Raw genomic sequence first — 144,179 nt, forward strand, 5'->3', positions numbered from 1 at the left:
GTCAAATATCTAGGCAAATGTAGCGTGATCCAGGGATTAAACAGAGACCTCTTAGCACTTTACTGTGGTTTACTAGAACATATCACATTGACTTCTGAAGACAGCGGAGTGTACACTCTGTAGACTGAGGCTCGGGCTACACAGTAATGTATTTATTTAACAATGAACAGGTAAATGAGCAGTACTCAGTATCATATATTTACAGTAATTACAAGCTTCATTATCCTCCTCAAATGTCATAAACAACTTCTTCTTCACTCCTCAATTCGATCCTTGAAACACGATCGTTCGGTTCTTATGTGGCGAAAATCTACCCACGAGCCTCTGGTTAGTCTCATGTGCCTGATGGCCTCAGAGGGGTGCACTGGGTGAAGGCTGTCACATTATAGACTCACAGGGCTGTCAAAGAATCACAGACCTGCCCCCTCCTAGTCTGGCTCAAGTCTTCAACTCAGAGAGAGCTGTCAATCAAACCTGAGGTTATTACTTTATAAAAGATTCACAGGATGTCATTGACCTTGGATGTTTGGATCTACCATTTTGATCTGAGATTACTGGAATTTAACACTTTGTGCAGCCTGGGGGACACTAATGACAGAATAAGACTAATGGCTCCATATTCAACAAACATTAGTCTATTAAGCCCTCTTTTGTTCAACGGGAACAATCTATTCATATTAATTTCTATTGGCATAATGTATATTTCCTGCCACTTGGGAAAAATTAGCTGGCCATGATTTTAACCCAGTATGTTCCAGGACTAAATCCAACAAATAATTCAGCACACACAAAAATGTTTCACTTTTGTCATAAGGATATTGTGTTCAATTATTTGCTGTATTAAGTTATTTCTGTCTATGAATTATATGATGTTGAGGCCTACTGATTTCGCCTCTGGACATGAGCTCATCAGGTTTGGCTGGAACCCTGACTTCAAAGGAATGAATGGATAAGAGCCGGCAGAGGCATGATGGGCCAAATGGCCTCCTTCTATGCTGTAAGATTCTATGAACTGGAGTTTCACCTCACTTTTTTCAGTTGATCTCTGCATTCTGAGAAGGGTCAGAAGGGGTCAGTTGTATAGCAAGTGGCTGGCATTATATGTGCTCCTATTCCAGACCCAATATTGAAAGTGGACCAAGAATTACATAGAATGTACAGCACAGAAACAGGCCATTCGGCCCAACAGGTCCATGCCGGTGTTTATGCTCCATACAAGCCTCCTCCCTCCCTACTTCATCTCACCCTATCCTTCTATTCCTTTCTCCCTCATGTATTTATCCAGCCTCCCTTTAAATGCATCTATGCTATTTGCCTCAACCACTCCATGTGGTAGTGAGTTCCATATTCTAACCACACTCTCCTGAATTTCCTATTAGATTCACTAGTGACTATTTTATATTTATGGCGCTTAGTTCCGATCTCCCCTGCAAGCGGAAACAACATCTTCACGTCTACCCTATCAAACCCTTTCATTATCTTAAAGACCTCTATCAGGTCACTCCTCAGTCTTCTCTTTTCTAGAGAAAAGAGCCCCAGCCTGCTTAATCTTTCCTGATAGGTACAACCTCTCAGTTCTGGTATCATCCGAGTAAATCTTTTTTGCACCTTCTCCAGTGCCTCTATATCCTTTTTACAATATGAAGACCAGAACCGAGAACAGGAAACTGAGAGTTTCAGGAGGTGGTCACCCCACAGCTACAGAGAGTTCAGGTAGAGAGGGAGTGGGTGATCACCAGACAGACTAGAAGGAACAGGCAAGAAGTGCAGGAGTCCCCTGGGAGTGTGGCACTCACTAACCGGTATTCAGTGTTGAATATCAGTGAGGGTGTTGACACCTCGGGGGAGTGCAGTCAGGAGCAAATCCACCGCACCTGTGGGAGACTCGGCTGAACATGGGGGCAAAAGAAATGCAGCTGTTACAGGGGATTCAATAATCAAGGGGGATAGACAGGCATTTGTGCAACCACCGATGTGAGTTGTGCACGGTTTGTTGACTCCCTGGTGCCAATATAAGGACATCACTGAGAGGGTGCAGCCAGAAGTCGTGGTCCACGTGGGAACCAACAACATAGGAAGGAAAAGGGGTGAGGTCCTGCAGTCAGAGTTTCAGGAGTTAGGGAGGAAGTTAAAAAACGGGACCTCAAAGGTAGAAATCTCTGGATTACTCCCTGTGCCACACACTACTGAGTGTAGGAATAGTAGAATAAGACAGGTTCATGCATGGCTGGAGCAATGATGCAAGAGGGAGGGCTTCAGATTCCTGGGGCATTGGGACCAGTTCTGGGGCAGAAGGGATCTGTTCAAGATGGACGGGTTGCACCTCAACAGAGGTGGGACCAATGTCTTTGCGGGGAGGTTAACTAGTGCTGTGGAGGAGGATTTAAATTAATTTTGCAGGGAGACGTACCAGGATGAAACATTAGAGAGGAGAAACAAGGTGCACAGAGGACTGGGAGGGACAAGTAGCACTAGAGCATAGAATAGTTCAGAAATAAGAGGGATCAGACGGGGGGCAAATGTGAGGCAGTCTGAGATGAGTTTAGAGTGCATGCACATAGCATGGTAAATAGGGTTGGTGAGCTGCAGGCACAAGTCACCACATGGGGCTATGATATAGTGGCAATAACAGAGACCTGGCTCAAAGAAGGAGAGGATTGGGTACTTAATATTCCTGGATACAAGGTATTCAGGAAAGATAGAGAAGGAAAGAAAGGAGAGGGAGTGGCAGTATTGATCATAGAAACTATTATAGCACTGGAAAGGGATTGATGTAGTTGAGGGGTCAAAGACAGAATCAATTTGGTTAGAATTAAGCAACAATAGAGGAGCTACTATGTTACTGGGTGTGTACTATAGTCTACCAAATAGTGGGAAGAAATAGAGGAGCAAATTTGCAGGCAAATTACAGAAAAATGCAAGAACTATAGAGTAGTGATAAGGGGGACTTCAATTATCCCAATATATATATTGGGACTGTAACAGTTTAAAGGGCAAAGAGGGGGAGGAATTCCTGAAGTGTGTTCAAAAGAACTTTCTGGAACAGTATGTTTCCAGCCCAACCAGGAAGGAAGCAGTGCTGGATCTAGTTCTGGGGAATGAAGTGGGGCAGGTGGTGCATGTTTCAGTGGGGGAGCATTTGGGAAACAGCGATCAGAAATAAGAGGGATCAGACGGGGGCAAATGTGAGGCAGTCTGAGATGACTTATAAAGTGAAGGGCAAGGCTGGTAGAAGTAGGGAACCTTGGATGACTCGGGAGATTGAGGCCCTAGTCAGAAAGAAGAAGGAGGCATATGACATGCATAGGCACTTGGGATCAAGTGGATCCCTTGAAGAGTATAGAGATTGCCGGAGTAGAGTTAAGAGAGAAATCAGGAGGGCAAAAAGGGGACATGAGATTGCTTTGGCAGATAAGGCAAAGGAGAATCCAAAGAGCTTCTACAAATACATAAAGGGCAAAAGAGTAACTAGGGAGAGAGTAGGGCCTCTTAAGGATCAACAAGGTCATCTATGTGCCGAACCACGAGAGATGGGTGAGATCCTGAATGGATATTTCACATCGGTATTTACGGTTGAGAAAGGCATGGATGTTCGGGAACTTGGGGAAATAAATAGTGATGTCTTGAGGAGTGTACATATTACAGAGAGGGAGGTGCTGGAAGTCTTAACGCGCATCAAGGTAGATAAATCTCCGGGACCTGATGAAATATATCCCAGGACGTTATGGGAGGTTAGGGAGGAAATTGCGGGTTCCCTAGCAGAGATATTTGAATCATCGACAGCTACAGGTGAGGTGCCTGAAGATTGGAGGGTAGCAAATCTTGTGCCTTTGTTTAAGAAGAGCGGCAGGGAAAAGCCTGGGAACTACAGACCGGTGAGCCTGACATCTGTGGTGGGTAAGTTGTTAGAGGGTATTCTGAGAGACAGGATCTACGGGCATTTGGAGAGGCAGGGACTGATTAGGAACAGTCTGCATGGTTTTGTGAGAGGAAAATCATGTCTCACAAATTTGATTGAGTTTTTTGAAGGGGTAACCAAGAAGATAGATGAGGGCTGTGCAGTAGACGTGGTCTACATGGACTTTAGCAAAGCCTTTGACAAGGTACCGCATGGTAGGTTGTTACATAAGGTTAGATCTCACGGGATCCAAGGTGAGGTAGCCAATTGGATACAAAATTGGATTGACGGCAGAAGTCAGAGGGTGGTTGTAGAGGGTTGTTTTTCAAACTGGAGGCCTGTGACCAGCGGTGTGCCTCAGGGATCGGTGCTGGGTCCGCTGTTATTTGTTATTTACATTAATGATTTGGATGAGAATTTAGGAGGCATGGTTAGTAAGTTTGCAGATGACACCAAGATTGGTGGCATTGTGGACAGTGAAGAAGGTTATCTGGGATTGCAACGGGATCTTGATAAATTGGGCCAGTGGGCCGATGAATGGCAGATGGAGTTTAATTTAGATAAATGTGAGGTGATGCATTTTGGTAGATCAAATCGGGCCAGGACCTACTCCGTTAATGGTAGGGCGTTGGGGAGAGTTATAGAACAAAGAGATCTAGGAGTACAGGTTCATAGCTCCTTGAAAGTGGAGTCACAGGTGGATAGGGTAGTGAAGAAGGCATTCAGCATGCTTGGTTTCATTGGTCAGAACATTGAATACAGGAGTTGGGATGTCTTGTTGAAGTTGTACAAGACATTAGTTAGGCCACACTTGGAATACTGTGTACAGTTCTGGTTACCCTATTATAGAAAGGATATTATTAAACTAGAAAGAGTGCAGAAAAGATTTACTAGGATGCTACCGGGACTTGGTGGTTTGACTTATAGGGAGAGGTTGGATAGGCTGAGACGTTTTTCCCTGGAGAGTAGGAGGTTTCGGGGGGATCTTATAGAAGTCTATAAAATAATGAGGGGCATAGATAAGGTAGATAGTCAAAATCTTTTCCCAAAGGTAGGGGAGTCTATAACGAGGGGGCATAGATTTAAGTTGAGAGGGGAGAGATACAAGAGGGTCCAGAGGGGCAATTTTTTCACTCAAAGGGTGGTGAGTGCCTGGAACGAGCTGCCAGAGGCAGTAGTAGAGGCGGGTACAATTTTGTCTTTTAAAAAGCATTTGGACAGTTACATGGGTAAGAAGGGTATAGAGGGATATGGGCCAAGTGCAGGCAATTGGGACTAGCTTAGTGGTATAAACTGGGCGACATGGACATGTTGGGCTGAAGGGCCTGTTTCCATGTTGTAAACTTCTATGATTCTATGATTCTATAATATCATTATGTTTAGAAAAGGACAAGGAACAATCAAATGTGAAAATGTGAAAATGAACTGGAGGAGGGCAAATTTCAGTGAGTTAAAAAGGGATCTTGCCCAGGTGGATTGGAATCAAAAATTGAGAGGCAAAACAATAATTGAACAATGGGAGGCCTTCAAGGAGGAGTTGGTTAGGGGACAGAGTAGACACATCTCTATGAATGGGAAAGGAAGAGCATCCAAAGCTAGAGCTCCCTGGATAACTAAAGATATAGAAATTAAAATGAAACAGAAAAAGGAGGCTTAAGACGAATGTAGATAACCAGGCTGAATACAGAAAGTACAGAGGAGATCTAAAAAAGAGAATAAAAGGGGCAAAGAGAGGGTATGAGAATAGATTAACGGCTAACATAAAATGGAACCCAAAATATATAAATAGTCAAAGGGTAGTCAAAGGAAGGGTGGATCGATTAGGGACAAAAAAAGGAGATCTTCTTGTGGAGACAGAGGGCATGACTGAGACACTAAATGAGTACTTTGCATCGGTCTTCACCAGAGAAAAAGATGCTGCCATTGTAGCCGTAAAGGAGGAAGTAGTAGTGATATTGGATAGGATAAAAATAAAAAGGAGGTACATAAAAAATTGGCAGTATTCAAAGTAGAAAAGTCACCTGGTCCAGATGGGATGCATCCTAGGTTACTGAGGGAAGTAAGGGTGGAAATTGTGGAAGCTCTGGCCACAGTCTTCCAATCCTCCTTAGGTATGGAGGCGATGGTGGAGGACTGGAGGATTGCAAATGTTACACCCCTGTTCAGAAAGAGGTAGAGGGAAAACCCAGCAATTATAGGCCAGTCAGCCTAACGTCGGTGGTGTGGAAACTTTTCGAGGCAATAACCTGGGATAAAATTAATTAGCACTTGGAAAAGTATGGGCTAATAAATGAAAGTCAACACGGGTTTGTTAAAGGAAAATCATGTTTGACTAACTTGATTGAGTTCTTTGAAGAAGTAACGGAGAGGGTTGATGAGGGTAGTGCGGTTGATATTGTGTATATATACTTCCAAAAGGCATTTGATAAAGTACCACATAATAGACTTGTAAAAAAAATTAAAGTTCATGAGATTAAAGGGACAGTGGCAGCGTGGATACAAAATTGGCCAAGGGACAGAAAGCAGAGAGTAGTGGTGAACGGTTGTTTTTCAGACTGGAGGGAAGTACATAGTGGTGTTCCCCAGGGTCAGTATTAGGACCACTGCTCTTTTTGATATATATTAATGACCTGGACTTGGGTATACAGGGTATAATTTCAAAGTTTGTAGATGACACGAAACTCGGAAATGTAGTAAACAATGTGGAGGATAGTAACAGACTTCAGGAGGACATAGACTGGTGAAATGGGCAGGCACATGGCAGATGAAATTTAATGCAGAGAAGTGTGAAGAGTTCCTTTTTGGTAGGAAGAATGAGGAGAGGCAATATAAACTAAATGGTACAATTTTAAAGGAGGTGCAGGAACAGAGAGATCTGGGGGTGCACATACACAAATCTTTGAAGGTGGCAGGACAAGTTGAGAAGGCTGTTAAAAAAGCATATGGGATCCTGGGCTCTATTAATAGAAGCATAGACAAAAGCAAGGAGGTTATGCTAAATCTTTATAAAACACTGGTTAGGCCCCAGCTGAGGTATTGTGTTCAATTCTGGGCACCACATTTTAGGAAGGATGTCAAGGCCTTAGAGAGGGTGCAGAAGAGATTTACTAGCATGGTACCAGGGATGAGGGACTTCAGTTATGTGAAGAGATTGGAGAAGCTGGGGTTGTTCTCCCTAGAATAGAGAAAATAGAATAGAGAGCCCCCGAAAGCTTGTGGGATTAAAAATAAAATTGTTGGACTATAACTTGGTGTTGTAAAATTGTTTACAATAGAATAGAGAAGTGTAAGGGGAGATTTGATGGAGGTGTTCCAAGATCATGAACTGATAAAAATAGGGAGAAAATGTTTCCAGTAGCAGAAGGGTCAGTAACCAGATGACACATATTTAAGGTGATTGGCAAAAAAGCCAGAGGCGACATGAGGAAACATTTTTTTACTCAGCGAGGTATAATGATCTGGAACGCACTGCCTGAAAGGGCGGTAGAAGCAGATTCAATAATAGCTTTCAAAAGGGAATCAGATGAATACTTGAAGGGAAAAAATGTACAGGGCTTTGGGGTAAAAGCAGGGGAATGAGACTAATTGGATAGCTCTTTCAAAGAGCCAGAACAGGCACGATGGGCCAAATGGCCGCCTCCTGTGCTGTACCTACTATGACACTATGAACTAGTCATAGTGCTCCAAGTGTGGTCTAACCAAGGTTCTATACAAGTTTAACATAACTTCTCTGCTTTTCAATTCTATCCCTCTAGAAATGATCCCCAGTGCTTGGTTTGCTTTTTCTATGGCCTTATTAACCTGTGACGGTACTTTAAGTGATTTGTAAATCTGTACCACCCGATCCCTCTGCTCCTCCACTCCATTTAGACTCTTATTTTCCAAACAGTATGTGGCCTCCTTATTCTTCCTACCAAAATTGATCACTTCACACTTATCTATATTGAAATTCATTTGCCAATTACACGCCCATTCTGCAAGATTATTAATGTCTTCCTATTCACAGACATTCGCAGCGTAGTCCTAACCAATGGGTGGGAGTCAGAGAGCTTTCCGAACAGATCTGGAGTCAGGCAGAACTGTCCTCTCTCCGCTGTCTTGTTCGTGTGTTGTGTCGAGCCATTTGCCGCGTCCATCAGGAAGACTGCCAGTATCAGGGGGGATGATGATTCCATGCAGCGGAGGCTCTCAGGTTAAGGCCTCCCTGTACATGGACAATATCACCGTTTTCTGCTCCGACCAACAGTCGGTCCACAGACTGATGGGCATCTGCGACCAGTACGAGCTGGCCTCGGGGGCTCAGAGTGAACCGTAGTAAGAGCGAGGCCATGTTCTTTGGCAGGTGGGAGACACAATCCTTTGTCCCCTTCACCATCAAGTCCGACTAACTGAAAGTGCTGGGGATCAGGTTCGAGGAGCCCCAGGCCTGCACCAAGAATTAGGAGGAGCAGATCGCCAAGGCCAAACAGAAGCTTGGTATGTGGATGGGACACTCCCTCTCCATAACCGGAAGGAACTTGGTGATAAGGTGTGAGGTATTCGCAGTGTTGCTCTATGTGGCCAGGGTCTGGCCCATTCCCTGTTGATCCGCCTTCAGTCACCCGAGCTATCTTCCACTTTGTCTGGAGGCCCAAGACAGACCGCGTCCGCAGGGTCACCGTGTACAAGCTCCCAGACAAAGGGGGGGAAGAGCGTCCCTTACGCCACTTTGATCCTGATGGCCACCTTTGTGTGTGGCTGCCTCAGGATGTGTGTAGAGCCCTGGTACGCAAACACCAAGTGCCACTACGTGCTGAGTTTCTGTCCACCACACTGAGAAGGCTGGGTCTGGCCACACCGGCCGAGCAGACACAGGACATCCCGTCCAGCTGGACCGTTCCCCCCCCTTCCACCTGTCCCAGGTGGAGATGTTCCTGAGGAGGAACCCTTTCGATCACAAGCCATCAGACAGTGGTCAGCACGGAACGTTCTGGGGGTCCTGCAGGGAAAGGAGAGGGTGGATCCGATTGGGCAGCTCCCCGATCAGACGGTCAATGCCATTTGGCAGAACATCTCGTCGCCGATATCGACCAATAGGCACCAGGATGTAGCCTGGATGGTGGTAAGAAAAGCCCTCGCAGTGCGGTCCTTCCAACGCGCACGGAATCTCAGTGCCACCGCGAGCTGCCCTCGAGGCTGCGGCGGGGAGGAGACCGTCATCCACCTCCTGATGGGCTGCCCCTTTGCGCAGAAGGTGTGGAGAGAGATGTGTTGGTATCTGTCCTGGTTCATCCCAAACAGTTCGGTTCTACAGGACGCGGTGCTGTACGGGCTGTTCCCCAGGACGCGCACAGAGACAGATATCACCTGCGGCTGGAAGACCATCAACTTGGTGAAGGAGGCCCTTTGGTCCACCCGAAACCTGTTGGTCTTCCAGCTGAAGGAGCTGTCCACGACCGAGTGTTGCCGACTGGCACACTCGAAGGTCCAGGATGCACTGAAGCGAAGTGCTGCCTACGCAAAGGCTCTATGGGGAAAGGCCACTGTGTAAGGCCATTTCACCTTGTATTGTACACCATGTACTAGAAAATATATACTGTGTTTTAAATTGTAATAATGAAATCCTATTGTATATCATCTGTATTGTATTATTTATGAATTGTAATTGTGACATCTACGTTGAACTGTGTGTGTCCTTAAATTTTATGAAATAAAGTATATTTTGAAATTTTAAAAAACTGTACACGACCGAGTGTTGCCGACTGGCACACTCCAAGGTCCAGGCGTACGTGCTGCGGGGCGCACTGAAGTGAGGTGTGACCTACGCAAAGGCTCTGTGGGGAAAGGCCAGCGTGTAAGGCCATCACACCTTGTATTGTTCACCATGTATTAAAAGATATGCACTGTGTTTTGAATTGTAATATGGGATCATAGTGTGTACGATCTATATTGTATTGTTTTGAATTGTAATTGTGATATTTGCATTGAATTGTGTGTATCCTTAAATTTTATGAAATAAAGTATATTTTGAAATTTTAACAAAATGTTTGGATTCAATTAGTCCAAGCCAATGGCCCCGGGTTTATGATTGGCACCAGGACAGACATCTCTAGCTGATGAGGAACTTTATTCACAAATTGCTAAGGCTTCTATGCTGGGCCCCAATTGCATTACAGGACACTTCAACCTTTCTTGTATTAAATGGTCAGATGGTGAACCATCTAATGTAGGGGGGAGAGTAGCTGAGACTTTTGTAGACACCATCAATGATTGTTTCCGTACACAGAATGTTGGTGAGGTAACCAGGGATAAACAAATTCTAGATGTGTTTATTAGCAGTGACCCTCATGCTGTATCAAATCTCCATGTGGGGAACACCTGGACAGCTCTGATCATAATATCATTAGGTTCAATCTTATTGGCCAATCCAAGGCTGCAGCCAATCTAATGCTGGTCCCAGATCTTAAGAGGGCTAACTTCTCAAAAATGGCTGAAGAACTGGCAAAAGTTGACTGGGAAACCCTACTAGATAGGCAATTGAGTACCGAGGACAAAAGGGTTCCATTTAAAACCATTCTCAAACAGAATGAAGGCATATATGTCCCGATGGTTAAAAGAAGGGCACGTGGTAAAACAAAACCATTATGGTTGACGAGGAATGTACAGAGGCAAATTCGAACGAAACAGAAGGCGCTCTACACTCTTAAGGCAGGAGAATAGGAAACAGTATCGCATGCAATTAAGGAAAACAAAAACGGCCATAAGATTAGCCAAGAGATCTCTGGAAAAGAAGATGGCGTGTAATTGTGGTAGAAATAGCAGAAGCTTTTTCAGCTAAGTCCATAGTCAGAAGACCATAAAGGACCGTATAGGGCCTCTAAAGGATACTGTAGGGCAGATTTAAGATTAATAAGATTGTCAGTTTATGACAGAGTTGCTAAATGACTATTTTGCATCAGTCTATTCTCCTGTAGACAATGCTTATGTTCCAGATGTGGGGTGCTTAGTATTGAATAGCATTATCAATATTAAAATATATTAAAAAATGTAAAATATGTAAAAAATGTCATCTTGGATAGGTTAGGAAAACTCAAAATTGATAGGGCTCCAGGTTGGGATAATATCGATCCCAAGGGTGATTAAAGAGATGGGCCAGCTGATCTGTGAGACCCTTGCCTGTATCTTTAATAGTTCAATAGAGTCAGGGTTAGTTCCCTCAGACTGGAAGCTTGTTAATATAGTTCTTATTTTCAAAAAAGGGGACAAATCAGAGCCGGGGAACTGCAGGCCCCATCAGCCTGACATCAGTTATTGGGAGGATGCTCGAAGGGACCGTAAGAGATGTCCTTTATGATCACTGGGAAAGGGAAGGGGTCACTAGAAATACACAACACGGCTTCTGAAAATAATAGGTTGTATCTAACAAATTTGATAGAGTATTTTGAGGAAGCCACTAGGATAGTGGATGAGGGTAATCCAGTAGACATTGTCTACCTGGACTTTCAGAAAGTCTTTGATAAAGTACCTCACATTAGGTTACTTCACAAGATAGAATCTTATCAGTAGAATCAGTAGAAGTTTGACAAGATGGATTAGGAATTGGCTTCAATCCCACAGCCAGAAGGTTGTAGTTGACAGATGTGGTTCAGCCTGGAGACATGTGATGTCCCCCAGGGATCGGTCCTAGGCCCGCTACTCTTCAGAGTCTTTATTAATGACCTGGACATGGGTGCCGCAAGGATCAGTGCTTGGGCCTCAACTGTTTACAATATTTATTACTGACTTAGATGAGGGGACCGAGTGTAATGTATCCAAATTTGCTGACGATACAAAGCTAGGAGGGAAAGTAAGCTGTGAGGAGGACGCAAAGAGGCTGCAAAGAGATATAGACAGGTTAAGTGAGTGGGCAAGAAGGTGGCAGATGGAGCATAATGTGGGGAAATGTGAGGTTATTTGCTTTGGTAGGAAGAATAGAAAAACAGGATATTTTTAAAAGGTGAGAGACTAAGAACATAGGAATATAGGAACAGGAGTAGGCCATTCAGCCCCTCGAGCCTGCTCCGCCATTTGATAAGATCATGGCTGATCTGTGATCTAACTCCATATACCCGCCTTTGGCCCATATCCCTTAATACCTTTGGTTGCCAAAAAGCTATCTATCTCACATTTAAATTTAGCAATTGAGCTAGTATCAATTGTCGTTTGCGGAAGAGAGTTCCAAACTTCTACCACCCTTTGTGTGTAGAAATGTTTTCTAATCTCGCTCCTGAAAGGTCTGGCTCTAATTTTTAGACTGTGCCCCGTACTCCTAGAATCCCCAACCAGCGGAAATAGTTTCTCTCTATCCACCCTATCTGTTCCCCTTAATATCTTATAAACTTCGATCAGATCACCCCTTAACCTTCGAAAGTCCAGAGAATACAACCCCAATTTGTGTAATCTCTCCTCGTAACTTAACCCTTGAAGTCCTGGTATCGTTCCAGTAAACCTACGCTGCACTCCCTCTAAGGCCAATATGTCCTTTCGAAGGTGCGGTGCCCAGAACTGCTCACGGTACTCCAGGTGTGGTCTAACCAGGGTTTTGTATAGCTGCAGCATAACTTCTGCCCCCTTGTACTCCAGTCCTCCAGATATAAAGGCCAGCATTCCATTAGCCTTATTGATTATTTTCTGCACCTGTTCATGACACTTCAATGATTTATGTACCTGAACCCCGAAGTCCCTTTGGACATCCACTGTTTTTAACTTTTTACCATTTAGGGAGTACCCTGTTCTATCCTTTTTTGATCCAAAGTGGATGATCTCACATTTGTCTACATTGAATTCCATTTGCCACAGTTTTGCCCATTCACCTAATCTATCAATATCCCTTTGTAATTTTATGTTTTCATCTACACTGCTTACAATGCCACCAATCTATGCCTTCAACTAAGTCGTTAATAAATATTGTGAATAATTGAGGCCCCAAGACAGATCCCTGCGGGACTCCACTAGTCACATCCTGCCAATGTGAGTACTTAACCATTATCCCTACTCTCTGTCGCCTTTCGCTCAGCCAACTTCCTAACCAAGTCCGTACTTTTCCCTTGATTCCATGGGCTTCTATCTTAGCTAACAGTCTCTTATGTGGGACCTTATCAAATGCCTTCTGGAAGTCCATATAAATAACATCCATTGACATTCCCCTGACCACTACTTTAGTCACCTCTTCAAAAAATTCAATCAGGTTTGTCAAACACGACCTACCTTTCACAAATCCATGCTGGCTCTCTCTGATTAACTGAAAATTCTCGAGGTGTTCAGTCACCCTATCCTTAATTATAGACTCCAGCATTTTCCCCACAACAGATGTTAGGCTAACTGGTCTATAATTCCCTGATTTCCCTCTCTCTCCTTTCTTAAAAAGCGGAGTGACATGTGCAATTTTCCAATCTAGAGGGTCAGTTCCTGAATCTAGAGAACTTTGAAAGATTATAGTTCGGGCATCTGCAATGTGCTCACCTACTTCCTTTAAAACCCTGGGATGGAAACCATCTGGTCCTGGGGATTTGTCACTCTTTAGTGCTATTATTTTCTTCATTTCTGTTGCTTTACTTATGTTAATTTTATTGAGTCCCTGTCCCCGATTCAATATTAGTTTTCTTGGGATTTCCGGCATGCTATCCTCTTTTTCTACTGTAAATACTGACGCAAAGTAATCGTTCAACATGTCCGCCATTTCCCCATTGTCAATGACAATATCCCCACTTTCAGTTTTTAAGGGGCCAACACTGCTCCTGATCACCTTTTTCCTAATGTAACTATAAAGTTCTTCGTATTGGCATTCGTATTGAAATGTTGGCAGTCAGAGGGATTTGAGAGTCCTTGCACGCGAATCACAGAAAGTTAACATTCAGATACAGCAAGCAATTAGGAAGGCAAATGGTATGTTAGCCTTTATTGCAAGGGGGTTGGAGTAAAAGAGTAAGGAGGTCTTGCTGCAATTATATAGAGTTCTGGTGAGACCACACATGGAGTACTGTGCACTGTTTTGGTCTCCTTACCTAAGGAAGAATATACTTGCCTTAGCAGGGGTGCAATGAAGGTTCACTGGATTGATTCCTGGGATGAGAGGGTTGTTCTCTGAGGAGAGATTGAGTAGAATGGGCCTATACTCTCTGGAGTTTAGAAGAATGAGAGGTGGACTCATTGAAATGTATAGAATTAGAATCATATAATCATAGAATGGTTTCAGCCCACAGAAGGAGGCCATTTGGCCCATCGAGTCCATGCCGTCTCTCTGCAAGAGCAATCCAGCTAATCCCACTCACCCGCCCTTTCCACGTAGCCCTGCAAATTTTTTCCCTTCAAGTACTCATCCAATTCCCTTTTGAAGGCCACAATTGAATCTGCCTCCACCACCCCCTCAGGCAGTGCATTCCAGATCATAATCACTCGCTGCTTAAAACATTTTTCCTCATTTTGCTTTTGGTTCTTTTGCCAATCACCTTAAATCTATGACCTCTGATTCTTGACCCTTCCACCAATGGGAACCGTTTCTCTCTATCTACTCAGTCTAGACCCCTCATGATTTTGAATACCTCTATCAAATCTCCTCTCAACCTTCTCTGCTCTAAGGAGAACAACCCCAGCTTCTCCAGTCTATCCACGTAATTGAAGTCCCTCATCCCTGGAATCATTCTAGTAAAACTTTTCTGCACCCTCTCTAAGGCCTTCACATCCTTTCTAAAGTGTGGTGCTCACAATTGGACACAATACTCCAGTTGTGGCCAAACCAGTGTTTTATAAAGGTTCATCATGACTTCCTTGCTTTTGTACTTTATGATGTGGAGATGCCGGTGATGGACTGGGGTTGACTAATGTAAGGAATCTTACAACACCAGGTTATAGTCCAACTGTTTTATTTGAAAATCACAAGCTTTCGGAGGCTTTCTCCTTCGTCAGGTGAGTGAGTGTGGGATTCCATGGAAGGTTACCGCATTTATATTCAGAGAACAATACCTGGTGATTACAGATAATCTTTCCAACTGCCCGTTGTCAAGGCAATCAAAGTGTTCAGACAGAGTGATGTTACCTACAGGACCACCGAATACACAAACGGCCAGAACACAAAACAGAGAGAGAGAGGGAGAGAAACATCCGAAAGGAAGAGAAAGACAGAGAATGACCAGTTGTATTAAAAACAGATAACTTTTTTTCGCTGGTGGGGTTACGTGTAGCGTGACATGAACCCAAGATCCCGGTTGAGGCCGTCCTCATGGGTGCGGAACTTGGCTATCAATTTCTGCTCGACGATTTTGCGTTGTCGTGTGTCTCGAAGACCGCCTTGGAGAACGCTTACCCGAAGATCGGTGGCTGAATGTCCTTGACTGAAAAAAAGTTATCTGTTTTTAACACAACGGGTCATTCTCTGTCTTTCTCTTCCTTTCGGATGTTTCTCTCCCTCTCTCTCTCTGTTTTGTGTTCTGGCCGTTTGTGTATTCGGTGGTCCTGTAGGTAACATCACTCTGTCTGAACACTTTGATTGCCTTGACAACGGGCAGTTGGAAAGATTATCTGTAATCACCAGGTATTGTTCTCTGAATATAAATGCGGTAACCTTCCATGGAATCCCACACTCGCTCACCTGACGAAGGAGAAAGCCTCCGAAAGCTTGTGATTTTCAAATAAAACAGTTGGACTATAACCTGGTGTTGTAAGATTCCTTACATTTGTACTCCACGCCTCTATTTATAAAGCCCAGGATCCCATATGCTTTTTTAAACCACGTTCCCAACCTGCCCTGCCACCTTCAACGACTTGTGAACTTTATACCCCCAGGTCTCTCTGTTCCTGTACCCCCTTTTAGAATTGTACCCTTTAGTTTATATTGCCTCTCCTTGTTGTTCATACCAAAATGTATCACTTTGCACTTCTCTGCGTTAAATTTCATCTGCCACGTGTCCGCCCATTCAACCAGCCTGTCTATATCCTCTTGAAGTCTATTACTATCCTCCTCACTGTTCGCTATTTATAAAGCCCAGGTTTTGTGTCATGAGCAAATTTTGAAATTGTGACCTGTACACCCAAGTCCAAGTCATTAATATATATCAAAAAATGTCCTGGTCCTAGTACTGACCCTGGGGAACAACACTGTATACCTTCTGCCAGTCCGAAAAACAACCGTTCACCATTACTCTCTGTTTCCTGTCACAGAACCAATTTCTGCTTCATCTTACTCTCTATCTCTTTTGACATCCAGGGAGCTCTGGCTTTAGCTGCCCTATCTTTCCCCCTTGTGGGAATGTACCTAGACTGTACCCGAACCATCTCCACTTTAAAGGCCACCCATTGTTCAAATACAGTTTTGTCTGCCAATCTTTGATTCCAATTTACCCAGGCCAGATCCGTTCTCATCCCAGTGAAATTGGCCTTCCTCCAATGGGCAGCCTTTAAAGAGGAGATGGTTCGGGTACAGACTGTACTCGAGTGGTCCTTGTCCTTTTCCATAGATAATCTGAAACTTATGATACTATGATCGCTGTTCCCTAAATGTTCCCCCACTGACACTTGCTCCAATTCTTAGAGGGTTTGACAGGGTAGATGCGGAGAGGCTGCTTTCCCTGGCTGGAGAGACTAGAACTAGGGGTCACAGTCTCACGATAAGGGGTCAGACATTTAGGACCGAGATGAAGAAAAATTTCTTCACTCAGAGAGTTGTGAATCTTTGGAATTCTCGACCCCAGAGGGCTGTGGATGCTCAGTCATTGAGTATATTCAAGACTGAGATTGATAGATTTTTGGACACTAAGGTAATTAAGGGATATGGGGATAGGGCGGGAAAGTGAAGTTGAGGTAGAAGATCAGCCATGAATGGCGGAGCAGGCTCAAGAGGCCATGTGACCTTCGCCTGCTCCTATTTCTTATGTTCTTATGTTGGGAGTATTGTAAGTAGGTTTGCAGATGACACCAAAATCTGTACAAGGGTTAAGACTTAGATGTGCTGGGGAGTGGGCCACACATCGGCAAATGGCGTTTAATTTAGATAAATGTAGAGATATGTATATTGGTGGGGCCAACACAGAATACATGTATTATTTTCAGGGAACAACGCTGAAAGAGGCTGAGCGACAAAAAGTCCTTGGTGTTATTGTACACAGATCACTGAAGGTTCATGACCAATGTAGAGAAACTGTAGCTAAAGCTAACAGGGTATTGAGTTGTATTAATAGAACCATTCAGTATAAATCAAAGGACACCATTTTGTCACTGTACATGTCGCTGGTCAGACCGCATCTGGAGTACTGTGCCCAGTTTTGGTCCCTCCACATGGTGGGTAAAGGTACAGAGGATAGCTACAAGAATGATTCCTAGCTTAAAAGAACCTCAGCTACACAGATAGACTCAAGGACCTTAGTCTATTTACATTAGAGCAGCTTAGACTTAGAGGTGACCAGATAGAGGTCTATAAAATAATTAAAAGGGCTGTATAGCGACCCTTTGGTAGATTATTCCAGTTCAACAGATTGGGGAGGACCAGGGGTCATGAGTTTAAACTATGTATGAGTAGGAATAGACTGATGTTGGACGGTTCTTCTTTTCCCAGAGAGTAGTGAGTCTCTGGAATACATTGCCGGCTGGTGGTGGGTGCTGACTCTCTGCCTTCAAGAGGGAGCTGGACCAGTTCCTGACTGGGGCATTGATCGCCTCATATAGAAGGTAATGGTCCGTGTGATCTCCTGGATCGGTTTCAATCACCAGAGGGGGGTAGGAGAGGAATTTTACAGAATATTTTTTTCCCTTATTGGCCCTGTTTTTTTTCTGTTTTTTGCCTCTCCCAGGACATTAGGGCAGCTGAGCTGATGTGAGGTCAGCCTCCTCTTTGCTAGTATTGATTTCAGTGTCTCCCATAAGCTCCACCAAGGGACTGATATCGGCTGGGATTGGGAGGAGGAGGAGGGGACGGTCAGATACGAGGGATGCGTAGGAAGGACCAGGGCATTATGCAGATACAGCCCATCTCATCTACCCTGCTGGAACTATGATCTTTCCCAAAGATGGGGGTGGGCTCTGGGTGGATAATAATAGTAGTTCCTGTCACCTCCTGGTAGGTTTCTCTCTCTCTGCTTGAGTTGCTCTGTACTGGCCCCAGTGAGGTGCAGCATTTGCTCGTTCCCAATTCCATAAGACGACAGGAATGAGAAGGGACACATATGAGCTCGTCTCACCCACTCCATCATTAGAAGCAAGTTCAGGGCTGACTCAGACCATGAGTGAATCAAACCCTCACCTAATTTTGCCTTGCACCAGCAAACCTTTTGTCGTTTAGGCCCCGCTATTTATGGGGAGGTGGGGAGGGAGTGGGGCGGGGTGGGGGGGATTGTAGCGGCCAGGAAACCCGGAAATGCGGGGATCCCGGAAAAGCAGGGATGCCGGAGGTTCTGCCGAATTTAACAGCGGGACTCACTTGACCTTTTTTTCTCTGATTCCCGGCTGGCAGCTGGCCAGATTGAGAGGCTGCTTGACTGCCAGGCGGGAAGGCCTCAGCCGGAGGCCAGAGAGGAGGGAGGGAGGGATGGAGAGATCACGGCGGGAATCACCCGGCGGGGTGGGGGGGGGGGGGGGGAGATCACGGGGAGGGAAAGGTCGTGGCAGGTTTGCTTGGGGGGCCGGGGGGAAACACTTCTGCTCCTCCTGGCCCACAGGCAATGCTCTAAAAGGCACTTACCTGCTGGATCCTGCCTAACTGCTCTTAACTGCTGTTAAGTCTAAATGGCTGCCAAAATCTGAGGCAAGCAGCCTCATTAACATATTTAAATCACCGACCCGCCTCTCCAGAGCGGGTTACTCGGCCACCCCCCAAGCCCGTCACGGTTAAACCAGAAGTAGGTGCGTTCGCGGCGGGTTGGGGTCCGGTTTCATATTTTTAAGAATTTAACACCCCGATCCTCTTCCACCCGTCCTAAGGGGTTAAAATTTCCCCATTAATCTCTCCTGCCCTCCACCCAACCACAAACCTTTCCCTTTTGTTCTCTCACCACCACCCCACACCACCCCCCCCCCCAATTACTTTTCCCTGGCTCTGCACTCGCTTAAAAATTGTTAATCTGTAAGATTCTCAAAATTCACAGATCCCCCAAAAACTCGGAGAAAAACCCTAAAGAAATTCACCTTTTCCCTGAGTATGGAAAAACTTTGGCCATTGACTATAATCCTAAGATGGAAGGATAGGTTAGAGGTCACCAGATGAATTTAACACCACACAGTGGAATGTAGGAGAATTACTGCTTCAGACATGTCTCTGTTTTAATGCAAAACCTGCAGCAGGTGGTCAACACTCACTGCCATTGAAAGAGGCAACTGCTCCAGACATGGTGGGGCCATGTCTTTGTTTTAAAGCAAAACCGATCAACACCTGGGACGTTGGATACAAAAGGAAGCCTTGTGTGACAAGCTCTAAAAATCGGAATTAACAATGACCCATCGGGAGAAGCAATTGCAACATGATGAGGGACCATCAAAAAGCCATCAAAGATTCTTAAGGATTTTGTAAGAACTGTTTAAACAGACATGAAGTGTTTTTTTTAAAGTGACGAAGACCATTGTAAGAGAGGGATATAGAAGTGGAAACTCGAAACCTCTCTCTCTCTCTCTCTCTGGCTCTTGCTTGCGCTGGTGTTCTGCTTCTCTTGTTCTGCCTGTCTCTGGAAGGAAGAGCAGCTTCCAGCGAACAACAAGGCGAGGGGGCAACAGAGAGAAGGTCAGCAGCTCTAGAAGCAGGCCGACACACAAGAAGAAACCTGGGCAACTGCCCAAGTGACCATCAGACACCTCGTGGCAACAAGGGCCTTATGAAACAACCAACCGAATATTGCCACCAACCAACTGGGTAATATTGGGCCCCCGCGACCAAAGAAAACCAACTCGGGAGAAAACTGAAGATCCGCAAAGTTTCCACTCGACAATCTATTTCTGACTTACCTCTGGGTGAATTACTGCCAAAGATTCGTTTGGTGAGCATTATCTCTGGCCCTTTAGAGTCCAACTTAGCTAGTACAGTGGGATTGGGAGGGGTGAGGTATCTTTCTACTGTAATTTCCCTCATGTGTACTGAAGTGTTCCCCATTTTATTAGAGTGTTAAGATTGTTGTGTTGTATTTTCTCTCTTGAATAAAGATCAAAGTTTCTTGCACCAAAACCAGTTGTCTGCTGCACTTTGTCACAACCCCCAAATAAGTCCAAGGTCTAGAACCCAGGGAGTGGGAGCGATTCGAACCGCTCAGAAGTCAGAGGCGAAGCTGACACACACCACCACCCCCTACAAATCTCTAACTTCTTCCAGTTCTGACGAAAGGTCTTCGACCTGAAACATTAACTCTGTTTCTCTCTCTCCACAGACGTTGCCTGACCTGCTGAATGTTTCCAGCATTTTCTGTTTTTATTTCCAAAAATGTTGACAATTTATTTCAGCAATATTATCAATGAGAGAATGTTTTCTGGGTCCGTGCATCTCTCTAATTGCTGCCTATCCCCCCCCCCCCCACCCCCGCCCCCACCCAGGCTCCGGGAATTGTGCAAAGACTTTATGGAACTGATGTACATGCACAAAAATGTGAGGATTCTAATCCAGATACATAACCATGGATGCAAGTTCTCACACACAAAGACTAGACGGTTTCTGTTGTTTTCTGCCCCTGCCACAGTACTGAAACGGCCCTGATCAAAGTCTCAAATGACATCCTATGTGACTGTGACCGTGGTAAACTATCCCTCCTCATCCTTCTCAACCTGTCTGCAGCCGTTGACATGGTTGACCACACCATCCTCCTCCAACACTTCCCCTCCGTTGTCCAGCTGGGTGGGACTGCGCTCGCCTGGTTCCATTCTTATCTATCCAGTCGTAGCCAGAGAATCTCCTGTAATGGCTTCTCTTCCCACTCCCGCACCGTTACCTCTGGAGTTCCCCGGGGATCTATCCTTGGCCCCCTCCTATTTCTCATCTACATGCTGTCCCTCAGTGACATCATTTGAAAACACAACGTCAGTACACTGTACACTGACGACACCCAGCTCTACCTCACCATCACCTCCCTCGACCCCTCCACTGTCTCTCATTTGTCACACTGGTTGTCCGACATCCAGTACTGGATGAGCAAAAATTTCCTCCTACTAAATATTGGGAAGACCGAAGCCATTGTCTTCGGTCCCCGCCGCAAACTCCGTTCCCTAGCCACCAACTCCATCCCTCTCCCTGGCCACTGTTTGAGGCTGAACCAGACTGTTCACAAACTTGGCGTCCTATTTGACCCTGAGATGAGCTTCCGACCACATATCCGCTCCATCACCAAGACTGCCTATTTCCACCTCTGTAACATCGTCCGTCTCTGCCCCTGCCTCAGCTCATCTGCTGCTGAAACCCTCATCCGTGCCTTTGTTACCTCCAGACTCGACTATTCCAATGCTCTCCTGGCCGGCCTCCCATCTTCCACCCTCCATAAACTTAAGCTCATCCAAAACTCTGCTGCCAATATCCTAACTCGCACCAGTTCATCTATCACCCCGTGCTCACTGACCTACACTGGCTCCCAGTCTCAATTTTAAAATTCTCATCCTTGTTTTCAAATCCCTCCATGGCCTCCCCTCTCCCTATTTCTGTAACCTCCTCCAGCCCGACAACCTTCCGAGATCTCTGCACTCCTCCAATTCCAGCCTCTTGCGCATCCCTGATTTTAATCGCTCCACCATTGGCGGCCGTGCCTTCAGCTGCCTAGGCCCTAAGCTCTGGAATTCCCTCCCTAAACCTCTTGGCCTCTCTCTCCTCCTTTAAGACACTCTTTAAAACCTACCTCTGTCCAATATCTCCTTATGTGGCTCGGTGTCAAATTTTATTTGATAATCGCTCCTGTGAAGTGCCCTGGGATGTTTTACTAAGTTAAAGACGATATATAAATGCAAGTTGTTGTTGTTGTTGTCTTGCTGAGGCACTGATACAAACTGCTGCTGAATTCAGTCTGTCAGCTTCCCGAGCACCAATTTGTCCACATGAGAGACCAGAGTCAGTGCTACGAATGGTTCAGAGATGTCCTTCATTCTAAATGATTGCACAAACTAAGAGAGTGTTAGTCAACCAAATAGGTCCTTTACACAGACAACTGTCATTTCTAAATAGGCCAGTTTTCCTCTTACAACCGACCAGCTTTTCAAACTTTTAAATCCCCTCTGCGCCCCTAGTAATAATTGACTGGGGAGGAGGGGGTGCAGGTGGGTGGGGAGGTACAAAGGGGTCCGTGGTTGGGTTGGGTACGGATGGTAACTCCCACATTTTAATAGACCCGTCCACAATGTGTGTCCGCTCCCAAATTGGCCAACTCCTATTCCTATGTCCCTATTCACCTTCCCCATCATTACACCATCGGTCTTTTGCATGAATTAAAGGTTTTCGCCTCCATTACTCTACCTGGAAGGTCAATCCAAGTGTTGATCGCTCTGTGTGAAGGAGTTCTTTCTGACATCTGTCCTAAATTTTCCTTTCACAGGTTTTAACCGATGCACTTTGTTTTATTAACCCGACTAGTGCTTTGGATAAACCTTCTCTATAGCATTTAATACCTTGTCTACCTCTTTAAGGTCCCCTCTCAGTCATTTCCTGTCAAGGGCAAAGAGCCTCACTTTCTCCAGTCTTTCCTAGTAACTCAATACTTTAATGAAGGAATCAGTCTTCTGCCTCTTCTATGCCTCCACCCTCCCTCCCTCCCTCTCCCGTGGCTTGAACATTTTCTTTATGTCTCAGCATAAAGTGAACACAGTGAGTTTTAGCATGGCATCTTCCAATTTATGCTCAACTGATCTGGCAATACAAATGAGGATTCTATTCACCTTTGTTAATTGTTACTCCACATGGATTTTGCATGTTAAGTGTATTCCACAGACGTTAATCTGCTCTGTCGCAGACTCTATTCAACCCCACATTTAATCTCAATGAAAATATTCTGCAAAGTTTATCCCTGTCAACAAAGGTATGTAATGAAACTTCAGAAAACCTCTCCAATCATTCTTGACCAGTTTGCCTGTTTTACCTTCCTTGGCAACGCTTCATGAATTTGTGTGTCATCCTTGTGCAGGGCCCTGCTTATCTCCCTTGGCATTACATTCCTTGTGAGCCTTCTCCGGAGTATCGCTTTAAAGATGAAACCACAGTAGATTGCAGTGCAGAAGCCCATTCAGCCGCCTCTTTGCTAGAGCAATCCAAAATTAACCCCACTATCAGTGCTGAGGATGACCCCTCAGCACTGACTCCCCAACCAAAGGAAAGTTTTTTTTATTCGTTCATGGAGATGTGGACATCGCTGGCAAGGCCAGCATTTATTGCCTATCCCTAATTGCCCTTGAGAAGGTGGTGGTGAGCCGCCTTCTTGAACCGCTGCAGTCCGTGTGGTGAAGGTTCTCCCACAGTGCTGTTAGGGAGTTCCAGGATTTAGACCCAGCGACGATGAAGGAACGGCAATATATTTCCAAGTCGGGATGGTGTGTGATTTGGAGGGGAATGCACAGGTGGTATTGTTCCCATGTGCCTGCTGCTCTTGTCCTTCTAGGTGGTAGAGGTCGCAGGTTTGGGAGGTGCAGTCGAAGAAGCCTTGGCGAGTTGCTGCAGTGCATCCTGTAGATGGTACATACTGCAGCCACAGTGCGCCGGTGGTGAAGGGAGAGAATGTTTAGGGTGGTGGATGGGGTGCCAATCAAGCGGGCTGCTTTGTCCTGGATGGTGTCGAGCTTCTTGAGTGTTGTTGGAGCTGCACTCATCCAGGCAAGTGGAGAGTATTCCATCATACTCAATTTTTTCACACTCAATATTCCATCACACTCAATTCATCACATCATGTTTTTCCCTATTTACTATCCAAACCCATGGTAATTGAGAAAATCTCAATCAAATCTCCCCTTACGTGTCAGCTGTGGCTCAGTTGCTTCTGAGTCAGAAGGTCGTTGCTTTAAGTCCCACTCCAGAGGCTTGAGCACAAAATCTAGGCTGACACTCCAGTGCAGTACTGAGGGAGTGCTGCACTGTCAGAGTTGCCATCTTTTGGATGAGATGTTAAACCGAGGCCCCACCTGCCCCTCTCAGGTGGACGTAAAAGATCGAAGAAGAGCAGGGGAGTTCTCCCCGGTGTCCTGGCTGATATTTATTCCTCAACCAACATCATTAAAACAGATTATCTGGTCATTATCACATTGCTGTGTGCAAATTGGCTGTTGCGTTTTCTAAATCAGAACATGACTACATTTCAAAAAGTATTTCATTGGCTGTAAAACGCATTAGGACGTCATGTGGTCGTGAAAGGTTTTACATAAATGCAAGTCTTTCTTTATGGCCTTCTCTCCTCCAGTGGAAATAGTCCCAGTATCTCAAGTCTCTTCCTCATAACCCCAAAAGCAAAATACTGCAAATGATGGAAATCTGAAATAAAAACAGAAAATGCTGGAAATACTGTAGAGCATCTGTAGAGAAAGAAACAGAGTTAACGTTTCAGGTTAAAGACCTCTGGTCAGGACCCCACGAAGGGTCATCCACCTGAAACGTTAACTCTTTCTTTCTCAATGTGGAGATGCCGGTGATGGACTGGGGTGGACAAATGTAAGGAGTCTTACAACACCAGGTTATAGCCCAACAGCTTTATTTGAAATCACAAGCTTTCGGAGGCTTCCTCCTTCGTCAGGTGAGTGAACCTGACGAAGGAGGAAGCCTCCGAAAGCTTGTGATTTCAAATAAAGCTGTTGGACTATAACCTGGTGTTGTAAGCTACATCTTTCTTTCTCCACAGATGCTGCCTGACTGGCTGAGTATTTCCAGCATTTTCTGTATTTATCCCTTCCTCATAACTATAGTTTTCCATCCCTGGCATCATCGTGGTGAATTCTATAATTTAACATGATACATTCAACTTAATACACTGTTAACCTCATCATTCTTGCCCAAATTAGCGCTGTTGTGTGGTCAATTTCAAACCAATTTCTGTGGGTGAGTCAAAGGAAAAGCCCCGCACAAAGATGGCGGCCGCTGCCCCCCATGACAGCAATAATGCGCATGTGCAATGTATAACGCAGTTACTGTCGCACATTTTGTGCCGTCGATCAGTTTTCCTTCCGGTTGGAGACGACCGCGGTCGGTGTGCGAGTTGCTGGAAGTGTGAGATGGAGGTTTAAATATTATATCTGGAAGTGCTGAGAGAGAAACCCGCCGCGATGGATATACCGGTACCTCCTGAGGGTGAGTGCCGAAACACACCCGTTCACAACGGAACCGCCGCTTGTAAATGTGATCTTTTTTTTTTATTGTGCATAAATATCCAGGCCCTTTCCCTGCGCGTCTCATATGGCCAGCGATGGCCCGCCGTCCACACCACGCATGCGTGTGAGGGGCTCGCAGGTCCACCGCGCATGTGCGCTTCTAATTTTGGCTCTGCACATGCGTGAAATCCCGCTCTTGGAGGCATCTGCGTATGTGGACAGTGAGGCTTGAAGGAGAGGGAGAGGGAGAGGAATCAATCATGGACGGCGGGGCTCGGGTTTAAATAACCCCTCGGTGTAGAGGGGAAAGTGGCGGGCCAGGGGTTCCAGTCAGGCTGGAGAGTCGGGATGTGGCCTAGATTGTGTGGCCAAGCGTGGAGTTGCCGCCCTGTTCAAACCGGTTAATTGGGACATTTGTAAAACGTAAAACCTGCCTTCCCTTTTGTGTTGAAACGTTGGTGCGATTAACTCAACCATCTTAGAATACCTTGTTTTGTATGAACGTGAGCCAGTGTATGGATCAACGCCATATACTTTCAATTTAATTTCAATTAAGACTTTGGGGGGAAAAAAAAGTAATGATTCTGCCCCACCACCTATCTGAGATCCATTAACTTCACAAAATGTGCCCCTCCGTCAAGTGTCTGAGAGTCCATAGGGCTCGTCTCCCCCCAACTGTTCCTGCACGTCCAACCTAATCTTTACCATTTCAAATACTTGACTGCACTCACAACTGTTATCCAATTACATAGGGGTGAGTTGGCTAAGTTAGATTGGGAAATTAGATTAAATGATATGATGGTAGATAAGCACTGATGAACATTTAAACATATTTCATAATTCTCAACAAATGTACATTCCATTGAGGACTTAAAAACTCCATGGGAAAAGTGATCCAAATGTGGCTAGTTAAAGAAGTTAAGGATAGTATTAGATTAAAACAAGAGGCTTATAATGTTGCCAAGAGTAGTAAGCCTGAGGATTGGGAGAGTTTTAGAAACCAGCAAAGGATGACCAAAAAATGGATAGAGGGAGAAAATAGAATATGAGAGTAAACTAGCAAGAAATATGCAAATGAATTGTAAGAGCTTCCTCAAATGTGTAAAAAGGAAGAGAGTAGTGAAAGTAAACCTTAGAGAAATTATAATGAGGAATAAGGAAATGGCAGCGATGTTAAACAAATATTTTGTACCTGTCTTCACAGTGGAAGACACAAACATACCAGGGATAGTGGGGAGCCAAGGGTCTAATGTGAGTGAGGAACTTAAAGCAGTTAAGATTAGTAAAGAAAAAGTACTGGGACTAAAAGCCAACAAATCCCCTGGACCTGATGGCCTACATCCGAGGGCTCTAAAAGAGGTGGCTGCAGAAATAGTAGATGCATTGGTTGTGATCTTCCAAAATTCCCTAGATTCTAGAAAGGTCCCAATAGATTGGAAGGTAGCAAATGTAACATTGCTTCAAGAAAGGAGGGAGAGAAAACAGGAAACTACAGGCTAGTTAGCCTGACATCAGTTGTCAGGAAAATGCATTATTAAGGACAGGTAACAGGGTACTTAGAAAATCATAATATGATTAGGCAGAGTCAACATGGTTTTATGAAAGGGAAATTGTGTTTGACAAATCTATTAGTTTTTTGAGGGTGTAACTAGCAGGGTAAATAAAGGAACCAGTGAATGTCGTATATTTGGATTTTCAAAAGGCATTTGATAAGATGCCACACGAAAGGTTGTTACACTCAATAAGGGCTCATGGTGAGGGTAATATATTAGCATGAATAGAGGATTGGTTAACGGACAGAAAATAGACAGTATGAATAAACGGGTCATTTTCAAGTTGGCAGGCAGTTACTAGTAGGGTGCCGCAAGGATCAGTGCTTGGGCCTCAGCTATTTACAGTCTGTATTAATGACTTAGATGAAGGGACCGAGTGTAATGTATCCAAGTTTGCTGACGATACAAAACTAGGTGGGAAAGTAAGCTGTGAGGCGTTCAGAGTCTGCAAAGAAATATGGACAAGTTAAGTGAGTGGGCAAGAAGGTGGCAGAGTATAATGTGGGGAAATGTGAGGATATTCACTTTGGTAGGAAGAATAGAAAAACTGAATATTTTTTAAAGGCTAAGAAACTATTAAATGTTGGTGTTCAGAGGGATTTGGGTGCTCTTGTACATGAAACATAGAACATTAACATGCAGGTACAGCAAGCAATTAGGAAGGCAAATGGTATGTTGACCTTTATTGCAAGGGGTTTGGAGTACAAGAGTAAGGAAGTCTTGTTGCAGTTGTACAGGGCTATGTGGTGAGACCACACCTGGAGTACTGGGTACCGTTTTGGTCTCCTTATCTAAGGAAGGATATATTTGCCTTCGAGAGGGTGCAACGAAGGTTCACTAGATTGATTCTTGGGATGAGAGGGTTGTCCTATGAAGAGAGATTGAGTAGAATGGATGTATACTCTCTGGAGTTTAGAAGAATCAGAGGTGATCTTATTGAAACATACAAAATTCTGAGAGGGCTTGACAGGGTAGATGCTGAGAGGCTGTTTCCCCTGGCTGGAGAGTCGAGAACTACGGGCATAGTCTCAGGATAAGGGTTCGGCCATTTAGGACTGAGATGAGGAATTTCTTCACGCAGAGGGTTGTGAATCTTTGGAATTCTCTACCCCAGAGGGCTGTGGATGCTCAGACGCTCAGTATATTCTAGGTTGAGATCTATAGATTTTTGGACTCTAAGGGAGTCAAGGGATATGGGAAGTGGAGTATTAATTTTTTTTTAAATATGCAAGAAACATGTTTCGATGTCTAGATAATGTGGTATGGAAATTTTAAAAACCAAATGGAACGCTGAGATGAAGGACAAGTGCTGCGCTTAGGCTTTAAAATGCACTAGTCAGATCGTGCTTGGGAGGGCGGTGTTTGTTCAATTCTGGTTACAAGACATGATTTGGGGAGGGTGCAGAGAAAAGCAACAAGACTGATTTCAAGTGTAAAGGGCATGTAATATGGGAAAAACTGACTTGACCTCGTCCTCACCAATCTACTTGTCGCAGATGCATCTGTCCATGATAGTATTGGTAGGAGTGACCACTGCACAGTCCTCGTGGAGACAAAGTCCCATCTTCACACCGAGGAAACCATCCAACTTGTTATGTGGTACTACCACCGTGCTAAATGGTATAGATTCAGAACAGATCTAGCAGCTCAAAATTGGGCACCCATGAGGCGCTGTCGGCCATCAGCAGCAGCAGAATTGTATTCCAGCACAATCTGTAATCTCATGGCCGGGCATATTCCTCACTCTACCATTACCAACAAGTCAGGGGATCAACCCTGGTTCAATGAGGAGTGCAGAAGAGCATGCCAGGAGCAGCACCAGGCATACCTAAAATGAGGTGCCAACCTGGTGAAGCTACAACACAGGACTACATGCATGCTAAACTGCGGAAGCAACATGCTATAGACAGAGCTAAGCGATTCCACAACCAACAGATCAGATCAAAGCTCTGCAGTCCTGCCACAACCAGTCGTGAATGGTGGTGGACAATTAAACAACAAATGGGAGGAGGAGGCTTTGTGAATGTCCCCATCCTCAATGATGGCAGAGTCTAGCATGTGAGTGCAAAAGACAAGGCTGAAGCGTTTGCAACCATCTTCAGCCAGAAGTGTCATAGGAACAGGAGTAGGCCATTCAGCCCCTCGTACCTGCTCCGCCATTTGATAAGGTCATGGCTGATCTGTGATCTAACTCCATATACCTGCCTTTGGCCAATATCCCTTAATACCTTTGGTTGCCAAAAAGCTAATGATCTCAGATTTAAATTTAGCAATTGAGCGAGTATCAAATGCCGTTTGTGGAAGAGAGTTCCAAACTTCTACAACCCTTTGTGTGTAGAAATGTTTTCTAATCTCACTCCTGAAAGGTCTGGCTCTAATTTTTAGACTGCCCCCTACTCCTAGAATCCCCAACCAGCGGAAATAGTTTCTCTCTATCCACCCTATCCGTTCCCCTTAATATCATAAACTTCGATCAGATCACCCCTTAACCTTCGAAACTCTAGAGAATACAACCCCAATTTGTGTAATCTCTCCTCGGAATTTAACCCTTGAAGTCTTGGTATCATTCTAGTAAACCTACGCTGCACTCCCTCCAAGGCCAATATGTCCTTCCGAAGGTGCGGTGCCCAGAACTGCTCACAGTACTCCAGGTGTGGTCTAACCAGGGGTTTGTATAGCTGCAGCATAACTTCTGCCCCCTTGTACTCTTAGTCCTCTAGATTATAAAGGTCAACATTCCATTTGCCTTATTGATTATTTTCTGCACCTGTTCATGACACTTCAATGATCTATGTACCTGAACCCCTAAGTCCCTTTGGACATCCACTGTTTTTAACTTTTTACCATTTAGGGAATACCCTGTTCTATCCTTTTTTGATCCAAAGTGGATGACCTCACATTTGTCTACATTGAATTCTATTTGCCACAGTTTTGCCCATTCACCTAATCTATCAATATTGCTTTGTAATTTTATGTTTTCATCCACACTGCTTACAATGCCGCCAATCTTTGCGTCATCGGCAAACTTAGATATGAGACTTTCTATGCCTTCATCTAAGTCGTTCATAAAAATTGTGAATAATTGAGGCCCCAAGACCGATCCCTGCGGGACTCCACTAGTCACATCCTGCCAATGTGAGTACCTTCCCATTATCCCTACTCTCTGTCGCCTTTCGCTCAGCCAACTTCCTAACCAAGTCCGTACTTTTCCCTCGATTCCATGGGCTTCTATCTTAGCTAACAGTCTCTTATGTGGGACCTTATCAAATGTCTTCTGGAAGTCCATATAAATAACATCCATTGACATTCCCCTGACCACTACTTTAGTCACCTCTTCAAAAAATTCAATCAGGTTTGTCAGGCACGACCTACCTTTCACAAATCCATGCTGGCTCTCTCTGATTAACTGAAAATTCTCGAGGTGTTCAGTCACCCTATCCTTAATTATAGACTCCAGCATCTTCCCCACAACAGATGTTAGGCCAACTGGTCTATAATTCCCCGGGTTCCCTCTCTGTCCTTTCTTAAAAAGCGGAGTGACGTGCAATTTTCCAATCTAGAAGGACAGTTCCTGAATCTAGAGAACTTTGAAAGATTATAGTTAGGGCATCCACAATGTGCTCACCTACTTCCTTTTAAAACCCTGGGATGGAAACTATCTGGTCCTGGGGATTTGTCACTCTTTAGTGCTATTATTTTCTTCATTACTGTTGCTTTACTTATGTTAATTTTATCGAGTCCCTGTCCCCGATTCAATATTAGTTTTCTTGGGATTTCCGGCATGCTATCCTCTTTTTCTACTGTAAATACTGATGCAAAGTAATTGTTCAACATGTCCGCCATTTCCCCATTGTCAATGACAATATCCCCACTTTCAGTTTTTAAGGGGCCAACACTGCTCCTGACCACCCTCTTTTTCCTAATATAACTATAAAAGTTCTTCGTATTGGTTTTGATATCCCTTGCGAGTTTCTTTTCATACTCTCTTTTTGTAGCCCTTACTATCTGTTTTGTGACCCTTTATTGATCTTTGTATCTTTCCCATTTGCCAGGATCTGTGCCATTTTTTGCCTTTTTGTATGCCTTTTCCTTATGTCTTATACTATCCCTTACCTCTTTAGTTGTCCATGGCTGTTTTTTTTGGCAAGTAGAGTTCTTGCCACTCAGGGGTATAAACCGATTCTGTATCACGTTAAATGTTTCTTTAAACATTTCCCACTGAACATCTGTCGTCTTACCCATTAACAGATTTGCCCAGTTTACTGTGGACGGTCTCTGTCTCATCCCATTGAAGTCGGCCTTGCCCAAGTCTAGAATCTTAGCAGCTGATTCACTTTTTTCCCTTTCAAACACTACATTGAACTTGATCATGTTATGATCACTATTGGATAGATGTTCACGCACAGTTAAGCTGTTAACTAAATCTGGCTCATTACTCATTACTAAATCTAGTATGGCTTGCCCCCTTGTTGCCTCTAGGACATACTGCTGTAGAAAACTATCCCGGGCACACTCAAGAAATTCACTACCTTTCTGACAGTTGCTAGTCTGCTTTTCCCAATCTATGTGAAGGTTAAAGTCCCTCATTAAGACCACTATGCCTTTGTTACACGCTTGTCTAATCTCTGCATTTATACAATCTAGCACTTCAGAGCTGCTGCCAGGGGTCCTATACACAACTCCCACTATAGTCTTAGATCCTTTCCTATTTCTCAATTCAACCCATAAGGTCTCTGTTGGCTGCTTACCTCTCGTTATATCCCCCTTTATCATTGAAGTGATATCTTCTCTAATCATTAAGGCTATTCCTCCCCCTCTTCCATTTTCCCTATCTCTCCTGTAGACCTTATAACCCGGTATAATTAGTTCCCAATCCTGACCACCCATTGACAGTGCTATCAAGCGGCACTTACCAATAACCTAAATCACCAATGCTCAGTTTGGGTTCCGCCAGGACCACTCTGCTCCAGACCTCATTACAGCCTTGGTCCAAACATGGACTCGAGCTGAATTCCAGGTGAGGTGAGAGTGACTGCCCTTGACATCAAGGCAGCATTTAACCGAGTGTGGCACCAAGGAGCCCTAGTAAAATTGAAGTCAATGGGAATCGGGGAAAACTCTCCAGTGGCTGGAGTCGCACCTAGCAGAAAGGAAGATGGTAGTGGTTGTTGGAGGCCAATCATCTCAGCCCCAGGACATTGCTGCAGGTGTTCTTTGGGGCAGTGTCCTAGGCCCAACCATCTTCAGCTGCTTCACCAATGACCATCCCTCCATCATAAGGTCAGAAGTGGGGATGTTCGTTGATGATTGCAAAGTGTTCAGTTCCATTCGCAAGCCTTCAGATAATAACGCAGTCTGTGCCCGCGTGCACCAAGACCTGGACAACATCCAGGCTTGGGCTGATAAGTGGCAAGTAACATTCGCGCCAGACAAATACCTCAGCCTCCTCTGCTCCAAGGAAAACAACCCCAGCCTATCCAATCTCTTCTCGTAGCTGCAATTTTCAAGCCCTGGCAACATTCTTGTAAATCTTCTCTGCACTCTCTCCAGAGCAATTACATCCTCCCTGTAATGTAGTGACCAGAACTGTGCATAATACTCCAGCTATGGCCTTACCAGCGTTTTATACAGTTCCATCATTACATCCCTGCTTTTGTATTCTGTACCTTGGCTAATAACAGAGCATTCCGTATGCCTTCTTCACAACCTTATCTACCTGTACTGCCACCTTCAGGGACCTGTGCACATGCACTCCAAGGTCTCTCACTTCCTCTACTCCCCTCTCAATATATTCTCGTTTACTGCCTATTCCCTTTTACTGTTTGCCCTCCCTACCATTACCTCACACTTCGCCAGGTTGAACTCCATTTGCCACTTTTCCGCCCACTCCACCAACCCATTGATATCTTTTTGGAGTCTACAGCTATCCTCTTCACTATCAACTTCACGGCCAGTTTTTGTGTCGTTGCAAATGAAAACAAACCACTGAACCTGCTTTATCTCCCTAATGGCCCACTTGGTGAACTGCATCATAATATGACTTTGAACAGCTCTCTCAGCTGCTCCGAAGACAGGTCAATCAATAGCGAGTCACCATCTCAACAGCCAAAATCATCTAAGGTTAACGTCAAACCCAGACTCATCTTCTCAACAATGAACTGCCCTTCCATCTTCATCTCCAATGTTAAGTGCAACAAGCTTATGGACTTCTTTGTCTCAGGCCATCCACGCAGATCTCTCAATGACCAATGCTGCTTCCTCACCTACCCCCATCCTACCTCAATCACTCTCCATCTCTTCCTTCCCCAGTCTTTGCAGGTTCATCTCCTGCTCTCCGAATCCCCTCCTCACTTAACCTCACCTCGCCCCATTACTCACTAACATGGTAAGTGGCTCCCTTTGCAAAGCCACCCATCTCCTCCCCTTCAAAATGAATTCAGCTCTTTAGTCCATGTTTGGAACAAGGCTGTAATGAGGTCTGGAGCCGAGTGGTCCTGGCGGAACCCAAACTGAGCATCGTTGAGCAGGTTATTGGTGAGTAAGTGCCGCTTGATAGCACTGTCGACGACACCTTCTATCACTTTGCTGATGATTGAGAGTAGACTGATGGAGCGGTAATTGGCCGGATTGGCTTTGTCCTCCTTTTTGTGGGCAGGACATACCTAGGCAATTTTCCACATTGTTGGGTCCAGTGTTGCAGTCCAGTGTTGTAGCTGTACTGGAACAGCTTGGCTAGAGGCTCGGCTAGTTCTAGAAATGGTGGTGGGTGTGTTAAATAATTGCTTGTCTATCTGGATAAGTGCATTATTTATGTGTTTTCAAAAGGAAAGAAACTCAAATGTTGCCAGTGGAGCTGTCTGGCCTGGAACCAGCAGCACAACCAGAGCAGCTGGTCAGGCCACGGTTGTTTGAATACGGAGTTGGAATTACAACCATCGGCCTTTGTATAACCAAAGACATTCTACTGGTGTGTCTAAAGAGACTAATTTACAATGATGAGGCTGGAATATTCAAGTCATAAATTAAATTTAAGCTTACTCAAATAATGGATTTGCATTTATCTAGCATCTTATTCTCAGGACACCTCAAAGTCCTTTGCAACCATGATTTGGACATGTATCTCCATTCCTTCATCATCGCTGGGTTAAAATCCTGGAAAACTCTACTTAACAGCACTGTGGGAGCACCTTCACCACAAGAAGGCGGCCTACCACAACCTTCTCAAGGGCAACTGGGGATGGGCAATAAATGCCGGCCGTGCTTGTGATGCCCACATCCTGAGAATGAATAATAAGAAAAAAGTGATTTACTTTTTTGAGGTGCATTCAGTGCGTAATCAGTTTGCACACAGCAAGGGCCAAACAAGATGAATGACCAGTTAATTTGTATTTGCTGGTATTGGTTGAGGGAGGATCATTGACCAGGACATCGGGGTAACTCCATGCTCTTCAAATAGTGTCATGGGACTTTTTAACATTTTGAAGGGGAGGAGATGGGTGGCTTTGCAAAGGGAGCCACTTACCATGTTAGTGAGTAATGGGGCTAGGTGAGGTTAAGTGAGGAGGGGATTCGGAGAGCAGGAGATGAACCTGCAAAGACTGGGGAAGGAAGAGATGGAGAGTGATTGAGGTAGGATGGGGGTAGGCGAGGAAGCAGCATTGGTCATTGAGAGATCTGCGTGGATGGCCTGAGACAAAGAAGTCCATAAGCTTGTTGCACTTAACATTGGAGATGAAGATGGAAGGGCAGTTCATTGTTGAGAAGATGAGTCTGGGTTTGACGTTAACCTTAGATGATTTTGGCTGTTGAGATGGAGACTCGCTATTGATTGACCTGTCTTCGGAGCAGCTGAGAGAGCTGTTCAAAGTCATATTATGATGCAGTTCACCAAGTGGGCCATTAGGGAGATAAAGCAGGTTCAGTGGTTTGTTTTCATTTGCAAGGGTGGATGGAGGTGATCCTAGATTGAAAACAGACTTTAGTAAGTTGAAAAACAATGATAATCTAAAGAATTTCTCAAGACTATTATCTGGTACTCTCCAACAAACCTGAGAGCATCCCCACGGTGTGGAGAATGTATTATACTGAGTTCGTGGTTGACCCAACAGGCCATAATAAGGACCCATCTGTATGGAGATTGCAGAAGCTGTGGAGTGCGCTGTGCAGGTGGGAGATCTTAATGAGCTAGTTTGTTGGAAGTAAATGCACTTTATATTGCAGAATGCTTAAATCTGCTCTGGGAGATTAGTGTCAAGAACTGCTGACTCGAGTTTGCGCTGCCCTACTGAGGATGGAGTCTTGAAAGATGAAACCTTCAGTGATCAGACGCAGTTGTGGCTTCTTTGTGTGAGAAGAAGCATCCAAGTGAGACCAAATACTATAGAGGAATTCCATTGATATTCATTGAGTTACATTGAAAGTACAGCACAGAAACAGGCCATTTGGCCCAACTGGTGTTTATGCTCCACACAAACCTCCTCCCTACTTCATCTAACCCTATTAGCATATCCTATTCCTTTCTCTCTTGTGCTTATCCAGCTTCCCCTTAAATGCATCCGTGCTATTTGCCTCATCTACTCCTTGTGTTCCACATCCTTACCACTCTTTGGGTAAAGAAGTTTCTCCTGAATTCCCTATTGGATTTATTAGTGACTATTTTATATTTATGATCTCTAGTTTTGGACTATCCCACAAATGGAAACACTTTCTCTACGTCTACCCTATCAAACTCTTTCATTATCTTAAAGACCTCTATCAGGTCACCCTTTCGCCTTCTCTTTTCTAGAGAAAAGAGCCCCAGCCTGTTCAGCCTTTCCTGATCAGTATATTCCATGTACTGGTATCATCCTTGTGAATCTTTTTGGCACCCTCTCCAATGCCTCTATATCCTTTCTATAATATAGAGACCAGAACTTTGCACAGTGTGGTCTAACTAAGGTTCTATACAAGTTTAAAGTAACTTCTCTGCTTTTCAATTCTATCCCTCTAGAAATGAACCCCAGTGCTTGGTTTGCCTTTTTTATGGCCTTATTAATCGACGTCACTACTTTTAGTGATTTGTGTATCTGTACCCCTAGATGCCATTGCTCCTCTACCCCATTTAGACTATTATCCAAATAGTATATGGCCTTTTTATTCTTCCTACCAAAACGCCATCTCACACTTATCTATATTGAAACTCATTTGTTATTTTGCAAGTTTATTAATGTCCTCTTACATTTTGATGCGTTCTTCCTTTTGTATTAACAACATCCCCCAATTTTGAAATTGTACTTTCGATTCCCGAATCCAAATCGTTAATGGAATAGAATAGAAGGGTATGCTGATAGGGAGGGAGGAGGCTCGTGTGGAACATAAATGCCAGCATAGACCAGTTGGGCCGAAAAGCTTCGATGTAAATTGTGAACAGTGGTCCCAGCACCGATCCCTGTGGAACGCTACGTCCCACCTTTTACCAGTCTGAGTAGCTACCCTTAACCCACACTCTGGCTCTTTCTAATTGTTGTTCAGGTTGTTGCAGCACATGTATCGGATGCTGTGAAGGCCTGGGAGTAACCAGACAGCAACCAGATTTTGCTCTCGCCATTTTGTGGCTTTATACGAGTTTACAGATTCTTGTAAGGCTTAGGGGCAAGGCACTTAGGTTTGCTTCATTGATTTTTTTTTTGTAAGGCTTTCAACCTCGAGCGGCCCAGTGAAGGAGTTGGAAACCAAATCTCCAAAGATATGTGAGGCAGTATTTTGCTGTCACCCACCCCATTCAATGTCTTCAGTGATGTTTCACTGTCACCCACCTCCTTCAGTGATGTGTCGGGTGGCTTCGCAATGATGGTCTTTGACTGTCAAGATATTGCTTTGTTGGGTGGGCATACCTGGCGACGTATTGTGTTCTTCTCGCTGTCTTAAACAATGAGCTCACCGGTGGCTATGATCATGGGTCTCCTCAACTGCAGTATCATGGTTTGCACTGCCCTAGAGGATTCCTAAAGTTGATTGGGCGTCTGTCCCAAATGTTGATTTTAAATTTGTGGTTGCTGCTGCAGCTGGGTACGGTCTTTTAGGAGTGCGCTTTTAAAATAAAAAGTGAGCGAACTTGCTAGTGTATATGACGACCTCAGGCTGTCCCAACACACTTCACAGCCAATGAAGTACTTTTGATGTGTAGTCACTGTTGTAATGTAGGCAAATGCGGCAGCCAATTTGCGCACAGCAAGATCCCACAAATAGCAATGAGAGAAATGACCAGGCGATCTGTTTTGGTGGTGGTGGTTGAGAGAGAAATGTTGGCCAGGACACCGGGAGAGCTCCCGTGCTCTTTGAATTGTGCTGTGGGATCTTTTAGCTTGGAAAGAGCTCGACATCAAACGCTGAGGATTGCAGGAGTATCATTGGTGATGGTAGTGACGGGAACAGTTTGAGATGTATTCAGAGCACCACACTGGAAAAGTATTTGTACGAAATGACAGTGTGTTGTGGGATTTCCTTTTCCTTTAGTGTATTGATACCAATAGGTTAAATAAGCTGGGAGGCGAAGGCCAAAGATAGTGTTGAAATCCAACTAGCTCTGATATTTTGCTGTAAAATAGCTTATCTGCGCAATTAACTCGGGGCCAATTTAAAACATTAGAACAGTATAAAAATATATTTTGTTAGAAGACCTGGTCTGATTTGATTTAATGCCAACATTTTCAATTAAAAGGAATTTGAGATGTAGACACGGTTTGGGTATTAATGTTAACGTTTTTATTGTTGCAGACCAGGAGTTGAGGAATGTCATCGACAAACTGGCACAATTTGTGGCCCGGAATGGTCCGGAATTCGAGAAGATGACGATGGAGAAACAGAAAGAAAACCCCAAGTTTTCCTTTCTGTTTGGAGGTGAATACTACAATTATTACCAGTACAAGCTGGCAATCGAGCAGCAATGTAAGTATAAAGATGGTGTTCGGGTTCCAAAGATGATGTGGTTAGCTTTATCGGGATACTAATAAATAGGCTGGAAAATTGTACTCATTGCCTTTAATCTTTAAAGCTTGCAGGTTACTCCACTATGTTTGAACCTTAATTACTGTTTTGCGGTTTCCTTCTGTCTCTGGTGGTTTGTTTCCACTCTTTCTCCACACACAACCCCTCATTGAGAAAATATGCGGGCAAATATTATGTTTAATTTGCTCTGCTAAAAAGTTAAAGAATTTTATTGTGTGGAAAGTAAAATGATTTACTTAAAAGCAAGCCCAAAAAAAAATCCTACTTGGCAAAAGGTGAAAGGAAATCCAGCACAGTGATATATTGACTTGTGTTTTAGCCTATTCTGCTGATTGCAAAGCAAGATGAGTGACTCATGCTCTGCATCAGTAAATCTGATTATGTAGCCAGTGTGGCTATCAAGTCTAAACCTCGGTGACTTCTTATTTAATAAAAATAGCCGAAATAACATTAGAAAGGTGTTTTAACTTGTGCATAAAGTTCAATCCAATCTGGGCACTATGGCAACACAGAGCCCACGACTGTATCTAATAATTGAATCACTGAAAATAGATTAAATTAATCTGCAAGGAATTTTTTTGGACTTTGCTGAGGGACATTTATTTCCCAGGAAATATGATTAACACATTGGTTATCAACTATCAAAAAACAAACAGTTGCTGCATAATCTGTTATGCTTTTGGAATTCAGGGTTTGCAAGAGATTCAGGTTTGACAACCCTGAGTTTTCAGCAGTGTATAAAGAAATAATAAAACAGTAATCCTTTATAAAGGAGGAGATGTATATTTCACCATCCTTTGACGATATACTGAAACAAAAGGCTACATTTCTCTTATGAAAAAAGATTTGCCATTCTGGTCACTGGAACTAAAGCAGAAGTTTTGTGTGTGTTTAATTTGTATTTATATTGATAGAAACAGTATACGAGGGGTTAAAAACCTACAACCACATGGAATATTTCATAAAGGAAAACCTAATAGTTCAGAGACCAGATAGGCATAATAATATGCAAATTGTTAGGGAAACTGTAAAAGAAAGACTGACTTGCATTTATATAGTGCCTTTCACAACCTCAGGACATCCCAAAGTGCTTTATAGCCAGCAAAGCACTTTTTTGAAGTATAGTCACTGTTGTAATGTAGCAAATGCGGCAGCCAATTTGCACACAGCAAGGTCCCACAAACAGTACTGTGATAATGATCAGATAATATGCCAATTGGGTTAAATGACCACAGATTTCACTTGGCACATTGATTGTCATATGCCATTGTTAAAGATTGGCTATACATTGACATTGTTTAGGGAAATGCAGCTTGTATCAGTATATCTTCAAATTATGCTGAATGATGTATCTGTTCCGACTTGAGAGTTGCTAGGTGCCTTGCTTTTGAGCCAGCAGAGAAGTTCTGTGTTTTATGATTGTGTCGACCAGCAGAGAAGGTAGGCCAGTTTGAAACGGCCGTGTGTTTCATAGTGTAAAAAGTGAACTTCTGTGTTAAAAATCTACATATAGAGAGAAAGTGAGTGCTTTCTTTATTTTAATGCATTGAGGAGAATCATGACTCATTGTTTTATAGAAACAATCTTACAACACCAAGTTATAGTCCAACAATTTTATTTGAAAATCACAAGCTTTCGGAGGCTTCCTCCTTCCTCAGGTACCTGACGAAGGAGGAAGCCTCCGAAAGCTTGTGATTTTCAAATAAAATTGTTGGACTATAACTTGGTGTTGTAAGATTGTTTACATTTGTCAACCCCAGTCCATCACCGGCATCTCCACATCATTGTTTTATATGGTATAGGGTGTTCCCGACCCGTGTCACAGGTCACATGACACGACATGTTGGCGGGCAGCTTGTTGGAGTACTGGCTTGCCAAGTTCATTATTATTCCTAATTCTGTTACTCCAATTTGTCTTGTTTTCTTCTACTTATGTATTATTTATCATTTTGTTTACTACTTGAATTTGTATTTTTTTTACTTGCAAGCATTCTTCTTTTGTGTAATTTGAGGACTGCATTCCCTTTTTGGTGGTCGCAGGATGGCGAGCTTTCTGTTTAATTTTGATCTCTTTCTCTCTGAGCTGCAGCTGGCCAGCTGTGGGCTTGTAGCTGGGGAGGGATCCCAGATTAAAAAATATATTTCAGTGTAAACACATGAACTGCAAGGTCTGGGAGGTTATGGGAAGAGAGGAAACAGCGATTGTAATGTTAAAACGCCCACACACATCCCCTGAAGAGAGAGGAATAAAAAGCTGAAATAAACCTGGCGTCACATCCGCCTGATCCAGTACAAAAAGATGGAGATTTAATTATTAGGCTGGTGGGGAAGGGAATCCTCACTGAGATCTTGACAGTAAAAAGCTGTGTGTTTGGGAGATTGAGCCCTGCTTTGAGTGCTGGAGGAGCCTGTGAGCTGAGCTGGAGTTCGATGAGAGTCAAACCCACTCAACTCACAACCCAACCCATCTTGCATCACATTTCATTCTTGCATCAGGTTGCTTTTCTGTTTGCAATTATTTATTTTTTTAAAAGAGAAATGAGCTGATTCTGCTGCAAGTTTTATTGGGTTAGTTTTTTTTTGTGTTTTTTAAGTTGGTGCTGAACGGGAAAACTGTCACTGTCCTCGGATCTTAACTCCTGTCTGTTGGACCAGGAATCAACAAGTCTTTCCTTATTAAAGTAACAGTCTCCTCTCCCTTGAAGCTGAAAGAAGAGTGAGAGGACGCTTATACCCTGATCTGAACTCTAAACGAATCTCCCGTTTCAAGCAGTTGCAATTATTTTTAGTGCTGTAGTTTGATTCTAACCCCAGTGTGCACTTTCACTGGTCTCTGGCTTAGCTCCAAATTCTGTGTTGCATGTTTATTGGACTGTAGCTCTTAAAGACACTGATCCAATAGATGCAGCTCTGGGCTACATTACACTTAGTCTCCACTTCACAGAGAGCACTTTGCAGTTATACATTAACCTCTTCCTGGCCCTCTCTGATTTAATCCATTTGTGGGGTTTTGGTTTATGTTATTGATTACTGGGAAGGGGGGCGGTGGGGGGGGCGGGGAGCGGGGGGGTGTCCCAATTCCTTGATGTAAGTGTATCTCGTATTTGCAGCTGTTTGAAAATCATATTATCTGCCTATACAGGTGGGATGTCAATCTGTAGCCAGAATAAAATGGTGGTCCTCAAGGCAAGCAGCACTGGTAGTAAAAAAAACAACCACCACATGAAGCATGTATAATTCCTTGCTTGTATAACAGTATTGCTATCAAAGGCATGAGATTTCCTTTCTCGTGGCTATCGCATGTTGCTATCCACCTCGTTTGTCATCCAAAATGGCCACCGGAAGCTAGTGAGCGATGTCATTAGGAACACCCTATACTGTTCATTTTCTGTTTAAATAAACAGTCTGCTTGTTTAGAGCCAGGATCTCAGTCTGATAGTGTGTATGTTTTAAAGAGTTAGAAATCCTAAGCAAATTAACAGTAATGAAGAAAATAATAGCACTAAAGAGTGACAAATCCCCAGGACCAGATGGTTTCTATCCCAGGGTTTTAAAGGAAGTAGGTGAGAACATTGCAGAAATCCTAACTATAATCTTCCAAAGTTCTCTCTATTAAGAAGCCATTCCTTTAGATTGGAAAGCTGCATGTGTCACTCCACTATGAAAGAAAGGTGAGAGAGGGAAACTAGGGAATTATAGACCAGTTAGCCTAACATCTGTTGTTGGGAAATTACTAGATTCTATAATTAAGGATAGAGTGACCGAACACCTTGAAAATTTTCAGATGATCAGAGAGAGCCAGCATGGATTTGTAAAGGGTAGGTCATGCCTGACAAACCTGATTGAATTTTTTGAAGAGGTAACTAAAGTAGTGGACAGGGGAATGTCGATGGATGTTGTTTATATGGATTTCCAGAAGGCATTCAATAAAGTCCCTCATAAGAGACTGTTGGCTAAAGTTGAAGCTTATGGAATTGAGGGCAAATTATTGACCTGGTTAGGAAACTGGCTGAGCGGCAGGAGTCAGAGAGTAGGGATAATGGGCAGGTACGCAAATTGGCAGGATGTGACTAGTGGTTTCCCGCAGGGATCTGTGGGCCCTCAACTATTCACTATTTATTAACAACTTAGATGACAGGATAGAGAGCCACATATCCAAGTTTGCCGATGACGCAAAGATAGGCAGCATTGTGAGCAGTGTAGATGGAAGCATAAAATTACAGAGATATTAATAGATTAAATGGGCAAAACTGGCTAATGGATTTCAATGTAAGCAAGTGTGAGGTCATCCTTTTTGGACCTAAAAAGGGATAGATCAGAGTACTTTCTAAATGGTGAAAAGCTCGAAACAGTGGAGGTCCAAAGAGATTTAGGGGTCCATGTACATAGATCATTAAAATGTCATGGACAGGTTCAGAAAATAATCAAAAAGGCTGTGGAGTGCTGGTCTTTATATCTAGAGGACTAGAATACAAGGGGGTGGAAGTTATGCTTCAGTTATAGAAAACCCTGGTTAGACCACACCTGGAGTACTGTGTTCAGTTCTGGGCACCGCAGCTTAGGAAGGATATATGGGCCTTGGAGGGAGTGCAGCAAATCTGATAATTTAACCCTTGCAGTCCAGGTATCATGAATAGAGATTACACAAACTAGGATTGTATTCCCTGGAATTTAGAAGAATAAGAGGCAATTTGATCAAAGTTTTCAAGATATTGAGGGGAACTGATAGGGTAGATGGAGAGAAACTATTTCCGCCGGTTGGGGAGTCAAGGACCAGGGGACATAGCCTAAAAATTAGAGCCAGGACTTTCAGGAGTAAAGTCAAGAAACACTTCTACATGCAAAGGATGGTAGAAGTTTGGAACTCTCTTCTGCAAACGGTAGTTTATGCTAGCTCAATTTTAATTTTAAATGTGAGATTAAAGGTGTTAAGGGATAAGGTGGGTATATGGAGTTAGGTCACAGATCAGCCATGATCTCATTGAATGGCAGAACAGGCTTGAGGGGCTAAATGGGCCTACTCTTATTCCTATGCTCTTATTCCTATGCTCTTATCACTTGGTGACACTTGATACATTCCAGTAGGTGTACAAAGTACAGGTTCTCTGTTACGATCCCTGGGTTTACCTAAGTATTAGGCAGGATAAAGGTACGTCTGGATCGTAGAAGGTGAGGGGTCCCTAAGGGGAGTGACCGGTTGTGCTGAACCTGAGCGAATATCCATTGTAAAAACCCCAAAATGTGAGAACCTGTAAGGGAATATCCTAATCTGTCCTCATTCTACTATATTACATTGTGCAACCTTTCAGCTGGAAGAGCTATATGAAGTCTAAAATGAAGCCAATGATTTAATTTTTCATAATGTGACCACTGAGGGGGAAAGAAGTAACAAATAATAGATGATCGAGATTAGATGCCTCAGTATATCAGCGCACTTCTTTTCCCACTGTGGCCTGGGTTTCAATCTAGCCTGGACTTGGGAGGCCTAAATTCATTTCCTAATGGTGCACAGTGAGAGTGGCTGTGAGCTAATACACAAGCTGTATACGGTGTGACACAAATTGGCAATCTGACTTGGGCTGTAAGCATGAGAAAATGGAGACATTCCCTTGATATACTAGAGAGTGCTACTGAGTTGAAGGTTAAGATACATTCTTGGGGCAGAATAGGGGGAGCGTTTCTCTACAGCTAATTGTATTGTATCTGACCTAGGAGTCCTCAGTGTTAATGCAGGATGGTGACAAAAATACAATGCGGTTGTAACTTTATATGGACGATAAGGACACAGTCTACGATGTGTTAGAAAGCAGAGTAACATACAGTGGGTTGAGTTGACATAAATTACAGGTCAGTCTGGGAACAGTAACCTGGATCGATCCAGCCAGCCCTAGTTAGGCCTCAATAATTTGTGGGCTGGTGTAATTTCACTGGCTCTTTTAGAGAGGCAACACTACAATTGGTCACAGCATGGTGACATGGCAGATGTGTGTTTGTACACATTTTCCTCCCAAGTGTCAGCTTGGCTCAGTTGGTAGCAAGCTCTCCTCCTGAGTCAGAAGGTTGTGGACTCAAACCTCGCTCCAAGATTTGGGCACATAGTCTCAACTGACACCAGTACAGGACTGAGGGAGTGCTGCACTGTTGGAAATGTTGACTTTCGGATGAGATATTAAACCAATGTCTGCCTGCTCCAGTGGTTCAGATGGATGTAAAAGATCCCAAAGTGTTATTCAAAGAGCAGCTGAGAATTCTCCTGGTATTATGACCAACATTCCTTCTTCAACTGATGCCACCAGAAATAGCCAAACGAGTCATTCATCTAATTTTGGAGGAACATGTAAAGCAGTGATGTTCAAGAGGCAGTCCGTGGAACAAAGGTGCTGCATAAGCGCCTTTGCTCCATCCCACAAAGCTCCTGCCAGTTTCTTCCTCCTTTGTGTCTATGAAATTCCTTTTAAATATAGTCTTTAAAGTTATTTGAAAAGGATTTTTAAAAATATGATCTTTAACTTGCATCATTACTGAACAGGTGTTTTCAGTGTTGTGGCACATAACTAAAATATTATTTTTGGAATGTTGTATCTCTTTCTGTATTTGGTGGTCAGAATAGTCTCTGTTCTGTGCATACTGATCCCACTCGTTTGTTGGGCGATGATTCCCTTCCCCTGTTATTAGTTGACATCTATTTTCAATCATAAGATGACTTACCAGACACTATTAGTGCTGTAGTCCAAGCTTCTCAATATCCGCTGTGCACTGCTGTAAATGCAGACAGTCCCCAGCAAGTATCTATTTGCAATGTGTTAAGTGTTACACTTATGGAAAGTGCAGGGCAACACCTGTTTCAGGCGCCCTTTTCAGTCACTCCTAATGGTCCAATTTATTATAATTACTAATCTACCCAGCTTTCTTTTATGTACCTGTGATTGGCTGGTTCTAACACATTGACCCCAGGCCTGACTGCAGTAGCCCACTGACAAGTTAAAAGAAAGAGATCTAACCGAACATAAAAGTAGGAAAGCTTGAACTTTTAAATAATGATTATTACAATTAGAAAGAAAGATTTGCATTTATATAGCGGCTTTCACGACCTCAAGGCATCCCAAAGCGCTTTACAGCTAATGAAGTACTTCTGAAGTGTAGTCACTGTTGTAATGTAGGAAATGTGGCAGCTAATTTGGGCACAGCAAGGTCCCACAAACCAGATGATTACCAGATCATCTGTTTTAGTGATATTGATTGAAGGATAAATATTGACCATGACATTAGGGAGAACTCCTCTGCTTCTCTTAAATAATCCTCTGGAATCTCTTACATCCACCTGAGAGGGCACACAGGGCCCTGGTTTAACCTAAAGACTGCACCTCCGACTGGAATGTTAATCTAGATTTTGTGCTCAAGTCTCTGGAGTGGGGTTTGAACACACGACCTTTGACTCTGAGGCAACTCACTGAGCTAAGGCTGACAGTGGCTCAGTGTCATAGTGTAACTTGCACTTTCTACCTCCTGCATTTGTCTTTCTTACAGGTGCAAAGCAGTGTTAATATGCTGTGCATTTTAGTTCCCTTCTCCAAGAAAATACCAGTCATACAAAACCAGAAGAATGCAGAGCCTTAAATCAAGATACGCCTGTTTTATATGGTATAACATTCCTGTGCTTATAAAGCAGTGCATCCTTTCACTTACCGTGAGTTGTGTCGCAGGTAATTCACTTATGCTCACATATTTTTGAGATACATTTGGTGCCAAATCACCAATGCACTCAACCAGAGCTGTAACTAAGACTTTTAATTTTGTATGTGGTCTTCACAACCAATAGCCATCATCATTCACTAACCCTTGATCAGTCATACATAGCCCACTGTACTAAGGAGTAGAAAATAGTACCATGCTGGATTTAGCCACAGTGGGCTATTTAAATTGATAGACAATATGTCAGAGCATTATTTGTCTATTTCACCCTGTGCAGCGTAAATCAGATTTATTAAGAAGTAAAATCAGTAGAAGATAAAGTCAAATATTAGATAAATTACACTTGTTCATTTTCCTGACAAAATCTGTTGAAAAACTAGTAAAAAAAAATCTAGGCACTTTAGCAGTTCCTTGTACTCGTTTAGGTAAATTGTATCCTCGAGGAACTACTGTTACCAGAGAAAGACAGGCTCATCATCCTCCACTTACCTCTGCCTGTGTGCCAGTATAATAAAAAGGGAACTAAAAACCCAGACTATCAGCATGTATTACATGTTTCTCAACCCTTTGAAGTCCAAGTGGTGATAAAGGAAGGTCAAAAGGGGTCTTTCATAATTAGACAGTGTAGTTTAGAGTTTAGGACAGCCTCTGAGAAACCTGCCTCAAGCCGTACACCATCTTTCAGGATAATTCTTTAATCCATGCTCTCACTATCCATCAGATAGTGCATCTCGTTCTCTGCCCTCCCTAACTGTTAGTAATGCTAACTCTGGGTGAGGCAGTAAAAAGATGGGGGGTGGGGGCAACTGTAACTAACTTTAGGAAACAGTCTGAGGAAAGTCTTCCCGACCACTTAAGGCAACCAAGCAAGCCCCAGGAGGCCATGGTAATCCACGATCAGTTGCACTGCTGCATGACTCGATCTCCAACCCCTCCACCACTGGCGCACCGTGGCTGCAGCATGTGCTGTCTACAGGCTGCATTGCAGTAATGCACCAAGCTTACTTTGACAGCAACCCCCAGTTCTTCAACCTCTACCACCAAGAAGGGCAAGAGCAGCAAGATTGTGGGACCACCATCACCTTCATGTCACTCATCGTGCTGTTCCTTCATCGTCACTGGGTCAAAATCCCGGAATTTGCCACCTAGCACCATCAGCACAAGGACTGCAGTGGTTCAAGAAGACGGCCCATCGTCGCCTTCTCAGTGCAACTAGGGGTGCGCAATAAATTCTGTCTTGCCAACATCACTCACCTCCCGAGAACAAATAAATAAAGATAAACATACTAACCCCCCTGCCCCTTCTTTGTCCCAGCTTGTTTGGAAACATTGGATTAAAACCTGAAACATTCATCTCAAAATATTAAATCGGCCTCCCTCTACTGCTGATATACTTCAGTAGCTCTCAACAAAATATGTGGCCATGTTAGGTCAGGCTGGTCTCAGCAAGCAGTAACCAATTTAAAGTAGTTATTATTGGCCCACATGCAATCCCCCTTTCCAAAAAAATATATATTGGAAGATTCTCAGGAAATTAAATGGGATAAATCTCTGATCTGTCATAGGCTCTGAAAAATTACTGCTATAAATGTAAAATATATTAATATAATAAGCCAGTTGTCTTCATGTTGATTTACAAAGTAATGATTTGGTTTATTAGTGGGAGGAAAAGTCAAGCCTGTCTCGCAGTGCGATGTACTCTCTCCAACACATGATAGTAATCTGAACAACTTACTTGAAAAACTTACTTGACCTCTTCCTCACCAATCTACCTGTCGCAAATGCATCTGTCCATGATAGTATCGGTAGGAGTGACCACCGCTAAGTCCTCATGGAGACGAAGTCTTGTCGTTGCACTAAGGACACCATCCAACTTGTTATGTGGTACTACCACCGTGCTAAATGGGATAGATTCAGAACAGATCTAGCAGCTCAAAACTGGGCATCCATGAGGTGCTGTGGGCCGTCAGCAGCAGCAGAATTGTATTCCACCACAATCTGTAACCTCTTGGCCCGGCATATTCCTCACTCTACCATTACCAACAAGCCAGGGGATCAACCCTGGTTCATTGAGGAGTGTAGAAGATCATGCCAGGAGCAGCACTGGTCGTACCTAAAAACGAGGTGCCAACCTGGTGAAGCCAAAACTCAGGACTACATGCATGCTAAACAGGAGAAGCAACATGCTATAGACAGAGCTAAGCGATTCCACAACCAATGGATCAGATCAAAGCTCTGTCTTGAATGGTGGTGGACAATTAAACAACTAACGGGAGGAGGAGGCTCTGTCAACATCCCCATCCTCAATGATGGCGGAGTCCAGCACATGAGTGCAAAAGACAAGGCTCTGAAGCGTTTGCAACCATCTTCAGCCGGAAGTGCCGAGTGGATGATCCATCTCGGCCTCTTCCCGATATCCCCACCATCACAGAAGCCAGTCTTCAGCCAATTCGATTCACTCCACGTGATATCAAGAAACGGCTGAGTGCACTGGATACAGCCAAGGCGATGGGCCCTGACAACATCCCGGCTGTAATGCTGAAGACTTGTGCTCCAGAACCAGCTGCGCGTCTAGCCAAGCAGTTCCAGTACAGCTACAACACTGGCATCTACCCGACAATGTGGAAAATTGCCCAGGTATGTCCTGTCCACAAAAAGCAGTACAAATCCAATCCGGCCAATTACTGCCCCATCAGTCTACTCTCAATCATCAGCAAAGTGATGGAAGGTGTCGTCGACCATACTCACCACTAACCTGCTCACCGATGCTCAGTTTGGGTTCCGCCAGGACCACTCGGCTCCAGACCTCATTACAGCCTTGGTCCAAACATGGACAAAAGAGCTGAATTCCAGAGGTGAGGTGAGAGTGACTGCCCTTGACATCAAGGCAGCATTTGACCGAGAGTGGCATCAAGGAGCCTTGGTAAAATTGAAGTCAATGGGAATCAGGGGGAAAACTCTCCAGTGGCTGGAGTCATACCTAGCACAAAGGAAGATGGTAGTGGTTGTTGGAGGCCAATCATCTCAGCCCCAGGAGTTCCTCAGGGCAGTGTCCTAGGCCCAACCATCTTCAACGCTTTATCAATGACCTTCCCTCCATCATAAGGTCAGAAATGGGGATGTTCGCTGATGATTGCAGTGTTCAGTTCCATTCGCAACCCCTCAAATAACGAAGCAGTCCGAGCCTGCATGCAGCAAGACCTGGACAACATCCAGGCTTGGGCTCATAAGTGGCAAGTAACATTCGTGCCAGACAAGTGCCAGGCAATGACCATCTCCAACAAGAGAGAGTCTAACCACCTCCCCTTGACATTCAACAGCATTACCATCGCCGAATTCCCCACCATCAACATCCTGGGGGTCACCATTGACCCGAAAGTTAACTGGGCCAGCCATATAAATACTGTGGCTACGAGAGCAGGTCAGAGGCTGGGTATTCTGCAGTGAGTGACTCTCCTCCTGACTCCCCAAAGCCTTTTCACCATCTGTAAGGCACAAGTCAAGGGTGTGATGGAATACTCTCCACTTGCCTGGATGAGTGCAGCTCCAACAACACTCAAGAAGCTCGACACCATCCAGGACAAAGCAGCCCGCTTGATTGGCACCCCATCCACCACTCTAAACATTCACTCCCTTCACCACTGGCACACAGTGGCTGCAGTATTCGCAACCCCAGTGGTTATGTTACTGGGCTAGTAATCCAGAGGCCTGGACTAAAATCCAGAGTCATGAGTTCAAATCCCGCCACGGCAGCTGGCGAATTTAAATTCAATTAATTAATTAAATTCAATTAATTAAATAAAAATCTGGAATTAAAATACTAGTATCAGTAATGATGGCCATGAAACTACCGGATTGTCGTAAAAACCCATCTGGTTCACTAATGTCCTTCAGGGAAGGAAGCCTGCCGCCCTTACCCGGTCTGGCCTATATGTGACTCCAGACCCACAGCAATGTGGTTGATTCTTAATCGCCCTCTGAAATGGCCTAGCAAGCCACTCAGTTGTAAAATCTCGCTACGAAAAGTCATAATAAGAATAAAACCGGACGGACCACCCGGCATCGGACCACTAGGCACCGGACACGACAACGGCAAAAAAACACCAAGCCCAGTCGACCCTGCAAGGTCCTCCTTACTAACATCTGGGGACTTGTGCCAAAATTGGGAGAGCTGTCCCACAGACTAGTCAAGCAACAGCCTGACATAGCCATTCTCACAGAATCATATCTTTCAGCCAACGTCCCAGACTCTTCCATCACCATCCCTGGGTATGTCCTGTCCCACCGGCAGGACAGACCCACCAGAGGTGGCGGTACAGTGATATACAGTCAGGAGGGAGTGGCCCTGGGAGTCCTCAACATTGACTCTGGACCCCATGAAATCTCATGGCATCAGGTCAAACATGGGCAAGGAAACCTCCTGCTGATTACCACCTACCGTCCTCCCTCAGCTGATGAATCAGTCCTCCTCCATGTTGAACACCACTTGGAGGAAGCACTGAGGGGAGCAAGGGCACAAAATGTACTCTGGGTGGGGGACTTCAATGTCCATCACCAAGAGTGGCTCGGTAGCACCACTACTGACCGAGCTGGCCGAGTCCTGAAGGACATAGCTGCTAGACTGGGCCTGCGGCAGGTGGTGAGCGAACCAACACGAGGGAAAAACTTACTTGACCTCGTCCTCACCAATCTACCTGTCGCAAATGCATCTGTCCATGACAGTATTGGTAGGAGTGACCACCGCACAGTCCTCGTGGAGATGAAATCCCGTCTTCGCACTGAGGACACCATCCAACGTGTTGTGTGGCACTACCACCGTGCTAAATGGGATAGATTCAGAACAGATCTAGCAGCTCAAAACTGGGCATCCATGAGGCGCTGTGGGCCATCAGCAGCAGCAGAATTGTATTCCAGCACAATCTGTAACCTCATGGCCCGGCATATTCCTCACTCTACCATTACCAACAAGCCAGGGGATCAACCCTGGTTCAATGAGGAGTGTAGAAGAGCATGCCAGGAGCAGCACCAGGCGTACCTAAAAATGAGGTGCCAACCTGGTGAAGCTACAACTCAGGACTACATGCATGCTAAACAGCGGAAGCAACATGCTATAGACAGAGCTAAGCGATTCCACAACCAACGGATCAGATCAAAGCTCTGCAGTCCTGCCACATCCAGTCGTGAATGGTGGTGGACAATTAAACAACTAACGGGAGGAGGAGGCTCTGCAAACATCCCCATTCTCAATGATGGCGGAGTCCAGCACGTGAGTGCAAAAGACAAGGCTGAAGCATTTGCAACCATCTTCAGCCAGAAGTGCCGAGTGGATAATCCATCTCAGCCTCCTCCCGATATCCCCACCATCACGGAAGCCAGTGTTCAGCCAATTCGATTCACTCCACGTGATATCAAGAAACGGCTGAGTGCACTGGATACAGCAAAGGCTATGGGCCCTGACAACATCCCAGCTGTAGTGCTGAAGACTTGTGCTCCAGAACTAGCTGCGCCTCTAGCCAAGCTGTTCCAGTACAGCTACAACACTGGCATCCACCCGACAATGTGGAAAATTGCCCAGGTATGTCCTGTCCACAAAAAGCAGGACAAATCCAATCCGGCCAATTACCGCCCCATCAGTCTACTCTCAATCATCAGCAAAGTGATGGAAGGTGTCGTTGACAGTGCTATCAAGCGGCACTTACTCACCAATAACCTGCTCACCGATGCTCAGTTTGGGTTCCGCCAGGACCACTCGGCTCCAGACCTCATTACAGCCTTGGTCCAAACATGGAGAAAAGAGCTGAATTCCAGAGGTGAGGTGAGAGTGACTGCCCTTGACATCAAGGCAGCATTTGACCGAGTGTGGCAACAAGGAGCCCTAGTAAAATTGAAGTCAATGGGAATCAGGGGGAAAACTCTCCAGTGGCTGGAGTCATACCTAGCACAAAGGAAGATGGTAGTGGTTGTTGGAGGCCAATCATCTCAGCCCCAGGGCATTGCTGCAGGAGTTCCTCAGGGCAGTGTCCTAGGCCCAACCATCTTCAGCTGCTTCATCAATGACCTTCCCTCCATCATAAGGTCAGAAATGGGGATGTTCGCTGATGACTGCACAGTGTTCAGTTCCATTCGCAACCCCTCAGATAATGAAGCAGTCCGAGCCTGCATGCAGCAAGACCTGGACAACATCCAGGCTTGGGCTGATAAGTGGCAAGTAACATTCGCGCCAGATAAGTGCCAGGCAATGACCATCTCCAACAAGAGAGAGTCTAACCACCTCCCCTTGACATTCAATGGCATTACCATCGCCGAATCCCCCACCATCAACATCCTGGGGGTCACCATTGACCAGAAACTTAACTGGACCCGCGACCTCTACCACCTGGAAGGACAAGGGCAGCAGGCGCATGGGAACAACACCACCTGCACATTCCCCTCCAAGTCACACACCATCCCGACTTGGAAATATATCGCCGTTCCTTCATTGTCGCTGGGTCAAAATCCTGGAACTCCCTTCCTAACAGCACTGTGGGAGAACCGTCACCACACGGACTGCAGCGGTTCAAGAAGGCGGCTCACCACCACCTTCTCGAGGGCTATTAGGGATGGGCAATAAATGCCGGCCTTGCCAGCGATGCCTACATCCCATGAACGAATTAAAAAACAATCTGAACAATCTACTAAAGTGCATGCTCGGGTGTGTTGTCACTGATCACAAAAACATTTCATGAAATATTATTTTCGGTTCTCAGTCATGTATGTCCAGAAGTGTTGTCAGAACACCATCGCCTCCGAGTCACGCACCATCCTGACTTGGACGTATATCGCTGTTCCTTCATCATCGCTGGGTTAAAATCCTGGAACTCCCAATCTAACATCATTGTGGAAGTACCATCACCACAAGGACAGCAGCGGGTAAAGGAGAAGGCTCACCACCACCTTCTCGTAACTCGGGATGGGCAATAAAAGCAGCCTTTGTCAACATTGCCCATACCCTAAGAACAAATATAAAATAAATGCACCTCTCCCCTCTGGTAGCTGTGTTTGTATTCTCTTTGGATATGAATCTTCATATGGATTGGTGTTGCTATCAGACGTTTCTTTTTGCAGTTGTTAGAAGCGATACAAGGCCACAAAGCACCTGAACAAACGGTTGTGAATACAAAGCATACATGTAATCCATGAGTGGTTTCTCATGAAATCTCCTGTATGGCTGGATTATAGAGCATCAGATGTTTGGAAACGCTGACAATGCATTATCAGCATTGACATCGCTTTGTATATCTCTCGCTCTTTCTTTTGCTCTTTTTCTCTCGCTCTTTCTTTCCCTCCCTCTCACATACAGATCACTACCAGTATTTTGCCCCTGTTGTTTCACCTCTAGAATATCAATCGTCAAGAGACAGTTTAATCTTTTTTAAAGAAAGAACTGCAATAAATACATTTTCTTGTTTTACCACAGACTGAGCAGTTTGATTGTCAAATAACAGTTCGTGACTCTGGGAAGACATTATTGTTCCATTAAACTGCAACAGGAGTGTCTTACTTTATAAGTTATTTTTTATCCATTTAGAAATTTTTTTTCTCCCTGCAGCTCTCATGACTTTTGTCACAGAATCTTATACCACACAAGGAGGCCATTCAGCCCATCATGCCTATGCATGGTGCACTATCACTAGACCAAGAGAGCAAGTGACTTCTTGGGCTTTTGACTACTGCTTTTGAGCCAGCTGATGGAAGGCAATTGAAAGCATACTGGGGTGACTTTTAAAAATCTTTTTTATTTTTCTCTGTTGGAAAGTATCTGTTTCCACCTCCACTTGGCATCATCCCTGATGGCAAGGCCTAGGTTGGGAAGCAAGGGATGCAAGCTTGTGTGCTGCACTCAGCGGCATCAGTAAACTGTGGCCCAAGGTCACAGGTTCTATCTTCTGTCTTAAAGCTGACACACTGGCCTCAAACCTAAAGATCCTAAATATTCTGGGGCTCTGTTGAAATAATTAGAATTCCATACAAAGGAAAGAACTCCTTCATCAACTCTGCAAAAGTGTTCCAAGGAGGCTGAATTCTCAATTGGTCAGACACATTGGCTGAGCTACTGCTCAAGTGCAAGGCCATAAAGTAAAGGCTTTGGGACCTTCAATAGAGGAAGCTAAGGTAACATGCAGTACATCATGGGGCAACCTCAAAACTCTTTCACTTGAGAGAGAATCTCACACAAGACAGATGCCTGATTCTTCCACTCAACTGCTAAGCAAGATTAAAACCTAGAAATTGGTTTGAGATACTGTTGTCCAAATGCCTGAGGTGTTTTGGTGACGATCCTCAGGTCTACTATTCTAATAGAGGAACATGGGAATTGCTAGACGAATAAAGATCACGTTCATCTAGTTCGCCTACTACCATCCTGGTAGTCACACGATACAATGATAATGGAATTGTTGATTAATCATAGCAATCAATCTCAGTGAGTCTACAACAAACCTAGAAATGACACGAGGAAAACCCCAGTGGTGGAGAGCTTTGGGAACCATAGATCCAAAGTCACCTGTTCCTCCCAAGCCTGTTGCACTCACCACATGTCAGGCCTCAAATTAGTCAACCTTTACTATTATCTTCTGAGAGTCTCTAACCTGGATTAATAAGTCCATTAAGAGAAATGTTATCCGACACATTAAGTATTTGCACACTGGTATCACAGACAGTAACTTTTAGACTTGTACAAGCAAAGGAACTTGCTCTGGTTGCAAAAGGACCTGCCACTTTAACCCTCACCAGTGACACGGGACCTCATGACTATCTTGGACGTGACTGCTGAGGAATTCTAGGATTTTTTCATTTTCATCTACAGCCCACCTACTTTGTGTATACACACCAACCTAGATAACTAGTAAAAGCTGACCAACAGTGTCAAAACAAAAACCTGACACAGCTCCCAGATTGCTGACAGCTCAAGAATGGCCCTGGTTAGAAGCCCATGATCTGTAAGAACAGTGCAGTTACACAGGGGGTTGTAACTGAAGCTGTAGGTATACCTGACACTCCTTCATTTGTATATGAAGGAGAAACAACATTAACACATAAAAGCCTGAATGTTGAAGGCACAAAATTGATGGATCATGTTCCCCATAAAATTTTTAGTTTTTATTCTGGTTATTTTTAAGCACACTTGCACTTCACAATTGATAGATTTTTAATCATTTTTTTTCAAGAAAGCTAAATTTGGATTTTCAACGGACCAGCCTGACCCGCACTTCCCCAAAACTGATCTCAAAATTCACACTTCCTCATCCCACCCTCCCCACTACTTCAGTTCACAAATGCCCAGTTCAGAGACACTCTGCCCCATCCAACTCTCCACCCTTTAACAGGGGCACTCATTCTTCCTCTAACCCTCTCAGTTTGAACTGGCACTCTTCTCCCTCTTCAACTGTTTAAGCTGGCATACTACCCCCTTCTCAACACCTTCCCTTGGTTATGCTGGCACTCTTTTTCTGCTCCTCCTCTCCCAGCCTCGCCCCCACTAACGCCTGCGCACTCCTTCCTCTCCCATCCCATAGAGCCACTCCCAGCTTCTCACTTCTTCCTCCCCAAAGCACTGCTCCCAGTTTCTTCCCTTTCCTTCATTGTTATCCATTTCACCCCTCCCCTTTTCCCTTTGTTGCCTCACCCTCACTTTCTCTGAGCACCTCACGTACCCAAGTCCTGACACTAATGGAATTGGTTCTAACTGCTGCATATTGTAGGCATGAGATCAGAATTCCTACTGATAGTATGTGGCAGCAGGAATTGCTTCCATTGGCAGTAGGTCTTGAGCAGGAGCAAGAGGGATCAGTCCACATTATACATGTGTTGGAGCCCCAAAACACTGGCTGTCAACATGAAATGCTGACTGTTGGCATGCACAGTTAACAGTTTCTCTTTTAAATGTCCACATATATTAATTTAAGAACTGAGATATTCCATGGAGTCTTTGATAACCTCTTGTTTATAATTATGCACACAATCTTCATCCAGTTCCACATGAGCTGCTCCATGAAGAATGTAACTGACACAGCACCAACTATATTTGCTGGGAGTCTGTTACACGATTTATTGGGGGGGATTCTTGTCGCCCTTCGTCTCACTTGTAGCTCTTTAAGTTGGTCACTTGTGTCCTCTGGTTCAATGCTGCCAGTCCAAGTTAAATATCCTACTTGTGTCTCAGCTTTTAAAATCTGGATTATATCCACCCCCCCCCCCCCCAACTCCGCCATCTATCTATCTATATTTTCTCCAGTGTAAATAAGCTGAAATCTTGAGTCTTTCTACATAATTAAATCTCTGAATAATCCTTGTCAATTTTCTTTAAGTCCTTTCCAATGCAGAAATGCCCTTTTGAAGTAAGGTGTTTTAAATGGCACACACTATTCCAGATGTGGCCTTGCAGTTGATCTCCTGGAGTTTAGAATATTAACTTACAACTTTTTTTTATTATTCGTTCATGGGATGTGGGTGTTGCTGGCAAGGCCAGCATTTATTGCCCATCCCTAATTGCCCTAGAGAAGGAGGTGGTGAGCCGCCTTCTTGAACCACTGCAGTCCGTGTGATGAAGGTTCTCCCACAGTGCTGTTAGGTAGGGAGTTCCAGGTTTTTGACCCATGCCTTTAATACAGTAAATGTCTTGAGGTACTTCAAGCAGTAGCAGAAGAATTAGGAGAGGTCGTTGAAGGCATTGCCAAAGGTATAGGTTTTGAGGAGGATTTTGAAAATGGGGAGAGAGGTACACATGAGTGTAGGGCCGAGACGGCTAAAAGCTCAGCCTCCCATTATGGGGGAGACAGGCAGTAGAGTGGGTGTCACTGGTGCATAGCGTTTGAGGAGACTGCAGAATTAGGATGGGAAGGCCTCGGAGCAATTTATAAAAGAGGACTAGAGTTTGGAATTCAATGCGCTGGGGAACTGGAGTCAATGGAAGTTGCTGAGGACAGGAGTGATTGGGGAGCAGGGCTTGGTGAGGGATAGGATGCAAGTTGGCAGATTTTTGTACAGGTTGGAGTTTGACCACAGTAGATAGAGAGAAACTACTTCCTCTGTTGGGAGAATCCAGAACAAGGGGACATAGTCTTAAAATTAGAGCTAGGCCATTTAGGTGTGAAATCAGGCAGCACCTTTTCACGTAACGGGTAGTAAAAAATTTGGAACACTCGTCCCCAAAAGGCTGTGAATTGAAATTTTCAAGACCGAGATCAGTAGGTTTTTTGGTTAAGGGTATCCAAGGGACATGGAGCAAAGGCGGGTAAATGGAGTTGAGATGTAGATCTGCCATGATTTAATAATGGCGGAGCAGGCCTGAGGGACTGAATGGCCTACACCTAGTTTCTATCTTTCCTATGAACTGCAGAATAGGGATCCAGCACAAAGCAACCACATTTGAAGAGCCATATCTTGTCCTGGCTGAGATGAGGATGAGGGAAGGGAAGCTGAACACTCTGCTGACTGGCAGAGTTGAGCTTCCACCTTTTTTGCTATCAAAGTACTTTCCACCTGCAGTGTAATGCAATCTGTGGGAGCGAGGTGTTTTGTGTATTGTGCCAAGATACATGTTGTAGCTAATACCCAACAACACATTGTAAAATAAAATGGAACCTGGAAAAGTTTTGAGCTAAGCTGAAGTAGTTTTCTAACAACGCTAGTGTTAAGCTGAGCGGTTGTAATGAACGTGCTTGGAGAAGCTTCTACCTTACACTTCATACCGAGAGGGATGGATTAGATTAATACTGTTGTATATATTGTCTAGTGGGAACTCTAACTGTGATCTACTGTGCGCTAGTACAGAATTTACCAAATGCTTCACAAAGTTTTACTAATTACGCATCTAAGTGAAACTGATTGTGAGAATTACCTTGTGGGATGGCCTAAGATTCATCAGGTATAAGAGCAGGAATAGTTAGAAGTGGCCAACATTTTGGCCAAATCTGTAGACACCATATCTTAAATCTAATAAATCTACAGGATTGCATGATAAAATCGTTCCTACGAGAGACTATCTCCCTCATCTGACCCCATCACCTAGAAAATCTGTGTGTCTTTTTAAAAATGAATTCTCAAGATGTGGATGCCATTGGCAAGGCCGGCATTTATTGCCCATCCCTAGTTGCCCCTTGAGAAAGTAATGCTACGCCGCCTTCTTGAACCGCTGCAGCCCATGTGGTGAAATTGCTCCAACAATGCTGTTTGGTAGGGAGATCTAGGATTTTGACCCAGCGACGATGAAGGAACGGCGATTTATGTCCAAGTCGGGATGGTGTGTGACTCGGAGGGCAACTTGGAGGTGATGGTGTTCCCATGCAGCTGCTGCCCTTGTCCTCCCTAGGTGGTGGAGGTTTAGAAGGTGCTGCCGAAGAAGCCTTGGAGAGTTGCTGCAGTGCATCCTGTAGATGTCGGCTCCAGACCTCATTACAGCTTTGGTCCAAACATGGACAAAAGAGCTAAATTCCAGAGGTGAGGTGAGGGTGACTGCCCTTGACATCAAGGCAGCATTTGACCGAGCGTGGCACCAAGGAGCCCGAGTAAAATTGAAGTCAATGGGAATTAGGGGGAAAACTCTCCAGTGGCTGGAGTCATACCTAGCACAAAGGAAGATGGTAGTGGTTGTTGGTGGCCAATCATCTCAGCCCCAGGACATGCTGCAGGAGTTCCTCAAGGCTGTGTCCTAGGCTCAACCATCTTCAGCTGCTTCATCAATGACCTTCCCTCCATCATAAGGTCAGAAATGGGGATGTTTGCTGATGATTGCACAGTATTCAGTTCCATTCGCAACCCCTCAGATAATGAAGCAGTCCAAGCCCACATGCAGCAAGACCTGGACAACATCAAGGCTTGGGCTGATAAGTGGCAAGTAACATTCGCGCCAGAAAAGTGCCAGGCAATGACCATCTCCAACAAGAGAGTCCAACCGCCTCCCCTTGACATTCAACGGTATTACCATCGCCGAATCCCTTACCATCGCCGAATTCCCCCACCATCAACATCCTGGGGGTCACCATTGACCAGAAAGTTAACTGGACCAGCCATATAAATACTGTGGCTACAAGAGCAGGCCAGAGGCTGGGTATTCTGTGGTGAGTGACTCACCTCCTGACTCCCCAAAGCGTTTCCACCATCTACAAGGCACAAGTCAGGAGTGTGATGGAATACTCTCCACTTGCCTGGATGAGTGCAGCTCCAACAACACTCAAGAAGCTCGACACCATCCAGGACAAAGCAGCCCGCTTGATTGGTACCCCGTCCACCACCCTAAACATTCACTCCCTTCATGACAGTGGCTGCAGTGTGTACCATCCACAGGATGCACTTCAGCAACTCGCCAAGGCTTCTTTGATAGAGGTCGTGGGTTTGGGAGGTGCTATCACCTAGAAGGACAAGAGCAGCAGGCACATGGGAACACCACCACCTGCATGTTCCCCTCCAAGTCACACACCATCCCGACTTGGAAATATATCTCCGTTCCTTCATCGTCGCTGAGTCAAAATCCTGGAACTCCCTTCCTAACAGCACTGTGGGAGAACCTTCATCACATGGACTGCAGCGGTTCAAGAAGGCGGCTCACCACCTCCTTCTCTAGGGCAATTAGGGATGGGCAATAAATGCCGGTGACGCCCACATCCCATGAACTAATTAAAAAAAACTACACACTGCAGCCACAGTGCGCCGATGGAGGGAGTGGATGTTTCAGCCAGTGGATGGGGCGCAAATCAAGTAATCCTAGTGCCTTTCCTGATTCCTGGAAGAATGCCTTTACATCAGGCTTGTAGCCAAACTACAACCTCTAATACTGTGCCTCATGGAGACCAATCTCATCAATAAATTAAAGTTGCTGGGCTTTTGTAAAGATCTTTCTTGATGGACTGGATCCAGTTGGAGCTGTATCAATGTGGCAAATTCAAACTATTTACTTTTTGTTCATGTATACTGTTCCAAGACAGCACCCAGATTCATTCTTTTGTAATGTTGAATGACATGGCAAAAATACACGCCGCATGTCTGTTTGAGGCAGTTTGTTAAAGGAGTGAATGAGAAGTTTCTCATGCTAAAGCACACCAAGCATATTTGCATTCTGGACAGATTCAGTCAAAACATTTATTGAGTGACAAATCCCCTGATTTCCACCCTCCAGCGTAACTTTATCTGTCGGTTTTCCCCTGAATTTCAATCAGCGGTATGTCCAAAATTGTTGGTTCTCCGCATAGCGTAGCCTGCCCGAGAGTGAAGGAAGTTTAAAGCTGGCCACAAAGGAGCCATGCTCCTTGTCACCATTCAAGATTAGAATTTGGAGCAAAGTGCACTCCAACTGTGAGCAGCTGTCGCTGTAACCAGCTGGAAACTTATTTTACTCTTCGCTGGGCTGAGAGGCAAAACACTGGCACTTCAAAATATACTGCTGATTGAATTTAAAGTGCTGGTGACAGGACAAACTAAGATTGCAAGAAAAGTTTTCTCTCTAATTTTACCCATTTGCCATGCACCTGTCCTTTTTTAGTCATTTTTACCAAGCCAAATCATTTGCCCTACTCATCAGGCCAGTCACATGCCCACTGGATAATTGCTAATTGTGCTGTATCTGTTCTTAAAACCGCTAAAGCATTTCAACAGAATTCAATGTATGCTTGGCAAATGCAGAGAGGATCAGCACTGAAAATGACCTTTCCCAGATTGTCCACGCTAGTCTAGCCTGTTGAGGTGGAGGAATGTAAACTTAAATGGATTAAATCTTTGGCTTTCATCTTGCAAAATTTGACAACAAATGTAATTCTGGAATATTCTGGATCACATGGTCCACAGGTGTTTGGGGGCGGTGGGGTTGAACTTCAAAATCAGTGAGAAAGAGGTGGCAACTAAATAGGGTGTGACGCGACCCCCCTTCATTTTCCTGCTTGCTCTAGCTGTAACACTGCCATCTTAAGGGATCATGGGTTACAGCACGGAAGGAGGCCATTCGGCCCATCGAGTCCTAGCCGGCTCTATGCAAGAGCAATCCAGCTAGTCCTACTCCCCCGCTGTTTCCCTGTAGCCCTGCAAATTTTTTCCTTTCAAGTACTTACCCAGTTCTCTTTTGAAGGCCATGATTAAATCTGCCTCCACCACCCCCTTGGGCAGTGCATTCCAGATCCTAACCACTTGCTGTATATAAAAAAAAGTTTTTCCTCATGTCACCTTTGGTTCCTTTGCCAATCGCCTTGAATCTATGTCCTCTGGTCCTTGACCCTTCTGCCAATGGGAACAGTTTCTCTCTATCTACTCTGTGTGTAGACCCTTTTATGATTTTGAATCCCTCTATCAAATCTCCTCGTCTCTGTTCCAAGGAGAACAACCCCAGCTTCTCCAGTCTATCCACGTAACAAAAGTCCCTCATCCCTGGAATCATTCTAGTAAATCTCTTCTGCACCCTCGCAAAGGCCTTCACATCTTTCCTCAAGTGTGGTGCCCAGAACTGGACACACTACTCCAGTTGTTCATCATGACTTCCATACTCTTGTACACTATGCTTCTATTTATAAAGCCCAGGATCCCATAAGCTTTCCCAACCGCTTTCTCAATCTGCCCTGCCACCTTCAATGATTTGTGCACATAATACCCCCAGATCTCTCTGTTCCTGTGCTCCTTATAGAGTTGTGCCCTCTAGTTTATATTGCCTCTCCTTGTTCTTCCTACCAAAATGTATCACTTCGCATTTTTCTGCATGGCAGGTGAAATTTAACGTGTCTGCCCATGCCACCAGCCTATCTATATCCTCTTGAAGTCTTATTATTATCCTCCTCATTATCTGCTTCCAAGTTTTGTATCATCTGCACATTTTGAAATTGTGCCCTGTATACACAAGTCCAAGTCATTAATATATATCAAGAAAAGCAGTGGTCTCAGCACTGACCCCGGGGAACACCACTGTACACCTCCCTCCAGTCCGAAAAACAACCATTCACTACTACTCTGTTTCCTGTCCCTTAGCCAATTCTGTATTCATGTTGCTACTGCCCCCTTTATTCCGTGAGCCGCAATCTTGATGATAAGCCTACCGTGCGGCACTTTATCAAACGCCTTTTGAAAACAACACCTTAAAAAAAAAAACTTCAGAGAAAAGAAGCAATGTGAAGAATGCAAAGATGATTTATTAATTCATTTATATTTACTTAAATATGATGTAAAACCCCTTCCTTTAACTCTAGGACCTACTTTGAATCTCGCTCAGAGTGAGAGGATGAAAGTCTCTTTTCTCACTTGTGATGGAAACGGGGATATGTCCTTTTTCAAGTTATAAGATTTCAGTGTTCTTTCTTTTCATTCAAACTTCAGTTAGGCTAAATTTGTCAAGGTCCAACTTGCGTGTGTGTATTTTTGAGGGAGTGAGAGATGCGCATACTTCTGTTGGAAGCATTACACATTAACGGCCGAGGAACTTCTCTCCTGGCTGTGAAAATTTCTGATTGACCCAATGGCTTTTGAATTATAACTAATTAAATTGTGGATCCTTTGAAGGCACTGGTTATTTGGTTTTGTTTGCCTACTAAACACTTCAAAATCCATTGATTGTAAAGTGCTTTGGTAGGTCCTGAGATTATGATAACGTAAATGTAAGTTCTTTTTCTTACTTGGGGGTAATTTTAACTTTGGGTGATGGTGTGAATGGGCGATATGGAATTGGCCTCCCGTTGTACGCCACTGGAAAGAAAAATCGGGCTTGGCGTTCAATGGCCGGCAAACTCTATCAGCCATTTTACACCGTCGCCCAGTGATGTTTTGGTTTGCGAATCAGTGCGGAATACTGTTCTGGGGACTAATCTCATCGTGCCAAGTCAACGCATTCGTTCGGTATGTAAGATCTGGGCACAGTATGAGCCAGTATATAACCAAGTCATGTCATGTTGAAGATTCTAGAAGCTGGCTTGATTGATTAAAACGTTGTCCTCTGAGGCTTCTTTAAGCTGTGATGGTCAGATTTTTCTGACAATCTAAAGCGTGGTATTCTTCCAGCTGGCTGGACATAATCGGTACAGCTGATGAACTGAATGTTACAGCAATAGTAACATGAAAAGCAACTCAGAATTTGAGAAATGCCATCGAATACAATTAAATGTTTGTAGTAAGTTGGTGGAACAGAATGTTCTTCCTGATATTTAAGTACATGTTCTTGATAAGTGGAAAAAATGTTGTGGAAAGCTGCTTATTTCCTGCAACAAAATTGCTTCTGCTTCTAGTCGAAGGCATAAATTTTAGGCAGCAAAATCCCCTGGTGCCGGACTGGGTAAATGTAAGGTGAAGTACTGAGTCATGCAGACAAGAAAGGATCTCCAGTCAGTTCTTGTGAACCGTTCGATTCTTCATCCGCCCTGAGTTAGCTAATCTCAGTAGAGGTGAACGAACAAACACTTGCATGTCCCTGGACTGGTGGAGGGGAGAAATCAGTCAAGGTTTCACTCGGGGTTGCATGCCCAGCAAAAGCCACATGGGGTGGGTATCGGGTGAGGACAGGATCAAACTCAGCTGTGACCTCAGCTCCCATGTCAATCGCTTGGAGAATGATGTCTCACCCAAGCAGCCAGAGGGCCTGCACTTCCCAGGGACCTGGATCCCAGTATGGCCTTTGGGAAAGAAGGGGGCGGAAAGGGTCCTATACAAAGACATGAAGCCGGAGATGTTGAGAGTGTTCAGACCATATTGTTCACTTCGTGATGAATAATGTGAAGCCCTGGGGTGTTTGACGTTAACTCCTCTCTGTTCTTTTTGCAGTGTTGTGCAAGCCTTCAGGGCAGGAAAGCGAACCTCCAGCTCAAGCCCCTATACCGGCCCCCATCCCAGCCCCGGTTTCGGTCCCTGCCACCACTGCCACGCCAGCCCCGACCCCTGCCCCGACCCTAACTCAGCCGCCCACGCCTCCAGCTCCAGGCCAGCCACAGTTGGAGGAATTGATTCAGCAGAGCCTGTGGAATCTGCAGCAGCAGGAGCAGCACCTCCTCATGCAAAGACAGGTCAGTAACCAGAGTGGCCATGTCCACAGCAGGTACCGATCAACAAGCTCCATTGTCTCGGCATACTATGAGCACACGTACATATTTGGGAATGTTCCTGTTGGAATCTCCAGCTTTGGTTTTCCCACTGAATACACGTCTCTTAAAAGATCCGGATGAGGAGTGATCTTATTGAAGGTTTGAAACGATAAATTGATTCGATAGGGTGGGTAGGGAGAAATTATTTCCTCTGATGGGGGAATCCAGAACAAGAGGGCACAATCCGAAAATTAGAGCTAGGCCATCCTGGAGTGAAATTAGGAAGCACTTTTTCACTCAAAATGTAGTAGAGTTTGGGAATTCTCTCCCATAAAGGGGGAGCAATTGAAATTTTCAAGACTGAGATCGACATTTTTATTAGGTAAGGGTATCAAGGGATTTGGATCAACAACAACTTGCATTTATTTAGCCCCTTTATCAGAGTAAAATGTCCCCAGGCACTTCACAGGAGCGTAATCAAACAAAAATTTTACAAAATCACTGGCGGCTGAATGGAGTTGAGGCATGATCTAATAGAATGGTGGGATAGGTTTGAGGGGCTGAATGGCCTACTCCTATGTGTCATCCCAGCCCTCTTTGGCTCAGCCCATGGTTTGAGAGGATAGTGTAGAGTCGGGAGTAGGTTGCCTTTGTCATGGAATAGTGTGTGATGCAGGACAGCAAACAAAATTCGGAGAGTAGAGAAAAAGAAAAGTAGAGAATGGTGAAATGCAGATCAGCGTCTGAAACGGGAAGAAAGCCAATATTTCAGGATGTGGCCCTTCATCAGAACTGACACTGACTGTACATTTCTAGACTATTGTCTTCTCGCTTGACTTCAGGCAGTCTTTTTCATCTATAATGAAACTTGTTTATTTTCCTCCAGGAACAGATAACTGCAGCGATTGCCCTGGCAATGGAACAACAAATTCAGAAGCTCCTGTCAGAGACGCAGCTGGATATGACTGAGTTTGACAATCTCTTACAGCCCATTATCGACACATGTACCAAAGATGCCATCTCAGTATGGTGCCACTTACTATCTTGTTCTGAACTTGCAGCCTTTGCACTGGCACAGTACAAAGCCAAGCTTTGTGTTAGCTCTGGGTCTCGAGAGAGGGAAATTCCAACTCAGCAGAATCCCTCATTTTTAGCAACCAAAGCTTGTATTAAGCATTCAGGCCTTGTGCGCGGGGTGGTGATTTTGGTGTGACACAAGATGCAGTGAAGTGGTAGGGGTGTAATGCTATCTCTATCATAATTCATGTTGGCACTGAGGCAAAGAGCTCAGAAAGGCTTGATCCCTGGTGTGTGTCGAGTTATCTGACACCAGTAAAGGCAACAGTAGGGTCACTGCAATCGGTCTCATTATCCCTACCCTATTGAGGGGTGGGATTTCAACCAAGTTCCACTTCTAATCACTAGCTAGTGACGCCAGGAATGGACACAATCGGAGTTGGCAATGATGGTGGTCACATGGCCCCAGACGCACTCAGTCTGGGCTTTCACATAGAATTATAGAATGATCTAGCACAGAAGGATGCCATTTGGCCCATTGTGCCTGTGCCGGCTTTTTGAAAGAGCTATCCAATTCGTCCCACTCCCCTGCTCTTTCTCCATAGCCCTCCAAATTTTCCTCCTTCAAGCATTTATCCAATTCCCTTTTGAAAGTTATTAAATCTGCTTCCACTGTCCTTTCAGGCAGTGCATTCCAGATCATAAAAACTTGCTGCATAAAAAAGTTTTCTTTGTCGCTTCTGGTTCTTTTGCCAGTTACCTTAAATTTGTGTCCTCTGGTTACTGACCCTTCCTTCACTGGAAACAGTTTCTCTTTATTTACTCTATCAAAACCCTTCATGATTTTGAACACCTCTATCAAATCTCCCCTTAACTTTCTCTGCTATAAGGAGAACAACCCCAGTTTCTCCAGTCTCTCCACATAATTGAAGTCTTTCATCTCTGGTACCATTCTAGTGAATCTCCTCTACACCCTTTCTAAGGCCTTGTCATCCTTCCTAACGTGGTGCCCAGAATTGGCCACAGTACTCCAGCTGGGGCCTAATCAGTGTTTTATAAAGATTTAGCATAACCTCCTTGCTTTTGTACTCTATGCCTCTATTTATAAAGCCAAGGATTCCGTATGCTTTTTTAACAGCCTTCTCAACATGGAGAATGGTCACTTGCCACATATACTGGAGAGAGGTTGCCGCCTGTGGAACTGTGCTCCAATTTGAGTTGCCACCTTCAAGAGAGGACAGATAAGGGCAAAAAATTAAAGTATAATGAAAAATAAAAATGAACTTACCGCTGTATGTTGCTGCCATTTTGGTGGCCATGGTTACCTAGTTTTTGAGGGTCACCACTGCATCCATGGTACCTAAGCAGGCGAGAGGGATTGCAGCAACCAACCTAAGTTGCTTTTTGACATTTTTTCTACTTACCTCCCTACCATCCCATGGGGGAATGAACGTTGCAATGGAGGTTATAGAATGTGGGAGTGCTCCATGCCACAGTACAGATATCGCTCACCTTGGGTGCAAAAAGTACCAAAAGATAATGGGTGAAAAGTTGTCACTTGAAATGATTCAATTCCACTTCAGTGTTCAAATTCCGTAAAAGTACCAAAACAGGAGCAAACTGGGCTCGTGTGCGGTAGTGAACTTCAGTTGATCTAATTTTAGAAAGTGTAGGATCTGAATATGTTGCCACACTGTTGGGATGACTTGCTAGACTTACATATTGATTGATTTATAGGCACCAGTATAGTAAAGAAAGAGTTCCACTTAAGCCAGTATGTTTTAATGTTGTATCAGTGTGCTTCTTGTATCATGCTAATAAATCATCTTAATTGCTGCCACCAATATCACAAGTGACAGGCCTGTAACCATCAGCACTATATCCTGTTGTGTTATAGCTCAAAGTGTTCCCTCCAGACACAGCCCAAGTTGGGAGGACACCTAGAATTATATAGCCGGGTATTTTTTCACAGTATAGATGGACATGGTTTGCAAATGTCATGCGCAAGCATTGTGGTTTACCGGGAATCTTAGTTCCAATGCTAGATGTTTTGACATTATAATACACAGTTGCTCCATTGAGTACTGCCTTGCCAGTGACTTACTGGGACTTGGCCCAAGTCCAATATTACTTACCACCCATACGATCTTTAGCCCACTTTCCACCTGTGATACTGTATCTCAGGCACCACTGTAAAGGCTAAATTAGGTTGTTTGAATCAACTTTGGGCCGCCTGTGGATTTTAATGGTGTCCTAGTCTGGGCACGAGGTGCCTGCTCTTTTAGCACCTTAACCATCAAGAGAGAGCCCTCTGTTTGATTGGACTGTAGCTCGGGGTGAAAGGACACCATTGGAAACCCCTGAACCTTGAGCAAGCTGAATTACTGAGCACAGCTGGCATTAAAACATAGTAACTCAGGAGTAGCACAGCTCCATCATTCTCTTCCCAATGAGGTGGTAACGTCCACCGTGTAGATTTTTTTTGTAGTTTTTTAAAATTTAAACGAGGGATGCTGAAGGTGACACTTTAAGTTAATTATCTTCTCACAGCTGGAGTGACCGAGCTCTCCATGATCCTCTGTCATTTTCTCCTTTTTTCCCTAGGCTGGTAAGAACTGGATGTTTAACAATGCAAAAACCCCACAGCATTGTGAGCTGATGTCCGGTCACCTGAGGAACCGCATCACAGCTGAAGGAGCCCATTTCGAACTACGTCTCCATCTGATCTACCTGATAAATGACGTGCTGCATCATTGGTTAGTGCCTGATTGTCAGATCTGTAGAAAACAGAACCAAAGATAGCAAATCCTAGGGAGATTATAGAAGATATCCAAAGCTGGAGGTGTGTGTGGTGATACAAATATTGGGTTGGGAGGTAATCCAGGCTGTATTTAGATTTAAGCGGGGATGTGGTACCCTGATTTATCCCCATTCTACAGATCCCTCATCATTTCTCAGCAATATAACAGTGTTTGTCAAGGTTCCACTGTAATGGAGCTGTGGTGAGTCAGCATGTGACAGCTCTAGCGTGCTCTGCTATGGCGTCGCGGTACATGGGTATACTCTACATGGTGAGTTACAAATCTCTGCTGTACCATCGTAGCAGACGCCAAGCAGAGACCAGGCACTCTTCTGCAAGGACCGGGTGGGGAATGGGAGGGCAACTTGCCCTGAAGCCACCTTCCAGCACCTCCTTAAGTCCACTTACAGAGAATGGTATAAGCACAGATCTAGAAACGGTCCCTGTTCTCATGGTACAGGGTGGAGAGAAAGATTTAAAAATGGGGCTAAAGTCTCTGTGTCAAGCTATTAACATATCTTGGCATTCAGCGTTGATAAACTGCCAACGTTTCTTGTGTGTATTGGCCTCTAACACCCAGATGTCAGTCTGTGAACGGCAAACTTCTGACTATGTTAGCCTGGGTGTAATGCGCTACATAAGGCAGCGTTTGTTTTTCCTAATCTGCAAGGTCTGTTTGGATTAGTTTCTTCAGCTATCACTGCCATATTTTACTGTTCAGACCCGCTCAATGTGGGCTGGTAATATTCTGAGATGAACTACTGCCTTCCCTTCCTGTCCTGTGATGCGACCCCACTTTGAGTGGGTCTGAACACGGCTGTGATAGTTAAAGAAACTAACCCTAAAAAGATGTTGCAGATTAGGAACAACAACAGCTGCCTTTTATAGTGCATTACACCCAGGCAAACAGTCAGAAGTCAGACAGATTCACACATGCAGGAGTGTGTTATTTATATAAAAAGTATAATGAGCTCATTAACATAAGCCTAATTTTTGTTGTGTAATTAGTTCTGGGTGAGTATTTGTTCGGAATTTCTTGTGCTCCCAATTTTACTGATGTTAGCAGAGCCAGTTACTGAATGCAGCTTCTGCAACTTCACAAATATACGCAAACCCATATGCACCACCCAGTGACTGAAACACGGTCTGCAGGAGCTATGACCACATCCACACACCTTGTCCACTTTGTTTTGAGCTTCTTGGTGATGGTGGCACTCCCATTTCTGTAGCTATCTGCATTGTATATTTCCGTAAAAATTCTTTTTACATGTTTAATGCCTTGTGAAATATGTGTGCATACACAAAAATTCTAATATTGTAAATAATTGAATTGTTTGTGGAGCCCTTAGTGACAGTGCCTTACCTTGCCTCTGTGTTGTGTGTCCGCAGTCAGCGGAAACAGGCCCGGGACTTGCTCGCATCCTTGCAGAAGGTCGTGGTTCCCATTTACTGCACCAGCTTTCTCGCAGTGGAAGAGGACAAACAACAGAAGATTGCACGGGTAATTCTCCCTACATCCCAGTGAGTTGGTTTACCACTGGGAGTGGGAGGCGGAGTGTTGTTACTTGTGATTTTTTTTTTTAAATATAGGTTATTATTAATATATACCAGAAGAAATTTGCATGATGTCGTTATTAAAGGGTATTTTGTTATCAGACAGTTCTATACGTGGTGAAGGCAGATATCTGTGCGCTTACCTACGTATCTCAGCCCTTTGTGCCATGTCCATTAAATGTGCCAACCAGGGGCAGCTTGGCACCAGATGTGTTGTTCAGCCTCTCTCTCTCCCCACGCCACCTGAGTGATGTGCCGCTTCAATGGTGACCTGGATGGGAATGCTACTCACAGCCCAATCTCTCATTGGAGGTTTCTAGTGCAGAACTTGGCGATTTAACTGAAGAGGGTTATTATGTATTGGGTCCACGTGTATTTTTGCTGTTCACAGTGTGACATCTTACTGCTGAGAATGAAGCACCTCTTCCACCCAGTCTTGATGTTGAACCACATGCAGAAGTGCTTAGTGTGGATGGATCTTTATGCTCCCCTAATAACGTTCTTAAAACTCAGCTGCAGAAAATAAATTGTTGGAGCCAATAATATGTCTTGTACCCTGTTTACATTCAGACCTGTAGCTGGAGTCTGGTTTAGTCTTAATAGCAAGACCTCAATAAGAGCACCTCATGTGGATAAGGTCATAAAAAAGTTAATGGAATACTTGGTTTTATGGCAAGAGAATATTAAAGTAGAGATGTAATAGTCAATCTATATAAGATTATATCTATAAGACTGCACTTTGAGTACTATGTGCAGTTTTGGGCTCCGAGCTATACAAAGGATGTTGAGGCAATAGAGAGGATACAGCGCAGATTCACTAGGAACTGTCCGGTATGAGGAAATACCAATACGAAGAAAGACTGGGGCTATTTTGTTAGAATAGAGGAAATTATGGGGTCGTTTGATAGAGGTGTTTAAAATTATGAAGAGAAGGGACAGCGTGGATAGAGCAGCATCCGCAGTATTTTGCTTTTGATGGCTAGAAACAGACTGTTTCCATTGATTGAGGGGTCCAGAATGAGTAGACATAGATGTAGGACGGAGAGCAGGAGAAACGTTTTTACACGGTGGGTTATGAGGCTGTGGAATGCGCAACCACAGTTAGTGATTGAGACGGTCTCTGCTTCATTGTTTAAGAATAGGTTGGATCGGTGGTTGAAGGAAAGGTGAATAATGGGAGCAACGTAGGCACATGGGATTAAGACTACTGCTCATGTGGAGGATAAACACCAACACGTACTAGTTGGGCTTGTTTTTGTGTTGTACGTTCTGTGTAATTCTAAGATGCCTGATGCTGTGGGGTTGTGTGTAGATTTGAGCCCTTCTCCACTCTGTTTCTGAAGTGAGCAATCAGCAGCAGGAGACATTGACGAGCTTGGCAGCGGGCTGTGCATCTGTCCTCCCAGTTGCAAGAAGTAAGGCTAGCTAGCTGGAAAAAAGGGGGAGAATATTTACAGGAAATTGGGGAAAACTTAGCCCCTTCCTTCCCTCCACCCCCCTCCAGGAATAAAATGTCCCACATAGAGAGGAAAGAATGGAAAGAGAAATAATGATGGTGCAGTGCTGTTATAACCTGTTATAGCTTCAGTGGATTGTGTTATGGAGTGGTATGATGTGGGTTCGAGCCAACAGCTTCTTACACAATGGGTAACCTGTCTAAGCCATGTCATCACCCTGAGAGCAGTAATTTTCTCCTACAGAGGGTGGAAGAGTCCATGGGAGAGACACTGCTCTTGCAGCCTGCCTAGTGGTCAGTTACAAAGCAGCAGGGGCCAGTGAGCCGATTGGGCAGTCAGTCCTCTTGTCTGTGGATGGTCCATGGTGTAAAATGAGCAAAGCAGGAGAGGAGAGGAACATATTTCAATCGGCCTGGCATAAAAAGGGTCTTACACAGTGGTGGGATTCTGTCCCGATCGTCCCTCGCTAATAGAAAAGGCTGCAGGTGCTGGAAATCTGAAATGATAAAGGAAAATGCTGGAAATACACAACAGGCCAATCAGCATGTCTGAAGATAAAAGGCAGAACTGAAGAGTACACACCCAAAGTGTCAATATCTGTCTTTCCTCTTTACCAATGCTGACAGACCTGATGTATATTTCCAGCATTTTCTGTTTTTATTACCTTGTGCTGTTATACCTGTACACTAATGGCACTGACTGCGTTGTGCCAGGCAGCCACTAACATCACGTAATGGAGTGGCACCACCTGCACTGGGTACAGGGCACATGGCAGGGACATAGACCAGTGACACACATCCGTAATCCTTCAAGCGATACTGATTTTATTTTTTTTCCGTGGCTTAATGTATATTCCATAACACAAAACACAAGATTGCGCAGTCTTTCACTGTTACCATCTCCTAACCCATCTAACACAGAACATTGTTTTTATTCATTTTTCACAGCTGTTGCAACTGTGGGAGAAGAACGGTTATTTCGACGAGTCCATTATTCAGCAGTTGCAGAGCCCTGCTCTCGGACTTGGGCAGTACCAGGTTAGTAACCCTACAGTCGCAAGGCACTTGTAACCTGCAGATATAGGAGGCGGTGATCCTGAATGCAGACTGCTCAATGGTTAGGTTTACCATGTGGCCGTGATGACATCCTTGTATTTATTGTAGGTTCAGGCTGGGGTTAGAGCTTGTAGATCAGATACATTTAACTAAATGCTGGGCACCTCTAGGCAAAAAGACTCTGAGCCCCACTTCCAACAAGTTTATGGCAGTAACTACTAACAAATTCTTGAAACCTTACACAATATAACACTGGGGACTGGGTGGTGCAGTAAACATCTGTGACCTGTGCTAAAAGCCAGCCTAGACCGATGGGATGAAAATCTCCTTTCTCTGCTGCCTGTGAGGATCCTATATGAGATGGGTTTGTGTAGTCTTGATTCCACATCTAGTGGATGTTGGCTCATTGAATTAAACCAACCCAAATTTGGCACCAATTGGTAGTCTAAAGCAAAGAGGTTACAATGACGACTGGCATGAGGGATTGAAAATTTAACACTGATGCAGTAGATGTCACTGTTCTGAGGTCACGGTGCCTTGTTCAGCTAGCAAGAGCTTAACTCTGCAACTGGCCATGCTGGACTTGGCTCAGGCATACGTGATACTGAGACTGGGTGCTGTGATGAGTATTGAAACTTTTTTTTTAAACGTAACAGTGCTGCCAATAAATTAAACTTCCGGGACATGGGACTGTGATGCATCATGTAGACGGAAACTTAAGATCGAATGTTTCAGAAATTTCTAGATAGAAAGAAAGCATTTGCAATTATATTGTTCCTTTTACAACCTCGGGACATGCCAAAGTGCTTTTCAGCCAATGAAATACTTTTGAAGTGTAGTCACTTTTGTAATGTAGGAAACACAACAGCCAATTTGTGCACAACAAGCTCCGAGCGAATGAGATAAATGACCAGATCATCTGTTTTAGTGATGTTGGTTGAGGGATAAATATTGGCCGGGTCACCAGGAGAACTTCCTCCTCTTCCTCAAATAGTCTCATGGGGCATCGGGACCAGTTCTGGGGAAGGTGGGACCTGTACAGGCCAGACGGGTTGCACCTCAATGGAGCTGGGACTAATATCCTTGCGGGGAGGTTGCTAGTGCTGTTGGCGGGGGGGGGTTTAAACTAATTTGGCAGGAGGGTGGGGACCAGGATGTAGCATTGGAAAGGAGAAACAAGGGGCACAAAGGATTGGAAGAGAAAGATAGCACTAGAGCAAGTAATAGTACAGTATTAAGTGGGATCAGACTGAGAGTGTACAAGAAAGTCTAAGACTGGTTTGCAGTGCATGTGTGTAAATTCACGAAGCATGGTAAACAAGGTTGGTGAGCTGCAGGCGCATATAGCCACATGGGAATATGATGTTGTGGTGCTAACGGTGACCTGGCTCAAAAAAGGGCAGAATTGGGTACTAAATATTGCTGGATACAAGGTGTTCAGGAAAGAAAGGAGGGGGGGATATGATAGTATTGATTAAGGAGAATATTGCAGTCCTGGAGAGAGAGGATGTCCTGGAGGGGTTAAGGACAGAATCTATTTGGTTAGAGTTAAGAAATGAAAGAGGTGTCATTACACTACTGGATGTATTCTATAGGCCACCAACTAGTGGGAAGGATATAGAGGAGCAAATTTGCAGGGAAATTACAGAGAGGTGCAAAAGCTATAGAGTAATGATAACTGGGGACTTCAACTATCCTAATATAGACTGGGATAACAATAATAATATAAGGGGCAAAGAGGGGGAGGAATTTTTGAAATGTGTTCAGGATAACTTTCTTGACCAGTATGTTTCCGGCCTAATGAGGAAGGAGGCATTGCTGGACTTGGTTCTAGGCAATGAGATGGGCCAAGTGGAGCAAGTGTCAGTGGGGGAGCAGTGATCATACGATCATAAAATTTAGAATAGCTATGGAAAAGACACGGACCACTCTAAAGTAAAAATACTCAATTTCAATGGGATGAGAACAGATCTGGCTCGGGTAAATTGGAATCAAAGATTGGCAGACAAAACTGTCATTGAATAGGGGGCGGCCTTTAAGGAGGAGATGGTTCGGATACAGTCTAGGCACATTCCCATGAGGCAGAAAGGTAGGGCAACTAAAGCCAGAGCTCCCTGGATGACAAAGGAGATGGTGAGTAAGATGAAATGGAAAAAGGGGGCGTATGACAGTTGTCAGGTTGATAACACAAGTGAGAACCAAGCAGAATATTGAAAGTTCAGAGGGGAAGTGAAAAAGGAAATAAGAGGGGCAAAGGGAGAGTATGAGAATAGACTGGCGGCCAACAAAAGTCTTTACAGGCATGTAAACAGTAAACGGGTAGTAAGAGGAGGGGAGTGCCGATTAGGGACCATAAAGGAGATCTACTCATGGAGGCAGAGGGGATGGCCGAGGTACTTTGCATCTGTCTTTACCAAGGAACAATATGCTGCCGGAGTATCAGTAAAGGAAGATATAGTTGAGATACTGGATAGGATAAAAATTGTTAAAGAAGAGGTACTAGAAAGGTTGGCTGTACTTAAAGTAGATAAGTCACCCGGTCCGAATGGGATGCATCCTAGGTTGCTGTGGGAAGTAAGGGTGGAAATTGCGGAGGTACTGGCCGTAATCTTCCAAACATCCGTAGATACAGGGATGGTGCCAGAGGACTGGAGAATTGCAAATGTTACACCCTTGTTCAAAAAAGGGTGTAAGGATAAACCCAGCAACTATAGGCCGGTCAGTTTAACTTCAGTGGTGGGGAAACTTTTAGAAATGATAATCTGAGACAGAATTACAGTCACTTGGGCAAGTGTGGATTGATTAGGGAAAGCCAGCACGGATTTGTTAAAGGCAAATAGTTGTTTAACTAACCTGATAAGAGTTTTTTGATGAGGTAACGGCAAAGGTAGATGAGGGCAATGCAGTTGATATGGTGTATATGGACTTTCAAAAGGCGTTTGATAAAGCGCCACATGGTAGGCTTATCAAGATTGCGGCCCATGGAATAAAGGGGGCAGTAGCAACATGGATACAGAATTGGCTAAGTGACCGGAAACGGAGAGCAGTGGTGAACGGTTGTTTTTCGGACTGGAGGGAGGTGTACGGTGGTCTCCAGGGGTCGGTGCTGGGACCACTGCTTTTCTTGATATATATTAATGACTTGGACTTGGGTGTACAGGGCACAATTTCAAAATTTGCAGATGTCACAAAACTTGGAAGGGCACTAAACAATGAGGAGGATAGTGATAGACTTCAAGAGGATAGAGACAGGCTGGTGGCATGGGCGGACACGTGGCAGATGAAATGTAACACAGAAAAATGCAAATTGATACATTTCGGTAGGAAGAACGAGGAGAGGCAACATAAACTAGAGGGCACAATTCTAAAAGGGGTACAGGAACAGAGACCTGGGGGTATATGTGCACAAATGGTTGAAGGTGGCAGGGCAGGTTGAGAAAGCAGTTAAAAAAGCATACGGGATCCTGGGCTTTATAAATAGAGGCACAGACTATAAAAGTATGGAAGTCATGATGAACAACTGGAGTATTGTGCCCAGTTCTGGGCACCGCACTTTAGGAAAGATGTGAAGGCCTTAGGGTGCAAAAGAGATTTACTGGAATGATTCCAGGGATGAGGGACTTTAGTTACGTGGATAGACTGGAGAAGTTGGGGTTGTTCTCCTTGGAACAGATACGAGGAGATTTAATAGAGGTATTCAAAATCATGAAGGGTCTACACAGAGTAGATAGAGAGAAACTGTTCCCATTGGCGGAAAGGTCAAAGACCAGAGGACATAGATTTAAGGTGATTGGCAAAAGAACCAAAGGTGACATGAGGAAAAACTTCTTTATACAGTGAGTGGTTAGGATCTGGAATGCACTGCCCGAGGTGGAGGCAGATTCAATCATGGCCTTCAAAAGGGAACAGGATGAGTACTTGAAGGGAAAAAATTTGCAGCGCTATGGGGAAAGGGCAGGGGAGTGGGACTAGCTGGATTGCTCTTGCATAAAGCCAGCGAAGACTCGATGGGCCGAATAGCCTCCTTTGCTGTAACCTTTCTATGATTCTATGACATCCACCTGAACAGATAGATGGGACCTCTGTTTAACATCTCATCCAAAAGACGGGAGCTTCGACAGTGCAGCACTCCTTCAGTACTGCACTGAAATGCCAGCCTAGATTATGTGCTCAAGTCTTGCAGTGGGGCTTGAACCTGTGACCTTCGGGCTCAGAGATGAGAGTGCTACCACTGAGCCAAGACTGTCACTTTACATCACTTCTTACCTTTTGGCAGATTTGGGAAGGGGGCAGTTGACTCAATCCCTCTATTTGTGCACCCTTTACTGTGAGTGATGTTGTAGAAATAATCCTTTGTTCTCACTGATTAGATTCACTCCAAGCCCCTTTGTGATGAAAGTGTTGCCTGAGACCCATAAGCTTAATTACCCGAGTGTATATGTTATCTTCCCAGCATCTGCATTCTACTTTGGTCTTGTCTCCTCCGCTAATGTTCTTGAGTTTAATTTTGTGTTTCTGCACGGCGTTTCCTGCAGGCCTCTCTCATCACAGAGTTTGCAGCCGTGGTCCAGCCCATTCAGATGGCGTTCCAGCAACAGATTCAGACCCTGAAGGCCCAGCATCAGGAGTTTGTGGACAGTCTCACCAAGCATCAGCAGCAGCCTCAGCCTCAGCCTCAGCCTCAGCCTCAGCCACAGCCACAGCCTCAGCCACAGCCCCAACCCCAACCCCAACCCCAACCCCAGCCTCCACCTCCGCCTCAGCCCCAACCGCAGCCACAACCATTACTGGAACCTGAGGCTCCGCCAGCCCACACCACACTGCCCCCGAGCCAGGATCTGCCGGCGCTGTCGCCAACAGAGACACCAGGTGCAGTAACGTTAGAAATGGAACCGAGTTTGGACATGAAGTGAACTGTTAACGTGTTGTTCCTTTGCTATATTGAATGGGTTAGAGAACTGTATGCAAAAAAAATTAAACACTCGTTCTTTACTTTCTTTATACAGTTCTTAAAACCCATATCTATTTAGAGAAATCTTGCGTTAGGCAGCTGACCTATAACCTGAGGAGGCTTGACGTTTCAGGATGGGGTAGAGGCCTGAGACGAATCCCTCTCGGTCACTGAGCACATATGGAGCTGCCATTCAGACCCTTGTCTGGTACTGGGCTAGAGAATAAATGGCACAAAGTTGCATTCCTCGCAGACACAAGTAGTGTGAGGGGAAGATACTGTGTTTCCTCTTTCACGGTGGCGGAAAGTTTAGAAAATCCACTCAGCAGAATGGAGAATCCGTATTTGAGTTACATTCCCCTCATCGGTTTGCTTATTCTACTTAGAAGTTCTAAAAGATTCCCAGCGCCCTGTGTGGGAGTGGCTTTGTCTCTGATCTCAGCTGGCCTTTCACGGCAGAAAGCGTGTCATGAAAGGCCATTTATTTCACAGGGAGGGAGTGCCCCATAGCCTGTGAACACGTGGTTGGCAAATCTTGGTTGCCTACCTAGGCTCTTGCCAGTACCTGTATTTTGTTTAGTAACATGGAGCATAGTCTGACCTGGGCAGTCTGAGGTTGTGTTTGCGCAGCGCTGTTAAGAGAGGAATCCACTTTTAAAACCTATTGCCCGTGTTACAGATGAGGCCAAGCCACTACATCCCGGCCCTGAAAATGTACCAAGTGGAGGGCAGGAGCCTGGTCCAGGAGGACAGCGAGGGTCTGGGCAACACGAACACTCTTCTTCCAAGCCGCCATGGTTCGAACGCCCTGCCATGCCACTCTGGGGCCAGCAGCAACAGGTACTGGTTCAGGTTCAAGTTCAGGGAATATCTCCAGCAGTGTCGAACACAACAGGAGCATGGAGCTGATGAGCCAACAGGAGGGTCGCATGTGACTTTTATTACAGGGGAACGGGCAAGAGGTGGGAATGAGGGAGATGCAGCAACAGAATTGGGGTTTAGGAAGAATCTGATAGAATAGGCCAAATAATTACTGCAGAGATAAATACATAAAGCGGACTTACTGCCCAGGGTTAACTGTTAGTGCCCGGGATTCCTGGTCTTCATGTTTAATTGATTAAATCCTGCTGAATGCAGAGTATATTGGGCACATGCTGGATACAAGATTTTTAATTAAAAATGCATGTAATAAATCTATATAATTATACAGATTTAAGAGGTACATTTTTAATTATGTAGATTTGATGCATATATTTAATTATATGGATTTGATACCCATTTTTAAATTGTATAGATTTGATGCATATATTTTTAATTATATAGATGAGATGTAAATTTTCTAATGTATAGGTACAAGACCTATATTTTCACCCTTGCCTTGTTTTTGTTTCACTCGGCCCTCCCTCCCACCCCATGGTCCACTGTAGATGCTCCTCATCCTCGCTTTCCCTCTTCCCCACCCCCCCAAACACATTGAAGTGTGCCCGAGATTGGGAGCTCAACACAGCATGGATCCAACTTGCCTGTTTTCACTCTGAACTATAAATGACACTATCTTGCTAGGACGATGCTCTAAAGGGGAAGGAGGCAAAGGACTTGCTATTAATGTAAAGTGCCAGCCCTCTTACATCTCCTGTGCCATTCAGCTAAAGCAGTCCTGCTGTTCAAGAATACTTGTTTTTTAAGGGGTCCCTCTGCTGACAGCCCCACAGGCTCTGCATGTGAGACGGGAGGAACCTTACAAAGCACATTTTCTAGCTACCATTAAGTTGCATGTAGTACCTGTGCTTACACGTCAATAAGGATTTATTTTTATTTTGAAATGATCGCTGTTTAGATGAACTTGTTGATTCAAATGCACTTCCTGCAGCAAGTGCCCGTGTTTTCTTGTAACTGGCACTGGTCTTTCTGTTGTCCTTTATGCCAGTGCTCTGATGCCATTCTCTTTAGTGAAGGCATCTTTTGAGAATCTGCTTGCATTCTTCAACATTGCTTGGTTATATAACAGTGACCAATGTCATGCATTTTAATGACCCTTTGCAGTAACCTAAATGAGTGGAGATCTAGTGAGGACAGGGGCCAGGCTTGGCAGTGACGCTTCTCCCTCACTGGGTGGTTGATTAGCCCACTGACACTTTGAGGCTCTCATGGAGCTAATGGTGATGTGCTGAAGGGTGTCCCGCACCCGTGGAATCAAACCCAAGCAAGGGGAGAGAAGATTGGCTAGAAAAGAGCAACAATGAAACCTGAACAAAATGTTAAACATTAACAGCTGTTTTTGTTTACACTGTCAGTAAGTCATTACAAACTGTCCACTAATACTGTGGAGGACGAATTCCTGGAATGTATACGAGATGGTTTTCTAGATCAGTATGTTGAGGGAACCAACAAGGGAACAGGCTATTTTAGATCTAGTATTGTGCAATGGGAAAGGGTTAATTAATAATCTTGTTGTAAAGGAGCCCTTAGGGAAAAGTGACCATAATATGATAGAATTCTTCATTAAGTTTGAAAGTGATGTAGTTCAATCCGAAACTAGGGTCTTAAATCTAAACAAAGGAAACTACGAAGGTATGAGGCGCAAGTTGGCTGTGGTTGATTGGGGAATTACATTAAAAGGTATGACGGTAGACAGGCAATGGCTCGCATTTAAAGAATTAATACATAATTTGCAACAAATATTCCTTTACGGCACAAAAACCCAACAAGAAAAGTGGTCCAACTGTGGCTAACAAGAAAGTAAAGATAGTATTAAATCAAAGGAAGAGGCATATAAAGTTGCCAGAAAAAGCAGTAAGCCTGAGGATTGGGAGCATTTTAGAATTCAGCAAAGGAGGACCAAGAAATTGATAAAGAAAGGGAAAATAGAATATGAGAGTAAACTAGCGAGAATCATAAAAACGGACTGTAAAAGCTTCTATAGGTATGTAAAAAGGAAAAGACTGGCGAAGGCAAATGTGGGTCCCTTACAGACAGAAACGGGTGAATTTATAATGTGGAATAAGGAAATGGCAGAGAAATTAAACAAATACTTTTTATCTGTCTTCACGGAAGAAGACACAGAAAACCTCCTAGAAATACTAGAGAACCAAGGGTCTGGCGAGAATGAGGAACTGAAAGAAATTAGTATTAGTAAAAAAGATAGTACTAGAGAAATTAATGGGACTGAAAGTCGATAAATCTCTAGGACCTGATGATTTACACCCCAGGGTTTTGAAAGAGGTGGCTATAGAGACAGTGGATGCATTGGTTGTCATTTTCCAAAATTCTATAGATTCTGGAATGGTTCCTGCAGATTGGAGGGTAGCAAATGTAACCCCACTATTTAAGAAAGGACTAGAGAGAAAAAAGGGAACTACAGACCTGTTAGCCTGACATCAGTAGTCGGGAAAATGCTAGAATCTATTATAAAGGATGTGATAACAGGACACTTAGAAAATAATAATAGGATTTGGCAGAGTCAACATGGATTTAAGAAAGGGAAATCTTGTTTGACAAACCTATTGGAGTGCTTTGAGGATGTATCTAGTAGAATAGATAAGGAGGAACCAGTGGATGTGGTGTATTTGGATTTTCAGAAGGCCTTCGATAAAGTCCCACAGAGGAGGTTGGTGAACAAAGTTAGAGCACATGGAATTGGGGGTAATATACTGGCATGGATTGAGAATTGGTTAATAGACAGAAAACAGAGAGTAGGAATAAACGGGTCTTTTTCAGATTGGCAGACTGTGACTAGTGGGGAACCGCAGGGATTTTTTTTTGTATTCGTTCATGGGATGTGGACGTCGCTGGCGAGGCCGGCATTTATTGCCCATCCCTAATTGCCCTTGAGAAGGTGGTGGTGAGCCGCCTTCTTGAACCACTGCAGTCCGTGTGGTGACGGTTCTCCCACAGTGCTGTTAGGAAGGGAGTTCCAGGATTTTGACCCAGCGACTATGAAGGAACGGAGATATATTTCCAAGTCGGGATGGTGTGTGACTTGGAGGGGAACGTGCAGGTGGTGTTGTTCCCTTGTGCCTGCTGCTCTTGTCCTTCTAGGTGGTAGAGGTCGCGGGTTTTGGAGGTGCTGTTGAAGAAGCCTTGGCGAGTTGCTGCAATGCATCCTGTGGATGGTACACACTGCAGCCACTGTGCGCCGGTGGTGAAGGGAGTGAATGTTTAGGGTGGTGGATGGGGTGCCAATCAAGCGGGCTGCTTTATCTTGGATGGTGTCGAGCTTCTTGAGTGTTGTTGGAGCTGTACTCACCCAAGCAAGCAGAGAGTATTCCATTACACTCCTGACTTGTGCCTTGTAGATGGTGGAAAGGCTTTGGGGAGTCAGGAGGTGAGTCACTTGCCGTAGAATACCCAGCCTCTGACCTGCTCTCGTAACCACAGTATTTATATGGCTGGTCCAGTTAAGTTTCTGGTCAGTGGTGACCCCCAGGATGTTGATGGTGGGGGATTCGGCGATGGTAATGCCGTTGAATGTCAAGGGGAGGTGGTTAGACTCTCTCTTGTTGGAGATGGTCATTGCCTGGCGCGAATGTTACTTGCCACTTATCAGCCCAAGCCTGGATGTTGTCCAGGTCTTGCTGCATGTGGGCTCGGACTGCTTCATTATTTGAGGGGTTGCGAATGGAACTGAACACTGTGCAATCATCAGCGAACATCCCCATTTCTGACCTTATGATGGAGGGAAGGTCATTGATGAAGCAGCTGAAGATGGTTGGGCCAAGGACACTGCCCTGAGGAACTCCTGCAGCAATGTCCTGGGGCTGAGATGATTGGCCTCCAACAACCACTACCATCTTCCTTTGTGCTAGGTATGACTCCAGCCACTGGAGAGTTTTCCTCCTGATTCCCATTGACTTCAATTTTACTGGGGCTCCTTGGTGCCACACTCGGTCAAATGCTGCCTTGATGTCAAGGGCAGTCACTCTCACCTCACCTCTGGAATTTAGCTCTTTTGTCCATATTTGGACCAAGACTGTAATGAGGTCTGGAGCCGAGTGGACCTGGCGGAACCCAAACTGAGCATCGGTGAGCAGGTTATTGGTGAGTAAGTGCCGCTTGATAGCACTGTCGATGACACCTTCCATCACTTTGCTGATGATTGAGAGTAGATTGATGGGGCGGTAATTGGCCGGATTGGATTTGTCCTTTTTGTGGACAGGTCACACCTGGGCAATTTTCCACATTGTCTGGTAGATGCCAGTGTTGTCGCTGTACTTGGGCCCCAGCTATTCACAATCTATATCAATGATTTGGATTTGGGGACCAAATGTAATATTTCCAAGTTTGCTGATGATACAAAACTAGGGAATGTGAGTTGTGAGGAGGATGCAAAGAGGCTTCAAGGAGATAGAGACAGGCTAAGTGAGTGGGCAAGAACATGGCAGATGGAATATAATGTGGAAAAATGTGAAGTTATTCACTTTGGTAGGAAAAACAGAAATGCAGAGTATTTTTTAAATGGTAAGAGATTGGGAAATGTTGATGTTCAAAGGGACCTGGGTGTCCTTGTACATGAGTCACTGAAAGCTAACCTGCAGGTGCAGCAAGCAATTAGGAAAGCCTTTATTTCAAGAGGATTCGAGTACAGGAGTAAAGATGTCTTACTGCAATTATATAGGGCCTTGGTGAGACCGCACCTGAAGTTTTGTGTACAATTTTGGTTTCTTTACCTAAGAGAGGATATACTTGCCACAGAGGGAGTGCAATGAAGGTTCACCAGACTGATTCCTGAGATGGCGGGCTTGTCGTATGAGAGATTGAGTAGACTAGGTGTATTTTCTAGAGTTTAGTAGAATGAGAGATGATCTCATTGAAACAGACAAAATTCTTACAAGACTCGACAGGGTAGATGCAGGGAAGATGTTTTTCCTGGCTAGAACCAGGGGTCACAGTCTCAGAATAAGGAGTAGGCCATTTAGGAGTGAGATGAAGAGAAATTTCTTCACTCAGAGGGTGGTGAATCTTCGGAAATTCTCTACCCCAGAGGGCTGTGGAGGCTCAGTCATTGAGTACATTCAAAACAGAGTGCGATAGATTTCTAGATATTAAAGGCATCAAGGGATATGGGGATGGTGCAGGAAAATGGCATTGAGGTAGATCATCAGCCGTGATCTGGTTGAATGGCGGAGCAGGCTTGAGGGGCCGGATGGCCTGCTCCTGCTCCTATTTCTTATGTTCTTAACAGTTGCTAAACTTGTTTGTGGCTGGCATTAACTAACCGGTTTTCTAATTTTAAGGGTGCACCAGATGTCGGTGAGATTATAGAAGTAGTTCACGTTTTAGGATGTCAACAAACATTGGCTTAACATGTAAACAGGCTTCATGATTCACTTTTACTGTTTAACAACTGGATTTATTCTGATGGACAGAGAGTCCAGTGCTGTCATCTTGCAGAAGGTGGAGCCAGGCAACATATGCTTGTGATAGGTAACGTGCTAATGGGTGTCTGAAGCAATAGGTTAATTCGGAAAATAGCTGGCTGGACTGGCATCACAGTGAGTCTTCCTTCGCTGGATAGGGCTGGAGGAGATTGCAGAGATAGGGTTGGGTGAGGTTTAAAGCTGAGGTCTTCAAATTGAATGCATTGGGGTCAGTGAGGACAAGGTCAGGAGTTGGACTTGGTGTGGGACAGGATGAGTTGGAATTTATGGAGGGTGGAAGATATGAGAGGCCAACAAGGAGAGTATTGGAGCAGTTGAGTGTGGAATTAAGAACTGCATGGATAATGGTTTCTATGGCAAAGGTGTAGAGATGGGCAGTGTTGTGGACAGGATGTGGGGTCTGAAACTAAGGTCACGGTCAAAATGGGGTGCCAACGTTGCAGATGGTCTGGTTGGGTTGAGATTGTGAAGGAAGGAATCAGTGGTGAAGGAGTGGAGTTTGTGGCAGGGGCCAAAGACAGTGGCTTCCACTCATTTGTGTCTACTGTCAGGGAATTAACCGCTTAGCTCAAATCCAAACTATTGCGTTACCTTTGTGACATTTTTCCTCCCACTTATTTTTTAACATTTAATTTGTTGTATTGGTCTATTGGGGTTTCCCTTGGGCCGAGTGCTTTCTCTGAGGAGCCAGTAGGTGCTGGTTTGGTCGGGCCGCTAGAGGCAGAGTAATGGTTACTAGTGGTGAATTATTCCCCACTCACCACCGTCCCTTGGTGGCAGTGCTTAGATGGCAAGTCACTGTGTGCAGGTTTGTGGGGCGAATCTGTACCTTTGCATTCACGACACTGCATGTTAAGAGCATCAGCATTCTGTTTCAACACAACAGGTTTCTAGGACTCGTTTTGTGAGTCAGTTGAGGATATAAGAAGAAAGAACTTGCATTTATATAGCTCCCTTCACAACCTCAGGACGTCCCAAAGTGCTTTACAGCCAATGAAGTACTTTTGAAGTACTGTTGTAATGTAGGAAACGTGCACAGCAAGGTCCCACATGTTAATTGTATGATTTATATCTGTGTTAATTGTATTCAGGTGGTGGGTATCAATTAGGGACACTATCCTTTTTATAGGAGAGCTGAGCTATTGTGTGTATAAGGGGAATCTCTATGAATAACGGCTTGGAAACAACTAAAGACCAGGCTGTAGTATTTTATCCTTCACCACATGGCTATCCAATTTTAACACCACAAACATCAATGAGATAATGACCCTGTAATCTGCTTTAGGTATTGGTTGAGGGATAAACATGGCTGCATATAGTGACACCACTATTCCTGGCCAAAATGGAAATGATTGGGTAATTTCTCATTCATTGATGCCTGGAGACCCTGCTGCTGTAAGTGACTGGGATTGATTTTATGCACATAATTTGTATGTAACTATCCTCCACTCACTGCATTTTGCTGGAGAAATCCCTTGCTTTCATCAGGAGGCATTGCTGCATTGGTCATAAGTTCTGTTGTAGTTCGTAGAGTCTCTGTAGACTGTTTGCTGTAGTGCGTTTTTTAAACAGACTCTGTTTGCTGAGTAAAAGACTTTGTTTGCTGTAAAATAGACTGTTCGCTGTGAGTCCTGCCATAAGTCCCGCCCCACCTCCAACTCATTGGCTGACACAGTATTGTCAATAGACACTCTGGATAAACATTGGCCAAGACACTGAGGCAGATAGGGATTTAACATCTCATCTGAAAGATGGCACCTCCGACGGGTTGTCAGCCTAGATTTTGTGCTCCAATCTCTAGAGTGGGATATGAACCCACAACCTTCTGACTCAGAGGTGAGAGTATCTATCACTGAGCCACGGCTGACACCTTGTATATGCTTAACCACGAGGCATTCCATTATTCAACAAGCTCTGAGAAGAAGGTAACACATTATTGGCTCCGTGCATTTGCATCATATTAAATATCCTTCCTTAGGGTTAACAAATCAGAAAATTGTTTAAAAAGCAGTAACCAACTGCTCTAAGGGCATCCTGCAGTGTGATCTCCTTTGCTGTTGTAATGTTAATGGAGTGCTGCACTGGTTATGAGCCTGTAGGGTGCAGGAATATCTGACACCAACTTTTATTTCAGTCTTGAACTTTGATTTCTGTGAAATTCACAATCAAGTTGTTCGTGTTTTTTCAGTTCAAGTTCCATTTTCTTTTGTGGCTCCCATCTATTGACGATGCACACACTGGTATGCAGATGGAGAGGGTGGGGAGCAACAATTATAGTGATGAGTGAAGCCTGGCCTCAGTGATGATTCACTGTTTAGGAAAGGATTGGATTGAGTTTCTCAGTCAGTTCCAGATCTAAACTGATCTAACTCGAAACATTAACTGGCTGGGGCATCGCGAGCTGAAAATTGCCGGCCGGCTGTGGTTTAGTCACGAATCCACAGTCTTAATTCCTCAAGCTGCCTGGCTGGAAAAGGATAATGTGGCAGGTGGGTGACCTTTGTACAGGGAGAGTGGAGAGTGGAGAGTGCTTTCAGTTCCTGAGAGCTGAAAGAATTTCTTCACAAATTACTAGTCTAAAGCAAACCTGGATTAAGTTACTGATTTCTGCCTTGTTTCAGTGGTCTGTGGTTTTCAGCCTGTTTTAATTCTTTAAGAGCTGGTCATGGACATTTTTCGAAGAAAGAAAGACTTGCATTTATATAGCGCCTTCCACGACCTCAGGACATCTCAGACCCTCAACAACCAATGAAGTAGTCACTGTTGTAAGAAACACGCACAGCAAGCTCTCACAAACAGTAATGAGTTAATGACCAGGTAATCTGTTCTTTAGTGATGTTGGTTGACGGATAAATATTTGCCAGGATATCGGGGAAATGTCCCCTGCTCTTCAAATAATGCCAGGAAATCTTTTACGTCCACTTGAGGGGGCAGCCGGGGCCTCAGTCTAATGTCTTATCTGAAAGACACCACCTCTGACAGTGAAGCGTTTCATCAGTACTGTGCTGAAGTAAAGGGTGACACTGTACACTATATTACTCTGTACTAATGCTCTGACTCCAGTAGTAAAATCAAGTCCATAAACCTTGTGTGGCATGTAACTGCTCCCTGAACAACATCATAACCTTTACTGTTTTTCTGACCTCACCCAAGCCTCCCTTCTGCTGGTGACAGTAGCCTGTGCTCAGGTTCAGCTCCACAGGTGACACTGGCCCTCAATGGTTTCAACTTGCCTGGGTAGCCATTCTTCATTTCTTACCACAGACACAGTGTAGGTGGGTTCTTCTGTCTGTGGCGGGTCAACGCAGTCAAACCTGGTCCTGCCCCTCCATTCAGCATCCACACTTGCTTCCAGCCAGGGTTACTGACGAGTCATCGGGAACAGGAGCTGTATCCTATTTTCCATCCCTCGCCAGCAGATGCTGAGGATCCCACAATTTTTGAAACTTTTCAAAGCAGGTTTTAAGACTTGTCTGACTGCATTCTTTCTCCTTAAACTGTTTGCTGCCTTGTGCTGAGACTGATCGGTGCCTGCAGAGCTCGAAGGCTTGTAAGGCGTAAAGATGCATTTAATTGGGGAGACATTCTGAATTTGAAATTGAAAGGCAGGCTCAGTACCTGCAGCTGTCTTGCTCTTCAAACTGTTGTGTCTGTGTTTGCCTCAGTGACAACCCCACCTTGCACCTAAAGATACATCTGCAATGTAAATTTCTGTACGTATTTTTAAAAATTTGGTATTTATTAAAGCTAAGTTTACTTTTTTTTTAAAATGGCCGTAATGGTTGGCCGTTTACTCTCCTGTTAACTGATATTATTAACGGTTCCTTCTCGGGTACCGTCCCCCTCCCCTTCAAATCTTCCGTTATCACCGCCTCAAAAAAACCACCTTTGACCCCTCTATCCTTGCAAACTACTGCCCCATCTCCAACCTCCCTTTCCTCTCTAATCCATGAACATGTTGTCGCCTCCCAAATTTGTGCCCATCTTTCCCGCAACTCCATGTTTGAATCCCTCCAATCGGGTTTCCGCCCCTGCCACAGTACAGAAACGGCCCTTGTCAAAGTCACAAATGACATCCTATGTGACTGACCGTGGTAAACTCCCTCCTCATCCTTCTCGACCTGTCTGCAGCCTTTGACACGGTTGACCACACCATCCTCTTCCAACACCTCTCCTTCGTCCAGCTGGGTGTGACTGTGCTCGCCTGTTTCCGTTCTCATCTATCCAGTCGTAGCCAGAGAATCACCTGTAATGGCTTCCCTTCCCCTCCCGCACTGTTACCTCTGGTGTCCCCCAAGGATCTATCCTTGGCCCCTTCCTATTTCTCATCTCCATGCTGCCCCTTGGCGACATCATCTGCAAACACAACGTCAGATTCGACATGTACGCTGACGACACCCAGCTCTACCTCACCGCTACCTCTCTTGACCCCTCCACTATCTCTCGTTTATCACACTGCTTGATGGACATCCATTACTGGATGAGCAAAATTTCCTTCAACTAAATATTGGTCCCGCCGCAAACTCTGTTCCCTAGCCACTGACTCTATCCCTCTCCCTGTCCACTGTCTGAGGCTGAACCAGACCGTTCACAACCTTGGCGTCCTATTTGATCCCGAGATGAGCCTCCAACCACATTACCACTCCGTCACCAAGACCCCATACTTCCACCTCTGCCCCGCCTCAGCTCATCTGCTGAAACCCTCATCCATGCCTTTGTTACTTCTAGACTCGACTATTCCAATGCTCTCCTGGCTGGTGCCTCATCTTCCACCGTCCTTAAATTTAAGCTCACGCAAAACTGCTGCCCATATCCTAACTCGCACTAAGTCCCGTTCTCCCATCACCCCTGTGCTCGCTGACCTACATTGGCTCCTGGTCTGAGACAGTGGAGGGGTCGAGAGAGGTAGCGGTGAGGTAGAGCTGGGTGTCGTCAACGTACATGTGGAATCTGACGTCGTATTTTCAGATGATGTCGCCTCGATTTTAAAATTCTCATCCTTGTTTTCAAATCCCTCCATGGCCCTCTCCCCTCTCACCTCTTCCAGCCCTACAACCCTCCGAGATCGCTGCACTCCTCCAATTCTTGCCTCTTGTGCATCCCCAATTTTAATCGCTCCACCGTTGGCAGCCGTGCATTCAGCTGCCTAGGCCCTAAGCTTTGGAATTCCCTCTCTAAACCTCTGTACACCTCTCGCCTCCTTTAAGACGCTCCTTAAACCTACCTCTTTGACCAAGCTTTTGGTCACCTGTCCTAATAATATTCTAGGAACATAGGAACAGGAGTAGGCCATTCAGCCCCTCGTGCCTACTCCGCCATTTGATAAGATCATGGCTGATCTGTGATCTAACTCCATATACCTGCCTTTGGCCCATATCCCTTAATACCTTTGGTTGCCAAAAAGCTATCTATCTCAGATTTAAATTTAGCAATTGAGCTAGCATCAATTGCCGTTTGCGGAAGAGAGTTCCAAACTTCTACCACTCTTTGTGTGTAGAAATGTTTTCTAATCTCACTCCTGAAAGGTCTGGCTCTAATTTTTAGACTGCTCCCACTCCTAGAATCCCCAACCAGCGGAAATAGTTTCTCTCTATCCACCCTATCTGTTCCCCTTAATATCTTATAAACTTCCATCAGATCATCCCTTAACCTTCTAAACTCTAGAGAATATAACCCCAATTTGTGTAATCTCTCCTCGTAACTTAACCCTTGAAGTCCGGGTATCATTCTAGTAAACCTACGCTGCACTCCCTCCAAGGCCAATATGTCCTTCCGAAGGTGCGGTGCCCAGAACTGCTCACAGTACTCCAGGTGCGGTCTAACCAGGGGTTTGTATAGCTGCAGCATAACTTCTGCCCCTTGTACTCTAGTCCTCTAGATATAAAGGCCAGCATTCCATTAGCCTTATTGATTATTTTCTGCACTTGTTCATGACACTTCAATGATCTCTGTACCTGAACCCCTAAGTCCCTTTGGACATCCACTGTTTTTAACTTTTTACCATTTAGAAAGTACCCTGTTCTATCCTTTTTTGATCCAAAGTGGATGACCTCACATTTGTCTACATTGAATTCCATTTGCCACATTTTTGCCCATTCACCTAATCTATCAATATCCCTTTGTAATTTTATGTTTTCATCTACACTGCTTACACTGCCACCAATCTTTGTGTCATCGGCAAACTTAGATATGAGACTTTCTATGGCTTCATCTAAGTCGTTAATAAATATTGTGAATAATTGAGGCCCCAAGACCGATCCCTGCGGGACTCCACCAGTCACATCCTGCCAATGTGAGTACTTACCCATTATCCCTACTCTCTGTCGCCTTTCGCTCAGCCAACTTCCTAACCAAGTCCGTACTTTTCCCTTGATTCCATGGGCTTCTATCTTAGCTAACAGTCTCTTATGTGGGACTTTATCAAATGCCTTCTGGAAGTCCACATAAATAACATCCATTGATATTCCCCTGTCCACTACTTTTGTCACCTCTTCAAAAAATTCAATCAGGTTTGTCAGGCACGACCTAACTTTCACAAATGCATGCTGGCTCTCTCTGATTAACTGAGGAAGAACAAGGCGAGGCAATATAAACTAGAGGGCATAACTCTAAAAGCGGTACAGGAACAGAGAAAACTGGGGGTATATATGCACAAATCGTTGAAGTGGCCAGGGCAGGTTGAGAAAGTGGTTAAAAAAGGAAGCGGGATCCTGGTCTTTATAAATAGAGGCATAGAGTACAAAAGTATGGAAGTCATGATGAACCTTTTATAAAACACTGGTTCGGCCACAACTGGAGTATTGTGTCCAGTTCTGGGCACCGCACTTGAGGAAAGATGTGAAGGCCTTAGAGAGGTTGCAGAAGAGATTTACTAGAATGATTCCAGGGATGATGGGCTTTAGTTACGTGGATAGAATGGAGAAGCTGGGGTTGTTCTCCTTGGAACAGAGAAGGTTGAGAGGAGATTTGATAGAGGTATTCAAAATCATGAAGGGTCGAGACAGAGTAGATAGAGAGAAACTGTTCCCATTGGCGGAAGGGTCAAGGACCAGAGGACATAGATTTAAGGTGATTGGCAAAAGAACCGAAGGTTACATGAGGAAAAACATTTTTACACAGCGTGTGGTTAGGATCTGGAATGCGCTGCCTGAGGGGGTGGTGGAGGCAGATTCAATCATGGCCTTCAAAAGGGAACTGGATAAGTACTTGAAAGGAAAACATTTGCAGGGCTATGGGGGAAGGGTGGGGGAGTGGAACTAGCTGGATTGCTCTTGCATAGAGCCGGCGCGGACTCGATGGGCCGAATGGCCTCCTTCCGTGCTGTAACCTTTCTGTGATTCTATAATATCTCCTTATGTGGCTCGGTGTCAAATTTTGTTAACACTCCTGTGAAGCGCCTTGGGACGTTTTACTATATTAAAGGCTCTATATAAATGCAAGTTGTTGGTAAATGGTTTGCAAGATGGTGATATCCCTTTAACAGTAAATATCTCTGTGGTTCAAGTTGAAACTTTTCTAATGTGTGAACATGTGCATTTAATTCCTGGGGTTGTATTCTGCAAGGCTCTAGGTGTCTCTTTTACAATATTGCAGGAAGATGGGTTTTATAAACTGTAATTTGTCCTTTCTCATGCAAACGGTTGGTTATTTATTAAGTGTGGTGGAGGGGTGGCCTTGGCTGTTCAACCAAAACTAGGAACCCATGGCATGAAGGATAGCAAGCATAGACATGTATTGTACCATGCTGTGGCACAGTGCCCTGTACACCAGCAATCCTTTAAGGCAACTATGATTTTTGTGTATTACTATGTGTTAATAGCAGATTGATGGGTGTATACAGAAAAAACAGCAGAAAGCACCGCTTTAAAGGTGAAGTTTAGTCCAATTAATTGCCCCTTAATCTTAAATGCTACAAAGGGGAGATATTCGTACATTTATTGGTGTGTTGCAGACACCCATTGCTGCCCTGATTTATGCTTTTGTTCTCTGGTTGGGTCAGTCTGGGAGCGGACACGAGCAAGAGCGTAAAATCAGGCGAGGTGTAAATCGGGCATTCCATAAAATCGGGGTGATTGTGGGCAGCCCTTCTCATTGATGAGGTCACCCGAGTTGGACTTTGTCATTGCCGTGGTGTCACTTACTCCAGCTCGAGTCTCACCTGCACACAGCTGCTAAAAAAACCGATGCCGGCCAGAACAGATAACTGCAGTTTAAACCATGCTGGTGATATGTTCAGTCGACAAGCAGGTTAAATAATGATTCACGCGATCTGAGCACATCTTTCTCAATTTTTTTTGCCACTGCTAGTTTGACCAGGCGTTTAATGCTCCGCACCAAGGACCACCTCACTGCCAGCCCTGGAACAACAACCACGAAGGGATGTGGAATGACCAGCGGGATCAAAATTGGAACAACCAGCGAGACGCTCCGTGGAACAACCAGCACGAGCCGTCCTGGAACAACCAGTTTGATCCCCCGTGGAATAACCAGCACGAGCCGCCCTGGGGGGGCCAGAGAGACCCGCTGTTCAGAATGCAACGGCCCCCCCACTTCCGCCAGCAGCCCCCCTTTCCACCACACCAGCAACACCCACCGTTTAATCAGCCGCCGCACCCCCACAACTTCAACCGCATTCCACCGCGGTTCATGCAGGACGATTTCCCTCCCCGGCACCACTTTGATCGCCCCCCGTATCCTCCTCACCATTTTGACTATCAACAAGGAGACTTTCCGCCAGGTAAACAATCTCCAGCGGCCTGTTCGGTGGTAACGTTGTGTAGTTTTGTTATGGTTTTCATCTCTTTGCATCACTGCGACTTTAAGCTGATTTCAAATACTTATTTTCTGTACTATGAAGATATTTGTTTATTTTTCAAATGCTGACTCTGTAGAGAAAGAAAGACTTGTACAGTGCCTTTCACAACCTCGGAGTACCAAAGCGCTTTACCACCAATGAAGTATTTTTAATGTGTAGTCAATGTAGTAATGCAAGAAACGTGGCAACCAACTTGTGCACAGCAAGGTCCCACAAGCAGCAATGTGATACTGACCAAATAATCTGGTGTTGATTGAGGGATAAATATTGACCAGAACACCGAGACGAACTCCCCTGCTCTTCTTTGAAATAGTGCCAAGGGATCTTTTACGTCCACCTGAGAGGGCAGAATCAGACTCTGTTCAGCGTCTCACACGAAAGATGACAGTGCAGCATTCCCTCAGTACTGCTTTGTAGTTTCAGCCTAGATTTTGTGCTCAGGCCTCAGGAGTGGGACTTGAACCCACAACTTCTGACTCAGGCGAGAGTGCTACCCACTGAGCCACGGCTAACACTTGGTAGCTATGGTGCGACAGCAGTGGAAGAGATTCTAGTTCAGAACCTTGTCTCAACTGATGTCTGCATTCCAGTTTCTTTGGTGGGTTACTGACCTGGGGAAGGAGCCCTGTGGCAAACCTGTAAAATGAGCCTCCTGCTGTGCCTGTTGATGGTATCCTCGATTGGAGCAATCGCAGTCCTGATTGAGGGGGGATTTGTACTTGAAGGAGGGAGAGGAAAAAGTCGGGTGCTGTAATGGGGGGAATGTAGGGTCATTCTGGATGAATTAAGATGCGCACAATGGCCTTCTTCATCCATAATTGTCTTGTGAACTGCACAACAACACAAAACTAGGTGGGATCGTGAGTTGTGAGGAGGATGCAAAGAGGCTTCAAGGCAATTTAGACAAGTTGAGTGAGTAGGCAAATACATGGCAGATGCAGTATAATGTGGATAAATGTGAAGTTATCCACTTTGGAAGGAAAAACACAAAAGCAGAGTGTTATTTAAATGGTGATAGATTGGGAAATGTTGATGTACAAAGGGATCTGAGTGTCTTTGTACACCAGTCACTGAAAGCAAACATGCAGGTGCAGCAAGCAATTAGGAAGGTAAATGGTATGTTGGCCTTCATTGCAAGAGGATTTGAGTACAGGAGCAAGGATATCTTTCTGCAGTTAAACAGGGCCTTGGTGAGACCACACCTGGAGTATTGCATGCAGTTTTGGTCTCCTTACCCAAGAAAGGATATACTTGCCATAGAGGGAGTGCAGCGAAGGTTCACCAGACTGATTCCTGGGATGGCAGGACTGTCGTATGAGGAGAGATTGGGTTGACTCGGCCTGTATTCTCGAGTTTAGAAGAATGAGAGGGGATCTCATTGAGACATATAAAATTCTGACAGGGCTAGACAGACTGGATGCAGGGAGGATGTTTCCCCTGGCGGGGGGGGGGGTCCAGAACGAGGGGTCACAGTCTAAGGATACGGGGTAGGACATTTAGGACTGAGATGAGAAATTTCTTCACTCAGAGGGCGGTGAACCTGTGGAATTCTCTACCACAGAAGGCTGTGGAGGCCAAGTTACTGAATATACTTAAGAAGGAGCTAGATAGATTTCTAGACACAAAAGGCATCAAGGGGTATGGGGAGAGAGCGGGAATATGGTATTGGGATAGAGGATCAGCCGTGATCATATTGAATGATGGAGCAGGCTCGAAGGGCCGAATGGCCTACTCCTGCTCCTGCTCCTATTTTCTATGTTTCTATATATAGTCCACAAAAAAAGCTGGTTATATTTTATCTTTTTGATGCAAAATTGTGACCTACTAATGGTTGCAGTACTTTCTTGTGGAAATCTCTGTCACATATTTTGTATCTGCCAACCAGATTCTTCGTGATTTCAACCTGTAGCTGGATCCAAAATCCACATTACAAAATGTTGAAGTTCCTTTATAACCTAAACATATCGAACCTCCAACAAAAGTCTACTTAAATTTCATGGTGCTTTGATGTCAGCTCTAGGTCAGGTGGTACTTGTGTTGTTATGCACGAGGCTGGGATAATAACTAATATATTAAAAACGTGGACAGGCACAATCTGGTGCAGAACTTTGACTGAAACAACTTTTACGATGTATATATTCCAGATATGGGCCCCCCTCACCATCCCCCACATCGGTTGCCTCCACCAGGAATGGGAGAACCTCCTCCGTGGGGCGGACCCCAGCACCCAGATTTTGGTGGTCCTCCCCCAGGTTTTAACGGACAGCCTCCGCATATCCGACGGCAAGGTCCTCCTCCACCACAGATCAGCCCGGATGACCCCAGCCTGGTGCCCAATGTGCCGTATTTTGATCTCCCGGCAGGATTAATGGCACCACTGGTGAAGGTAAGGAGCCAATCGCTACTCAATCTTTAGAATCAACAACAACGTACGTTTATACAGCACGTTCAACATAGGAAAAAGCCCAAAGGGACTTCACAGGAGCATAATCAGACAAAAATTGACACCAAACCAAAGGAGGAGCTATTAGGAGGGCTTGGTCAAAGAGGGTCTTAAACAAGGAGAAGCAGAGAGATTGAGAGTGTGAATTCCAAAGCTTAGGGCCTAGAGGACTCGGTACAGCTGCCAATGGTGGGGTAAAGGGAATGACGAATGCATAAGAGGCTGAGTTGGAGGAACGCAGAGTTCTCGGAGGGTTGTAGAGATAGAGGAGGTTGCAGAGATAGGACGGGGTTAGGCCATGAAGGGATTTAAACACGAGGATGAGAATTTTAAATTAGAGGTGTTGGTGGACCGGGAGCTAATGTAGTGATGATGGGTGAGTGGGATTTGGTGTGGAATAGGGTACAGGCAGCAGTTTTGGATGAGCAAGTTTATGGAGGGTGGAAGATGGGAGGCTGGCTAGGAGAGCATTGGGAGAGTCAGGTCTGGGGGTAATGAAAGCAAGGATGAGGGTTTCAGCAGCCCATGGGCTGAGGCAGGGACGGAAATGGGCAACGTTACGGAGATGGAACTAGGCGGTCTTTGAAATGGAGTGGATATGAGTTGGAAGCTTAGCTCAGGGTCGTTTCGTATGCCGAGGTTGTGAACAGTCTGGCTGGAGGGGGAGTGGAATCGGTGTCGAGAGAACGGAGTTTGTGGCGGGGACCAAAGACACTGGCTTTAGTCTTCCCAATGTTTAATTCAAGGAAACTGCAGCTCGTCCAGGACTGGATGTCAGCCGAACAGGCTGACAACACAGAGGCAGTGGAGGGGTCTAGAGAGGTTGGTGTGAGGTAGAGCTGGGTGCCATCAGCATATGTGTGGAAGTTGACATCATGTCTTTGGATGATGTCATAGAGAGGCAGCATGTAGATGAAAGACAGGAGGGGGCCGAGGATAGATCCTTGGGGGACTCCAGAGGTAACGTATAGACAAATCGAAGTGCCCTCTAATACCATGAATTTTTAGAAAATTGATGATTATTTTTATTACACTAACTTTCAGTTTCCTTAGTCCTGCTTTAGACCTGTTCCTTTTATTGTATCCCCCATCAGGTAAATGACTGTTATTCGTTGTCATTTTAAAGAAAGAACTTGCATTTCACGATTTCAGGACGTCCCAAAGTGCTTTACAGGCAATGAAGTACTTTTGAAGTGTAGTCACTGTTGTAATGTAGGAAATACGGCAGCCAATTTGCACAAAGCAAGCTCCCACAAACAGCAGTAAAATGAATGACCAGATAATCTATTTTAGGCATTGGTTGAGGAATAAATATTGGCCAGGACACCAGGGAGAATTCCCCAGCTGTTCTTCGAATGGTGCCATTGGATCTTTTGCATCCACCTGAGAGGGCAGATGGGGCCTCGGTTTAATGTCTCATTCGAAAGGCCACACCTCAGACAGTACAGCACTCCCTCAGTATTGCACTAAAGTGTCAGCCTGGATTATGTGCTCAAGTCTTGGGAGTGAAACTTGAACCCACGATCTTCTGACTCAGACTAGTTGGACTGTGGTGCAAGTGATGAGGTTACAGATATTAATGTGCACTGAAATGTAGTTTAATCTCGGGATTCAGATAATATCTACAAACCACACTGAACGCTCTCATTTGCTTTTGATATCATCGGAACCCAGAGTGTCAAGTGCACACTTAATATAGTACAACCATTCATAATTCTAAGTCTTCAGGTGTTAAAAGGTGGATTAAAATAGCCTTGTTGACGTTTTGGTAGCAAGGTCCATTGTCAGATTGTTTACTCCCTCTATTTTAAAAAAAAATGATTGTGCATACATAGGTAAAGCTAAGAAGCAGCCTGCTGAATACAATCTGTAAACCAACTGTAAATGTTCAATTAACTTTGGATTGTGAATTTCTTGTCCTTATTCTGAAACAGCTGGAAGACTATGACTACAAGGCCCTAGAGCCTAAAGATATGCGTCTTCCACCTCCAATGCCACCTAATGAGAGGTTGCTTGCCGCGGTTGAGGCATTTTACAGCCCGCCATCTCACGACAGACCAAGGAACAGGTAGGAGTATTGCAAAGACTACGTACTGTCCTTAGTCTTGTATCTGTGCGCCTGGTGAGAAATGTTTGCTATCAACTATCAGTGATCAGGCACTGGGATCAATGATAGGAACAGTGCGATTAACAGAACTCATTCAGATTCTACCTATAATTTTATAATGCTCCACAGTGTGACTTGCAACAATAATGTTCCATGTAGCAGTCTCAAGAAAAGTTAGGATTCCCAGTATCTTTAAGGAGCCAACTGTGCTTGTGCCAGTTCCAGCTCCACATTGTACTCTAATCTAATTTTCCTGGTTCATTTCCCCTATGCTTTAAAGTTTTTCCTTTTCAAATATCTATAATTCCCTCTTAAATGGTGTGAATGACTCCACTTTAATAACCACTTGTGACAATATGTTGCATGCTCTACTAACATAACACTAATTACCAGTTGAAATATTCTTTCGCTATTTATCCCTCAAGCTGTTCAAAACTTTAAACACTTTTACTAGATCTTCCTCTTCGATAGAGCACACAGCCCTAGTTTCCAAGTCTATCGTCATGACTTTATCCTGTCAACTTTACATTCTAGTAAATCTATGCTGTGACTTCTCTATTGGCTCCAACATATCTTCTATAATGGAGTGTCGACACAGCACTACAGTACAGCCTAGCTAGTGCCTTGTATAGATTCATCATGTTGCTTTTGTATTCAGCGCCTCTCTATATAATACATAGAATCTCTCTTTCCCTTTTTATGACTTTTGTCATCCGCAGTCTGCTTCTAAAGATCTGTGTATCAGCAACAGGGGATTGGATAAATATTTGAAAAGAAAAAGTTTGCAGGGCTATGGGGAAAGAGCAGGGGAGTGGAACTAATTGGAGTGGATAGTTCTTTCAAAGTGCCGGCACAGGCATAATGGGCCGAATGGCTTCCTTCTGTGCTGTAAGATGCTATGACCCATGTACAGGCCGCGCCTAGATCTCTCTGTTCCTCCATTCTACTGAGAATTTTATTTTTATCGTCAAGAGTATATTTCCATTCTCTTTCCCAAAACGTGCAACTTCATGTTTATCCGCATTAAACTACATTTGCCACATTTCTGCCCACTCCCTAGTCTGTGCACATCCTCCTGCAGTCTTCCCCACAGTCTGCCTATGTCCGAATCATTTACGTACAAGGAAAACAAGAGAAAACCCCTGCTGTTGGTTTCTGAATTAAGTGTCAGGACAATGGTTCAGTTGCTTGGACTTGCTTTACCTTGTTAAATTCTGTTTTCCCTGTGTAGTGAAGGCTGGGAACAGAATGGACTGTATGAATTCTTCCGAGCCAAAATGCGAGCACGGAGGAAAAAGGGTCAAGACAAGAGGAACAGGTGAGTACTTATTCGGGAGGAAGAGAAATGGGACTGGAAATTGGATTAAAACCTATTAGAAATTGCAAAATCCAAACTTGTTTAATATTTCATGATTTATTTTTTTCTGATGGTCTCATCATGCCAGCTGCTAATGATGTCAGTTATTAATGGGTAGGAAAACGTATAGGTCATTCAGCCTCTCGAGCATGGTCTGCCATTCAATCAGATAATGACTGATCTGTACCTCAACTCCATTTACCCGCCTTATATTCTTTGATACCCTTATCTAACACATCTATCAATCTCAGTCTTTAAAGCTCCAATTGACCTTTAGCCTCCACAACCTTTTTGGGGGTTGGTGAGGGGGGGAAGAATTCCAGATTTATACTATCCTTTGTATGGAAAAAGTGCTTCTGATTTCCTTCCTGAATGGCCTGGCTCTAATTTTAAGATTGTGCCCCCCTTGTTCTGGATTCCCCCACCAGAGGAAATAGTTTCTCTGTATCTACCCTATCAATTCCCTTTAACTTTTCAAATACCTCAATTAGTTCACCCCTCAATCTTCTAAACTCAAGGGAATACAAACCAAGTTTATGCAACCTGCCCTCGTAATTTAACCCTTTATGCCCTGGTATCATTCTGGTGAATCTGCTCTGTACTCCCCAAGGCCAGTATATCTTTCCTGAGGTTTGGTGCCCAAAACTGAATGCAATACTCCAAATGGGGTCTGAGCAAGATTCTGTACAACTGAAGTATAACTTTCTCCACTTTGCATTCCAGCCCCCCTTGAGATAAAGGCCATTCCATTAGGTTTTTTGATTGCATTTTATACCTGTCCACTAGCTTTTAGTAATTTGTGCAAATAGGCACCCAAATCCTTCAGTTTCTCACCATTAAGAAAATATTCAGATTTGTGTTTCTTGGATCTAAAGTGGATGACCTCACACTTCCCCACATTGATCTCCATCTACCACAGTTTTGCCCACTCACTCAGTCTGTCTTTGACCCTTTTGTAACTTCCTGCTCCCATCTACACAACTTAATGTGCCTCCTAACTTAGTGTCATCCACAAACTTGGATGTACAACTCTTATTCATCAATGACTTAGATGAAGTATGGTGAAAAGCTGAGGCCCCAGTACAGATCCCTTGGGAACACCACTTGTCACATTCTGCCAATCAGCATACATACCCTTTATCCCTACTCCCTGTCTACCTCCCACCCAACCAATTACCAACCCATCTCACAAGGTTACCTCCAATTCTGAGCGCTTTCATTTTTTACTAATAATCTCTTGTGTGGAACCGTATCAGATTTATGGAAGTCCATATACACAACATCCATGGCCACTCCCCTATCCACCACATTAGTGACCTCCTCCAAAAATTCATCTAGATTAGTCAGACATGACCTACCCATCACAAATCCATGCTGACTCTCTTTGAACAGCTGATACTTGTCTGAGTGTTCAGCTTCTCTGTCACTGATAGTTTCCAGTAACTTTCCCACAACTGATGTTACACTGATGGGTTTGTAGTTACCTGGTTTTTCCCTCCCTCTCTTAAATAATGGAATGACATTTGCAATTTTCCAATCCAAAGGCACAATTCCTGAATCTAGAGAGAGCATTTTTGAAAATTATGACTAATGGATCAGCAATTTATTATTATTAAAGAAGATTCTCTTTCCAATATTCAGATGTTCCAAACAATAAGATTCACTTTCTGAACAGTAGCCAGTCACTTTACTGGGGGAAACTATAGGTGCGGAGTTTCTGTGCCTGTAGGCACAAAGGAAGTGAATTGCCATCAGAAGAGAGAGCCATTTAACCTGGGAGCCAATAATATTGTCATCTTGAGATTGTACTGATCTGCCACTGCAGATTTTCAGGCTTCAGCAACTAGTTGGTCTGCTTACCCTGATAATGTCAACAACACTCACTACTGGAGAAGTGGGGGGGGATGGGGAAGAGAGTTACTGTAAAGGGGAAAAGGAAACTGATCCTAATTCCTTACGATGCTTGATCTTTAAAAGGTTCCTGCTGACTGTTGCCTTCGTCTGCAAAATCTCTGAAATATTGGAAATTATGGTTTTAAAAAAATAAGTTCCTGTTGTGGGAGCAGAGAAAAGTTTGTGTTGAAGTTAGATAGATCTTTTATACATATGAAATGATAGAGCTCACTTTACCCAAAGTTAGCTCTGTGTGTACGTGAGATAAATTGACAATATATCCAATAGTAATTGATTTTTTTCCCAACCATCCTTCATACAGGGGTCCGAGCACAGCTACACCTGGAACTTTGAAACAAGGAGCCCGTTCAGAATCCCAAGAGGCCAGTAGTGGAGCCAAAGTGGAGAAACGGTCAGTGCAGGCATGATCCTCCACCCTGGTGCCTTCTGTGTTTGTAAACTTGGGGCAGTTTTCATTAGAACAGAAATTACAGAGATGTTTAAAACTATGAGCGGATGGGATAGGGTAGATGGAAACAGATTGTTTCCTTTGTTTGAGGTGTTTAGAATGAGAGGACATGGATATAAGTTTAAATGTAAGAGATTGAAACAGAGCATTACACAGAGGTTTGTGAGGTTGTGGAATGCACTACCAGATTTAATGATTGAAGCAGAGATCATGTCAACGTTTAAGAATAGATTAGGCAAGTGGTTGAAGGAAAGGGGGTAAAGGAACAGGGTGGGTACATGGAATTAGGACCACTGCTTGTGTGCAGGATAAATACTATCTGGTTGGGACAAAGTTTGTTTCTGTGTTGGAATTCTATGCTAGGGTACGTTATCTATTAAATGAACTAGCGACATCTAGTAGCCAAACAGCCATGCTGTTCTGGTCTTTTTATTTTATCCATCATTTTTCGCATCTCCCTTCCTGCTCTCCCAACAACATAGATTCCTTGGCTGAGACCATGGTTCCACACATGCTATGTGCCCACCAGTACCTCTCACAATTAGACATTCTTCATGTGGTTGTCAGCAGGCTATTCGATCACACGGGACTTGGTACCAAGCCTGATCCTGTCCTCGCCCAATATCCATGCATGTACTTCCAGCAGGGGTCAGTGGAGAGCAATCAGGAGTGGGGAGCCCTGGCTGTTTCCCATCTTCTAATCGGTGTGCTGAGGTCAGTTATAATGTCCTTGCCTCTGATCGATCTGAAATTGGGCCGACTCCACACGGGCTGGAGATGAAACCTGGGAAATATCTGGTCTGTGGGCCTCAGCCATTCGCTGCCTCAACCAGTGTATAAATTGGTGAATTCTCCAGTTTTGGGGCATCTTTGATCACTTCTTTGATTCAGAATGCCAGCTGTCCATTGGACACTTGGATGTAATACCAGCTGCTGTTAATGTGCCTATTTTGGGACATTTTCCCATCAAAATAAAATCTACAATCTTGAAAGTAAAGTGCACGTATGTGTACTAAGGAAGCTCTGTGTATGCACTTCTGGTGAATGTCTTTGAGAGACCCTTGGTGTAATAAAGATATTAAGACAGAAATTTGTCACGTATGTGAGTGGTAAGAATCCCCACTGGCAGAGGCTGGGTCTCTATGTTAAGCGCCAGACTCACCAGTCGTGGATTCTGTATGCCTCAGTATGTGAGAGTTGTCCCAATTTAGCAACTCGATGGAGTACTGTGCAGAACTAGAGATTTCTGTCTCACAGAGGAAGTTTATTCTCAGCATGGGGATGACACTGGCGAGGCCGCCTTTATTGCCCATCCCTTGTTGCCCTGAGGAGGTGGTGTTGCGCCTTCTCCTTGAACCACTGGAGTCCACGTGATGAGACGCTCCTACGATGATATTAGGTTAGGGAATTTCAAGATATTGGCCTAGCGACGATGAGAGAACAACGATATATGTCTGAGTCAGGATGGTGTGTGATTTGGTGATCGTGTTCCCAATACAAAAATGTAAAAGTAATGCCTGACATGCAGAGATTGAATTGCAAGTCACCCACACTTGCAGCACTGTTGATTGTAGTCAGACTACCCCACTCTCCTGCTGGGGGAGGGGTTGCAGGTGGGAGACTTGTGCGGAGAACATTCAGAAATCTGATAGAAACAATGGAGAAAAACAAAGATGTATTTTAATCCAGACAGTGACTCGGGTCATTTTTCCACAGTGGGCGCTCAAAATCCCGCAGCCGATCACGGAGCAGGCATTCTTCCTCGGGCTCGAGCTCCAGGTCTTCGCGCTCCTCCGGCTCTTATTCCAGATCGAGGTCACGGTCTCGATCCCATTCACGTTCTCGATCGTATTCTGCTTCGCGTTCCAGGTAAGAGCAAAGAAACTAGTTTCTAACCTGCCTGCCTGCTCTCTGTTCTGATACCTTTGGGGTGTTAAGGCCCTGTGCGATGAAAAACTACACACGTGACAACATAAGAGAGAATTTGCATCCATGTAGCGTCTTATCACATTCTCAGGATGTCCCAAAGCACTTCACAGCCAATGGGTTACTTTAGAAATGCAGTCACTGTTGTTATGCAGGCAAACGTAGCAGGCCTCAACTGTATGTACCTGAGCTCAGGAATGTAAATGAGGCCTAGCAGGCTGGTTGTAGCATGGTGTAGTTAGTGGAAGATGTTGGTAAGTATGAGTTCCCCCCCCACCGACCTGTTGTTTTTAACAAAAAAAATCTTTCTCATATTCTAAATGATATTTTCAGGGGCCGGCTTGCTGAGGAGTTATATCTCAGAAATGTTTTCTTGCTGCAATGTGATTGGGTAGAAATATTTTGATAGAATGTAAGTTTTGTGTAATACGAATGACAAAAGCATAAAATGACCAACTGGAAAGGAGAAAAGCACAGAGTAAGCACTTGACTAGGCAAGAAAATTCTCCAGCATCACAGACACAAGGAATGTGGTTATATCGTTCCAGGGGACAGGATATAAACTCTTCTCTCTGTTTCAGTTCACATGTAGCTCGTGTTCTCTTTTACCAGTTTCCTTGTCCTAATTTTTTTTTCTTTCGCCACTTTTCACTTCTAACTTTTAAAGCCTATGACAAACTTAAAATACGTTAAATTATAATAGCAAGAAGATATGATCTGACCAATTAGCGCTCTCTTCACCAAGGCCAGCATTTCCACTTCAGGCCAAACACATCATCTTTGTATTGCAACCGTTAACTAACGAAGGTTCTCCGCATCTGCACTTAATTGTTACTTGACCTTGTTGATCAAACCCATCTCGAGAATTTAAGTGCCAAATATTGTTTGATCACGAAATGAGAAGTGAAACGCCCGTTAATTTGTACTGCACCATTCATACTGTGTCTAGGATCCGAGACAACTCAACTCCCATCGGGCTTTGTGTTGTGCAAAGAAGTTAACTCTATGATGTAAGATTTGCTGTGGTTTTTCCCAACGACACCCATTCGTCATGGATTCAAACCCAACGTATTGATTGACTTTTTGTGCACTCAGAAGCACATTAGTTAAGGGTTTGTGCCTCAGTATCTTCTCCTTTCTAATTGACTCTTTTCTACTTTTGTTGTTCACCAATTATCTTGTACTAAACTCTTCTTCCATGTTACATTCTACCCCAAAAACAAAGTTCTGCCCAATAACATTGCATAGCTGCCGCACCGGCCTGTTCCTCCTTGAAGTAACTGGGGACCTGCTTGCTCGTAACACAAAGTGGAACATGTTTTTCTACGGTGAAACTACCCTGGCGCGCACTCCTGGCAGATTTGAGGGACCGGCAACCCTGGGACTAAAACTCATGGCCACCAGGATATGATACAAGCTTCTTAATTAAGACATTGCTGCACGCCACCAGGAACTGTGTTGAAATTTTAAAACTTAAAGTGCTGTATAAAACCTTCCTAATATTATCTTCTTTCAGTCGCAGCGGGTCACGCTCATCTCGCAGCAGATCGGGCTCAAGGTCTCGCTCACGGTCACGATCCTTTTCACCAGGAAAGAGACGGGTATCGAGGTCAAGGAGTCAGACTCCACCGTAAGTAGCGTGTAAATAGCATGTGTTGTCTATTACAAGATTCCTCTGTGTGCTAGAGGATACACGATGAAGAGCAGTTCAATATGCAGAGCAATCCATGGGTGATTGACAGCGAGTGAGCTACGAAGGCCTTGTTCACAGATGGGTTTAAATCCAAATTCCAGTGTTCCCCATTCTAAGCACGTGCTTTGTGTAATACAGAAACCAGAGGTGCAAAGTACAATGAATTACCTTAAACTTTTCCCCCTCTCGTACCCTGTGATGTCAAAATTTGAGCCATGGTTTCAGCTTCTCAAGAAAGAAAACAAGTTGTGTGTTAAAATATTTGAGGATGATCTATTTGGGAGGGTGTTAATGAAGTGACAGTGGGGAGTGGGTATCTCACTGTATCCCAGCATTAACCAGTAGAACTGGCTCCAGGTTGTTCTGTTTACTGTACAGAAGGACTGGTGTGTACAAAGTATCCCTTCAAAGATTCCGTTCTGCACCAAAGTGGGGTAGGAGGTGGTCTGAAATTCATCCTACTGATAATTGTAGTGAAAAGATTGGGGATATTTTGTGTTCATGCTGACTTTGTCAGTAAAATTTCACCCCTGGAATTACAATTTATTTTTCTTTATTGAAGGAATACTTTGAATTAAATATTATTTTGGTGCTGGTCCCCAGCACTTACATCTTCAGAAATACTTTTTCTTGGGAGAGAGTTCCACACTTCTATCACCCTTTGCATGAAGAAGTGTTTCCTAACTTCTCTCCTGAATAGCCTGGCACCGATTTTAAGGTTATGTCCCCTTGTCCTAGTCTCTCCCACCAGTGGAAAATGTTTCTCTCTATCTACCCTATCAATTCCTTTCAAAATCCCAAAAGTTTTAATTGAATCGCCGCTTAACCTTCAATGTTCCAGGGAATACAGGCCTAGTTTATCTCTCCTCATAATCTAACCATTGGAGCCTTGGTAACATTCTGCTGAATCCATGCTGCAGTCCTTCCAAGGCCAATATATCCTTTCTAAGGTACCCAGAACTGTACACAGTATTCCAGATGTGGTCTAACCAGGGCTTTGTATAGCTGTACCAAAACTTCCTCCCCTTTATATTCTAGCCCTCTAGATATAAAGGCTAACATTCCATTCGCCTTTTTGATTATTTTTTGTACCTGACTACTACATTTTAGTGATCTGTGTACATGGACCCCTAAATCTCTTTGGACCTCCACTCTTCCTGGATTGGTCCAAAATGGATGACCTCACATTTACCTGCATTGAAATCCATCTGCCACAATTTTGCCCACTCACTTAATCTATCAATGTCTCTTTGTAATTTTATGCTCCCGTCTACATTACTTACTATGCCACCAACCTTTGTCATTGGCAAACTTGGATATAAGGCTCTCTGTTGTGTTAGCTAAGTCATTAATAAATATAGTGAATAGTTGAGGCCTCAGCACAGGTCCTTGTGGGACACCACTAGTCACTTCCTTCCAATTCGAGTACATTCCCATTATCTCTACTCTCTGTCTTCTACCGTCTAACCAATCTCCTAACCAGGTCAATAATTTGCCTTCAATTCCATGGGCTCTAATTTTAGCTTACAGTCTCATGTGGAACCTTATCGAATGCCTTCTGGAAGTCCATATGAACTACATCCATGGACATTCCCCTGTCTGCTACTTTAGTTACTTCCTCAAAAAATTCAATTAGGTTCATTAGACATGACCTACCCTTTACAAATCCATGTTGACTCTCTCTAATCAGCTCAAATTTCTCTTAAAGTCCTCAGTCACCCTTTCCTTAATTATAGATTTCGATAACTTCCCCACAACAGATGTTAGACTAACAAGTCTATAATTTCCTGGTTTCCTCTTATCTTTCTTAAATAATGGCGTTACATTTTCAGTTTTCCAATCTAAAGGGACCATTCCTGAATCGAGAGCACTTTGGAAGATTATGGCTAAAGCATCTGCAATTTCTTCCTTTAAAACCCTGGGGATTTGTCGGTTTTCAGCGCCATTATTTTTTCCCATACTGTTTTCTTGCTTATGCTAACAAGTGCATTCCAGTCCTTGATTCATTGAGTTTCCCAGGAATATCAGATATATTATCCTCTTCCTCTACTGTGAAAACTGACACAAAGTAATTATTCAACAAGTTGCCATATCCTTATTTTCATTTTCAATATTATCTTCATCTATTTTTAAAGGGCCCACATTACCATTTTCTTCTAATATAATTATAAAAACTTTTTGTGTTAATCTTGATATCCCTCGCAAGTTTCTTTTCGTATTCCTTTTTGCAGCTGTTAGTTTTTTTTTGTCTTCCTTTGCTGTTCTTTATATCGCTCCCAGTCTCCTCGATCTGCACTATTCTTTGCACTTTTATATGCTCTTTCTTTTTGTTTTATGTTATCTCTCACCACTTGTCGACCATGACTGTTTTATTTGGTAAGTAGAGCTCTTGTCCCTTAAGGGTATATACTGGTCCTGTATTAAGCAAAATCAACCCTAACCCTAACCCCCTCTTATTCCTCAATTCTAACCATAGAGTCTCTGCTGATGCTTTCCCTCACCTATATCCTCTCTTACTAATGTTGTAATAGTATCTTTAATCAATAAGGCTACCCCTCCTCCTCTTCCAGTTTCCCTAAGACCTTATAACCTGGAATATTTAACTCCCAATCATGACCAGCTTGCAGCCATGCCTCAGTAATGGCCACCATGTCATACCCTCCAAGCTGTATTTGAGCCTTAATTCACTCAATTTATTTCTTATACTCCGTGCGTTAGTCTATAAAACTCTTATTTGGGCAAGAGACCCTAACCTGTCCTTCTGCCCTGATGCTGTCTTTCTCACACCATTTAACTTAACACATTTCTTCTTTGTCACTCCTGCTGTAACTGCTTTTTTAGTATTCCCTTCACCTGGAGTATCTATTATCACTGTGATCTTAACTCTGCTGTTATCCTCTTTTTTAAAATCTGTACACTATCATTTTACTATTGGTTCTGAGCCCTTCCCCGCCCTCTTTTTCCCCCACCCCACCCCCAACCCCAATTTATTCCGTTTACTGCCCTATTAAATAATGTTCAGAATCTCGGCTGTATGAGAGAGGAGGCTGTCATGGAAACTGGAAGAGTTTTCAGTGCCGAAGCTCAGTACCCCGAGGCTGTCTTCATACCTTGTAGCATTATTAATGTAAAGGGACTTTCTCATTTTAGGTCAAGATTATGATCCAAAATTGTGAAAGTGGGTGATGGACCCTCAGACGTTGAGGAACTCACTCTGTATGAGGAAGCTGATTTGTTCAGGGGGGATAGTTTAGAAGGAGTTGGAAATTTGAAGGAGAAGCTAGAATTAGTGGCATGTACCTTACAAGCCCCCATGGAGCAGTTTGAGAAAGGAGACATCAGGACCAGTATTCAGAGGATACTCTTCCCCAGCCTCTTGCTGACCCATTTGCCAACTTTAAAAAAAAATGAACAACCAGCTGGAGTTAGAGGTGGGATGGGGAGATGCTGCCCAGAATGCTCTTGGTCTATTATTGAATTGTTTATGTGATGATCAGGCTATTCTGAAAGGAGTTTCAAGATTACTGAGATGCTGTACGGAGAGTGATGGCTTTGTACCCGGAGAGAGATGAAATAATTTTGTCGGCCTTCAGTCTGCCTCCAGGTCTCTGAGATATGAGGAAAAGGAGGGAGGGAGGGGAAGAGCGAGACAGAGAGAAAGCAAAAGTGCGTGAGTCAAAAAGAAAAAGTCTAACTGTGAGGAGTACAGCGAGTGCATAACATGCTGAACCAAGAAAACACAGAATGAGAGATTTGCAGTGGGAGAGAGAAAGGAAGAAAAAGTTGGCAACAGAAATTATGACAAAAGTGTGTGACCCATACAGAGAGAGACAGAGAGTGAACGGCAAACAGCCATAGAATAGGAGACAGAAAGAAGTGGAGAGTGTTAGACAAGCAGAGACACAGTTACAGGAAGAAGTCTCAGTAGTACTTGGGAGATCAAGCAGTACTTGTAAAAGAAATTAATCCTACCCAATTTCAGAGCTTACTGAGAGATCGAGACCCTCACGCAACCCTCTGCCTGCAATGTTGGGTCTGCTGCTGGCGCTTGCTGAGGTGTATGTAACGGAATGAATGACAACAGAGGGTTTTAGGTAGCACCTTTAATGGAGCCGTCCAGAAAAAAGGCTGACTCCTGCAGTGACCTTTGTGACATAATCGATTATGGAAGTGTTGAGCTTCACTGCCAATCATAATGCATTAAAGATGGTCGACTGTCCCTGTAGGTCTTTGTGGACCAAGTCGTACACTTCTCGCATCCATGAGCCTGAGTGGTCTCAGGCCCTGTGGTCCTATCGTGCCCAGGTAGCTGATTTAGTTTTGGTACATCTGCTACAAGTCTTGTGCCCCTCAAGCCCTGTGTGCTCCCAGGCTGTTGTTTTATTGCTCCTGGTCCATGACTATATACTAGTCATTTGGCCAACACGCACACATTCTCAAAGAAAACCCCTCTACTGTTCCTTTACTTCCGAGATGATAGTTTAAATCTTTACCTTTGTTCAATTCACTAATGCCAGAGAGCAAATTTACCCACCTTTCGATGTGATTGTGCAGGTGTGAAATGCTGTTTTGTTCATCATTAATGACCGTTAACCAGTTTCTGGGATTTTCGCTCACTTTTTGCTAGCGTTGATCACCCTTTTTCTGGAGGGATCAAAACTCCGCAACTCTCTAATAACGTCTGCTTTTTCACCAAGATTGATGAACGTAGGAATGTCGGGTCCCAGATGTAAGATTACTCCAGTAATAAACCATTGACAAGAGCGAAAGGCCTTTAACGTCCTTGCAGGTCGATCCAGCCGTCACACAAGGACTGTCTGGTAACCTCTGCATTGGGATTAATTTATTGATGTCTATTCTCTTGTAGTTCCACAACAGGACTTGGAGGTGGTCCTGTCACTCTCACACCTGATCAGAGACTGGGGGAGGAAAACAAAGGTCATCAGCTGTTAATGAAGATGGGTATGGTTAACTCTTTCTGCTTTCAGTCATGATTTTCACAGCAATTCCATTTAGGGCACAAAGTTTCTCATTATTATCTCTAAACCAGAAGGGTGGCTAAGCAAAATACAGGTCTTGCATTGTAGATTATTGTATTCATTGAGGGGCTTTTAATGTTACATGTTTTCAAGTCGCTGTTATGGATAAATGAGACCTGCAGCATTGGTAACATCCAGGGGTGTCTAAACTTTTTGTCTTCGTGGGCCATTAAATACAGTCCAAAGGGCCACAAATTATAACAGCAATGCGAAACACCATTTAAAATTAATTTTGGCTATTTTAGATACACTCGTGGAACATGATTCCATTGAATGAGTTTCTGTTTCGAGTCTTTACGTGGCTCGTCCACGCGGTCAAATCCGGTTACGCAACAGCTAAAAGGGAGGCAGCAGGTACGGGGGTGGGGAAGAGTAGTGGGGGGCGTTGTTAGGGGAAAGTCCTATCACTGAGTCTCAAAATTTCACCATGTGTTGAAGTCCAACCACGCAGAGAGCAAACCGGGTCTATTGGTCGTTAGGCTAGTGGCAATATATGCCTAGCACTCGTCATTGTCGACATTTGTGCATTTAATTACTTTAATGAATATAATAACAATGTATACCTGCCAAAGAAACACTGTAAAGTACATTAATCATTGACATTGTACTACTAACAACAACTTTAATTAAACAAGAAGTATAACAGGGGAACTAAGATAGTTCATTAGTGTTGCCTTTGACCACTAGAATCTACTTGTCACTCATAACTAAGCGTCCATCAAGATTTGTAGGATTTCTAGTGTCAATTGCAATGTTAATCTTGACGTTTGATTCGCAAAGGTCTTGTAGTGGTCGATGTTTAGAAATTCCATCAGGGTGTTATTCTGTTCTAACCATTTTCCTCTTGCACCTGTAACGAACCCAAAGAATTTAATATTGTCTCCGCCTGTCAATTTTCTGATTGCGGGCTCCAGCATTTTATATTTCTCTTGTTTCTCAATCCTAGCCTTTTCTAATAATTTATCATTATTCTCGTAACGAATTGTGACATCTACTACCGCTACAGTCTTTGCCGTTTCGGAATAGGACATGGGTTTCCATAGAGCCCCATCGATTGATTTAAGTCTTGGCTCTGTAAATGACGCCCAGCCGTAGATACTTGCTTTATTTTTAGGCTTTTCTAGGATTTTGTTAATTTGGGCTTTTTGTACTGAGGCATTTCCCTGAAATGTGTGCAATTGTTTCGTTTGACATTTCACATCTTCTGCACAATTTTGTTGATCCAGTTCTCCCGAGTGATAATGTGTGTCTGGTGGGATAAAGGTTAGATTTTATCAGTAAAGCCTTAATGAATTGTGATTGCTTCATCCCACTCCTTAATTTGATCCAATCGATAGACGTTTTATCATTATGATAGCATACAATGCCAGATCCTTGATATTCCAGGTTTGGCCCATTTGTGGAATTCCCAGCTCCTCCATTCCGCATATATGTTTATCGCGTTTATGTTTAAAGAGACCGAAAACCACTCCCCCGAGCTAACTTAGAGATTTAAGCAGCAAAATTCAAATGGGCAAACCTGGCTGAGTAACAAATATAAACAGCAGTACAAACCTAAGTCACCAGTGCATTGGAGGCTGATAGCCAGTGTTCACAGGCCACAGTTTGGACACCCATGGGCTACGTATTTGGTGGAAAATCATTGGGTTGTGTTGGTCTGTTCCAGGCTGGAGTGGGTCAGGAGGACTTGGGGCAAAGGAGCAGGGTATCCAGGACCCGATCAAAGGAGGAGAGATCCGTGATAAGTGGGACCAGTATAAAGGAGTGGGGGTCCCACTCGACGATCCTTATGAGAATTATCGAAGAAATAAAAGCTACTCCTTCATAGCTCGCATGAAAGCAAGAGATGAAAGTAAGTAATGTGAATGTGACTGAGATGGCACTCGTGCTGTTTTGGAACTTGTGATATTGATCTGACTGTTAATAGTGACCAGTTGCAAATGCATTGAAATAAGTGAAGCTTGGCATCCTCTTTAAACACTGTGCACACTGAGAGAGGCTAATTTGCACTGGAGTACCAGCCCGCTATGCAGTGGAAATAGTCTCAGTCCCCCATCAAATATCTGTCTTAATCTATCTGTTATGCAGATCTCTACCCATTTGTTTTACATAGCATAGCGTCAAAAATATTACAAATATCATTATACATTGTATAGTAAACAAGGTTCAAAACTTATTTCTCCACAAGTACTTCCATATATCAAAAGGTCATTACCTGGACTTAAAAGATCCTCCTGTACTCTTACTGTTATCTACAATATGGATAACAGTTAAAATTTCAGTTTTGGGGGGGCCACCCTGAATTTGAAATTTCTAATTTTGTGTCTTTCTGTATTTTAATTTCAATAACTCTGTTGTACTCTAAGTACCAATGTGCTTAACCCTAGTCTGGTTGTTTCATAAAGTTTAATGCAGAAGGTCGGTTTCTCTTTGGAGCATGGGTTAGAGCCTCGAGTAAACGTTTTAAATTAGGAATGATACAATATATGCTCTCAATCTCCTGAGCCACATTATCAATTTCATGTAGTGGTATTGTCAGTGTGACTGACTGCGTCTGGGACCCGTTCTTCAGTGGGCATCTTCATCATGCAATCCACACACTGGTTGGTTCACGCACAACACGTCACTTCTGCACATCCCAGCCTGAGTTCATGCAGCACGAGGCAACTGATTCAAGGCATTCCTCCCCTTCCAGGCTATCTATCCAAAGATCGGGGGGTCTGTAGGTGTTTGATTAGAATCTCCCCCTGCACGGTCCCGATGATTAGAATCTCCCCCTGCACGGTCCCGATGATTAGAATCTCCCCCTGCACGGTCCCGATGATTAGAATCTCCCCCTGCACGGTCCCGATGATTAGAATCTCCCCCTGCACGGTCCCGATGATTAGAATCTCCCCCTGCACGGTCCCGATGATTAGAATCTCCCCCTGCACGGTCCCGATGATTAGAATCTCCCCCTGCACGGTCCCGATGATTAGAATCTCCCCCTGCACGGTCCCGATGATTAGAATCTCCCCCTGCACGGTCCCGGTGATTAGAATCTCCCCCTGCACGGTCCCGGTGATTAGAATCTCCCCCTGCACGGTCCCGATGATTAGAATCTCCCCCTGCACGGTCCCGGTGATTAGAATCTCCCCCTGCACGGTCCCGGTGATTAGAATCTCCCCCTGCACGGTCCCGGTGATTAGAATCTCCCCCTGCACGGTCCCGATGATTAGAATCTCCCCCTGCACGGTCCCGGTGATTAGAATCTCCCCCTGCACGGTCCCGATGATTAGAATCTCCCCCTGCACGGTCCCGATGATTAGAATCTCCCCCTGCACGGTCCCGATGTTTCGGGTAGTGGCCAGGCTAGAAAATGGATTCTTCTCATTATTTGATATAGGCAAGGACATAACCAGCTGCAAGAGAAAGCTATCAATTAACTGCCCTTAACAATTGAATTCCAAAGGCCTTCAGCGTCATCTTTAAATAATTTTGGTATAACCTAAAGCTTTCCTCCCATTTCAGTTTCAGCTGACTGGCATGGAATTTTTTTCATCCACTGTTCCGATCTCACTTTATACACAGTGTTGTGCAGGAACCACCAAGACTGGACTTTTTTTTTAGTAATAAAATTTGATTATCCCCTGTTCTTAAATGGGAACCCTTCAGGTAAGTCTTTACCCTTTTCAAGTGCTTGAACAGCAACTCTTACCAATAGATCCTGTTTTTGTAAACAAGTGATGCCGAGGCTCGGTGGATGTACAGCAGAGACAGGGGTGCTCGCAGTTACTTCTGGACGTAACTCATGGCTTTCTCCCCCCACCCCCCCACCCAACTCCCAACTCGATTTACTGATGTGTTAAATTAGGACTTTAGTTCAGGGAGATTCATTGTTGTGTTACTAAATAAGACCATTATATATTTAATAAAATTAACCCAAAGTTGACTGGCAAATTCAGGGAAATGTTTTAAATGCAGTTGTCAAATATTACATTGGGTGACAGCAGTAAACTTTTATCATGTGCTCACATAGGATTTATTACATTCATTGTTACCAATTGATTAAATATTAGAATATTTGTTTTGCTGGGCTTTTTCTTTTATGATTTTTAATTTTTTTCTTCTTGTTCTGCAGTGAAGAAAGAGATACAGGAGCAGCCACCCCCAGAGTGAAGTACGCGGGAGAAAACAGAGCTGTGTTTTGTTCTGCTTCAGATGGTGACGTCACTCCCGTAACACAATAAGGACTTAGAAACTGGACTGATCGATCACGGGAGGACCTAATCCCTAATGAATCTTAACGTAGATCTGAATATACCATAATAATCTCACTTTCACTTGGGGTACCTGCTTATACAATGATGTGTTTTTCCCAGTGTGTCTTTTTTTTAAGTGAAGCAGTGCAAAGTTGTAGACATCAATGATAGGATGAGAATTTTTATACTGACGAATTGTAAATGTTTGTGTTGGCCTAAAATCGGACATTTTGACTGTCTCCTCTGTGATGTACAAAGGAAGGACTCTGAACTCTTGCAGTATTTTCAATTGCCCTTTTGTGTTCGGTTACAGAGAGGTGTGTCTGGATTGTTAACACTCTCTTCTTGTTTGATCACCCATTAGACTAGAACTAATGTAATGACTTTTGTGAACCATTTTAACCTGTTCATCTGAACTGCAGGAGTAAAGTTTCTCGATCAGTAATTTCTTCTTAATTAAACACATTCTGTTTATTGTGCAGACCTCCATTTTGGTCACTGTGAGGTTTCCTGCTCAGCGCCAAAAAACATTCCTCTCACTCCAGGAAATAAGTCACATGTCTGGCTTGTATAGAGAAGTCCAGATGTGGACTTCAACAAACGGCTTCCTTATGATGGGGGATTGTTGAATCAACAACAACTTGCATTTATATAGCGCCTTTAATGTAATAAAGCATCCCAAGGCGTCTCAGACAAAATGTAACACTGAGCCACAAAGAGATATAATCACAGGTGACCAAAATCTTGGTCAAAGAGGTAGGTTTTAAGGAGCATCTTAAAGGAGGAGAGAGAGGGGGAGAGGTTTAAAGAGGGGATTCCAGAGTTTAGGGCTTAGGTGGCTGAAAGCACGGCCGCCAATGGAATTCAAATGATCAGTAAATATACAGCATGATCAGTGCCCTGACCCCTGTACTACCCTAACACTGGTTTGAGTAGGTTACTCTCGTAATACCCCCATATTTCTGTCTAATGTCTTGCTTCCATTGATAAACACGTAGAACAATTGGATCTTGCTATACCGCCATCATTAAACCCTTGTTACATAACTGTCGACAGTTAGCAGTGTTAGTACAGCTATTGGTGGGGGCAGAGAACTTCATTATAGCAACATCCTAGTCGTGAAATTGTCAATAAGAAATTATGGTTAATTAAATGGCTTTTATTCAGTAATAACTTGCATTTTGACGTTCTCCAGTGCTTTTGATAAAGAGCACAATTTCACCTGCCCCTGGCCCAAAAGTTGACTCTTAAAAGATTTTGTATGTTTGTATAAGTAGGTCGTTTCTGTGTTTGCATGGTAAAATGTGAACCATGTAATAATTCCAGTGCATTGAGACAGTGTACACCAAGCTACATATAAACTCATTAATTTAGCAAGGTAGTTGGTACCTCTTCAAAGATAGTTTCCTTCTGCTTTCTCCATGGGCCCACTCACAATGGATGTACATGCTGTGAAGTGTAAGGACTTCTCTCAAAAGTCTGGTCTCTCTTCTGCTATCTGGAATACTAACTGTTTTGGTGAGAAGCCTGAGATTGGCCCCACCCCAGGTATGGATTTGAGACCTTACTCGTTAGGATATGTGGAATAATCAGTGACCGTCATGGTTACCAAGTAGTTGAAGGACCCAGTCACAAACTGAGCCCTCAGTGTGGGTCTGAACATTGACCTGGACCTACTTGCCCTGGAAGATGGGATATGTTCAGCTAACCTTGTCTGGGAAACGGTGCAGTTCTCAAGGCCTGGGCCTTAGGTTTCTGAGATCCATGTACATTCCATAGGAATGGTGCTTGAAACCTCTTCTGAGCAATCAAGAGCTGCTGCAAAGTTAGATGCTGGATCCCATACCTGGCCGGCATGTTGCAAGCTGTCGTGCAGATGTCTGTCAAGTAGCCGATGAGGAAATTGAGGTGTGGGATGACAGCTGATGGGAGATGTTTCTGGAACCCAGGTACATGAACATGCATTTCATATATTCAAGGTTCAATGCCTACCTTGATTTGGTTGTATTGGCAAGTGATTGCTGCTGAAACTCCATCTGCAACTGGTCAGACCACGTTCAATGGGGTATGTGCCCATGTGTCAGTATGTGCCCATGCTGTGCTCAGTCCTGGTGTTCACTATTCTGCTATTCTGTTCAGGAGAAGTTCCTGCAAAAGCTCAAACTGTGCTTGTCAGATGTCCAATGACTCAGTAGTGACTATTCTCCTTGAGGGAGGAGGATTGCCATGGGGTCTCCTTGAGATGGCACTCCTGGAGATTAGAACCAACTCGATCCTTTGTGCAGGCTCAATTATCTAATAAGTAAGCCAGACAGGTCTTCAGGGCACTATTGATGATTGGCCACCCTGCCTGGCTCATTGATGGGACTGGGTGGGGGGGGGGGTGGCGCTGGGGGCTGAGGTTCTTTCCACTCGGATAATCATTCAAGTCTCCTTCCCATCTGCTATATTTATATTGCCTCTCCTCAGTCTTCCTACCAAAATGCATCACTTCACACTTCTGCCTTAAATTTCATCTGCAATGTGTCTGCCCATTTCACCAATCTGTCTGTCTTCCTGCACTCTGTTGCTATCCTCCACATTGTTTACTACATTTCCGAGTTTTGTGTCATCTGCAGTCTTCAAAATTATACCCTGTGTACCCGTGTCCAGGCCATTAATATATATCAAAAAGAGCAGTGGTCGTAATACTGACCCCTGGGGAACACCACTGTATACTTCCCTCCAGTCTGAAAAACAAACGTTCACCACTACTCCACCTTGTCTCTTAGCCAATTTCATATCCACGCTGCCGCTGTCACTGCCCCTTCAATCCTGGGCTTCAATTTTGCCAACAGGATTATCATGTGGTACTTTATCAAACGCCTTTTGAAGTCCATATATGCAATTTCAACCGCACTACCCTCATCAACCCTCTCCGTTACTTCATCATTCGATAAGATCATAGCTGATCTTCGACCTCAACTCCACTTTCCTGCCTGATCCCCATATCCCTTGTTTCGCCTAAAGTCCAAAAATCTATCTAACTCAGCCTTGAATCTACTCAACGACTCAGCATCCACAGCCCTCTGCGGTAGAGAATTCCAAAGATTCGCAACCCTCTGAGTGAAGAAATTCCTTCTCATCTCAGTCATAAATGGCCGACCCCTAGTTCTAGACTCTGCAGCCAGGGGAAGCAATCTCTCAGCATCTACCCTGTCAAGTCTCCTCAGAATCTTTTACGTTTCAGTGAGATCACGTCTCATTCTTCTAAACTCCAGAGAGTATAGACCCATTTTATTCGACCTCTCCTCATAGGACAACCCTCTCATCCCAGGAATTAATCTAGTGAACCACCGTTGCACCGCCTCCAAGGCAAATATGTCCTTCCTTAGATAAGGAGATCACAACTGTACGCAGTACTCCAGGTGGGATCTCACCAAAGTTCTGTACAATTGCAGCAAGACTTCCTTACTCTAGTACTCCAACCCCCTTGCAATAAAGGCCAACATGCCATTTGCTTTCCTAATTGCCTGCTGTACCTGTATACTAATTTTCTGAGTTTCTTGTACCAGGACACCCAAGTCTCTCTGGACACCAACATTTAATAGTTTCTCACCATTTAAAAAATATTCTGTTTTTCTATTCTTCCTACCAAAGTGAATAGCCTCAGATTTCCCCACATTATACTCCATCTGCCACCTTCTTGCCCACTCACTTAATCTGTCTATATCCCTTTGCAGACTCTTTGTATCTTCCTCACAGCTTACTTTCCCACCTAGCTTTGTATTGTCAGTAAACTTGGATACATTACACTCAGTCCCTTCAGCCAAGTCATTAATAGATTGTAAATAGCTGAGGCCCGAGCACCGATCCTTGTACCCCACTAGTTACAGCCTGCCAACCTGAAAATGACCCATTTATCCCTACTCTCTGTTTTCTGTCTGTTAATCCTCTATCCATGCTAATATGTTACCCCCAACCCCATGAGACCTTGCCTTGAGTAACAACCTTTTATGTGACACCTTATCGAATGCCTTTTGAAAATCCAAATATACTACATCCACTGGTTCCCCTTTATCTACCCTGCTAGTTATATCCTCAAAAAACTCTAACTAATTTGTCAAACATGGTTTCCCTTTCATAAAACCATGTTGACTCTGCCTAATCATGTTATGATTTTCTAAGTGCCCTGTTACCACTTCCTTAATAATGGATTCCAGCATTTTCCCGACCTGATGTCAGACTAACTGGCCTGTACTTCCCTGTTTTTTTTCTCCCTCCATTCTTGAATAATGGAGTTACATTTGCTACCTTCCAATCCGCTTGGACCATTCTAGAATCTAGGGAATTTTGTAAGATCATAACCAATGCATCCACTATCTCTGCAGCCACCTCTTTTAGAACCCTCGGATGTAGGCCATCAGGTCCAGGGGATTTATCGGCTTTTAGTCCCATTAGTTTCTCAAGTACTTTTTCTCTACTGATAATTACTTCAAGTTCCTCACTCTCATTAGCCCCTTGGTTCCCCACTATTTCAGGTATGCTTTTTGTGTCTTCTATTGTGAAGACATACAAAATGTTTGTTTAACACATCTGCCATTTCCTGATTCCCCATTATTTCTCCTGTTTCAGCATCTAGGGGACCCATGTTTACTTTCGCTACTCTCTCCCTTTTTACATACTTGTAGAAGCTCTTACAATCTGTTTTTATATTCCTTGCTAGTTCACTTACATATTCTATTTTCTCCCTTTTTATCAATTTCTTGGTTGCCCTTTGCCGATTTCTAAAACTCTCCCAATCCTCAAGCTTACTACTCTTCTTGGCAACATTATAGGCCTCTTCTTTTAATCTAATACTACCCTTAACTTCTTTAGTTAGCCACGGGTGGATCACTTTTCCCGTGGAGTTTTTATTTCTCAATGGAATGTATATTTGTTGGAATATTGAAATATTTCTTTAAATGTTTGCCATTGCTTATCTACCATCATACCTTTAATCTAATTTCCCAATGTACCTTAGCCAACTTGCCCCTCATACCTATGTAATTGGGTTTATTTAAGTTTAAGACTCTAGTTTTGGACTTAAGTACGTCACTCTTAAACTCAATGTGAAATTCTATCGTATGATCACTCTTCCTCAGAGGATCCTTTACTTTGAGATTACTAATTAATCCTGTCTTATTGCACAATACAAGATCTAATTGTAAACAATTTTACAACACCAAGTTATAGTCCAGCAATTTTATTTTAAATTCACAAGCTTTCGGAGATTTTCTCCTTCCTCAGGCAAATGTTTCAAGAGCTCCTTGAAGCCTACGCATTTATACATATTGAACAATACATGGTGTTTACAGACTGCCCCTGCAACTGCCCGTTGCCAAGGCAATCACCGTGTTCAGACAGAGAGGTGTCACCTGCAGAACCCCCGAATACACATTCAACAAAAAAACAAACAGGGAAAAAAAACAGAGAAAAAAAAACAGAGAGAGGCAGAAACATCCGGAAGGCAGAGAGAGCCAGCAAATGACCCATTATATTAAAAACAGATAACATTTGTTCGCTGGTGGGGTAACGTGTAGCGTGACATGAACCCAAGATCCCGGTTGAGGCCGTCCTCATGGGTGCGGAACTTGGCGATCAATTTCTGCTCGACGATTTTGCGTTGTCGTGTGTCTCGAAGGCCGCCTTGGAGTACGCTTACCCGAAGGTCGGTGGATGAATGTCCATGTCTGAACACGGTGATTGCCTTGGCAACGGGCAGTTGCAGGGGCAGTCTGTAAACACCATGTATTGTTCAATATGTATAAATGCGTAGGCTTCAAGGAGCTCTTGAAACATTTGCCTGAGGAAGGAGAAAATCTCCGAAAGCTTGTGAATTTAAAATAAAATTGCTGGACTATAACTTGGTGTTGTAAAATTGTTTACAATTGTCAACCCCAGTCCATCACCGGCATCTCCACATACAAGATCTAAGATAGCCTGTTCCCTGGTTGTTTCCATGATGTATTGCTCTAGGAAACCATCTCTAATGCATTCCGTGAACCTTTGGCAATTTGATTTGCCCAGTCTATATGAAGATTAAAGTCTCCCACGATTATCGCATTACCTTTGTTACAAGTTCCTATTATTTCATGATTAATAATCTGTCCAACGGTATTACTACTTCCACCAGGGTTTTCTGCCCCTTGTTATTTCTTATTTCCACTCAGACTGATTCTACTTCCTGATCTTCCGAGCCAAGATCCTTTCTCACCACTGTCCTTATGTCATCCTTTATTATTAGGGCTACACCCCCTCCTTTTCCATTCAGTCTGTCTTTTCTAAACGTCATTTACTCTGGAATATTTAGTTCCCAATCTTGGTCACTTTGCAACCATGTCTCCGTAATGGCTATTAGATCAAACTCATTTATTTTTATTTGTACAACTAATTCATCTATCTTGTTACGAATGCTCCATGCATTCAGATAAAGAACTTATAAGTTTCACTTTTTACAATTTTTTTTCCTGCTTTGACCTTGGTCCATGTCGGTACCAATGACATAGGTTTTTAAAAAAAGGGATGAGGTCCTGCAAAGTGAATTTAAGAAGTTAGGAGATAAATTAAAAAGCAGGACCTCAAAGGTAGTGATCTCAGGATTACTACCAGTGCCACGCGCTAGTGAGTACAGGAACAGAATAGACCGGATGAATGCGTGGCTGCAGGGATGGTGTAGGAGGGAGGGAATTAGATTCCTGGGACATTGGGACCGGTTCTGGGGAAGGTGGGACCTGTACAAGCGGGACGGGTTACACCTGAGCAGGACCAGGACCAGTGTCCTCGCGAGGGTGTTTGCTGGTGCAGTTGGGGAAGGTTTAAACTAGAGTGGCAGGGGGATGGGAACCTGAGCAGGGAGACAGAAGGGAGTAAAGCTGAGAGCAGCAAGAGAGGGGAAGACCCAGGGGAAATTTACAATACGATTGGTACAAACAGTTGTTCAAGAACAAGTGAAAGGGAAAAGCGTAGAGCAGCACAAAGAAAGTGTACTTTAGGCACTACAGATAAAGTGAAAACTAGAAGGCGTAAGGCGATTAACCCAGCATCAAAGCTGAAGGACAGGCTAGGGTGTGTGGCCCAACTAAGAGTTCTATATACAAATGCACGGAGTATAAGGAATAAATTAAATGAACTACGGGTTCAAATTCAAATTGGAGGGTATGACATGATAGCTATTACTGAGACATGGCTGCAGGATGGTCAGGATTGGGAACTAAATATACCAGGTTATAAGGTCTACAGGAGAGATAGGGAAAATGGAAGAGGGGGAGGAGTAGCCTTAATGATTAGAGAAGATATCACTTCAATGATAAAGGGGGATATAACGAGAGGTAAGCAGCCAACAGAGACCTTATGGGTTGAATTGAGAAATAGGAAAGGATCTAAGACTATAGTGGGAGTTGTGTATAGGACCCCTGGCAGCAGCTCTGAAGTGCTAGATAGTATAAATGCAGAGATTAGACAAGCGTGTAAGAAAGGCATAGTGGTCTTAATGGGGGACTTTAACCTTCACATAGATTGGGAAAAGCAGATTAGCAACTGTCAGAAAGGTAGTGAATTTCTTGAGTATGTCCGGGATAGTTTTCTACAGCAGTATGTCCTAGAGGCAACAAGGGGGCAAGCCATACTAGATTTAGTAATGAGTAATGAGCCAGATTTAGTTAACAGCTTAACTGTGCGTGAACATCTATCCAATAGTGATCATAACATGATCAAGTTCAATGTAGTGTTTGAAAGGGAAAAAAGTGAATCAGCTGCTAAGATTCTAGACTTGGGCAAGGCCGACTTCAATGGGATGAGACAGAGACCGTCCACAGTAAACTGGGCAAATCTGTTAATGGGTAAAACGACAGATGTTCAGTGGGAAATGTTTAAAGAAACATTTAACGTGATACAGAATCGGTTTATACCCCTGAGGGGCAAGAACTCTACTTGCCAAAAAAAACAGCAATGGACAACTAAAGAGGTAAGGGGCAGTATAAGACATAAGGAAAGGGCATACAAAAAGGCAAAAAATGGCACAGATCCTGGCAAATGGGAAAGATACAAAGATCAATAAAGGGTCACAAAACAGATAGTAAGAGCTACTAAAAGAGAGTATGAAAAGAAACTTGCAAGGGATATCAAAACCAATACGAAGAACTTTTATAGTTATATTAGGAAAAAGAGGGTGGTCAGGAGCAGTGTTGGCCCCTTAAAAACTGAAAGTGGGGATATTGTCATTGACAATGGGGAAATGACGGACATGTTGAACGATTACTTTGCATCAGTATTTACAATAGAAAAAGAGGATAGCATGCCGGAAATCCCAAGAAAACTAATATTGAATCGGGGACAGGGACTCGATAAAATTAACATAAGTAAAGCAACAGTAATGAAGAAAATAATAGCACTAAAGAGTGACAAATCCCCAGGACCAGATGGTTTCCATCCCAGGGTTTTAAAGGAAGTAGGTGAGCACATTGCAGATGCCCTAACTATAATCTTTCAAAGTTCTCTAGATTCAGGAACTGTCCTTCTAGATTGGAAAATTGCACATGTCACTCCGCTTTTTAAGAAAGGAGCGAGAGGGAAACCGGGGAATTATAGACCAGTTGGCCTAACATCTGTTGTGGGGAAAATGCTGGAATCTATAATTAAGGATAGGGTGACTGAACACCTCGAGAATTTTCAGTTAATCAGAGAGAGCCAGCATGGATTTGTGAAAGGTAGGTCGTGCCTGACAAACCTGATTGAATTTTTTGAAGAGATGACTAAAGTAGCGGACAGGGGAATGTCAATGGATGTTATTTATATGGACTTCCAGAAGGCATTTGATAAGGTCCCACATAAGAGACTGTTAGCTAAGATAGAAGCCCATGGAATCGAGGGAAAAGTATGGACTTGGTTAGGAAATTGGCTGAGCGAAAGGCGACAGAGAGTAGGGATAATGGGTAAGTACTCACATTGGCAGGATGTGACTAGTGGAGTCCCGCAGGGATCTGTCTTGGGGCCTCAATTATTCACAATATTTACTAACGACTTAGGTAAAGACATAGAAAGTCTCATATCTTAAGTTTGCCGATGACACAAAGATTGGTGGCATTGTAAGCAGTGTAGATGAAAACATAAAATTACAAAGTGATAGTGATAGATTAGGTGAATGGGCAAAACTGTGGCAAATGGAATTCAATGTAGACAAATGTGAGGTCATCCACTTTGGATCAAAAAAGGATAGAACAGGGTACTTTCTAAATGGTAAAAAGTTAAAAACAGTGGATGTCCAAAGGGTCTTTAGGGTTCAGGTACATAGATCATGAACAGGTGCAGAAAATAATCAATAAGGCTAATGGAATGCTGACCTTTATATCTAGAGTACAAGGGGGCAGAAGTTATGCTGCAGCTATACAAACCCCTGGTTAGACCGCACCTGGAGTACTGTGAGCAGTTCTGGGCACCGCACCTTTGGAAGGACATATTGGCCTTGGACGGAGTGCAGTGTAGGTTTACTGGAATGATACCCGGACTTCAAGGGTTAAGTTACGAGGAGAGATTACACAAATTGGGGTTGTATTCTCTGGACTTTCGAAGGTTAAGGGGTGATCTGATCGAAGTTTATAAGATATTAAGAGGAACAGATAGGGTGGATAGAGAGAAACTATTTCTGCTGGTTGGGGATTCTAGGAGTAGGGGGCACAGTCTAAAAATTAGAGCCAGACCTTTCAGGAGTGAGATTAGAAAACATTTCTACACACAAAGGGTGGTAGAAGTTTGGAACTCTCTTCCACAAACGGCAATTGATACTAGCTCAATTGCTAAATTTAAATCTGAGCTAGATAGCTTTTTGGCAACCAAAGGTATTAAGGGATATGGGCCAAAGGTGGGTATATGGAGTTAGATCACAGATCAGCCATGATCTTATCAAATGGCGGAGCAGGCACGAGGGGCTGAATGGCCTACTCCTGTTCCTATGCTCCGTTATTGGTGAACTCTCTGTCCCTTCCTGCCACACTCTGCTTACTTTACCCAAATCGCTACACTGCTCTGTTGCCTTGACTGTTCTCATTAGATTTCTAAATTTCCCCTCACCTGACGCCCCCCTCCCCCCTTTTTAGTTTCAAGCCCTATTGACAGCCCTAGTTATTCGATTCGCCAGGACGCTGGTCCCAGTTCGGTTTAAGTGCAGCCCGTCCCAACGAAACAACTCCCTCTTTCCCCAGTACAGGTGCCAGTGCCCCATGAATTGAAACCCGTCTCCCATACCATTCTTTGAGCCACGCATTTAACTCTGATTCGTTTGTCCCTATGCCAATTTGCATGTGGCTCAGGTAGTAATCCAGAGATTGTCACCTTTGAGGTTCTGTTTATTAATTTAGACCCGAGCTCCTCAAACTATCTCAGCAGAACCCCTTTCTTAGTTCTACCTCTGTCGTTGTTTCCTACATGGACCACAACAACTAGATCCACCCCCTCATGCTCCAAATTCTCTTCCAGCCGCGAGGAGATGTCCTTAACCCTGACACCGGGCAAGCAACACAGCCTTCGGGACACTCGGACGTGGCTGCACATAACAGTGCCTATCCCCCTGACTATACTATCCCCTGCCACTACCACGTTCCTTTTTACTCCCCCCACTTGAAGGCCTCCTGTACCACGGTGCCATGGTCAGATTGCCATCCTCCCTGCAGTCTTTGCTCTCATTCATACAGGTATCAAGTGTCTCGTATCTGTTGGACAAGGTCAAAGGCTGAGGCTCCTCCAGCACTGCATCCTGGGTCCCCAAACCTGCCTGATTCACAATCACACCCTCCTGTTCCTGACCACTGACCAAATCTAAACTACCACCTAACCTAAGAGGTGTGACTGCCTCCTGGATCAAAGTGTTCAGATAACTCTCCCCCTTCCAGATGCATCGCAACGTCTGCAGCTCGGACTCCAGCTCAACAACTCTGAGCCGAAGTTCCTCGAGCTGAAGACACTTGCTGCAGATGTGGTTGCCTGGGATCATGCTGCTCTCCACTAATTCCCACATACTGCAGTTACGGCACCACCTGCCCTGCCATCGCTTGTTGAATCAGAATTTATTTATTTACTTTATTACAGTTTTTAATCTGTCTCTACTCTTAGTTTTATTAACAAATTAATTGATGTAGTTAAAGTCATTGATTTAAGATCTTAGTTAAACACCTGCCCAAACTTAGAGCAAAAAAACATAATACTCACCAACCAATCACCTACCTGCTGTCCTGGGACGTCACTCTTTCAATTTGTGCCTGTGGTGAGTTGACTCCAAATGTGACTCGATCCCACTCTCGCTCCACACTCGGGCTTTACCGCCTCCCACTCTCGCTCCACTCCCGGGCTTTATCGCCCCCCCCCCCCCCCCGCTCTCGCTCCACTCCTGGGCTTTATTCCCCTCGGGCCTTCTGCCAGCCAATCCTGCTGTCCTGTGACGTCACTTCATGATTTTTTTTCCAATCCCACTGAATTGATCCTGAAGATTTCCCGTCTCCGCTTCTCCAAGTGAGTTTAGGCCTTCAATCCCCGACTTTTATTTACTTGACTCTGCCGCTCCGGTCCCCGCTCCCGTCTCCACTGCTCTCAGAGCTCTTCCTCTCTGTTCACTGTCCTTCCCCTTCTACACCTAATTCCCCCTCTCACCAAATTCTCAAGTTCCCACTCTGTTTGCAATCTACTGTGTTTGCTCTGTGCTTTAGCTTTTAAAGCAGTGGACAGGAAGTGAGTGACCAATTTGGGGAGAGAGTTTCAAAGAGGGCCGAGACAGAAGGCTCTGTACCCAATGGGGGAACACGACCTGGGGATACATTGGAGACTAGATTTGGAAAACCAATGGGCATAGTGGGAGGACAACAATATGGCATCCTTAACAGAAAAACGTCCCACGGCTCTTCACAGAAACTTAATCAAAGAATCAAACGCTGAGCCAAAGAAGGCGATATATAAAAACGTACAAAAATGGGACCAGCTGGTCCATCAAGCCTGTCTCAAAAGCTAGGTGAATAAGATGGATTTTAAGGAGGGTTTTAAAGGAGAGAGAGGTGGAGAAGCAGGGCAACAATGTCTAGGGAGGTCCTTCAGCAGTCGACCATAGGGGAGAGGCACGGCTACCAATAGTGGTATAAAGTGAGGGGTATATGCAGTAGAGGCCGGAGTCAGAAGAGCGGAGAGTTTGAGGGGGTTGTAGGGCTGGAGAAGGTTACAGAGGGTGGAGGGTGGAGAGTGTGGGCGAGGCCATGAAAGGATTTAAAACATGAAGACTGGAATTTTAAAGTTGAGGCATTTGGGGACTGGGAGCCAAGGCAGGTCAGCAAAGGTGGGGTTGATGGGCGAGCGGGAACTTGGTGTGTGATAGAATATGGAGACCTAGGGCTGGAGAAGGCTTTAAAGATAGAGTGGGGTGAGACTATGGAGGGATTTGTAAACAAGGTCAAGAATTTGAATTCAGTAGACAAGGTCAAGAATTTGAATTCAGTAGATTGAGAATCAGGGAGCCAGTGAAAGTCAGCAAGGACAGAAAAGGGTGAGCAGCACTTAGTGCAGAACAAGATATGGATGATGACGTTTGGGACCAGTTGAACTTTTGTAGGAGACATCTCAGGGGGGCCAGCGAGGATGATGTTCGAGAAGTTGAGTCTGGAGGTAATGAAAGTGGATAACGTTTAGCTGTAGTTGAGGTAAGGTCAGAGGTGGGCAATGTTGTAGCAATTGAAATAAGTAGAAAGATAGGATATGGGATTTGAAACTCAGCTCGGTCAAAAAGGCCACTGAAGTTTGGCATCATTAGCCTGAGCAACCATCTGGGGAGGGTATGGAGTTGAGGCAAGGAGATATTTTTGATGAGAGCTGAACAGGATGGGTTGGGTTTTACCACTGTTCATTTGGGGGAAGTTCTGGCTCATCTACCGCTTAATCTTGGACAATCAATCACAGTGGTGGCCATGAAGTTGAGAGCAGTGGCAAAGAGGTACAGCTGAGTTAAGAATACATATGGAAACTGGTCCCGACGCCATGATAATGTCTGTGAGGATCAACACTGTAAAAGAGGTGACCACAGTTGGAACCTTGGAGTCCTGAAGTAACTTGTAGGGTTTGGAGGAGAAGTTATTGCTCGAGATATATTGGTTAGGTGGGGCAGGTGGACATAAGGATGGGCTGTGGAGGTCAACCATAGGGTGGATTGGTTAATTGTGTTGAATGCTGTCGAGAGATTGAGGAGGGATAATCTGTCTCAGGTGCAGCATAAAGGATGTCATCCACGACAGACCAGAGGGTTTGGTGTTGTGAGCACCTCGGAAACTAAACTGAAGGGATTTCATGGAATTGTGGGAGTGGAGCTGGGTCGCGACGATGTATTCAAGGGCTTTACAGAGAAAAGGGAGGGTCAAAGGTGGGATTCTGAGGAAGAAGTGATGGCAGATTTAAAGGGGAGGGGGACAGTGTCAGTGCAAAGGGAGCCTAGTGAAAAATATGTGTGTGCAGGAGTTGGATTAGCAGGGGATTGAGGGAGCAGGTTTCACGGGTGGGGGTAGGAGTTAGTGATTTGGATTGGGATAGGGTATGGTCAGGGACTGAGGAGGAGGTGACAGAGGCTGCCGAGCTGACAGTCCAAATCTCAGATGAAAAAGTCCATAAATTCCTTACATTAGGTATTTGTGGTGAGGATGGAGTGGGCAGGGTAAAATAGCAGAGGAGTCTTGGTTTATCTTTATACTGCAGGATGATCCTGGAATAGGAGGGTTTGGCCACAAAAAGGAAGAGGTTGTATTGCTGACAGATGAAATAAGGTGGGAGGAGGCTCGTGTAGAGCATAAACACCGGCATAGACCAGTTGAGCCGAATGGCCTGTTTCTGTGCTGTAAATTCTATGTAATCTATGCTTGAGATAGTATAACCTGATCATGAACTAGGTGGCTCGAGTCTGCAGCCCTCAGATTTGAGGTTGTGGAGATGGGAACTGTACTGGGGGAGGAATTGGTGGGGACAAAGTGTTAAAAGCAGAACCAAAGGAGCTGTTGAACAGGTGAACAGAGGCAACAGTGTCATGGTGGGTGGACGTCCAAAGGACTGGAAATTGGGCATTTGTGTGTTTGTTGTTGTGGGAACTGGGAGAATTTTATCGTGGGGTGAAGGGTGTGGGACTGGGGTTTAATGTGGAAATTTGGATATAGAGGGAGATGAAGAAGTAACTGAGGCCTCGCATGATGGCAAGGCCGAGGGGGTACGACTGGGGGAGTTGATGTGCAGAGTGAGGGCAGGAGGATAGTCGGAAGAGAGTGGGCAGTGGGAATCTAGATAATGATTGAAATCACTGAGGATAAGTTATAGCTCAGTGTACAGACTAAGTTAGGAGATCTCACTGAAGAAATGTGTCGCTTGAGAATTGGAGTTATCAAGAACTATAAAGGAGTGACCTGCAAGGAGTCAACACATTTGGGAGAGGAGGGAGCAACTAGGAGATGGACAGTTGGATGGGGGAAGTTACACAGGATAATTGTATGCTTGAGGTGGGTGGGGGGGAGGAGAGAAGAGATAGTGAGGTGGAAAGGAGGAAAGTAGGGTATTCAAGGAAAATAAGATACACATAAGTCTGATATATAAAATAGTATAAATATTAGCAAGAATGACACAATCTAAGATAAAGAGAGGATAAAGGTCTTTGTAGCACTGTCCACTGGGACAGCCCCAGTGGAAGTGGTTGTGTAATATGAAGGAGATACTTGTCTCTGTGCTCATGGGCCAGTGCTGCTCTTAAGCTGGTCAGCAGCGGGTTTGCAGGCCTGGCCCACAGTGCCTCCCCTATCAGTTTTCCCCCCCACCAGGAAGTGTCTGCCTTCCTCTCAAGTCAGTCCCACAAATGAAATGAGGAACACCCTCTGTGGAGAATTACAGGCACTAGCTCACATCCTGTTACTCAATGGCGTGTGTTGTGGCTTTGAATGTTGCTTTGTTTAATATGTCTTGTTCTTTGAGTACTTGTATTTTAATCAGTACTAACTCCAGTTCACACAGATTAGAACGCATTTTAAGTGAGTCCCAAGTGTGACATATTATATCGTGTTGGTGCTTGGGATGAAGGGTTCACCATTAGTACACTATTGGTGGATGGTGGGGGGAGGGGAGTGGGTTGGTGCTTGGGGTGGGAATCCCCCATCGATACACAGCCAGCAGGATCGTCTGTACCCCTGGTGTTGACCTGACTTTATCTTCCACCAGACTCCTGGGCCATGGACCCTGCTCCGTTTTGCCAGGTTTTCATGCTCCCCCTCTCCTATTTAGCTAACCTGTTTTAACTATTCACATATTCTCTGGGTCTCGTATGTCTTTTATTTCTCCCATCATGCCTCCTTTTGTCTCACACTATCATCACGTCTGTCAGTTAACCATCTCCTGTTCTCCACCCAATCACTTTACAGCTCAGTCTTTCCCTTGTGTATCTGGTCTAGCCCCCCTTTCCCTTGCTCTGTTCATCTGTAATATCTTTCAGCTCTGATCAAGGGCTATGCCTGAAAAGTTAACATTTTTCCTTTCTTTGCAGATGTTGCCTGACTTGCTGAGTGTTTCCAGCATTTTCTGTTTTTACATTTGACATATAGTAACCTTTGTTTTCTTTGTCAATAAAAATGACTAACAATTTCATTTGTAAACAATTTTACAACACCAAGTTATAGTCCAGCAATTTTATTTTAAATTCACAAGCTTTCGGAGGCTTCCTCCTTCGTCAGGTGAACGATCGTTCACCTGACGAAGGAGGAAGCCTCCGAAAGCTTGTGAATTTAAAATAAAATTGCTGGACTATAACTTGGTGTTGTAAAATTGTTTACAATTGTCAACCCCAGTCCATCACCGGCATCTCCACATCATAACAATTTCATGGCTTTTACAAGTACTCAAACAGCTATCTAATAAATATGAGCACCATTTGTTCTTTGATCCTGGGTGTTAATACACTAAGCCCATTACTCTCTCCGCCAGCCCTGGAGTGCTGTTAACAGGTGCACTTACACACCCTTATACACAAGGGATCAAACACTTGATGTTTTGCTGATCTACTGTTGTTGTGCTCTGCATAAATCGCAGTAACACAATAGCACTGAACACTTCTGAGATCTCCGACTTGAAATATGGCAACCGGTTTAGCCCAGGAGGCTTTGGGGGAGGAATTAACATGTGCTATTTGTCTGGAGATATATACAGACCCTGTGATACTCCACTGTAAACACAGCTTCTGTCGAACCTGCATTGAAGAGACCTGGAATGAGGCTGCTGCTGCCCCTTACTCCTGTCCAGAATGTAGAGCAGAGCACAGTGAGAGGCCTGGGCTGGAGAGGAACTTCAAGCTGGCAAATATAGTTCAGAAATACCTGGCTCTGGAGGTCTCCGAGGAGGCTGTTCTGTGTAACTACTGCAGCGAGAAGCCGCGGCCAGCCGTGAAGACCTGCCTGAAGTGCGAAGCCTCGATGTGTCCTGAACATCTCAGACATCACACTGAGAGCGCTGTGTTTAAAAACCATCTTCTTGTAGATCCCACTGCAGACGTGTCCCGCTGGAAATGCACAGAGCACCAAGAGCTGCTGAAGATTTACTGTAAGGATGATAAAGTGTGTGTCTGCACTCTCTGCACTTTAATCGGGAAACACAAGGACCACAGGTGTGGGAGCATCAGCGAGGGAGAGAAGGAGCTGAGGGTAGGTGTGTGTTATGTGCTGCACTCAGTGCTACTAAACAGACTGAGTGCGACCTTAAGGAGGGGCTGTGATAAAGATGGCGAGACACCTGCACGGCCCTTATTTCTACAAGCACTGGTGCGAGACTTTCCATCCTTATCATTTCCTGCTGTATAACCACATAAATCTAATTAAATCAGTGTTAGCCATGATGCCAAGTCACACAACTATCACCAGTCTAATGCAATTATTTATTACTGATTTTTTTTTGATATTGGTATTTTAATTGTGGCTTACTTTAGATTACTTTTGCTTTTTATATTTAATTTATATTCTATTTCATTGTGCCACACACACAGATAAAATGGATATTGGAGGAATTAAACCAGGAACTGTGTGTGAGTTAAAGAGGCAGACTTGTGTTTTGAAGACAGAATCGTTACTGAGATCGATAGATTTTTGTTAGGTGAGGGCATCGAGGTATATGGAACCAAGGTGGGTAAATGGAGTTAAGATCCAGATGAGCCATGATCTAATTGAATGGCAGAACAGGCTTGAGGGGCTGAATGACCTACTCCTGTTCCTACGTTCCTTCCTATGTTGCCAGTAGCTCGGCATTAAAGAGGGAGTCTCGAAATCAGTACAGGATGCTCGTCAGATTAGGGTGTGGACACACTAAGGGCATCGTTCTGTATCTAAGGCTTGCAGTACCTGACCTGGGAACGATTGACGCTGGTGCTAACTGGCGAAATGGGAAATGGTCTACTGCCCAACAGTCAGAGTCCTCACCACTGTGGGGAACACAAAATATTAATCCAGTAAGATCTAAAGAATTTCAGTAAGTATAATAATTAGAACATCCTTTAGGTTCTGTGGAATTTCAGTTGGTTTGATGAATTTGTTTAAATGATGAATGTTAGTGCAATTGGTGCCTTTAATACAGAAAATGTCTCGAGGCTCTTCACAGAGCTGTGAGGAAAACAGACTAATCCAAAGCAACAGAGATTCGGATGGGGTGACCACAAACCTGGTCAGAGAGATGGGTTTTAAGGAGGAGCTTAAACGAGGAGAGGGAAGTGGAGAGGCAGAGAGATTTAGGGAGGGAATTCCAGAGCGTGAAGCCTAGGTGACTGAAGACACGGCCGCCAATGGTGAGGTAAAGGAGGAGAATGCAGAAGGGACCAGAATCAAAGGAACGGAGAGGGGAGTTGTCGTGCTGGATGTTAGAGAGATAGGAAGGGGCGAGGCCACGGTGAGATTAAAGATGAGAAGAATTTTAAATTTGAGATATTCGCAGATCAGGAGCCAGTGTAATTCAGTGAGGACGGAGGGGTGATGGGTGAACTGGATTTGGGGCACAGGATATGGGTGGGGCAGGAGAGTTTCGGATGAGCTGGAGCTTGTGAAGGGAGGAAGAAGGATACATATTTGAAACGTCATAACCTATTTTCTCTTTACAGATGCTGACTGACTTGCTTTGTATTTCCAGCATTTCTTGTGTTTCTATGATAGGGCATTCTGTAGTCAGCAGAAGAAGGGACTCTCAAAACCCAGGTCTTTACCACTTCTTCCCGTGATTGCAATCTGAGTTCCGGTTTGCCAGCCAACCATTCTTGATTTTATCCTTGTCCATTATCACGTTAAAGTGTTTCACAAGATCTCTTTGGTTAGTTTTGGGCAGTGTCTCAACACTTTGCAGTACCTTACGTCGTAGAATCGTCACATTGAGCAAGAACCCTCAACCGTTTCAAGCCGGCAAAGGCTGGTGCTCAGAGCAGAAAGGTAAAGCTGAGGCTGCTTTTACATCCAAGGCCGATTAGTCCAATTACAGTTGCCTTTCTCTTAAGCCGCAACATTAGTTCCTGGCTGTGAAACATCAAAGGAAATCACTTCAAACTTAATCCTTACTTGTTACTACGGTCCATTGTAAGTATTAGTGGGAAATGTTTTTGGAAAATAAGATTTGATCCATCAAGGCAACTGATCACCATAACTGCTGATCTTGAAAAGCAAATAGCACAGTATGTCCAGGAAGACAGTTAATAGCCAGAAATATCCTCCAAATCTGCGACAGCATGACAGATAATAAAACTTACTTTTACATAGCGTCTTACACATTAAAACATCTTAAATCCCTTCATACAATAAATTACTTTCAGAAGTGCCATTCTGCCCTAGCAACGTCCCACAAACAGCAATGAGATGGATAGTTAATCTCTTTGTTCTGGTAGTATTGACTGAGGGAGGAATGTTGGCCATCAGAACACTGCTCTTTGAATAGTGCCGTGGGGTCTTAAATGTCCAATTGAACGACTGGAAAAGGTGAACAAGGGCTCGGCTTAACATCTGATTTGAAGGACAGCACCATCGACAATGCAGCACTCCCTCAGTGTCAGCCTAGATACGAGTCCAATATGAGGATCCACCCACAACCTTCTGACCAAGAGGTGAAAGTGCTGTTAACTGAGCCAAGCTGACTTCAGCTGTGTGTTGACACCATGTTTGGTGTCTGGTCCTGTGGCCTACTGGACATTGCTTTCTATGGAAGGCAATCCTGTGGTTCTAAAGGCCAGGCTGACGAGACCACAGACATTGGTGGGTCTGTGGCCCTCCATTTCTGGGCGATTCAGGTGGTCTGCCAACTTCTCCTTGCCCACCTCCTCTTGGTCTGTTTTCTTAAACTGTTTGAACTTGTGAAGCTGCTTGTTTCTCCTGTGGTTTTGATATTTTCCCCCTTTTAGACCAGTCATTATTTTTTTTGCACAGCATAGTTCTTGGTATGAGCTGTGAGTGTGATATTTTTCTTCATGCACCTTGTTTTGGTTCCATACAGTGTTCTTTTTTAGACCAATGTGAAAATCATGACCAGGACCCTTTGCACCTAAACCTGACCTGCATAATTTATTTGTTGTTTCCAATGATCCCACTTTAGAATCATTTACAACATCAGCTCCAGAAGATCCGAAATAACGTTGAAGCTGTTCGAGCAGCTCTGAGTGATCTTCACAAAGAGAAGAGGAACGCACAGGTAGGAGCCTGTCAACCAACGGCCAGTACTAAACCAGACCGCCGTTCCAGCTCCCTCAATGGCTGAGCGAGTTCATCCAGCAGAGTAGCTGAGTCGTACCGACCGGGAAGGTCCCGAGTTTCGTTCCTGGTCCGTGCTGAGTTACTTGATCTTAGTTTGGGACACTACGATTGGCCACAATGCCCCCCGGTTTAGAAAGGGCAAAACCAGCCAAGGGTTCCCTCTCCCGCTTGCTATCCAGCCCCCATGTGGGAAATGTGTGGCCATTGAGTGAGGCTGAGATGGGCTGAGCTATGATCCCACATGCCATTGAGTAGCCTGCTGCCACTCACTGGAAGGCTTACAGGTGAGGTGCCACACCCTGAATCACACCCCTGCAAAAAGCCAAAGCCTTCAGGAGAGGGTGGAAGGGGAGAAAAGTTGGAGAGAACAATTTGTGCTGCTCGTCACCAGGAACCTGTGATGGGTTGTGCCGTATGTAAACGGGCCGTGTTCACCCATGGACAGGACTGCGTGATTTTTCTCAACTGTAATAGTCTAATTTTTGCAACAATGGCGCTGAGGTGAAATGATCAGTGGTTGTTGGTGACAAAACTCCTTCTGCATTTTAAGACCGTGAAAAGAATCGTACAAATGAAAATTAAAGTGAAATACGAGACACTGAGGAAGCACATTGAAAAAGAGGAGAGGAGAGTGCTGCGATACCTGGAAAACGAACAGAGTCGGCTGACCACAGAGATCGATGGCAAGATCTGCGAGCTGGAAAATAAAGTGAAAGACTTTGAAAAGTCTTTATCTGATCTCAGTCACCTTCTGAAGCACAATGAAGAGCTTGTGTTTATACAGGTAATGCTGCCCCTGTCTCAATACCTTCAGTAACATGGGGTACTGTGTGCAGTCCTGGTCACCTAATCCCAGGAAAGATTTTGCTGGGCTTCGGATAATACAGGGACAATTCTGGAATATCAGAAATTTAAGGTTAAGGAATTTGGACAGGAATCTAACTGAAGTTTTCAGGATTATGAAGGGAATGGACAGAATTGGTGATGAAGGCTTTGAATCCAGTAGAGTTAAACATTAGGAAGTTAGCAGTAAGGTAGGAGATGGGGGAAGCTTTTTCACTTAAAGCCTGATAGAGTTTTGGAATCAGTTACCAGGGAAGTGGGTTCGAGCAACAATTAGACGTGTTTCTGGAAAGAAGGGAGAGAGGAGTCAAATAGAGGGAACAGGCCTAAACCCTCTTCAGCCCTGAAAGTTCCTATATTCAAATAAAATGTACATTTGTAGGTTTGCTTCTTTAATAAGTTATATTAAATGACAAAGGCACCTGGAATTTCCTCAGGGGAATCACCGGCGGGAGATTGGCGCAGCCCCTGGAGAAGGGGGAAAATGGCCAAATACAGCCTGTAACATGGAGAAAGGGGCAAATGGCCAAATACAGCCTGTAACATGGAGAAAGGGGTAAATGGCCAAATACAGCCTGTAACATGGAGAAAGGGGTAAATGGCCAAATACAGCCTGGAACATGGAGAAAGGGGTAAATGGCCAAATACAGCCTATAATATGGAGAAAGGGGTAAATGGCCAAATACAGCCTGTAACATGGAGAAAGGGGTAAATGGCCAAATACAGCCTGTAACATGGAGAAAGGGGTAAATGGCCAAATACAGCCTGTAACATGGAGAAAGGGGTAAATGGCCAAATACAGCCTGTAACATGGAGAAAGGGGTAAATGGCCAAATACAGCCTGCAACATGGAGAAAGGGGTTCAAAAGGGCTAAATACAGCCTGTAACATGGAGAAAGGGGGTAAAAGGCCAAATACAGCCTGTAACATGGAGAAAGGGGGGTAAAAGGCCAAAAACAGCCTGTAACATGGAGAAAGGGGGTAAATGGCCAAATACAGCCTGTAACATGGAGAAAGGGGTAAATGGCCAAATACAGCCTGCAACATGGAGAAACGGGGAAATGGCCAAATACAGCCTGTAACATGGAGAAAGGGGTTCAAAAGGGCCAAATACAGCCTGTAGCATGGAGAAAGGGGGTAAAAGGCCAAATACAGCCTGTAGCATGGAGAAAGGGGTAAATGGCCAAATACAGCCTGTAACTTGGAGAAAGGGGGTAAAAGGCCAAATACAGCCTGTAACATGGAGAAAGGGGGTAAAAGGCCAAATACAGCCTGTAACACGGAGAAAGGGGGTAAAAGGCCAAATACAGCCTGTAACATGGAGAAAGGGGGTAAATGGCCAAATACAGCCTGTAACACGGAGAAAGGGGTAAATGGCCAAATACAGCCTGTAACATGGAGAAAGGGGTAAATGGCCAAATACAGCCTGTAACATGGAGAAAGCGGTAAATGGCCAAATACAGCCTGTAACATGGAGAAAGGGGTTCAAAAGGGCCAAATACAGCCTGTAACATGGAGAAAAGGGGGTAAAAGGCCAAATACAGCCTGTAACATGGAGAAAGGGGTAAATGGCCAAATTCAGCCTGTAGCATGGAGAAAGGGGGTAAAAGGCCAAATACAGCCTGTAACATGGAGAAAGGGGGTAAAAGGCCAAATACAGCCTGAAACATGGAGAAAGGGGGGTAAAAGGCCAAATACAGCCTGTAACATGGAGAAAGGGGGTAAATGGCCAAATACAGCCTGGAACATGGAGAAAGGGGTAAATGGCCAAATACAGCCTGCAACATGGAGAAAGGGGGTAAAAGGCCAAATACAGCCTGTAACATGGAGAAAGGGGGTAAATGGCCAAATACAGCCTGTAACACGGAGAAAGGGGTAAATGGCCAAATACAGCCTGTAACATGGAGAAAGGGGTAAATGGCCAAATACAGCCTGGAACATGGAGAAAGGGGTAAATGGCCAAATACAGCCTGTAACATGGAGAAAGGGGTTCAAAAGGGCCAAATACAGCCTGCAGCATGGAGAAAGGGGGTAAAAGGCCAAATACAGCCTGTAACATGGAGAAAGGGGTAAATGGCCAAATACAGCCTGTAACTTGGAGAAAGGGGGTAAAAGGCCAAATACAGCCTGTAACATGGAGAAAGGGGGTAAAAGGCCAAATACAGCCTGTAACATGGAGAAAGGGGGTAAATGGCCAAATACAGCCTGTAGCACGGAGAAAGGGGTAAATGGCCAAATACAGCCTGTAACATGGAGAAAGGGGTAAATGGCCAAATACAGCCTGTAACATGGAGAAAGCGGTAAATGGCCAAATACAGCCTGCAACATGGAGAAAGGGGTTCAAAAGGGCCAAATACAGCCTGTAACATGGAGAAAAGGGGGTAAAAGGCCAAATACAGCCTGTAACATGGAGAAAGGGGTAAATGGCCAAATTCAGCCTGTAGCATGGAGAAAGGGGGTAAAAGGCCAAATACAGCCTGTAACATGGAGAAAGGGGTAAAAGGCCAAATACAGCCTGTAACATGGAGAAAGGGGGGTAAAGGCCAAATACAGCCTGTAACATGGAGAAAGGGGGTAAATGGCCAAATACAGCCTGTAACATGGAGAAAGGGGTAAAAGGCCAAATACAGCCTGTAACATGGAGAAAGGGGTAAATGGCCAAATACAGCCTGTAACATGGAGAAAGGGGGTAAAAGGCCAAATACAGCCTGTAACATGGAGAAAGGGGGTAAAAGGCCAAATACAGCCTGTAACATGGAGAAAGGGGGGTAAAAGGCCAAATACAGCCTGAAACATGGAGAAAGGGGTAAATGGCCAAATACAGCCTGTAACATGGAGAAAGCGGTAAATGGCCAAATACAGCCTGTAACATGGAGAAAGGGGTTCAAAAGGGCCAAATACAGCCTGTAACATGGAGAAAGGGGTTCAAAAGGGCCAAATACAGCCTGTAACATGGAGAAAGGGGGTAAAAGGACAAATACAGCCTGTAACTTGGAGAAAGGTGAAAATGGCCAAATACAGCCTGTCACATGGAGAAAGGGGTTCAAAAGGGCCAAATACAGCCTGCAACATGGAGAAAGGGGATAAAAGGCCAAATACAGCCTGTAACATGGAGAAAGGGGTAAATGGCCAAATACAGCCTGTAACATGGAGAAAGGGGTAAATGGCCAAATACAGCCTGTAACATGGAGAAAGGGGTAAATGGCCAAATACAGCCTGTAACATGGAGAAAGGGGTAAATGGCCAAATGCAGCCTGTAACATGGAGAAAGGGGTAAATGGCCAAATACACCCTGTAACATGGAGAAAGGGGGTAAAAGGCCAAATACAGTCTGTAACATGGAGAAAGGGGGTAAATGGCCAAATACAGCCTGTAACACGGAGAAAGGGGTAAATGGCCAAATACAGCCTGTAACATGGAGAAAGGGGTTCAAAAGGGCCAAATACAGCCTGCAGCATGGAGAAAGGGGGTAAAAGGCCAAATACAGCCTGTAACATGGAGAAAGGGGTAAATGGCCAAATACAGCCTGTAACTTGGAGAAAGGGGGTAAAAGGCCAAATACAGCCTGTAACATGGAGAAAGGGGGTAAAAGGCCAAATACAGCCTGTAACATGGAGAAAGGGGGTAAATGGCCAAATACAGCCTGTAGCACGGAGAAAGGGGTAAATGGCCAAATGCAGCCTGTAACATGGAGAAAGGGGTAAATGGCCAAATACAGCCTGTAACATGGAGAAAGGGGTTCAAAAGGGCCAAATACAGCCTGTAACATGGAGAAAAGGGGGTAAAAGGCCAAATACAGCCTGTAACATGGAGAAAGGGGTAAATGGCCAAATTCAGCCTGTAACATGGAGAAAGGGGTTCAAAAGGGCCAAATACAGCCTGTAACATGGAGAAAAGGGGGTAAAAGGCCAAATACAGCCTGTAACATGGAGAAAGGGGTAAATGGCCAAATTCAGCCTGTAGCATGGAGAAAGGGGGTAAAAGGCCAAATACAGCCTGTAACATGGAGAAAGGGGTAAAAGGCCAAATACAGCCTGTAACATGGAGAAAGGGGGGTAAAGGCCAAATACAGCCTGTAACATGGAGAAAGGGGGTAAATGGCCAAATACAGCCTGTAACATGGAGAAAGGGGTAAAAGGCCAAATACAGCCTGTAACATGGAGAAAGGGGTAAATGGCCAAATACAGCCTGTAACATGGAGAAAGGGGGTAAAAGGCCAAATACAGCCTGTAACATGGAGAAAGGGGGTAAAAGGCCAAATACAGCCTGTAACATGGAGAAAGGGGGGTAAAAGGCCAAATACAGCCTGAAACATGGAGAAAGGGGTAAATGGCCAAATACAGCCTGTAACATGGAGAAAGCGGTAAATGGCCAAATACAGCCTGTAACATGGAGAAAGGGGTTCAAAAGGGCCAAATACAGCCTGCAGCATGGAGAAAGGGGGTAAAAGGCCAAATACAGCCTGTAACATGGAGAAAGGGGTAAATGGCCAAATACAGCCTGTAACTTGGAGAAAGGGGGTAAAAGGCCAAATACAGCCTGTAACATGGAGAAAGGGGGTAAAAGGCCAAATACAGCCTGTAACATGGAGAAAGGGGGTAAATGGCCAAATACAGCCTGTAGCACGGAGAAAGGGGTAAATGGCCAAATACAGCCTGTAACATGGAGAAAGGGGTAAATGGCCAAATACAGCCTGTAACATGGAGAAAGCGGTAAATGGCCAAATACAGCCTGCAACATGGAGAAAGGGGTTCAAAAGGGCCAAATACAGCCTGTAACATGGAGAAAAGGGGGTAAAAGGCCAAATACAGCCTGTAACATGGAGAAAGGGGTAAATGGCCAAATTCAGCCTGTAGCATGGAGAAAGGGGGTAAAAGGCCAAATACAGCCTGTAACATGGAGAAAGGGGTAAAAGGCCAAATACAGCCTGTAACATGGAGAAAGGGGGGTAAAGGCCAAATACAGCCTGTAACATGGAGAAAGGGGGTAAATGGCCAAATACAGCCTGTAACATGGAGAAAGGGGTAAAAGGCCAAATACAGCCTGTAACATGGAGAAAGGGGTAAATGGCCAAATACAGCCTGTAACATGGAGAAAGGGGGTAAAAGGCCAAATACAGCCTGTAACATGGAGAAAGGGGGTAAAAGGCCAAATACAGCCTGTAACATGGAGAAAGGGGGGTAAAAGGCCAAATACAGCCTGAAACATGGAGAAAGGGGTAAATGGCCAAATACAGCCTGTAACATGGAGAAAGCGGTAAATGGCCAAATACAGCCTGTAACATGGAGAAAGGGGTTCAAAAGGGCCAAATACAGCCTGTAACATGGAGAAAGGGGTTCAAAAGGGCCAAATACAGCCTGTAACATGGAGAAAGGGGGTAAAAGGACAAATACAGCCTGTAACTTGGAGAAAGGTGAAAATGGCCAAATACAGCCTGTCACATGGAGAAAGGGGTTCAAAAGGGCCAAATACAGCCTGCAACATGGAGAAAGGGGGTAAAAGGCCAAATACAGCCTGTAACATGGAGAAAGGGGTAAATGGCCAAATACAGCCTGTAACATGGAGAAAGGGGTAAATGGCCAAATACAGCCTGTAACATGGAGAAAGGGGTAAATGGCCAAATACAGCCTGTAACATGGAGAAAGGGGTCAATGGCCAAATGCAGCCTGTAACATGGAGAAAGGGGTAAATGGCCAAATACACCCTGTAACATGGAGAAAGGGGGTAAAAGGCCAAATACAGTCTGTAACATGGAGAAAGGGGGTAAATGGCCAAATACAGCCTGTAACACGGAGAAAGGGGTAAATGGCCAAATACAGCCTGTAACATGGAGAAAGGGGTTCAAAAGGGCCAAATACAGCCTGCAGCATGGAGAAAGGGGGTAAAAGGCCAAATACAGCCTGTAACATGGAGAAAGGGGTAAATGGCCAAATACAGCCTGTAACTTGGAGAAAGGGGGTAAAAGGCCAAATACAGCCTGTAACATGGAGAAAGGGGGTAAAAGGCCAAATACAGCCTGTAACATGGAGAAAGGGGGTAAATGGCCAAATACAGCCTGTAGCACGGAGAAAGGGGTAAATGGCCAAATGCAGCCTGTAACATGGAGAAAGGGGTAAATGGCCAAATACAGCCTGTAACATGGAGAAAGGGGTTCAAAAGGGCCAAATACAGCCTGTAACATGGAGAAAAGGGGGTAAAAGGCCAAATACAGCCTGTAACATGGAGAAAGGGGTAAATGGCCAAATTCAGCCTGTAACATGGAGAAAGGGGTTCAAAAGGGCCAAATACAGCCTGTAACATGGAGAAAAGGGGGTAAAAGGCCAAATACAGCCTGTAACATGGAGAAAGGGGTAAATGGCCAAATTCAGCCTGTAGCATGGAGAAAGGGGGTAAAAGGCCAAATACAGCCTGTAACATGGAGAAAGGGGTAAAAGGCCAAATACAGCCTGTAACATGGAGAAAGGGGGGTAAAGGCCAAATACAGCCTGTAACATGGAGAAAGGGGGTAAATGGCCAAATACAGCCTGTAACATGGAGAAAGGGGTAAAAGGCCAAATACAGCCTGTAACATGGAGAAAGGGGTAAATGGCCAAATACAGCCTGTAACATGGAGAAAGGGGGTAAAAGGCCAAATACAGCCTGTAACATGGAGAAAGGGGGTAAAAGGCCAAATACAGCCTGTAACATGGAGAAAGGGGGGTAAAAGGCCAAATACAGCCTGAAACATGGAGAAAGGGGTAAATGGCCAAATACAGCCTGTAACATGGAGAAAGCGGTAAATGGCCAAATACAGCCTGTAACATGGAGAAAGGGGTTCAAAAGGGCCAAATACAGCCTGTAACATGGAGAAAGGGGTTCAAAAGGGCCAAATACAGCCTGTAACATGGAGAAAGGGGTAAATGGCAAAATACAGCCTGTAACATGGAGAAAGGGGGCAAAAGGCCAAATATAGCCTGTAACATGGAGAAAGGGGTAAATGGCCAAATACAGCCTGTAACATGGAGAAAGGGGTAAATGGCCAAATACAGCCTGTAACGTGGAGAAAGGGGTAAATGGCCAAATACAGCCTGCAACATGGAGAAAGGGGGCAAATGGCCAAATACAGCCTGTAACACGGAGAAAGGGGTAAATGGCCAAATACAACCTGTAACATGGAGAAAGGGGTAAATGGCCAAATACAGCCTGTAACATGGAGAAAGGGGTAAATGGCCAAATACAGCCTGCAACATGGAGAAAGGGGTTCAAAAGGGCCAAATACAGCCTGTAACATGGAGAAAGGGGGTAAAAGGACAAATACAGCCTGTAACTTGGAGAAAGGTGAAAATGGCCAAATACAGCCTGTCACATGGAGAAAGGGGTTCAAAAGGGCCAAATACAGCCTGCAACATGGAGAAAGGGGGTAAATGGCCAAATACAGCCTGTAACATGGAGAAAGGGGTAAATGGCCAAATACAGCCTGTAACATGGAGAAAGGGGTAAATGGCCAAATACAGCCTGTAACATGGAGAAAGGGGTAAATGGCCAAATGCAGCCTGTAACATGGAGAAAGGGGTAAATGGCCAAATACAGCCTGTAACATGGAGAAAGGGGGTAAAAGGCCAAATACAGTCTGTAACATGGAGAAAGGGGGTAAATGGCCAAATACAGCCTGTAACACGGAGAAAGGGGTAAATGGCCAAATACAGCCTGTAACATGGAGAAAGGGGGTAAAAGGCCAAATACAGCCTGTAACATGGAGAAAGGGGTAAATGGCCAAATACAGCCTGTAACATGGAGAAAGGGGTAAATGGCCAAATACAGCCTGTAACATGGAGAAAGGGGTTCAAAAGGGCCAAATACAGCCTGTAACATGGAGAAAGGGGGTAAAAGGCCAAATACAGCCTGTAACACGGAGAAAGGGGTAAATGGTCAAATACAGCCTGTAACATGGAGAAAGCGGTAAATGGCCAAATACAGCCTGTAACATGGAGAAAGGGGTTCAAAAGGGCCAAATACAGCCTGTAACATGGAGAAAGGGGGTAAAAGGCCAAATACAGCCTGTAACATGGAGAAAGGGGGGTAAAAGGCCAAATACAGCCTGTAACATGGAGAAAGGGGGTAAATGGCCAAATACAGCCTGCAACATGGAGAAACAGGGAAATGGCCAAATACAGCCTGTAACATGGAGAAAGGGGTTCAAAAGGGCCAAATACAGCCTGCAGCATGGAGAAAGGGGGTAAAAGGCCAAATACAGCCTGTAACATGGAGAAAGGGGTAAATGGCCAAATACAGCCTGTAACTTGGAGAAAGGGGGTAAAAGGCCAAATACAGCCTGTAACATGGAGAAAGGGGGTAAAAGGCCAAATACAGCCTGTAACATGGAGAAAGGGGGTAAATGGCCAAATACAGCCTGTAGCACGGAGAAAGGGGTAAATGGCCAAATGCAGCCTGTAACATGGAGAAAGGGGTAAATGGCCAAATACAGCCTGTAACATGGAGAAAGCGGTAAATGGCCAAATACAGCCTGTAACATGGAGAAAGGGGTTCAAAAGGGCCAAATACAGCCTGTAACATGGAGAAAAGGGGGTAAAAGGCCAAATACAGCCTGTAACATGGAGAAAGGGGTAAATGGCCAAATTCAGCCTGTAGCATGGAGAAAGGGGGTAAAAGGCCAAATACAGCCTGTAACATGGAGAAAGGGGTAAAAGGCCAAATACAGCCTGTAACATGGAGAAAGGGGGTAAATGGCCAAATACAGCCTGTAACATGGAGAAAGGGGTAAAAGGCCAAATACAGCCTGTAACATGGAGAAAGGGGTAAATGGCCAAATACAGCCTGGAACATGGAGAAAGGGGGTAAAAGGCCAAATACAGCCTGTAACATGGAGAAAGGGGGTAAAAGGCCAAATACAGCCTGTAACATGGAGAAAGGGGGGTAAAAGGCCAAATACAGCCTGAAACATGGAGAAAGGGGTAAATGGCCAAATACAGCCTGTAACATGGAGAAAGCGGTAAATGGCCAAATACAGCCTGTAACATGGAGAAAGGGGTTCAAAAGGGCCAAATACAGCCTGTAACATGGAGAAAGGGGTAAATGGCAAAATACAGCCTGTAACATGGAGAAAGGGGGTAAAAGGCCAAATACAGCCTGTAACATGGAGAAAGGGGTAAATGGCCAAATACAGCCTGCAACATGGAGAAAGGGGGCAAATGGCCAAATACAGCCTGTAACACGGAGAAAGGGGTAAATGGCCAAATACAACCTGTAACATGGAGAAAGGGGTAAATGGCCAAATACAGCCTGTAACATGGAGAAAGGGGTAAATGGCCAAATACAGCCTGCAACATGGAGAAAGGGGTTCAAAAGGGCCAAATACAGCCTGTAACATGGAGAAAGGGGGTAAAAGGACAAATACAGCCTGTAACTTGGAGAAAGGTGAAAATGGCCAAATACAGCCTGTCACATGGAGAAAGGGGTTCAAAAGGGCCAAATACAGCCTGCAACATGGAGAAAGGGGGTAAATGGCCAAATACAGCCTGTAACATGGAGAAAGGGGTAAATGGCCAAATACAGCCTGTAACATGGAGAAAGGGGTAAATGGCCAAATACAGCCTGTAACATGGAGAAAGGGGTAAATGGCCAAATGCAGCCTGTAACATGGAGAAAGGGGTAAATGGCCAAATACAGCCTGTAACATGGAGAAAGGGGGTAAAAGGCCAAATACAGTCTGTAACATGGAGAAAGGGGGTAAATGGCCAAATACAGCCTGTAACACGGAGAAAGGGGTAAATGGCCAAATACAGCCTGTAACATGGAGAAAGGGGGTAAAAGGCCAAATACAGCCTGTAACATGGAGAAAGGGGTAAATGGCCAAATACAGCCTGTAACATGGAGAAAGGGGGTAAAAGGCCAAATACAGCCTGTAACATGGAGAAAGGGGTTCAAAAGGGCCAAATACAGCCTGTAACATGGAGAAAGGGGGTAAAAGGCCAAATACAGCCTGTAACACGGAGAAAGGGGTAAATGGTCAAATACAGCCTGTAACATGGAGAAAGCGGTAAATGGCCAAATACAGCCTGTAACATGGAGAAAGGGGTTCAAAAGGGCCAAATACAGCCTGTAACATGGAGAAAGGGGGTAAAAGGCCAAATACAGCCTGTAACATGGAGAAAGGGGGGTAAAAGGCCAAATACAGCCTGTAACATGGAGAAAGGGGGTAAATGGCCAAATACAGCCTGTAACATGGAGAAAGGGGTAAATGGCCAAATGCAGCCTGTAACATGGAGAAAGGGGTAAATGGCCAAATACAGCCTGCAACATGGAGAAAGCGTTGAATGGCCAAATACAGCCTGTAACATGGACAAAGGGGTAAATGGCCAAATACAGCCTGTAACATGGAGAAAGGGGTAAATGGCCAAATACAGCCTGTAACATGGAGAAAGGGGTTCAAAAGGGCCAAATACAGCCTGTAGCATGGAGAAAGGGGGTAAAAGGCCAAATACAGCCTGTAACATGGAGAAAGAGGTAAATGGCCAAATACAGCCTGTAACATGGAGAAAGGGGGTAAAAGGCCAAATACAGCCTGTAACACGGAGAAAGGGGGTAAAAGGCCAAATACAGCCTGTAACATGGAGAAAGGGGGTAAAAGGCCAAATACAGCCTGTAACATGGAGAAAAGGGGTAAAAGGCCAAATACAGCCTGTAACATGGAGAAAGGGGGTAAAAGGCCAAATACAGCCTGTAACATGGAGAAAAGGGGTAAAAGGCCAAATACAGCCTGTAGCATGGAGAAAGGGGGTAAAAGGCCAAATACAGCCTGTAGCATGGAGAAAGGGGTAAATGGCCAAATACAGCCTGCAACATAGAGAAAGGGGTAAATGGCCAAATACAGCCTGTAACATGGAGAAAGGGGTAAATGGCCAAATACAGCCTGTAACATGGAGAAAGGGGTTCAAAAGGGCCAAATACAGCCTGTAACATGGAGAAAGGGGTAAATGGCCAA

At 44.4% G+C, this 144,179-nt stretch overlaps 2 protein-coding genes across 3 annotated transcripts in view; both read left to right on the forward strand.

Moving 5' to 3' along the window:
* Positions 1-25,000: 25,000 nt before the first annotated feature.
* On the forward strand, positions 25,001-113,070 carry cherp (calcium homeostasis endoplasmic reticulum protein). Of its 2 annotated transcripts, XM_067968021.1 has the most exons (19): positions 25,001-25,121; positions 37,450-37,620; positions 63,133-63,371; positions 64,276-64,413; positions 67,011-67,162; positions 68,596-68,707; positions 71,165-71,254; positions 75,808-76,141; positions 76,903-77,063; positions 90,908-91,337; positions 93,560-93,801; positions 95,793-95,926; positions 97,197-97,283; positions 99,538-99,627; positions 101,401-101,553; positions 103,127-103,240; positions 108,171-108,265; positions 110,009-110,194; positions 112,463-113,070. In XM_067968021.1, the coding sequence occupies exons 1-19, from the start codon at positions 25,097-25,099 to the stop codon at positions 112,498-112,500; spliced, it is 2,991 nt and encodes a 996-aa protein (XP_067824122.1). In that variant the 5' UTR covers positions 25,001-25,096; the 3' UTR covers positions 112,501-113,070. The 2 variants fall into 2 exon arrangements, with proteins under 2 accessions (XP_067824122.1, XP_067824123.1); XM_067968022.1 differs by lacking the exon at positions 112,463-113,070 and having other exon boundaries at positions 110,009-110,202.
* A 15,652-nt stretch (positions 113,071-128,722) lies between these two features.
* LOC137299717 (E3 ubiquitin/ISG15 ligase TRIM25-like) overlaps positions 128,723-144,179 on the forward strand; it is a 47,407-nt gene continuing 31,950 nt past the window's right edge. Inside the window, exons 1-3 of the mRNA XM_067968653.1 lie at positions 128,723-129,286; positions 132,198-132,293; positions 132,906-133,139. Of these exons, the coding sequence (XP_067824754.1) occupies positions 128,723-129,286; positions 132,198-132,293; positions 132,906-133,139 (894 nt within the window). The remainder of the gene's footprint in view (positions 129,287-132,197; positions 132,294-132,905; positions 133,140-144,179) is intronic.

This window comes from Heptranchias perlo, chromosome 29 (assembly GCF_035084215.1).
Source record: "Heptranchias perlo isolate sHepPer1 chromosome 29, sHepPer1.hap1, whole genome shotgun sequence".
NCBI lineage: Eukaryota > Metazoa > Chordata > Chondrichthyes > Hexanchiformes > Hexanchidae > Heptranchias > Heptranchias perlo.

Excerpts from the sequence above, each read along its gene's own strand:
- cherp (XM_067968021.1), top strand. The coding sequence starts at position 25,097 with ATGGATATACCGGTACCTCCTGAGG. Across the intron at positions 71,255-75,807 it reads TCGGACTTGGGCAGTACCAG|GCCTCTCTCATCACAGAGTT; the intron begins GTTAGTAACCCT and ends CGTTTCCTGCAG. Across the intron at positions 97,284-99,537 it reads GGTCAAGACAAGAGGAACAG|GGGTCCGAGCACAGCTACAC; the intron begins GTGAGTACTTAT and ends TCCTTCATACAG.